The sequence below is a fragment of the Emys orbicularis genome, chromosome 1, assembly GCF_028017835.1.
Source record: "Emys orbicularis isolate rEmyOrb1 chromosome 1, rEmyOrb1.hap1, whole genome shotgun sequence".
In the NCBI taxonomy this organism is placed as follows: Eukaryota; Metazoa; Chordata; order Testudines; family Emydidae; genus Emys; species Emys orbicularis.
Genome location: NC_088683.1, coordinates 359,421,463 through 359,565,641, shown reverse-complemented (window position 1 = coordinate 359,565,641; position 144,179 = coordinate 359,421,463). Strand labels below are relative to the sequence as shown.

At 48.1% G+C, this 144,179-nt stretch overlaps 1 protein-coding gene across 1 annotated transcript; it reads right to left on the bottom strand.

Moving 5' to 3' along the window:
- Nucleotides 1-65,004: 65,004 nt before the first annotated feature.
- On the bottom strand, nucleotides 65,005-128,345 carry CHRDL2 (chordin like 2). Its single transcript, XM_065423381.1, has 11 exons — nucleotides 128,264-128,345; nucleotides 99,744-99,856; nucleotides 98,325-98,418; nucleotides 96,750-96,892; nucleotides 87,792-87,885; nucleotides 85,757-85,812; nucleotides 83,563-83,734; nucleotides 82,013-82,207; nucleotides 78,355-78,537; nucleotides 71,227-71,319; nucleotides 65,005-65,084 (listed from the first exon to the last, which is right to left on the bottom strand). The coding sequence occupies exons 1-11, from the start codon at nucleotides 128,343-128,345 to the stop codon at nucleotides 65,005-65,007; spliced, it is 1,305 nt and encodes a 434-aa protein (XP_065279453.1).
- Between the last annotated feature and the right edge of the window lie 15,834 nt (nucleotides 128,346-144,179).

Genomic DNA, 144,179 nt, shown 5'->3' with positions numbered 1-144,179 from the left:
CATCCTAGCTCCGGCAGATGGCCGACAAGCGCAGGCTTCTTGGCCTAGAGAGGGGGAGATCGCCACCCCGGGGTTGCGGTGGCAGGGTGGGGCGCAGGCCCACTCACTCCACCGCGCCCCGGCCCAGGGCCCTAAGAGTGGCAGTGGGATTTGCCACTGGATCAGCGGGGATCCTGACTGCAACACAGTGACCTAAACTCAGGCAGTGCTGCAGCCAGACTAGGGTCTGCTGCCCCAGGCCACTTCCAAACTCCCCTTGGGTTGTACCTGGGTCTGGAGAGGGTTGTCCAGATCATCAGGGTAGAAGGCCTGTGGTAGTCCTGGCAACCCCTCCATGGTCGCGTCAGCATACGGCTATGGCGGCTATGGCCAGTCCTCAGCTCCCCAGGGGCATGCAGCGGTCTCCCAGCTCGGGAGCAAGCAGGAGGCGTCTGGCTCCTCCGGCAGCTGCAGCCCAACTGAGCGCCCAGACCTGCCTTTTATACTTCCTGTCCCGCCCACTGATTTCCGGCGGGAGGGGTGAGCCCAGCCTGGCTCCGCCCACCAGGAACCCCTGTTCAAATTCATCTCTGGTGTCACTCTGTAGGGCAGTGCGTCTGTAACCAGTGCTAACAGTGGGGGTCTTTGTCCCCCTCTAGTGGCTACGCCATGTATAGACATTTGTGAGTCTGCTACTGTGCCTAGGCCAGCGGTTTTCAACCTTTTTTCATTTGTGGACCCTTAAAAATTTTTGAATGGAGGTGCAGAGCCCTTTGGAAACCTTAGACATAGTCTGCGGAACCCCCAGGGGTCTGTGGACCACAGGTGGAAAACCACTGGCCTAGGCTAATAGAGCTGATCCCTTTGCTGAAGCAGTAGAAGTTCATACTTGCAGTGATCCTGAGTTCAGGCTCTACAGGTGGCATCATTACACAAAGGCCTTGGCCTGGCTTATTGGACAGGGATGAATCTCATCCTATGTAATTCTGGCACAGCCCGTTGCATCAGCCCACAGTGCCATTGTTTATTTGGAAGGCAGCGAACTTGGAAGTGACAGCTTCATCCGGCTGGCAAGGACGCAGGCCTGTTGCCTCCCAAGAGTGCATTAAAATAACGTGTCGCGCAGCACACAAGGACTTCTCCAGTGGATTCCATGTGCCAAGACCCAGAATTCCAAGAATTCAGTTTAAATGACGTTATCTTAATTCAAGCAATAAAACAATTTCACAACATTCACGGCATCTCCTTTCCATGGAACGCATCCACGCTCATTCCTCCATTCAATGCTAGTTCCATCACGGGGCTCGGGTTTTAGTTTAAACCTATTCTCGGCTCTGAGGCAGCTCACTGGGGAAGCTGTCACTGTTGACTGACCAATTTCAACCTGAGTTCAAAACCCTGTGTATTTATTTGGATACTCAAATGCAAATGGGAGAGCCCACTGCAAAATGCCTGGTTCCAGCAGCAATATCTCACTCTAATTCACTGTTAGAGGCAGTGGCTGGGTAACTCCATGTCCAATACCGGCAATTGTCATTATGCAAGATCCCATCAGATAATCAGGGCCGGATTAAGGCAGGGGCTTTAGGGGCTGCAGGCCAGGGTCCCGGCTCAAGGGGGGCCCCGCAAAAATAAATCACAAGCAGCGATCTTCGGGATGCTAAAAGGGGCGCTCAGGCAGGCTGTCTGCATGCCGTGGCCCCACGCCACTCCCAGAAGCGGCCGGCTGCTGGCACGTCTCTGCGGCGCCTGGCGGGGGAGGAGACGGCTCCGCGCTCTGCCCCCACTCCCAGCACCATCCACACAGCTCCCATTGGTCGCTTCCCAGCCAATGGGAGCTATGGGGGTGGTGCTTGCGGGCGCGGGCAGCACACAGAGACCCGCTGCCCCCCTCCCCCCAGGGGCTGCAGAGATGGGAGCTGCGTGGGGCTATGGCAGGCAGGCAGGCAGCCTGAGCCCTGCTGCGCCGCCGGCCGGGAGCCACCAGTGGTAAGTGCCTCCCAGCCGAAGCCTGCACCTTGCACCCCCTCCTGCACCCCAACACCCTGCCCCAGCCCAGAGCCCTCTCCTGCACCCAAACTCCCTCCCAGACCCCGCACCTCCTCCTGCATCCCAATCCCCTGCCCCAGCCCCCTCCTGCACCAAACTCCCTCCCAGGAAAAAGACTTGTATACATGACCCCCCACAAAATCTAATAGTCCCGGGCCCACAGGAGAGTTAATCCGGCCCTGCAGATAATGAAAGTCCTGTGGCTTGAACCCCTAGAGAGTAGGGAGCTCGCTATTGACCCCTTTTGGAGAACAGGGAGAAGAGCAGCCCAGAGCTGCCTGAGAGCTCTAGATGGACTGAAGCGCCATAGGGGAAGGAGCTTTCTCTTGCTCTCTATTGGTGAGCAAGGGGAAATGGCTCAATGAGCCAGGCCTCGTTTGCATTTCAGAGTCATTTTAGAGTTGAGGACCAGAAGGAACCACTAGACCATCTAGTCTGATCTCCTGTGTATCACAGGCCACCAGCATCAGCCGCCAGCACCCGCACACTAAACCCAGCAACCAGAATGAGACCAAAGTATTCCAGCCCACAAGAGACTAGACTCTCCTGTGCCACAGGCAGAGAATAGGAGGCACCCAGGTGCACCAGTGCCCGAGGCTCCTACAATGGCAGGGAACTGATTAAGTGACATAATCCCAGCAAATGACCCTCATTCCACACTGCAGAGGAAGGCAAAAAAACCTCCAACAATCCTGCCAATCTGACCTGGGGGAAAATTCCTTCCTGACCTCACATACTGTAAGCAGTGAGACCCTGAGCATGTGAGCAAGAACCAGCCAGCCAAGCCCCTGAGAGAGAGACGATGCTCAATGACGCCTCAGAGCCCTGGCCCATCCCACCCAATGTCCCATCTCCAGCCGGGGCCATCCCTGATGCCTCAGAAGAAGGAGGTTGGTTTTTTTACAGAATACATTGGCGGGGCAGGAGGTGGGAAAAATTCCTTCCTGACCCCTGCAGGTGACCGGCTGAAAATCTGAAGCATGATATTTAGGAACATAAGACATAAACCAGAAGGCATCCCAAAGGTTGCCAGGCCCTGCCCCCACCATCATAAGCAACCCTGTTGTACAATCCCACTCAAATTTGTCTAGCTCTCTCTTGACATTAATTAAGTTGTTTGCCCCTATTGGGAGGTTGTTAAGAAGAACCTCACTCCTCGGATGGTTAGCAACCTTCTTCTAATTTCCAACCTGAACTTATTGGCGACCACGTTAGACCGATTTGTTCTTGTGCCAACGCTGTCCTTTGGCTCTTCCCGCTCTAAGGTCCCCCCCCCCCCAGCAATCAGATCCCCTCTCAGCTTCTTTCAGTCGGGCAGAACAAACCCAGCTCTTCCAGTCTCCTCTCACAACCTAGGCCCTCTGTTCCCCCGATCAGCCCAGTAGCTCGTCTCTGCATCTGCTCCAGTTTGAAGTCACCCACTTACGTGACAGCCTAGGACACTGGGGTCAAAATGCAGGGACGTGTTGAGTCTGGGGGAGGGGCAATAAAACGCTATTATCCCTGTCTGGAAACAAAAAAGGGAAGAGAACTGCGCCAACTGCGGCCAGGGCAAGGGGTCACCCTGAGCAAAGCCTCAGTCTTCCACCACTGGCTTGTGGTGCTGGGCCACGTGCCAGAAAGAAAGGGGGCAAAGGGCTCTTCCTTTGCAGTGAGAGTGTATCCCCGGTGACAGGGACTCTGCTTAGGGTCTTACACGGCACTGACTTTTCTCTGCAGCCTTTGCGAGAGGCAGCTTTAAGGTGGGAGACAGTTCACAGGTGGCTTTTGCTGATGATTCAAAGGCCAGCAGCCCAGCAATCAATGACGCTGCAATCCCTAGTGCTAAGTTAGGTGACAGAGACCCTGGAGCAGCGCTTCCTGCCCGACCTCTGGATGCTGCTAAACCTGGGCCACACACTGGGGGGGGGGGGGGAGAGGGGGCAGGGGCGGGAACACTTTGCCTTATCTGGACACTTGCACTGCGAGCCCAGGACTGAGTCTAAGACTACTGACAAGACACCCTGGGTGGTGGGAGTCTTACCCAATGTACATCTTCAGAGACTGGATTATCACTGCTGGCTTTCCCAGGTATATTCTGTGTCTCCTTCTTCCCCGTCCTCCCCCCCACCCCCAGTTGTCCTTGTTTTGTACATGGCCTCAGTGCTGGGAGTGGGGAAGTGCTGCCTATTAAGCGCACCCAGGGGATGTATTTAGTTTCCCCAGGTTTCAGGAGGGGGGACGCTTGAGCTGGCGTTGTTCAAGTTTTCAGAAGGAATCCCTAGCGAACCGAACCCGGCCCTTTTGCTACAGACAACATGAGGCTTACAAAGGGAAGCAAAGCTCCTGCTTCTGCTGAGTGCTTGCTGGAGTCAGGAAGAACCTGCATTTCTCTCCCCACTACGTCAGGAGGGCATCGCCTTTCTCAGAAGCATTAGGATCAGGGGGGTTAGTGTTATTTGTATCAGAGGAACACCAACCTGGGCCAGCTGAGACTGGGGTCACACCGCAGTAGGTGCTGGGCAGACCCATAGTCAGACAGTGCTTGCCCCGAGAGTTTATAATCTAAAGAGAGCGGACAAAGGAGACGTTGCTGTCTGCTATTGATTTAATAGCTGGCCCGGGAGCCGTGTTGTCTCAGAGACCAAGAGCGCTGAAGGACTTAGCGCGCCAGGCTCCTAGGCACAGAACGGACTGGGGGAGCGAAGTGCGATGACACGTTTGATAAATGAAACGTCGACCAAATAACGAGTCATCGCTCAAACAGACAGGCTGGGCCTTGGCAGCAGGAGCGCCTCTATTTTTAATCAAGTCATCCCTTCGGAGGCCTTATTTTGTAAATAATGACTGGAAAGGATAGTTCCTTCCCTCCACCCCCAGCACTGACGTCAGTGAAGAATGAACCCAGTTTAAAGCTAACGGGGACAGAGGAGTGCGCATAGGTGAGTGTCCCAAACCCTTGGGGGGCAACGGAAAGACCTGCATTGACTTTAGCCGGTGCTGGGTTGGGGGAGAGAAGCTGCAGACTCTCTCAGTCAGATAAAGACAGCTTGGATCCTGCTCCAAGCTTGCCCGAAGTTGGCTGAGGGTTGGGCTCTTATGTTCGGCTCCATCCTGTGGCAGACTTTGGATCACACCTGAACTTCCCCAGAGGGTGAGCCTGTTCAGACCTGGGGTCCCAGCACTAGCAATAGCCTCTTTGTGGGGGCTTTGTCTTCCGTCTTTTCCTGTGCGTAGGGAAGAGGGAACATGGAAGGGAATCTGAGGGACACGCTCCTCAACTCTCCCTAGCCAGCCAAGCATCGTAATGTTTGGCTTGAGTGGTGAGAGAGGGGCAGGTCCCTGGAAGTAGGGAAAAGGGGCTAAAACCCAGGAGGAAAGAGCATTGGTGAGGAATCTCACATCACATGACCCATCCAGTCGGGAAGGTGCCATGCAGCCAGCTGGGTGTTTTTTAGTTTAACTACTTCCTGCCACATGATTTGAGTCTGTGAATCTATAAGAAATTGTATAGGTGCATTCATAATGATACATCACATCGGAACAGAACTTGCATAGGACACACAGACAGTAATAGAGTTTACACATCAATCTCTTTAACACCTTCTGTAAATTATTCACATCTACAATATTAAAGGGTACATTCCAGCTTTAGTTATTGAAAACCGCTTGCAGGTGCCTGGATATTTGCTTCCACTACGACTAGAAACCTACCACAAGGGACAGAGAAGATGACATTTGAGCACAACATTTGCTTCTATTCAGGAGAAAGGCTGGCAAACACGCAAACCGTGGTCCATCCAGGAGAATGAGTTGGATCTTTACAGGATCCCAGCCAGGCTCTGCCTCATAGACATCACACATGGAATTGGAATGAGAACGTCAGTGGTTGTTTTCCCCCCCATCACTAAACGCCATGTGCTGACATCAGGAATTGCATTCATACACTTCGATGGAGCTCCGTGTTCTTATGGTGACTTGGTTCAAATGTGTTTGTTGAGGGTGTTTGAACTTGAACATTTCCAAGTTGATACATGGCTGCTTTTCCTCGTTAGTCTTTTTCCCTCCCCATTCCAAATCCTAGCATTATCAGATTAACTGTGCTTGTAGAAATTTGTCACCTAGGAGTTAGCTGTATGGCTCACAGCACAGAGTAATAATGGTAGTTTTATAAAAGGGACTGCTCAGTGCCACAAAAATAAATCTACTCCCAGGACCGCAGGCTGGGGACTTGCTGCTTTATTTAACAGCATTACAGCAGAGTGCGTGAGTGGGTGGGTGAGTGAGTGAGTGGGTGGGGCAGGGGGGAGATCCCGCTGACTAAACAGGAAGTAAGGATGGGATGGAGCAGGGCTCCATCCCATAATACTCTGGCTAACCCAGTTGACCCTATCATGACTGGTTTACTGCAAACAGCTTTCCGGTCTTTGTGTAATCCATTCTTTTTCATTGTAGATCTGTAGTTATTAGGGATGACTCACCCAAATCTCCATCTTCTTGGTCTGAGCTGAAGATTTCATAAGCCTCGTGTCTACATTTTATTTTGCGGTCGTAATTTTGTGGACTTTAAAAAATAAAGAGGAAATTGCCCTTTTTTGTACTGGCTACTTTGCTTATAATCATATTTTACCCATATAATAATCTTAGCCTTAATCACTTATCCATTATTCGTTTTTGAATTATAATTAAACAGTTCTATTAGGCACTATGGCCCAGATCCTCAAAGTCAATGGAAGTTAGGCACCTGAATACCTTTGGGGACTTGGGCATATATTATTAGCCTCCATTTATAAAATAATCAAATGTGCCTGGGGCTTCATAGGACAAATTAAAAAGACAAGATCCCTGCCCAGAAATGCCACAGGCTCATTTAGATGTGGCCCAGGGGTTAAGCGTAGCAATGATGGAGAATGAGGAGGACACAGGTTAGTGTGAAAGGAACATGTGGTTCCACTGACTTAGAACTGCCTTCCTAGGGTTCACCCCTGGCAGCCTAACGTACCACTTGCCTTGTCTCCATTAGGGTTAGTTACCGTGTTTTAAGGTTTATGTCGCAAGACAAGGCCACGCTGAGTTAGTGGGAGAGCTGACACAAGAAATCAAATCACTGGAATGCAAGGCCTGTGTGTCAGCTACCAGTCTAGCCACTTTCTGTGACTTTCTTTAACTCTGACGACTATGTGATTCTTCACTTGGTGGTGGGAGCATGGCACTTGGTTCCCGAATGCCCAGTCTGCCTGCGTTTATGGAGGCTAACCAAGGCTCGAAAGCTCCAATTCTTCCACAGCACCGTTCTGCTTGCCAAAGAATCTGCTCCCAGCGGGCCGGAGCGCTTGCAGTTAAACCGTACAAGTTTATTTAAACACATTGTTCAACCCACAAGGTGCCAAGCTGGAGAACTGGTGTCTGTCGGCAGTTATTACAATATGTTCCTGGGCTGGGGGTCGGTGTTACCTCGAGTGCTGAGTGACAAAAGACAGAACAAAACGGGCGAGCCAAAACCTCTCGGCTTTCTGCAAGTTCACACTCTTACCAGCGGAAGGTTCCGCAGCAGCCATCCAGAGACACTCATCAATCAGGCTGGGAATTTGGGTAATGACTTGGCTTGGCTGGTTTTGTTTTCTTGTACCTATGCAGACACCTTCGGGCATTAGGAGCTTGGGCAGGATAAAGCCCACAAGTTGCTAATTAACTAAATGTAAGCAGGGAAATGGTCCCGCTATTGTGGGGAACTTTCCTGACTTCTGCACTACCCCGGTGAAGTGGGCTAGCAGAAGGATCTGAGTCCTCACTCCCACTTCCTTTACCCAGAGGCCTCCCTGCCCTTGAGGACTCCCCTTCCACTCTCCTGTCTGGCAGAAGCCTCGTAAACCCCGACAAGGCTGGGCCCAGGATTCCTGGGGGGTTCGACCCCCAACCCTGCTGTGGTCACCCAGGACAGGGGCTAGGGTGTCCCCACTCCAGGGTGCTCTCTCTGCACTGGGCACCTCCCTGACCCACTGATCATTACATACAATTTAAAGCAAATACAAGTTGTTTAATCAACAATTAATTTAAAAAAAAAAGAATAAGGAAAAATGGGAAAGGTTAAAGGAAAACATGTCACCCTGCTCTGTGGCAGGGAACATTACAAACAGCGTCTCTGGAACGTCAGGGCAGTTCACAGTCTGTTCCTTGTAGGTCCCAAGCCTCCTTCTCAGGTCTTGGCTGTGCTGCAGGGATGCTGCGGGTTGGACACTTGCTTAGATGGTGGCCACACACCTCTGGGCTTTGGGTGGTGGGACCCTTCTTCCCAGCGTCAGCCCCCCGTCGGGTTAAGATCCCCCTCCCAGTCTGGCCTGCAAGGACCCTTGGCTGGGGGTGTCTTTCTGCACTGGGCCCTTTGCCCAGAATCTCCCCTTGGTTGGCCCCAGTTGCTCACTGCACCTGGCTCTGCGGCTGCAGCTCTGCTCCCAGCACAGGTCTGCTCTCCCTGGGCTGCGTCTCTGGCTCTGCGGCTGCAGCTCTGCTCCCAGCACAGGTCTGCTCTGTGGGCTGCTTCTGTGACTCTGCTCCCAGCTCTGACCTGCTTCCTGGGCTGCTTCTCTGGCCCCTCTGGCTGGCACGGCTCTGCTCCCCAGCTCAGCTTGGGCCCCTGCTCTCTCCTTAGCTCGGCCCCACTCTGTCTGACCCAGGCAATTCCAGCTCACACAGAGGACGGGGACCCAACCTGGCCTCCTAACTTTCTGATTAGCCTGCCTGCCCTGTCAATCAGGCTGACCCAGAGCGTTGGCCTCTCCCCATTGTTCCTGGGGACTGTCAGTCTCAGGGGACTGTCAGTCTCAGGGTCCTGATTTCCCATCGACCCTTCCACTTTCTTTTGGTACTGGGAGCTAGCAACCAAAACACCCCCACTGAGTGTTAGTAAGGGGACAACAGTCCCCTTACATAAAGAAGATGTCTTTGCACAGAGGAGGCAGCACAATATGCAACAGCAAAGTCAATGCTTACATTACTGCGGTGATGAGTAATTTCTAAATCCCTATTGATAGGCAAGTAGTAGCAGGAGCTCTGATAGGACTGTGGGTTAGGGACCGAGTCTTTAGACTGCAACTCAGGAGACCTGGCTTTTATTCCTAGCTCTGTCCCTGACCTGTTGTGTGGCTTGGGTGAGTCTGTGCGTCTCTTTCCTTTCCCACCCTTTGGATTCTCTATTTCGATTGTAAGCTCTTTGGGGGAGGAACTGTCTCTTGCTCTGTGTCGGTACTGTGCCTAGTACAATGGGTCCCTAATCTTGGTGGGTGCAGCTGTAATATAAATCACATGCAAAAAATACACAAAAAGAACATTAAAGTTACAAAACTCAAGCACTCAGAAGTTAGACTGAAGGTTGCTGTGTGTTATGCCAGTCTTCCATTAACATGATCACTTCCTGTTTTTCTCCACAAGACCCCATTCAGGAAATTCCACCCACTTGAATGCCACCCTGCAGAACTGGATTCACTCCCTACCTCTGCTACAGAATTCCTGTGTGATGCTGAGAAAGTCACTTAAATTAACTCTCTCTCATACATGGCCACTAGTTATGCGTTTCTTCTTTTCTGGGCTTCTGACCTGAGATACGTGGGGCCAGATTTACAAAAATGCTGAGCGCTCGCAGTGGCAACGGAAGTAAATCGGAGCAGTGCTTGGAACAAAGGAAGTGCTACAAATACCAGGCCCTAGGCACCTCAAGTTGGGATGGAAATTAGTGGAAATTAACAACTTTGGCTTTAATTTTTCCATGGCTCTGTTCCCCATTTTGGAAATGGGGACAATAATACCTCCCTCCTTCAGAGACTCATTAATGTTTGCGAAACACTCGTTTACTCCAACAGAGCTTGGGTTCCCAACCTTCTATTTTGAACACACAGGACGCGCCTCAGATGTCCCCCCGCCACAGACACGCAGCTGGGCCAAATTTGAGCATCATTGCGACTACCTGCAACAGGTCGCAACATCATTCAAAGTTAGCCCTGGACACCCCTCTGTCAACAGATTGGTTAAGTCTATCGAGCGATGCTCATTTATACCAGCTGAGGATCCTGCCCTGGGATTTTTGTCCCAACAAGGCCACAGATCTACTGGGCCTAATTCTGATCTTATTTATCCTGGTGTCAATGAGGAATAACGCCACTGAAGCCAAAGGAGTTACTCTTGGTTTACAGCCGTGTAACAGATCAGAATCCTGTTTAGATAACGCTTACCTGCCTGGTGCCTTAATTAGCTAGAGTTTGAAAAGCACTTTGAGCTCAGATGAAAGGCCCCTGAGACAATTTCCTGTTTCCTTCGTAGGAGTTCTGACTGAGTAAAGACATCAGGATTTGGCTCCTTTTTATTCCACTTGATAATCAGGCTCAGTCCAAGGAGTAAGCGCTCTGCACAGTCGAGTAGGAGACCGGGTTCTACTCACTGGCCTGATCTCTGGCTTCCTCTGGCGGAGCCTGCGAGGCACGCTTGGCTTTGGCAGAGATGCTGCACGCCTTTCGCCAGAGACCCCTCTGGCGGATAATGAGTGATACCGAGTGACTCTAACACATGGGTGGTGTGTAATGGAGGCTGGGGGAGGCTAAGCCTCCCCAAACCTCATGCCACCATGTGTGGGGGGGTAGTGACGAATTACGGCCTGGGTACACGGGACCCATGCCCAGGGGCCCGGCCAATTTGGGACCCCCAGAAAAATCTCCGCTCTACCATAGCCCCCAAAGCGTTTCCCTCACAGGGAAGAAGCAGAGTGGGGGCGGGACGGGGGTGGGGCCAGGGGGAAGGGACAGAATGGGGTGGTGGCCATAGGGTGACGCCATGGTGCTGGCCAGGACTGAGAGCTAGACCCCAGCCAGGGCCGCAACTGAGCTCTCAGCCCCCCCACTCCACCCCGGCCAGGGCCAGGGGGGCTGAGATTGAGAGCAGCGAGCGGGGCGTGGCCTCGGTCGGAAGAGGCAGGGCAGGACGTGAGCCTCCTCAAGGGGAAGCTTCACCCGCTGCCTGTGTCTCATGCAGTACTCCCCTGCCACAGCGAAGTTGGCTGGCTCCCATCACCTCGGGGAGGGGCAGGCTGGTGGGTGTCACTGCCCTGGGCTATGACAGGAGACGTGAAGGGGCCGTCTGCCCACACCGAAAATTATAACCCCGGGGGGAGAACCAGTGTTGATTTTTTTTATTCAATATTTACATTCCAGAAATGCCTGCGAATGAGGGGAAGTTACACATGGGGAAGTACCTGGGCGTCTGAGTCAGGGGGTCTGCCTGGTGACATGGTGGGAGGTGGGTGTGTGTCTCAGTGAGGAGGGCCCCGGGGTTAGAGCAACAGTCTCAGTGGGTGGAACGAACACACTGCCGGGAAGGCGCAGAAAAATGTGCAAGGTATAGACGAGCCTGATTTAGGTTACTTTGCCCCCCTTCTGAATTCACCCGTTTGAGTACGACGTGCACCTCATCAAACCAAATTCTGCTCCAGTGTATGGAACAGCAGTTAACTCGCCAGTCTCCTCCCCACCTGTGGCCTGGAATGGCCTCAGCCATTTGAAACTCAGCTAAACATCTGAACGATGTTTATGTCTTTTTAAAATTCCTGTTTGTTTCTTTTTCTTTCATGGAAAAAAAATCGACTGGGGTTTGGTTACAACGGGGGCTGTCTCACTGCTTAGTGTTATATAAACGAAATAAAGCTCGGGATTCTGTGTGTATAAAACGGGATGAGGATCCACAAAAGGCCACTCCAAGCTGAGAGACTTGGGTTCTGGCCCACAGAGTAACTTTTTGTTCTCTGACTTGTTCCTTTCCCTTCCCATAGCTGCTTTTCTCCAGAGACCTCAAGCAAGGGTCCGGTCAGCTTGCATGATCGATGGCAAGTTTAATGAGTGTCAGAAGAGATGAAGATTGGGCTTGGATTGTGCAGACTCACCAGGATGTAACAGGCCACCACAAGCCTGGGGGTGAACTATGAACTCCGGCGATGAGAGTTGGGGAGACAAAGATCGCGCGACATATATTTCTTTTGTCATTAAAAAAGACCCTAGAGAGGTTTCTGCAGCCTGTGGGGGTTCCCAAGGCCGGAGAAACACATTCCTCATTTGAAGTCATGCTTCTACCATTTGTAAGTGAGGTCATCATGCAAGGGTTCATTTAAGAGCCATGTGGAGTCATGTAATCAGGCATCTCTTGTTTAGTGGGACCTGTGGCAGCTCTGGAAACCAGTCTGACAGGCAACTAACCTGATACTTTTCTATTGATTCAGCGGGAATTGGACCCCCGTCATTTCTTGGTGTGTCTTGTGGGTCTGCCATTCAACTACTACCAGCCCCAGTGCTGCCTAGCTTGTGAAAGCTGATAAAACCCCACTCAGGACGTTATGGCTATGACCCCACAAAATGCTCTTGGAGAATCCTTGTCATAATAATGCAATAACCTAAGAAAAGAATAGATATTTGTGAAGACGAAGCCTATCTAAGTAATCCTTTTATACACCAATCCTGGGCCCATTAAAGTCAATGGCAAAATTCCCATTGACCTCAGTGGGGCAAGGATTTCACCCTTAGCTTATGTATTCAACCCTTCAGTACAGTACAGTGATATGTAAAAGGCTGTCAACAGTTATTGCAAAGAGGAAGGTGATCACTTGTTCTCCATGTCCACTGAGGGTAAAACAAAAAGTAATTAATCTAGTTTCAAGGGAGATTTAGGTAAGATGTTAGGAAAAGGTTTCTAAGTATAACGATGGTTAGGCACTGGAACAGGTTACCTAGGGAGGTTGATGAATCCCCATCCTTGGTAGTTTTTAAGAACAGGTTAGACAAACACCTGTGAGGGCTGGTCTAGGTATACTTGGTCCTGCCTTAGCAGATGGTGTGCTGCCTTCCTGGAGCCAAGACATGAGATATCGCTCTAAGACTGGATAGGCTTTAGACGTTGATGGGAAAGGATCCATTGCTGATGGTTCAGATGAGCACTAATGACACCGTGTCATGGGATATCTCACTAATTGTAGATGACTTCAGGGAACTCAGAAGCACGTTGAAGAAGAAGAATGTTCAAGGGATCTTCTCTGAGATCCTTCCTGTTTCAGAAGCAAAGGGAGACAAAAGGCAGAAGATTATTGAAGTGAACCGCTGGCTAGATGATTGGTGGAGGGTTTTGGTTTTGTGGAACATTGGTTTCACCTTTGGTGGTGTTGGGCCAAAGAGGGGGGCTCGGATACACTCAAAGAAGCCACACCAGGTGCATAAGTATAACTGGTTTTATTGCCAAAGTATAATAAGCTTCCCAGCCTTCACGCGTTACTAAATACGTGCTTTCCAGCAACCAAGCAACCAAGCAAGAATCAATGCTTACGTCCCTTCTGCTACGGACAGTCCCAGGCCCTCCAGCCTTGTCCTTGAGAGCTCGTAGCAGGCGCTGCTCCAGCGTAAGGAATTCCTGGGCACCCACAAGTCCAGGGTCTGCAGGTGAGACTGCTCATCTAAAGCAATTCGCATAGCCATTTTTTATCATCATCTCTTTCTAAGGGGGGGGGGGGGGGCGTGTACATCCACAATCAGGCTCTGGCAGGAAACACTACTGCTTTCTATTCCCACACTTAACCCTCCTTATCTCTTTTCTTGTTTATCCAATCGAGTGGCTGCAAGCCAGCCTGGCCGGTCAAAGCCAGTTCACTACTAGCTCCCCCTGAACCATTCTGTAACAACAGGCCAAGGTAGCTTGCGGTCAGCCCCAACAGGCGGGGAGAGGGGGCTGTACAGTTTGGATGGCCTCCACCTCGGCAGAAAGAGGATCAGTATTTTCGAGGACTAGAGTAGTCAGAAGGGCATTAAAGTAATAACAAAAAGGGAGATTAATAAAAGGGAAGGTATGAGCACTCCACTGTTGAAATGTTGAGAACAAAATGAATCAAGGAACCAAAGGACATGAAGAGAAGAAGTTATTTAATTGCCTATACACCAATGCTAGAAGCCTGGGTAACAAACAGGAGGAACTGGAATTACTCATTGATGAGCCTACATTTTTCTAGTTGGTATTACTGAAACCTGGTGGGTTGATTCCCATTATTAGAATGTTAAAAAGCAACCTATTTCGGAAGGATCTTGTGAGCAAAAAGAGAGAAGAAAGTGCTCCGGAATGCTTATGGACCAATGCACAAGATGGGGATATTAGTTGGTGTCTGCTACAGACCACCATATCACACTAGGGATCAGGGTGACTGCCTCCTTATGCACTTATCTATCATGCACAGGAAAAAAAGTTGTGTGATCATTGGATACTTAAATTTGAGTGACATATGCTGGAGGTCTCATGCTGCCAGGACTGAAACATCCTTGGAATTTCTAAATATAATAGATGACAATTTCCTAACTCAAAAAGTGTTGCAATTCTATAGTTGACCTCATCTTGACAGATAAAGAGGAATTGATCACAGAACTAAAAATTAATGATAACTTAGGCACAAGGGATCATGACTTGTTCACATTTAGAATGTGAAAACAGAATAAAGTCCAGACCCATGATATATATGTAACCCTTCTGCCCCTCTGAGTTGGCAGCAACAAGGGGTATCTAGGGGTTCCGTTTCAATAACGCAATGCAACACTGGCTCGAGCCCCCACCCAGTGACCTGGGACAATTACATACCACCCCCTGGGCGCCTCTAGGAGGCAATACTTCCCCTCTCGCAAGCACGGAGTCTGAGTGTAGCAAAAAGCCTTTTAATAAAGGAGGAAAACAATGCGGCATTATGTTGGGGAAACACCACAAACAGGATTCATAACACAACCCATGAGCAAAAGACCCACCTCCAAGTAAGTTTGGCAGTGTCCTTTTCCCCTCAGGGTCTTAAGTCCAATCACTCCAAAGTCCAACAACCCCAAAGTCTCTGTCCCTGGTCAGTGCCGCCCCAGAGTTCAAAAGTTTATCTGCAGAGTTTTACCCCCCCGAGCCTGGGTGGAAATGGGGGGGGGCATACAGGGTGCTAAGGGGCACCTTACGTGGTCCGGGGCCGACTGCCCCGCCTCTCCGTGGAGTTCTGCTGCAGCCTTCACCATGAACAACTCCGCTCCACCAGCCGCTCCTCCAGCCGTCCCGTGAGCCGCTCCCGCAAACTGCTCCTCTCCACTGCTCCGCTCACTGTTCCGTGGGCCACTCCAACCGTCCCACAAACTGCTCCGCACTGCCAGCCACTCCACTCCACCAGCCGTCCCATAAACTGCTCTAGCTGTCCCCACAAACTGCTTAGCTCTGCTCCGCTCTAACCATCCCGCAAACTGCTCTGCTCTGCTCTGCCAGCCACTTAGCAATATATCTTCAGGCTCCCCCACTAGTTAACACAGCACTCGGTGATCTCAGCTCAGTAATTTTAGCTCTTTTAGTGATTTCAGCTTGTAGTAGGGGAGCCCCAGTGCTGGTGCACCATTAGCCCAAAGTGAATTCAGCTCAGCAGTCTCTAGCTAGACTCTTAATGGAATCAAAATTAGCTCTGCTAGTCAACAGTGGAGAGAGAAGGCAGTGTAATTGGTGTTCCAGGCCCTCACAGGGGGGGGGGGGCCCATACTATCCAGTACACATACCTGCCCCCAACCTCTCTCAATTCACTGGGTTTTGGAACCCATGTCCCTTGTCTAGCGAGTGCTACTTAGTTGATGGTGAGACCCTCTGTCATAAAACAGTTTCATTGTCCTTGATTCACATAATCAGGGTAACAACACTTTATTCCTCCTGCCCCAATAACAGAGAAACTGGGGATCACACAGCAGCCAAAGTGACCATTTTGGGCTGCCCTGGGCTCATGCTAGGTGGGGTGGGTGTGCCTATGCAAACAAGATCAGTCCCTGAAGTTCTTTTCCACACTCACCACAATTCACCACCAGATGTCAGGGTAGAGCTCATCCTGACTCTGCTTACATCTATGATACTTTAAAAGAGGCAGATTCACAAAGCTGAAAACAATTATGATCCAAATCATCTCGGAGGAAAAATTTAATCAGGAAAATGTGAATGTTAATTGGGAATTGTTTAAGAACACTTTACTACAGGCTCACAATCCCACAATCGAGGTAGAAGTCTGTATTGGTTAAAAAACACCATCTGCTTTAGAGGGAAATGAAAACAAAATAATCTATAATTAATGGAAGAAAGGGGCTATTGATTGTAATGAATGTAAATCAGAAGCTAGGAATTGTTAAGAATTGATAAGGGAAGCAAAGGGAAACAAGGAGAAATCTATGGCCAACAAAGTTAAGGACAATAAGAAAGCGTTTTTTAAGTATATTAGGAACAAAAAGAATTCTAACAATGGTATTGGTCCATTACTTGATAGAAATGTTAGAATTATCAATAATAATGCAGGCAAGGCAGAAGTGTTCAATAAATATTTCTGTTCTGTTTGTGAAAAAAAAACAGATGATGTAGTCATATCATATGATAACACTCTTTCCATTCCACTAGTATCTCAGGAGGTTGTTAAACAGCAGCTACTAAAGTTAGAAATTTTTAAATTAGGAGATCCAGAAAACATGCATCCAAGAGTTTTAAAACAGCTGTCTGAGGAGCTTGCTGGAGTATTAATGTTGATTTTCAATAAGTCTTGAAAACCAGGGAAATTCTAGAAGACTGGAAGAAAGCTAATGTTGTGCCAATATTTTAAAAGGAGGAGTAGAGCGGTTATTTTACCTCTATATTTGGCACTGGTGAGACTGCTGCTGGAATACTGTGTCCATTTCTGGTATCCCCCATTCAAGAAGGATGTTGATAAATTGGAGAGGGTTCAGAGAAGACCCACGAGAATGATTCAGGGATTAGAAAACATGCCATATAATGACAGAATCAAGGAGTTGAATCTGTTTAATTTAACAAAGAGAAAGTTAATGGGTGACTTGCTTACAGGCTATAGGTATCCATATGGGGAACAGATATTTAATAAAGGGCTCTTCCATCCAGCGATCCAATGGCTGGAAGTTGAAGCTAGACAAATTCAGATTGGGAATCAAGACATAAATTTTTAACAGTGAGAGTAATTAACCGTTGGAACAACTTACCAAGGGTCATGGTGGATTCTCCATCACTGGCAAGTTCTAAACCAAAATTGGATGTTTTTCTAAAAGATCTGCTCTAGGAATTATTTTGGAGAAGTTCTATGGTCCATGTTATACAGGAGGTCAAACTAGATGATCACAATGGTCCCTTCTGACCTGGGAATCTATGAACCTCTCAATTTCCCTTCCAGCCTCACATTTCTATGACTCTATGAGTGATACTTTTGGGTGGTGTGTTGAATGGAATATATACCAGATTTACCTTTATCTGACAGTAGTACCAACTGACATCCAACTCCATGGTTTTTTGTTAGTTGGGTTTGATGGTCTGGGCTCAGTTTCAGGGTGCACAAAAGTCCACACTAAGCTAAGTAAATAGTTTATTATGGTTTTTCCCCAAAACAACAGTCTTTGCTCAGATTATGACCACAGATAAGTGCCAGCCAATTATATGGTTTGGGATCTTTTGCTGAAAGCATTTATCCATTGTGTAACTTCTCATTGCCCTGACAGGTCCTTCTGAGTTATGGTGAAGGTCACCTGGGAGAATAAAGTGCAATTTTGGCTTGTGCCACATCTGGGCTATTGATTCATAAATTCCAGTTTCCTGACCTGACAGAAATATTTTCAGCTGCAGAAAATGAGAAAGGTCAATGCAGACCCTATGTTTAACTTAGAATTTGTTAAAATCATCTGGAGCCAGATGAACATTTCTGTCCATGATTTAGTGACAGTTCTTCTGCCATGGAACAGGAGCCAGATGCCTGACCAGACTCACAGGAACCTCTGTGAGCTCCACTGCAATCCTAAATTGAAATGCTACTTGGTAGATTTTTAAAGCTCAGCACCCACTGGCAGCCAAGCTCCCCTCCCCCCCACCCCACCTCCTCCTCCTGAGCACGCCGCGTCCCCGCTCCTCCACCTACCTCTCAGCGCTTCCCACTGGCTGGCAGCCACCAAACAGCTGTTTGGCGGCGTGCTGGGAGGGACGGGGAGGAGTGGGAACATGGCACGCTCAGGGGAGGAGGCAGGAAAGAGGCGGGGCTGGGCGGGGATTTGGGGAAGGGGTTGGAATAGGGGCAGGGAGGGGGCGGAGTTGGGGCGGGGACTTTGGGGAAGGGGTAGGAATGGAGCAGGGAAGGGGTGGGAAGAGGCGGGGCAGGGCTGCATGGAAGGGGTGGAGTGGGGGCGGGGCCTGGGGCAGAGGGGGGGGTCAAGCAGCCAGAGGAAAGTGGGGAAGTCGGCATCTATGCTGCCTGATAGTGTGGCCTGGTGAGCGTGGGATTATTTTACCACTTTCTCCAGCAGTGGAAGCAGACCTCTGTCACTAAGGGCTGTGCCATGAGACTGATCCAATGCCTGCTGAAGTCAATGGAAAGGCTCCCATCGATGGAGACTGGATCAGGGCCTGTGGCTGCAATCCTGAAAAGCGCTGAGCCCCATCCACTCCTACCCAAGTGACTGGAGTTGAGAGTGCACAGCCCCGCACAAAATCTGGCCCTGTGTGAGGAAGACACTAAGATCCTGCCCCAGCAAAGTGCATGAGTGCCTCCATAATTTTAAGCAAGTGAGTTGTCCCATTGCATGGGGTGGGTATTTTGCGAGATCAGGACCCAAGCCAGTCTCTGTTAATACTATGAGGTCCTATTCTTCGTTACGAGGGAGTTTCACCCTCCTCTAAACCAGGCAATCAAATTTATTAAGGAGGACCAGGGCCGAATTCCACTTGCACAGCCAGGTTATACATTCAGGGCTATATACTCCCCACAATGCACAGCATATGGTCACTGATTTTTAAGGACGCAAATATCAGAAAAGGGTCAGTGCTACTAATAATGGTAGGCCCCAGATATTCCTGGAGATGGTAGCTGAAAGATTTCTAATAGTCACCGAACTAACAAGAGGTGATGTCATTTTTAGATTTAGTATTGGTAAGTAGTGAGGACCTTACAGAAAAACCGATTGTAGAGGACAACCTTGGTTCAGTTTAAATTAAATGGAGGATAAACAAAAATAGGTCTGCAACTAGGGACCTTGATTTCAAAAGGGCAAACTTTAAAAAATTAAGGGAATTAGTTAGGGAAGTGGACCAGACTGAAGAACTCACCGATCTGAATGTGGAGAAGACTTGGAATTACTTTAAATCAAAGTTGCAGAAGCTATCTGAAGCCTGCATCCCAGACAAGGGGGAAAAAAACATAGGGAAGGGTTGCAGACCAAACTGGAAGAACAAGCATCTCAAACAGGTTATTTAGAGAAAGCAGAAAGCCTGCACGGAATGAAAGAAGGAATGGATCAGCAAGGAGAGCTACCTCCTGGAGGCCAGAAAGTGTCGGGAAAAAGTGAAAACTGCCAAAAGCCAAGTGCAGTTGGACCTTGCAAAGGAAATTAAAACCAATAGTAAAAGCTTCTTTAGCCATACTGAAAAAAACCACACAAAGAAAGAAGTGGGAGCACTAAGCACTGAGGATGGGGTAGAGATTAAAGATAATCTAGGCACGGCCAAACACCAAAACGAATACTTTGCCTCAGTTTTTAATAAGGGCAAGGAGGAGCTTGGGGTAGTGGTGGGGTAGCTAATGGAACGAAGCTATGGAAGCAGAAATGACCACATCTGAGGTGAAAGTCAAACTCAAACACCTTAATGGAACCAAATCGGGGGTCCAGATAATCTCCATCCAAGAATATTAAAGGAACTGGCACATGAAATTACAAGCCCAATAACAAGGATTTTTAATAAATCCATAAACTTGCAGATCATACCCTGTGACTGGAGAATTGCTAATCTAGTACCTATTTTTAAGAAAGGGGGAAAAAACAGGATCCAGGCCCATTAATTTGACCTCAGTTGTATGCAAGGTCTTGGAACAAATTTTGAAAAAGAAAATAGTTAAGGACATAGAGATAAATGGTAATTGGGATGAAATAAAACATTGTTTTACAAAAGGAAGATCATGCCAGACCAACCTGATCTTCTTCTTTGAGAAGAATACCAATTTTCTAGACAAAGGAAATGCAGTAGATCGAATCTACCCAGATTTCATTAAGGAATTGGATACAATTCCACATGGGAAATTTATTAGTTAAATTGGAGAAGATGGGGATTAATATAAAATCTGAAAGGTGGATGAGAAACGGATTAAATGGGAGATTACAACAGGTCATGCTGGAGTAATAGAAATGGAATGAAATTTAGTAGTGCAAAGTGCAAAGTCACGCACTTAGGGACTAAAAACAAGAATTTGTGCCATAAGCTGGGGACATATCATTTGGAAGTGACTGAGGAGGAGAAAGTCTTGGGTGTACTGGTTGATCACAGGATGACTATGAGCCACCAATGTGATGCAGCCGTGAAAAAGGCTAATGTTTTCCTAGAATGCCTCAGGCAAGGTATAGCCATCCTCAGAGACAGGAAAGTGTTAGCAACATTATACAATACACTGGTGAGACCTCATCTGGAACACTGTGTGCAGTTCTGGTTTCCAGAGTTTAAGAAAGATTAATTCATATTGGAACAGGTGCAGAGAAGGGCTAGGACATTCAGAGGAATGAGAACCTTATGAGAGGAGACTTAAGGAACTTGGCTTGTTTAACATGACCAAAAAAAAGTGGAGGGGAGATATGATCCCTCTCTATAAATACATCAGAGGAATAAACACCGGGGGGGAGAGGAGTTATTTAGGTTAAGGGACAATGTTGGCACAAGAACAAATGGATATAACTGGCCATCAATAAATTTAGGCTTGAAAGTAGATGGTGGTTTCTAAACATCAGAGGAATGAAGTTCTGGAACAGCCTTCCAAGGGGAGCAGTGGGGGCAAAAAACCTAACTTGGTTTAAGGCTGAGGGCTGGTCTTCACTACGGGAAGATAAACGCTGCTGCAATCGATGCAGCAGGGATCGATTTAGCGGGTCTAGCGAAGAGCTGCTAAATTGATGGCAGAGCACTCTCCGGTCGACCCCGGTACTGCAGCTGTCCGAGAAGAGTAAGGGAAGTCGACCAGACAGCGTCTCCCGTCAACGCAGCACAGTGAAGACACCGGGGTAAGTCGACCTAAGCTACATTATTCACATAGCTGGAGTAGCATAACTTAGGTCAATTTACCCCCATAGTGAAGACAAGCCCTGAGCTTGGTAAATTTATGGAGCGGATGGTATGATGAGATTATTTTCAACAGCATATGGCTGTTCTGCGACTCCTAGTACCAAATATCTCCAATGGCCGGAGATGAGATACAAGAGGGGGAGGTCTCTGAGTTACTAGAGAGAATTCTTTCCCACATGTCTGGCTGGTGGGTCTCTCTGATCTGCTCAGGCTTTAACTGATCATCATATTTGGGGACGGGAAGGAATTTCCCCCCAGGTCAGATTGGTAGAGACTTAGAACATTTTTCGCAGCATGGGGCATGGGTCACTTCCAGGTTTGAACGAGAGTAAATGGTGGATTCTCTGTAACTTGAAGCCTTTAAATCATGATTTGAGGATTTCAGTAACTCAGCCAGAGGTTAGGGGTCTATTACAAGAGTGGGTGGGTGAGGTTCTGTGGCCTGCGATGTGCAGGAGGTCGGACTAGATGATCACAATGGTCCTTTCTGGTCTTAAATCTACGAGTCTATGAGAAGAAGTCTAAATACCTGCAATGCAAAGAGATATCTAACCACTACTATTTGCATTAAGAATTCATTGTGGGCACAAGGTACAGGTGAAATTATTTCTGCCTATAAAAATGGAGGCCACATCTGGAAAAAAAAATCTGGCATATGAAAAAGCACTTCCCATAAGCCCCTTCCAGCATCAAAACCCATCGGCCCCAGGGCGTGGCTGGCAGGGTCTGGTGAGTTCCACACCCATAGTTGCAAAGTGGAAGCATCTAGAACACTTGCTATCATGGGTGTTGACTTGACCGAATCTGGCCTTCCCAGTGGCACAAGCATTGACAGTGTTTTAGTGCAGGGATCAGGGGTAGCCATTCCTAGCAGCAGGTGTCAAGAGCATCTCTACCTAATGCAGAGATGGCCACTCTGACTGTTTCGAAACAGATCCACCCACACCATGAACCATGCAAACCAAACCTGCAGAAACTGATCATACAGCGATTTCCCTAGCATGGGCTATTTTCTGTAGTGTGGGCTTTTGGATCTTCCCCTTCTCCTCGATGAACACACAAAACATGCAGCCTCCATGCTGTGCAGGCCCTGAGCTCTGCTCCAGCTGGCAGAATGAGCGCTACAGCAATGGAGTTGGTGCAAAGAAACTGCTGAACTCTGTCCTCCCTGGCAAATCTCTAGGAGAGCCAGTGAGGTCTGAAGCACAAGATGTTTTTGCCAGTCCTCCCATTGTTGCCAGACAAAATACTTCAGCTTATAAAAAGAATAATAGCTTTCAAACACCTGATGTTTCATCCAGGACTTTTTTTTCCCCTTAGGGTAGGAGAATAATTGTTTTCTTTCCCACATTTTCTCAGTGGCAAAAGAAAAGTCCTTTTCAATGTGCTTCATCTCTGTTCTGCAGGGACCAGCTCTGGAAGATGAGGTGAGATGCGTTTCCATGTTCTTTCAGGGACTGATCCAAACACCCTTGAAATCAATGCTTTGGAGCAGGCTGCTAATTGTTGGCCTCTCTGCTGGAACTGTAATTAATGCCAATGACTGTAGAGGTGAGTATTTTTTTTTATGTTGCCACTTAGTCCTTGTCTACACTGGGGGGCGGGGGGGGAAATCGATCTAAGTTACGCAACTTCAGCTACATGAATAACGTAGCTGAAGTCGACGTACTTAGAGCTACTTACCGCGGTGTCTTCACTGCGGTGAGTCGACTGCTGCCGCTCCCCCATCGACTCTGCCTGCGCCTCTCGCCGAGCTGGAGTACAGGAGTCGACGGGAGAGCGCTCAGGGATCAATTTATCGCGTCTAGACTAGACGCGATAAATCGATCCCCGCTGGATCGATCACTGCCCGCCGATCCAGCTGGTAGTGAAGACATACCCTTAGCCATTAAGAAATGGGCATCAAAATCATTCCACTTCAGCCACTGGATAACAGCTGGGGTAGTTGGTTATTGCTTTGTTTTGTTGTTGAGTAGCTTTGTTTTCCCATCAGTTTCTGTGCCCCATTGCAAGTTACATTATTACTATTATTAGCTTACAAGTCCTGTTCATTTCTGCTGTTTCCCTTCTTGTTAGAAAACGAGAGAGTACTCTCCTTTTAATGCTTTAACCTTTAAAGAAAGCAAATTGCTTCAACGTCGTCAATGGGAAGGATTTAGCAGGAAATGATCACAAGACAATAACATTTTCTTGCATATTACATGGTTATCATATGTACATTAAAAGCTTCATTTCCACGTAATAATTGGACTAAATGGATTATCAAAATGGCAGCTGGGCACTAGACATTAAATCAACCTCATCTGGAGATTCTAATTTTGGCCTTGGGGTTTGATGACATGTTTCATAGATTTAGTCCAGACGGGAGCAGCTAATCTGACCTTCTGCATAACCCAGGACAAAGGATTCCACCCGGTAATTCCTGCATCAAGACCTCTAACTTCTAATTGAGCTGCAGGACATATTTTTAGCAAGCTGTCCAACCGTGAATGATGAAGAATCCACCACAGCCCTTGATAGTTTGTTCCAATGGTTAGTTATCCTCACTGTTAAAAAAAAAAAAAAGTGTGCCTATTACTAGTCTCAGGGTATGTCTACACTACGAGGCTAGTTCGATTTCTCTTAAATCGAAAATGTAGAATCGATATTGCAAAGTCGAACGTGTGTGTCCACACTAAGGACAGTAATTCGACTTTGTGAGTCCACACTAACGGGGAAAGCGTCGACATTGGAAGCGGTGCACTGTGGGCAGCTATCCCACAGTTCCCGCAGTCCCCGCTGCCCATTGGAATTCTGGGTCGAGCCGCCAATGCCTTCTGGGTAAAAAAAAAGGGTCGAGGGTGCTTTTGGGTAATTGTCGTCATCCGTCCGTCACTACCGCCCTCCCTCCCTCCCTGAAAGCGCCGGCGGGAAATCAGTTCGCGCAATTTTCCGGTCAGTGCCAGCGCGGACGCCACAGCACTGCGAGCATGGATCCCGCTGCGACCACCGCTGCAGTTGTGGCCGTTGTCAACGCCTCGCAGGTTATCATCCACCTTTACCAGAGGCAGATGCAGATAAACCAGGCGAGGAGGCTACGGCACCGCGGTGAGGGCCTGAAGTCTGAGAGTGGCACAGACCCCTCACAAAGCACGGGACCCAGCGCCGAGGACATCACGGTGACAATGGGTCATGTGGATGTTGTGGAACGGCGATTCTGGGCACGGGAAACAAGCACGGACTGGTGGGACCGCATAGTGCTGCAGGTCTGGGACGAATCCCAGTGGCTGTGAAACTTTCGCATGCGGAAGGGGACGTTCCTTGAACTTTGTGAGTTGCTGTCCCCTGCCCTGAAGCGCAATGACACCCGGATGCGAGCAGCCCTGAGTGTCCAGAAGCGAGTGGCCATAGCCCTCTGGAAGCTTGCAACGCCGGACAGCTACCGGTCTGTCGCGAACCACTTTGGCGTGGGCAAATCTACCGTGGGGGTTGTTGTGATGCAAGTAGCCAACGCAATCGTTAAGGTACTGCTCTCAAAGGTAGTGACCCTGGGAAACGTGGAGGTCATCATAGATGGCTTCGCCGCGATGGGATTCCCAAACTGCGGTGGGGCTATAGATGGAACTCACATCCCTATCCTGGGACCGGAGCACCAGGCCAGCCAGTACATTAACAGAAAGGGCTACTTTTCAATGGTGCTGCAAGCACTGGTGGACCATCGGGGACGTTTTACAAACATCAACGTCGGATGGCCGGGCAAGGTTCATGACGCTCGCGTCTTCAGGAACTCTGGTCTGTTTAGACGGCTGCAGGAAGGTATTTACTTCCCGGACCACAAAATAAGTCTTGGGGATGTGGAGATGCCTACAGTGATCCTTGGGGACCCAGCCTACCCGCTAATGCCCTGGCTCATGAAGCCCTATACTGGCGCCCTGGACACTGAAAAAGAACTGTTCAACTACCGGCTGAGCAAGTGCAGAATGGTGGTGGAGTGTGCTTTTGGCCGTCTCAAGGGGAGATGGAGAAGCTTACTGACTCGCTGTGATTTCAGCGAAACCAATATCCCCATTGTTATAGCAGCTTGCTGTGTGCTCCACAATCTCTGTGAGAGCAAGGGGGAGACCTTTATGGCGGGGTGGGAGGTTGAGGCAAATAGCCTGGCACCTGATTACGCCCAGCCAGACAGCCGGGCGATTAGAAGAGCCCAGCGGGACGCGCTGTGCATCCGGGAGGCTTTGAAAGCTAGGTTCCACAGTGAGCAGGGTAACCAGTGACTTAAGTTTCTGTACAGAGAAGCTGAACCTGCCACCGTTTCTTTACCCAGTTAATGTTGACTATCCTCTCCAGTTACAGACCCCCTCCACCCCCTTCCAAAAAAATAAAATCAGTTTTATTTTGTTAATGAACACCGTTGTCTTGATTACTGTTTTCGCGGGAATGTTTTAAACCTGGGACGCAGACTGTGGTGGGGAGCGGGTGTAGTGTACTGATGCAAATGATCCTTCTAAACTCCAGGAATGACAGGATTCGCAGTGGCGGACTGGTTGTTTCAACGGAGCCTGCCAGCCCTCCTGAGCGGGACTGCGTGTATGTGGGGGCTATGTGACTTTATGGCAGGGGGAGGAGGGTTACAGATCCCCTCCTGCGTGGCTCTGTGATCCAGGACAAGGACCGCTGCATAAGATCTGTAACTGCCCTCCCCCGCCACAAAGTCACAGAGCAACCCCCCCCCCCACGCACAGAACATGAAAACCACCTCCCAGACTGACCAGGGTAACTAGTCACTGCACTGTGTATGTGCCCTGCTGCTGGACCTGCCCCCGCCTCTGTACCCTGCTAAAGGTGACTGTCCTGTCCAATTACCAAGCCCCTTCCCCCCCTTCAGACAGACTCTCCCTCAAAAGAACATGATTGAAACAGTAATGAACAGAAACGTATTTTTTATTAACAACCACACATGAAACTGGGGGGTGAAACTTGGACGGGGGCTTGGGTGAGGCTGCCAGGAAAGGACTTTTCAAATTTTGGGGAATGACAGCCTTCTGGTGCTTGAGCAGTCTGCAGGCGTCGAGTGAGAGTTTTCACGGACTCTTCCGCCCCTCCTTCTTTGGACTTTGGGCGAGGGGGGTATGGGACTTGGTGGCAGGGGAGTGCGGTTACTGATAGACTGCAGCGGGGCTCTGTCCTCCTGCCTCCGTTCCTGCAGAACATCAACAAGGCGCCGGAGCGTGTCCGTTTGCTCCCTCAGAAGTCCAAGCAGCGTTTGAGTCGCCTGCTGGTCTTCCTGCCGCCACCTCTCCTCACGTTCCATGTGTGTCCGGTGCATTTGGGACAAATTCTCCCTCCAATGGTTCTGCTGTGCTGCCTGGGCTCGGGAGCAGCCCATTAGTTCTGAGAACATGTCCTCTCGCGTCTTCTTCTTCCTCCACCTAATGTGCGCTAGCCTCTGGGAGTGTGATGCCAGGCTGGGTTGGGAGACAGTCGCAGATGTGGCTGTGGGAATGACAAAAAGGTAGTGATTTCCTCCGAAACATAAATGTAGTTGTGAACAAAGAACATAGTCTTTCTCTGTGAACAAGACCATGCACCGCACCTATCACATGCGCACTCAGGACAAGGTCGAATTTTCGGACCTCGCCTTCAGTGCCTGGGGTCTTGCACTGCCGATCTCGGAAGCAGGGCAGGACACCGGAATCTCTGTAGCAGGCAAACATGGTAAGCCGTAGACTTGTGGCTGCTTAAAACTTTAGTAGTACCACTGGCCTCCTTTCACATTGAAAGCAATGCCAGTCTCTGCTGCCACCAATCGGCCAAGCATGAACTCTGGCCCTGTCCCACCCCCTCGTGGATGTCCCAGGGAAAGATCCCTGTATGCTGCCCCTCTCCCGCCTCCACCGCGTGGCTGTAAACCAGCGGTTACAGTTCTGTAAAGGAACTTGCAAGCAGTCCCAATACTAACAGTCCCCTACCTAATTCAAAGCAGGTCATCATGAGCGACATAACTATCATGAGGATCTCGGACAGCGAGAAGGAAAGGATGCTTCGGGAAAGCCTGCAAAGACCAGGGCCCTATGCCGCCATGCTGTGCAAGGCAATGATCCCGGAGTACTTGAGGATCTCCTGGCACGGGAACGTCTCCTACTTCGGAGGACCCACTAAGGCCTCTCTCCCCAGGAACCTGATGAACAGGCTTTCCCATTACCTCCAGGAGAGCTTCGTTGAGATGTCTGTGGAGGATTTCAGCTCTATCCCCGGACATATAGACCGCATTTTAATATAGCTGCAGTGGCAGGGACTAAAGAGTGGAGCAGCTTGGGCAGCAGAATCATGCACAACCGGACACTGTTAGATTTTTTTTAAATAGTTGGAACTGAATACTTAAGCGCCCAGGGTAAAGAAATCATGAAGAACACATTGTTCTTATTCTTAATATTCCAGTTTTGTTAAAAATAAATGTTTAGATGCTTAAAACACTTACTGCTTGATCCTTCCCCTGAATCTGTGTCCGGGTTACATGCTGGGGAGGCTTGGTAGGGGATCTCTGTAAGGGTGATGAAGAGATCCTGGCTGTCGGGGAAATCAGCTTGGTAAGCGCTGCCGACTGCCTCGTCCTCCTCATCTCCTTCCTCATCTTCCCCGTCTGCTACCATGTCCGAGGAACCGGCCGTGGACAATATCCCATCCTCAGAGTCCACGGTCAGTGGTGGGGTAGTGGTGGCGGCCGCACCTAGGATGGAATGCAGTGCCTCGTAGAAACGGGATGTGTGGGGCTGGGATCCGGATCGTCCGTTTGCCTCTTTGGTCTTCTGGTAGCCTTGTCTCAGCTCCTTGATTTTCACGCGGCACTGCATTGCATCCCGGCTGTATCCTCTCTCTGCCATGGCTTTAGAGATCTTCTCATAGATCTTTGCGTTCCGTCTTTTGGAGCGCAGCTCGGAAAGCATGGACTCATCGCCCCACACAGAGATCAGATCCAAGACTTCCCGATCAGTCCATGCTGGGGCCCTCTTTCTATTCTGGGATTGCACGGCCATCTCTGCTGGAGAGCTCTGCATCGTTGCCAGTGCTGCTGAGCTCGCCACGCTGTCCAAACAGGAAATGAGATTCAAACTGCCCAGACAGGAAAAGGAATTCAAATTTTCCCGGGGCTTTTCCTGTGTGGCTGGTCAGAGCATCCGAGCTCGGACTGCTGTCCAGAGCATCAACAGAGTGGTGCACTGTGGGATAGCTCCCGGAGCTATTACCGTCGATTTCCATCCACACCAAGCATAATTCGATATGGCCATGTCGAATTTAGCGCTACTCCCCTCGTTGGGGAGGAGTACAGAAGTCGAATTTAAGAGACCTCTATGTCGAACTAAATAGCCTCGTGGTGTGGACGGGTGCAGGGTTAATTCGATGTAACGGCGCTAAATTCGACATAAACGCCTAGTGTAGACCAGGCCTTAGTGTATCTAGTTTCAGCTTCCAGCCATTGGATCTCATTGTACCTTTGTCTGCTAGACTAAAGAGAATCTACTATATAAAAAAAATCTCCCCATGGAGATACCCCATGCTGGATTCTTTAGTCTATGATCAACCTATCTATACACACACACACGAAAACGGGCTTCTAATGGAAAGTGTCAGGCAGCCTTCCCCTTAGGCATCACTGCCACCTATATAATGGAAGCAGTAGGATTTGGGGTATGTCTATACTGCATTGGAAACCTGGATCTGTGGGATCTGAGCTTGTGGACTCTGGCTATGCTGCGCTAGATACCCCACAGCACTCAGTCTCAGGGCCCGGGTCAGCTATACGATTGCAGTGTAGATGTTCGGGCTGGAGTCTGGGCTCTGAGACCCTCCCCCTTAGAAGCAAGAGGAAGACCAAAGACAGGGTAGGCCCACTGCTTAGTGAAGAGGGAGAAACAGTAACAGGAAACTTGGAAATGGCAGAGATGCTTAATGACTTCTTTGTTTCGGTCTTCACCGAGAAGTCTGAAGGAATGCCTAACATAGTGAATGCTAATGGGAAGGGGGTAGGTTTAGCAGATAAAATAAAAAAAGAACAAGTTAAAAATCACTTAGAAAAGTTAGATGCCTGCAAGTCACCAGGGCCTGATGAAATGCATCCTAGAATACTCAAGGAGCTAATAGAGGAGGTATCTGAGCCTCTAGCTATTATCTTTGGAAAATCATGGGAGACGGGAGAGATTCCAGAAGACTGGAAAAGGGCAAATATAGTGCCCATCTATAAAAAGGGAAATAAAAACAACCCAGGAAACTACAGACCAGTTAGTTTAACTTCTGTGCCAGGGAAGATAATGGAGCAAGTAATTAAGGAAATCATCTGCAAACACTTGGAAGGTGGTAAGGTGATAGGGAACAGCCAGCATGGATTTGTAAAGAACAAATCATGTCAAACCAATCTGATAGCTTTCTTCGATAGGATAACGAGTCTTGTGGATAAGGGAGAAGCTGTGGATGTGGTATACCTAGACTTTAGTAAGGCATTTGATATGGTCTCGCATGATATTCTTATCGATAAACTAGGCAAATACAATTTAGATGGGGCTACTATAAGGTGGGTGCATAACTGGCTGGATAACCGTACTCAGAGAGTTGTTATTAATGGTTCCCAATCCTGCTGGAAAGGCATAACGAGTGGGGTTCCGCAGGGGTCTGTTTTGGGACCGGCTCTGTTCAATATCTTCATTAACGACTTAGATATTGGCATAGAAAGTACGCTTATTAAGTTTGCGGATGATACCAAACTGGGAGGGATTGCAACTGCTTTGGAGGACAGGGTCATAATTCAAAATGATCTGGACAAATTGGAGAAATGGTCTGAGTTAAACAGGATGAAGTTTAACAAAGACAAATGCAAAGTGCTCCACTTAGGAAGAAAAAATCAGTTTCACACATACAGAATGGGAAGAGACTGTCTAGGAAGGAGTACGGCAGAAAGGGATCTGAGGGTCATAGTGGATCACAAGCTAAATATGAGTCAACAGTGTGATGCTGTTGCAAAAAAAGCAAACATGATTCTGGGATGTATTAACAGGTGTGTTGTGAGCAAGACACGAGAAGTCATTCTTCCGCTCTACTCTGCTCTGGTTAGGCCTCAGCTGGAGTATTGTGTCCAATTTTGGGCACCGCATTTCAAGAAAGATGTGGAGAAATTGGAAAGGGTCCAGAGAAGAGCAACAAGAATGATTAAAGGTCTTGAGAACATGACCTATGAAGGAAGACTGAAAGAATTGGGTTTGTTTAGTTTGGAAAAGAGAAGACTGAGAGGGGACATGATAGCAGTTTTCAGGTATCTAAAAGGGTGTCATAAGGAGGAGGGAGAAAACTTGTTCACCTTAGCCTCTAAGGATAGAACAAGAAGCAATGGGCTTAAACTGCAGCAAGGGAGGTCTAGGTTGGACATTTAGGAAAAAGTTCCTAACTGTCAGGGTTGTTAAACACTGGAATAAATTGCCTAGGGAGGTTGTGGAATCTCCATCTCTGGAGATATTTAAGAGTAGGTTAGATAAATGTCTATCAGGGATGGTCTAGACAGTATTTGGTCCTGCCATGCGGGCAGGGGACTGGACTCGATGACCTCTCGAGGTCCCTTCCAGTCCTAGAATCTATGAATCTATGTCGACACTGCAATTTTATAGCCCCACAGCTCCAGCCCCGTGAGCCCAAACCAGCTGACCCGGGCCAGCCGTGGACGCGCCACGGGTCTTTCATTGCAATGTAGACATGCCCTGTGTTTCCAAGCCTGCATTTGAGCGTCCACACCGCATTGTAAATCTGGGCTTAGAATGGGTGGGCCCAGGTCTCACAGCCACGCTAGCATGTCCATATTGCACTGCCCAGATCTTCTTACTCGGGTCTGCAGCTTGAGCTGCCCCCATACTGCCTGAAGTTAGACTCTACAATCTACATTTAGGCACGTAAATAGAAAGGGCCAGTTTCCAAAGGAGCTGAGGCTCAGATCCACAAAGGTATTTAGGCACCTAACTTCCACTGAAATAAATGGTGGTTAGAAGCCTAAATACCTTTGTGGATCTGGGCCTAAGTATCTCCAGGTCATGTTAACTTCAATGGAAGCATGAACGGTGCTCCGTGCCTCTGAGATAACAGGCCACTTTTACCCAGAGCCTAACTTTAGGCATCCAAGTTATAAAATTTTGGCCTAAGTCATTTTTTTCATCTCTAGATAGCACGAGGCCAAGTGATGGGACTAGAAAAAAGGTTTAATTCAAACAATAAGAACGTTAGGTCTTGCTGATACTGCACAGTGGTCTGGCCCATGTTTACGCAGCTCTTTCCACGGCCATGATCACACTAAGCGTAGGGCAAATTTGTACTTCAGTGTGTCCCTTCGAAAGCAGTAACACTGAGAAACCCCTCAGTAGCATTCTCCTGTTGAACATCGGTGAGCCTGGCTGGTTTGGGTTCATACCCGGTTATGATTAGTGCTATGGTGTTTGCATTTGGGGTCAGAACATTGGGCTGCTGGGAACCTGGCCCTGAATTGTTCTGCTTGAGCCCACCTGTAGTTCTGATTATTCTTTCTATCATCCATCCAAAGCTGTTCCCTACCCCCATGAGTTTTGCATAATAAGGTGTCGTCGTTCCAAAACGAGGCAGTGTGAACCCAACGACTTTTCATTGCAACTCTCCATGTTGCCTATAGAGTTGTGAGCTCTTCCAAACATTTCAATCCGTTTTCACAAGGGGTCACCTGTAGTTTTTGATCAACCCCCTGGCTCCGGATTAATGTGACCCCAGGGAGGAGGGAAAAGCAACTAGGAAACTTTACTCAACTGTTTTCCTAATTAAAGAAAAATGCTTTGTAATAAAAAATAAGCAAGAAGGGAGGTAGCTTCAGCTACCAAACAGACTATTCCCTGGAAAGGTTTATACCTTGTTCTGGAAAAAATGTAGAGTATACTGATCGTTATTTATTGTTTGTATTGTACTTAAATGTCCCAATCAAGGATCAGAGCCCCTTTGTACTAGGTGCTGTAACAAAGAGAGAGTCCATGTCCCAACGAGCTTACAATCTAAGTGTAACCCACACACCTCCTGGGTGTGGTGTTCTGTCCCATCTAGTGGCACCAGGACCACTTAGAGAGAGAGAGAAAATGAGTCTGTTCTACAGCCTTAGCTAAGAGCCAGTTGGCTTTTAGCTCATGTGGTAGAGGCTCATGCACTAAGCTCCAAAGGTCCCAGGTTCAAGCCTGCCTGCCGACAACTGGGGTCTGTCGGTGTTACATAAGTATAAGATGAGACAACAGATGGATACGACAGACAGATGGAGCACAAGGAAAGAGTAAAGCGTTATGATTCGTATGCTAAGAAACAGTTGCAGCCCCTCAATGTCAAGTGGTAATATAAATACAACCATCAGCATACACAGTGTGCCTAGCACAAGGGGACCCTGAGCTTGATGGAGCCCCCTAGGTGCTATTCTAAATGAAAATAAATCGCTTTCTTTCTGGCTGGCCTATTTCATCTTCAGAGGACTTGGGCTACACTTTTAGCCTGCACAGTACCAATCTAGAATCATAAAATCATAGGGTTAGAAGGGATTGCAAGGGTCAGCAAGTCTAAACTCCTGTCAAGATGCAGGATTTGTTGTGTCTAAACCCTACAAGACAGATGGCTCCAGCCTCCTTTTGAAAACCTCCAGTGAAGAAGCTTTCAGAACCTCCCGAGGCGTCTGTTCCATTGTCCTGCTGTTCTTACAGCTAGGAAGTTTCTCCTGAGATTTAATCTAAATCTGCTGTGCTGTAGTTGCAACCCATTGCCTCTTCTTCTGCCCTCTGTGGCAAAAGAGAACAACTTTTCTCCATCTTTTTTGTAGCACTATCATGTCCCCCCTTAATCTCCTCTTTTCCAAACTAAACATACCCACTTCCTTCCACCTTTGCTTATACGACTTTCATTCCATCCCTTTGATCATCTTTGTCGCTCACCTCTGGATCCTTTCCAGTTTCTCTACATCCTTGTTATACATTGGTGACCAAAACTGGACACAGTTCTCCAGCTGAGACCTAACCAGCGCCGAGTAGAGCAGTGCTATCTCCTCCCATGACTTGCATGCTATGCCTGTGTTAATGCAACCTGAAATTGCATTTGCTTGTTTTGCAACAGCATCACATTGCTGACTCATGTTGAAGTTGGGATCCACTACAACTCCCAGACCCTTCTCAGCAGCGCTGCTGCCAAGCCAGTTTTCCCACATTCTGTACTTGTGCATTTGGTTTTTCTTTCCTAAGTGTAGCACCTTACATTTGTCTTTGTTGAATTTCGTTTTGTTATCTATAACCCAATTCTCCATTTTATCAAGATCCCTCTGAATTTTAGCTCTGTCCTCCAACGTATTGGCAATGGCCCCTAGCTTTGTGTCATCTGCAAACTTGATCAGTATGAGCTCTATACCTACATCCAGGTCATTCATAAGAATGTTAAACAACACTGGATCCAGAACAGATCCCTGTAGAACCTCACTTGAGACCTCCCTCAAGCTGACATGGCATCATTCCATTAATAGTTACTCTTTGTTTGCATTTGCTTAACCAATTACGTATCCACTTAATGGTAGTTCTGCCCAGCCCACATTTCTCCAACTTACTTATCAGAATGTCATGTGGGACTGTGTCAAAATCCTTGCTGAAGTCCAGGTATATTATATCCACCGCATTCCCCCATCCACCAAATAAGTTACCCTGTCAAAGAAGGACATCAGGCTGGTGAGGCATGATTTGTTCTTGGTAAATCCATGCTGGCTGCTAGTGATCATCCCTTCCTCCTCCAGGTATTCGCACATAGAATGTTTTATACACTGCTCTAGTAGCTCCCCAGGTATCGAAGTCAGGCTGACTGGTCTACAATTTCCCAGCTCCTCCTTTCCCCCCCTTTTTAAAGATGGGCACTACATTGGCCCTTCTCCATTTTCCAGAACCTCTCCTTTCATCCATTAATTTGCAAATATTATTGCCAGTGCCTCCGAAATTTCATCACCTAATTCCTTCAGTACCCTCAGCTGAATAGCATCCAGCCCTGCTGATTTGAATTCATTCAAATTGGTCAAAAGATCTCTGACGTGTTCTTTACTTATCCCAATCTGCATCCCTTCCCTTTTATTGTCTATGGTAACTTCGCTAGTCGTCTGGCCACATGTTATTTTTTGTGAGATGACCGAAGCAAAGTAGGCATTGAGCAGCTCTGCCTTCCTATCATCTTCCATAACCAACTCATGTCATCAAGAAGGATCACAAAAGGTTCCCCAAGATCAGGGGCATGACTGCAGAAAAATTTGGGGGGGAGGGGCAAAGTTGTGTCAACATACTGCTTCCTCATCCGCTACTCGTGAGAGGTTAGCAGGCTGGTTCCATCCCAGAGGGGGCAGGGAGGTGGCAGGACAGTCCTATCGCAGGGAGTGGGGGGTGGGGGGCGGTGAGGCAGTGAAGATGGGGTATGTGTCACCAATGGCCAGCCTGTGGCAGGGACCAGAGCCCAGCTGATTCCATGCTCAGCTTCAGCCCCAGCCACCACTACTGCTTCCTGTCCAGACAGCGGAGAAGGGGACAGTGCTGACAACATAGCAATTACAAGCTCCGGCCTGGCACACCTCACAGCAGGCCGAGGGGAGACATGGCAGTGCCAGTGGACAAGGAGCTTTGAAAAGTCTGGGGGTGGGGACGAGGGGGAACTGCCCCCACCCCACAGCACATGACACCCCATGTCAAGCACTTTGGTGTTGGAACTGTTCTTAGTTCCAACATTCTGCCCAGAGTCCAGCTTGGGTAACATACAACTTGTCACATGGGACAGGATGATGGTCCAGCTAGTCTGGTGTCTGACAGTACCTGGTGATGGATGCTTCAGAGGAAGAGAGACGCTCCTCAAAATAGTCAGTGCTAGTTCCTTGGGAGGAATTCCTCAGGACCTCACTTTAGGCCCCCGATAGCCTTTGTCAGAGTAGCTGAACCTGTCCTGCTGCATGTAAGTGTCACCCACACAGCTAGGATTTAGTTGCAAGTCAGATTGGATGGGCCCAGTCCTGCAAGGTGTCTCCCATTTTCAGCTTCCACTGGGAGTTGGGCATATTCAGCAGCATAGGCCTGTTTGCCTCCTGCATAACATATTCCTCCTCTCTGTGTCTAATGTGCCTATTAGAATGACTTCTGTTATCTGTGCAGCTGGGAGGTCGGAAGGGGAGTACAGGCCAAACACTCTCTATTGCTTCATTTTCAAATGTTTCAAAGCCACTGATCAGATGACCCAGATGGCGCGAAATGCCCATGAACGACTATTAAACAGTGGGCTATTGTTGTGCTCATTGAGTTAGCTAATTGTGATGGCCCTGAACTAATTCATTTCTGCAAAAAGCACTGAATCGTGGTCTTTTGGCAAGGCTGGTGAGAAGGACTTGCATACAGCCTCTTTTGGATTTATCCAGGGCGCACACATCGCATTCTCACCGCTGGGGCAGTATTATTCTGTACCAGCTCCCAGGCCTGCAAGGTGACCTACTCAACAGCACAGGAACAAGGGGGAAACCTGTCGTGTGCCACTCGTAACAATTCAGCAGCGTTTCGTCCTCCGATGCCGCCTCATCCAAAAAATACCCCAAGCTTGTTCTAAAACCCTTCACTTGTTTAGAATACACACATGTGTTGGGTCACGTCCTCAGCTGGTGCAACGCTACAGAGCTGCATTGATTCAGTCAATTTACAGCCATGGAGGATCTGACTTTACATGTATAATATCATCCTGTATGTATGAAAATATACAGAGCAAATTCAAAGGAAGAGGCATCCCCATGGGTAATATCCAAGCTACGGTGCCACATGATGCTTTTCTAATTATTTTTGATATAATCTATTTATAGTATATATAGGGCACCAGTCTCCATTCTGTCATGAAACAGACCCTCATCGAATCTCAGCTGGCCCACGATTCACCCCACAGAAACAATAACCCAGTTTCAAGCCTCCTGAGGCTAGCAGATGTGCAGTGTCAGTAGGTCAAGAGGAGCGTATCCAGGCCTTTTAGAGAGTTCTTTAGGGTTAGATAAGAGGAGACTAAGGGGGGATATGATAGAGGTATATAAAATCATGAGTGATGTAGAGAAAGTAAATAAGGAAAAGTTATTTACTTGTTCCCATAATACAAGAACTAGGGGCCACCAAATGAAATTAAATGGCAGCAGGTTTAAAAAAAATAAAAGGAAGTTCTTCTTCACACAGCGCACAGTCAACTTGTGGAACCCCTTGCCTGAGGAGGTTGTGAAGGCTAGGACTATTACAGCGTTTAAAAGAGAACTGGATAAATTCATGGAGGTTAAGTCCGGGGTGGAGATGGATGGCAGGAGAGAGATCACTTGATCATTGCCTGTTGGGGTCACTCCCTCTGGGGCACCTGGCATTGACCACTGTCGGTAGACAGGATACTAGGCTAGATGGACCTTTGGTCTGACCCAGTACGGCCATTCTTATGTTCTTATATGATCACACAGTGCATCAGAAGAACCTCCTACCCTCTGCAACTCCCTTTTAACAATGGGAGACCCCATTAGCTGACATAGTGCAGCCTATATTATGTTTTGATATTAGGGCTGGTGAAAAGTTTTCCATCAAACCTTTTTTCAAATAGAAGAATTTTTTCCCAGAATTAATTTTTTAAAAGTTGAAAACCAAAATTATTTTGTTTTTTGACAGTTTTTCAGCTGAAACTATTTGGGGTTTGGGGTTTTCAGGGTTTTTTGGGGGGTGGGAGGGTTGGCAAAAAGTTGAAATTTTCTCCAGGAAAAAATAAAATACAAAATTCCAAACATCTCTACTAGATAGTATGATGATAAGCACACTAGATTAGATACAATTCTCAACTCATCTAAAGATATAGCAGAAACAGAAAAGGTCCAGCGACAGGTAACAGAGATGATTAAAGGTACAGAAAGTTTTCCATATGAGGAGAAACTGAAAAAATTAGAACTGTTTAGTTTAGAGAGGAGGCAAATAACAGGAGACATGAATGAGGTCTCCTCAGGATACACTGCCAGTGGCAATCCCAGCAGCTCCTCAGCGTCGGCCAGGTCTGGCAACTCTGGTAGCTCAGGAGAGTCCTCAGGGCAGCAGAAGTCTTCTGCAGGCTCCTGTGCCAGCAGTGGGGAGAACACATCCATCTACCTTGGCAGCTCCAGCCCAACTGAGCTACAGGGTCTGCCTTTTATACTTCCTGTTCCTGTCCCGCCCCTCTGTTTCCAGCGTAGTGAGCATGGCCTTCCTGGTTCCGCCCACCAGGGGGTGTCTGGACATCCCTCACTGTCAATCTCCAAGGGCGGCCACGCCTCTCTGCTACAGGAGTCCAGAGCTCAGGGGAGAATGACTTTTTCTTTGTCTCTTTCTCTCCTTTTCACTTGACCCTTGATTAGCGGGGGGAAGGTGGGGAGTGGATTACGCCCCACCGTGAGTTCGGCCATTCACCTGCTTGGGAGGTGGGTCTTCTTCATTCACTAAAGTTCACTGGGGAACAATATCTAGTGACTTTTCGAACAAGGGTCTCTGCTGTAGGTGGAGATTTGGGGCTTGCACAAAAAGAAAAAGGAGTGATCTGGACACCGCTGTGATAATTTATGTGGAACTGCAAGTGAAGCCATAACCTGCTGGGTGGGGCATTACACTCATCACACACCCCTTCCGGAACTATCCAACCAATGTGCCGAGTTCATGACCCCACTGTGACGCTCTGTACCTTGGGGGAATACCCAGCACCCCCATGTTCATCCTTGTAAAATGATTGTATGGTATCCAATGCAAAGTTTGTCATGTTGGGTATCTTCAGAAGGTTCATGATGCACTGAGCATTGTTGTTACAGTAATGTTATAGTAATGTTATAGGATATAATTTCATGTATGTAGTTATGAGGCTGAAAAGGTATCCTCATTGCTTAAAATAAGCCCAGGCAAAAACTCTCCAAGAGCAGAGAGGCAGTTCACACCTCATCAGGGCAGGCATGGGACAAACCCAGCCCAGCCTCACAGGAACAAAGGACGCTGTTGGACTCTCAAGTGAGTCACCCCCCCTTCCTTTGGCTAGTTTGGGACTGTGATGAGGTAATGCTCACCTGACTCTGAAGGGAGGGGGCAAAGCCAAGAGGGAAGAAAGAACATGATAAAAGGGAGAGACGTATGCCATGTTCTCCCTCTCTCTTCCACGTACATCTACAGACACCACACCAAGCGACTGAAGCGCTGAGCAAAGGGGAGAGCCTGGCTGAAGGGCAACCAGCCAGTCTGTGGTGAGAAGCATCTAAGTTTGTAAGGGCAAGTTTGTAAGTGTTGAGATCAGCTTAAAATGCATTTTGCTTTTATTTCATTTGACCAAATCCGACTTGTTACGCTTTGACTTATAATCACTTAAAATGTATCTTTGTAGTTAATAAATCTGTTTGTTTATTCTACCTGAAGCAGTTTGAAGTGTGTCAGAAACTCCCCCTTGGGATAACAAGCCTGGTACATATCAATTTCTTTGTTAAATTGACGAACTCATATAAGCTTGCTGAGTCCAGCGGGCATAACCGAACACTGCAAGACAGAGGTTCCTAGGGTTGTGTCTGGGACCGGAGATATTGGCTAGTGTTATTCGGTTGCACAATCCAAGGAGCAGCTTACATGCCAGAGGCTGTATGTGAACAGCTCAGGAGTGGGGGTTCTCACAGCAGAGCAGGGTAAGGCTGACTTCCAGAGTCAAGGATTGGAGTGACCTAGCAGATCACCGCTCCAGATAACACCAGAGGGGAACGTCACACCCACAAAAGAGACTGTTGCTGTTTCAAGTGGTTTTTGTATGTACACATATAGAGTAAATAGTCTAGCATGTTTTTTCATTTGGGTGTAGGAAGTAGTGCCAGGGCTGCTTTAGTATATTTTAAAACTTTTCAACGGCTTAGAGTATTTTGAAACTTGCTTAAAAGCTTTTTCCTATTTTTAGGCTGTTCCTGAGAAAGATTAATCAGTTTTATTGGATTTGGAGTTTTGTGTGTGTGCCTTTTTTAACAGTTTAGTTCCAACTAAAGCTACTACCCTGTTTGGGGTATGTTATTAGGAATCTACCTCGTAGTCAGGTGGGAGCATTCCACCGCACAGACAGAACTGACACAGGTAAGAGGAGCAACTGGGCAGGAGGTTCCATGGTGAGAGGGCAAGATGATTTGGAAGCTCCCTTGCCATAGTCTCCAGTGTTCAGGCTCAGTCCTTTCGGGGTCCCTTCCAGTTCTATGAGATAGGGTGAAAGGAAGTCCCCTCGCATTACTGATGTCCTGACCCTTCTCACAGGCCCAGCCTGTTCCTCTGGTAACACTGGGGGTGGTAAGAGACAGGTTGCTTCTCATCCCACCAGGGTGACATAGGATCCCATTTTACCAAACCCCACCCCGTAATCCGGTTATACTTGTTTCTTTAGTTTTCAAAATGCTTTGGGACCTTTGGGAATGAAAGGCGCGAGAGTAAGGTACTAATCGAATCACTGTTGCAGAACCACTGGACAGGCAGGGCTGATTCTTCAGGAGCAAGAACTCCTCCTAGCCCTGACAGACAGAACACTCACATCTGACTCTGATCAAATGGATGCAGCCTAGCAGAAAACACCAACTTGTTCAAGTTACACACATATTTTTCACTTTGCTGCAAATTTCAAATAAATATTCTAATTAGCTGGCTAGTGTGTACCCTCTGCTGGATGGAATTAGAACTGCAAAAATGCACATGCTGGGCCCCACACTACTGACAAAGAGATTTCCCCGTCAGCTAAAGCAGTAGGGTGACATGCCCATAAATGGGATGAGCCAGGTAATTATAGGCCTTTCAGTCTGACATTGATCCCAGGCAAGATAATAGGCTAATGTGTGACTTGATTAATAAAAAAATTAAAGGTGGGTAATATAATGAATGCCAATCAACATGGGTTTATGGAAAATATAGGCAACCATGAATCTACTGGACCATGGTGTACACGTAAAAGGTCTAGTCAGGTGCCTGATGAGTCCACTTATGGCTGACAAGGCCAATTTGGGAGCGACACAGCTTGTTACAAATGTCACAGATCCATGTGTTGTCAGCGTTGGAGTCCAAGATTACAGCACGCTGCTTTCTTCTTTCTCGCTTTGCTTCCATCGTCTAGATCAAAGCCGCTTCATGCTGAGCTGCACCCAGTGCCAGATGTTCCCTCCAGATTGGACGGGATACTGCGCACTCCGCCCAGCTTTCTACATTGATGTTAAACGACTTCATATCATTTTTGCACACATCCTGGTACCGCCATGAAGGACAACCCTGCTTTCTAGAGCCAACTCTAATCTCGCTGTACAAACTATTCTTGAGGATATGGTCTCCTCCCATTCTCCTGACATGACCGAGCCATCGTAACCTCCTCTTCTTTGACAGCACCTCTGTGTTTAGTATTTTGTCTTCCCACTTTATTTTCAGGATCTGGAGCAGGCATCTCATATGGAAGCTGTTCAGTCTCCTGATGTGCCTAACATATGTAGTCCTCGTTTCTGAACCATAAAGCAGATCAGACAGCATACAAGCCACGTAGATTCGCATCTTCACCTTAGTCGATCGTTTGCTGTTATTCCATATTCGTTTTTGTAATAGCCCAGGATTCTTAGCTGCTTTTCCGATTCTGTTAGTCAGTTCAGTCTGAAGGTCAAGACTCCTGCTGATCGTAGAATCCAAGTAACAAAAGCTGTCGACAATGCCAAGAGATTTACCCTCCAGAGTGACATCAAGCATCGGTTCTTCCACTCCTTGGTACATGATCACAGTCTTCTTGAAACTACTTGTCAACCTGAAGCTCTTGCATGACACAGAAAATCCACCCAAGAGATTTTGCAGGCAAGATTCATTGTGGGCAACTAAGACTGCATCATCCACAAACAGGAAATCTCTCAGAACCAATCAGTCTAAGAACTCTTTCCCCTTGGTTTTCACTCTAAACCAGGGGTGGCCAACCTGAGCCTGAGAAGGAGCCAGAATTTACCAATGTACATTGCCAAAGAGCCACAGTAATACGTCAACAGCCCCCCATCAGCTCCCCACCCAGTACCTCCCGCCCACCAGCAGCCCCGTTGATCAGCGCCTCCCCCTCTCTCCCTGCACCCCCCAATCAGCTGTTTCATGGCATGCAGGAGGTTCGGGGGGGGAGGAGCCAAGGCACAGCAGGCTCAGAGGAAGGGGTGGAGTGGGGGCCAGGCCTGTGGCAGAGCCAGGGGTTGAGGAGTGAGCACCCCCCAGCACATTGGAAAGTTGGCACCTCTAGCTCCAGCCCCGGAGTCGGTGCCTATACAAGGAGCCGCATATTAACTTCTGAAGAGCCGCATGTGGCTCCGGAGCCACATGTTGGCCACCCCTGCTCTAAACCTTGAGATGTTGAACAAACCTCCATCTGTTCTGGTTTGAAGATAAACACCATCATTGCTGTCCTTAAATGCATGAAAAAGCAGGAATGGAATGTAGATACTAACGAGCACAGGGGCTAAGACACCCTCCGCATTTCACCCTGTTGTTGATGTCAAAGGCATTTGATTCCATGTTTTCATAGGATACAGTTGCCCTCATACCTTGATGTAATGAACAAATGATTTTCAACAATTTGGGGCGACACCCCAGTTTCTTCAGAACAATGAAAAAGCCCAGTCTGTGGACTGTATCAAACGCCTTCATCAGATCGATGAAAGCTATGTATAGTGGTCTTTGTTTTTCTCTATGGAAAATAGAACCTATCAAACTAACTTGATATCTTGTTTGGATGAGATTACAAGTTTCATTAATTGTAGAATCATAGAACTGGAAGGGACCTAGAGAGGTCATCTAGTCCAGTCCCCTGCACTCAGGGTAGGACTAAGGATTATCTAGACCATCCCTGACAGGTGTTTGTCCAACCTGCTCTTAAAAATCCCCAATGATGGAGATTCCACAACCTCACTAGGCAATTTATTCCAGTGCTTAACCACCCTGACCGTTAGGAAGTTTTTCCTAATGTCCAACCTAAACCTCCCTTGCTGCAATTTAAGCCCTTTGTTTCTTGTCCTATCCTAAGAGGTTAAGAAGAACAATTTTTCTCCCTCCTCCTTATAACAACCTTTTATGTTCTTGAAAACTGTTAACATGTCCCCTCTAAGTCTTCTCTTCTCCAGACTAAACAAACCCAATTTTTCAATCTTCTCTCATAGATCATGTTTTCTAGACCTTTAATCATTTTTGTTGCTCTTCTTTGGACTTTCTCCAATTTCTCCACATCTTTCCTGAAATGTGGCACCCAGAACTGAACACAATACTCCAGTTAAGGCCTAATCAGCGCGGAGTAGAGAGGAAGAATTACTTCTCAAGTCTTGCTTACAATATTCCTGCTAATACATCCCAGAATGATGTTTGCTTTTTTTGCCACAGCGTTACACTGTTGACTCATATTTAGCTTGTGATCCACTATGACCCTCAGATCCCTTTCTGCAGTACTCCTTCCTAGGCAGTCATTTCCCATTTTGTGGGTGTGAAACTGATTGTTCCTTCCTAAATGGAGTACTTTGCATTTGTCCTTATTGAATTTCATCCTATTTACTTCAGACCATTTCTCCAGTTTGTCCAGATCATTTTGAATTTTAATCCTATCCTCCAAAGCACTTGCAACCCCTCCCAGCTTGGTATCATCCGCAAACTTTATAAGTGTTCTCGCTATACCATTATCTAAATCATTGATGAAGATATTGAACAGAACCAGACCCAGAACCGATCCCTGCGGAACCCCACTCTTTATGCCCTTCCAACGTGACTGTGAACCATTGATAGGAGGTCATGCGAGACAGTAAAAGTCAAGATTACCACATCTAACATTTCCCCCCTATCCACAAGGCTTGTTACCCTGTCAAAGAAAGCTTTCAGGTTGGTTTGACACGATTTGTTCTTGAGAAATCCATGCTGACTGTTACTTATCACCTTATTATCTTCTAGGTGTTTGCAAATTGATTTCTTAATTATTTGCTTCATTATCTTTCCGGGTACAGAAGTTAAGCGGACTGGTCTGTAATTCCCTGGGTTGTCCTTATTTCCCTTTTTATAGGTGGGCATTATATTTGCCCTTTTCCAGTCTTCTGGAATGTCTCCCGTCTTCCATGACTTTTCAAAGATAATTGCTAATGGCTCAGATATCTCCTCAGTCAGCTCCTTGAGTATTCTAGAATGCATCTCATCAGGCCCTGATGATTTGAAGACATCTAACTTGTCTACGTAATTTTTAACTTGCTCTTTCCCTATTTTAGCCTCTGATCCTATCTCATTTTCACTGGCATTCACTATATTAGACGTCCAATAGCCACCAACCATCTTGGTGAAAACCAAAACAAAGAAGTCATTAAGCACCTCTGCCATTTCCACATTTTCTGTTATTGTCTTTCCCCCGTCATTAAGTAATGGGCCTACTCTGTCCTTGGTCTTCCTCTTTCTTCTAATGTATTTGTAGAATGTTTTCTTGTTTTCCTTTTATGTCTCTAGCTAGTTTGATCTCATTTTGAGCCTTGGCCTTTCTAATTTTGTCCCTACATACTTGTGTTATTTGTTTATATTCATCCTTTGTAATTTGACCACGTTTCCACTTTTTATAGGACTCCTTTTTGAGTTTTAGATCATTGAAGATCTCCTGGTTAAGCCAGGGTGGTCTCTTGCCATACTTCCTATCTTTCCTACGCAGTGGGATAGTTTGCTCTTGTGCCCTTAATAATGTTTCTTTGAAAAACTGCCAACTGTCTTCAATTGTTTTTTCCCCTTAGACTTGCTTCCCATGGGATTTTACCTACCAATTCCCTGAGGTTGCTAAAGTCGGCCTTCTTGAAATCCGTTGTCTTTATTTTGCTGTTCTCCCTCTTACCATTCCTTAGAATCATGAACTCTACCATTTCATGATCACTTTCACCCAAGCTGCCTTCCACTTTCAAATCCTCAGCCAGTTCCTCCCTATTTGTCAGAATCAAATCTAGAACAGGCTCCCCCCTGGTAGCTTTCTCCAACTTCTGAAATAAAAAATTGTCTCCAATATATTCCAAGAATTTATTGGATAATCTGTGCCCTGCTGTGTTATTTTCCCAACAGATGTCTGGGTAGTTGAAGTCCCCCATCACCACCACGCCCTGTGCTTTGGATGATTCTGTTAGCAGTTTAAAAAAAGCCTCATTCACCTCTTCTTCCTGGTTTGGTGGTCTGTAGTAGACCACTACCATGACATCACCCTTGTTTTTTTACCCCTTTTATCCTTACCCAGAGACTTTCAACAAGTCTGTCTCTTATTTCCATCTCAACCTCAGTCCAAGTGTGTACATTTTTAATATATAAGGCAATACCTCCTCCCTTTTTTCCCTGCTTGTCCTTCCTGAGCAAGCTGTACCCTTCTATACCAATATTCTAGTCATGCGTATTATCCCACCAAGTCTCCGTGATGCCAACTATGTCATAGTTGTGTTTATTTACTAGCATTTCGAGTTCTTCCTGCTTATTCCCCATACTTTTCGCATTAGTATACAGACATCTAAGATACTGGTTTGATTTCCTCCGCCCCCAGTTCTTTCTTGTCTCTCCCTTATTTCTGCTATAACAGCCCATGCTTCCCCCAGATTAATTGATTAATTGAGTAAAAAGCAAGAATCCTAAATTAACATGGCCACATTAAATGGATTAAAAACTGGCTAAGTGATAGCTCTCAAAATGTAATTGTAAGTGGGGAATCATCGAACGGGTATGTTTTTAGGGGGTCACTCCAGGATTGGTTCTTGGACCAATATTTCTAATCAATGACCTGAAAGAAAACATAAAATCATCAATGATAAAGTTTGCGGGAGTGGTAAATAAGGAAGAGGACAGGTCCTTGTTAAAGAGCCATCTGGATCACTCTGGGTGCAAGCAAACAATCTGTGTTTTAACATGGCTAATTGTAAATGAAGGAACAAAGAATGTAGGGAATCCTTACAGGATGGGGGACTCTATCCTGGGAAGCAGTGGCTCTGGAAATGATTTGGCAGTCGTGGTGGATTATCAACTGAACGTGATTTTGGGTCCCAAAGGGCTACTGTGATCCCTGGCTGCATAAACAGGAATCTCAAGTAGGAGTAGAGAGGTTATTTTAATTCTGTATTTGGTGCTGGTGCAACTGCTGCTGGCACAAGTCAAAAAGGATGTTGATAAATTGGAGAGGGTTCAGGGAAGAGCCACAAGAATGATTAAAGGATTAGAAAACCTGCCGTACAGTGAATGAGCTCCTTGAGACTATCTATTTAGTTCAAAAAAGAGAAAGTTAAGGGGTGACTTGCTCACAATCTATATGTATCTACATGGGGAACAAGTATTTGCTAATGAGCTCTTCAGTCTAGAAGACAAAGGTATAACACGAGCCAATGGCTGGAAGTTGAAGCTAGACAAATTGAGACTGGACATAAGGTGAAATTTTTTAACAGAGAGGGGAATTCATTAACCACTGAAACAACTTCCCAAGAGTTGTGATGGATTCTCTATGACTGCCAAATTTTAAATCAAGATCGGATGTTGTTGCTTTTTTTTAAGATATGCTCTAGTTCAACCAGGAATTATTTGGGGGCCATTCTGTGGTCTGTGTTATGGGGGGGGGGGGGGGTTGTCAGATTAGAGGATCACAATCGCTTTGGAATCTACAAGAGATACGTTCTATCACTGCTGTTGCCTGAAAGTTTTAACTGGCAGTGATGTGCAGCATAACAACATGACTTTAGAGCTCCTACAGGCTAATGGATTTACTACAATATTTTATACTAGTTAAAAATGAAATACTTGTATTATGGTAGTGCAACCCCCCACTGGTGAGCATGTTATAGGACCTGTGCCAAGGTGCACTGGATATGAATTATTACAACCCCCAGCTACAAAGCCATGGCTCAAGCTAGAGTATCTCATGCTTTTCGTTCTAGAGGTACCCAGGGTTCAATCCCTGTGTGTCTGCCAAGTGGGCAGCTGTCACGGTGTTATAGGCCCCAATGTACCTGGTTCTGTATGTAAAACACAGTAAAAATGGCCCCTGCCCCAGGGACCCGACTGTCTAAAGAGACAAGACACCAGGTTGGAGAAAGGAAGTGGCTTTATTTCCATTTTGCAGAAGGGGAACAGAGGCCCAAAGCAATCATGGGGCTTCTCCACAGTCAAGGAAGTGCATGCCAGAGCAAAAAGTCCACGTTTTTCCAAGCCCTAGGTTAATGCTGTAACCACAAGACCATTTTTGTTCCCTAAGCGGCCCTCTCCATGAACTTTGACAGGCTTTGAAGTGTCATTTTTGTCACACTGACTGACAGAACGAGAGATGGGCCTGACTCAAAAGCCGAAATGTGAAGGGCGTGAATGCTGGGCTGCTGGAAATCCAGATCTAGGTTTGAATTTTGTAGCAAGAAAAGATAAGGAATTCGTTCAAAGCAAAGCAGCAAATCCCTTCCATTCAGCGCTACAGCTCCAGTGCTGGCTATTCTTGTTTCATATTGATTGAAGTCAATAGGAGCAGCAGGTGCCCAACAGTGCTGAAGATCGGACCCCAGGTGTCTTAAGTTGGGCACCCAAAAATTGAGACAGTCAGTGGCCATTTAAGAAAAAAATTGGCCTTACGCTCTGTGTGCTACAGTTAACCCACCGGTGTAAGAAAGAAAAGGGGGATTGATCATGAGGCTTACTCACTTCTGTAACATGGTTTGGGATCTAGAAGTGCTAGCAAAGTGTAAATGTTTATTACGCAGGATGCACACACCTAACCTGTACTCTCACTGTGCCCCCCATAGTAACAAGAGCTGGGTGAAACAGAGTCACAACAAGGTTTTTAAAGACAAAATGTGCTTCAAAATTTGTACACAAAACACACAGCAGCCAAGACCTGAATGAGATGGGATTGTAGGGTGGGCAGAGCAAGATTTTTTCCTTCCATTTTGCTTTACACTAAATGAAACAATAATCAATACATGAGGAATGTGGGATGGTTTTGTGGGAGGTGGGGGGCAGGTTCAGAGGACGGGTTGCCCATTTTGAAAATGCTGCTTTAGGTACTTTTTGATAAGGTGATCATTATTAATAATCACTTGCACTGCAGTAACAAGCTCCACTCACGGATTAGCCCCCCATTGTGCCAGGCGCTGTACAAACACAGAACAAAGAGACAATATCTGCCCCAGAGAATTTATAATCTCAGTTGACCAAAGGCCTGTTAATATTTGGTGCCAACTGTATTTAAAGATAAATGAATTAATTGCTAAGCATTGTGAGTATGCGCCAGTTCTTGTAGGAACAAGAAATGGAAAATATAACAGGGACATAACAAAAGTACTTGCCAGCTAGAAGGCTGGGATATACAGCAGGTTGCAAAATGGCTACTTTAAAACTACAGATACTGATATGTGCCAGATTTAAAGGGACAGTCCCTAGAGAAGCATGCTGGGGAAAAAATCCTATAAGAAAGCAACCCTACCCATGGGGAGGGAGAACAGGTGTCAGAGGATCACAACCAGCATACCATCCCATATTGCTACGAGACTGTGGGGTCCCAGTATGGAAGAAGGGTTGCACATGGAAAAGATTGAGAACCCACTAGCCTATGACATACACATACAGTTGTACAGTTCTGACTCCATCCACTAGAGGGCAGAGCTATGCATATTCTCTAGCCCTAAGGCTATGTCTACACTAGCGCGGTAAGTCAACCTATGCTACACAACTCCAGCTATGTGAATAACAAAGCTGGAGTCAACGTACCTTGAGTCAAGTTACCGCGGGGTCTACACCGCAGGAGGTCGACGGGAGAAAATCTCCCATCAACTTACCTTATTCTTCTCGTCTTGGGTAGAATACAGAACTGGAGAGTGATCTGCAGTTGATTTGGCGGGTCTTTACTAGACCTGCTAAATTGACTGCCGGTGGATCGATCTCAGGGCGTTGATCCCGGCTGTAGTGTAGACCTGCCCTAAGATAGTATTTCATGAGCTAGTGAAACATCTAGTTATTAAGGAACATAAAGGCCTTTACTGGCCTGTATGTGGTGATCATATTTAGTTTAATTTAGTACATTCCCCATTTAAGAAGAGAAGTATCTGAGATCCTTTGAGATGTGCATCCCTGTGGGTACACTACTTCAGGAATTTTTCTTCCAAATAACACTAGCCCATGACCAGTGCTCCGATGACAAATGAATGACAGTGTGCTGCCTCTGTATGTCATAGAACTGGAAGGGACCTTGAAAGGTCATCAAGTCCAGTCCTCTGCTTTCACAGCAGGACCAAGTACCATCCCTGACAGATTTTTGCCCCAGATCCCTAAATGGCCCCCTCAAGGATTGAACGCACAACCGTGGGCTTAGCAGGCCAATGCTCAAACCACTGAGCTATCCCTCCCCCCTGCATGGCCTAATCATTATTATAACAGGGACAGCACCAGCTCCAATGAAGTAAGGCAGTGCAAAGGGGCCACATGGGGAAAAACAGAGCTCATCTGTGTACTCTTCCAGGGGCAGTCCGTAGCCCTACTGGGGCAGCAAGATGATTCCCTGCATTGGATTTCCATTTTACAGCTGCCAAGTGCTGAGTGATTAGCTGTCAGGATTGCTCCTAAAAAACCCAGAGATGTCACTTGGGTTTTCTTCAATTGTGCAAGTGCAGCGTGAGCCGAGGCACAAGATAACCTGCCAGCTGTTAAGTAGCAAAACTATAGCACTTTACGAGAGCGAGCCCAGGTCCATGATTAATGTGTGCACCACAGCGCAAGCTCATTGGCCTGCGTTACCGTGTCAGAACGGTAGGAACGGCAGCCAAAAGGAAAGTGTTTTACTGTTCAATATAAAATTTATGGGGTGGCTTTTATGACAGCATCCCAAGGTATGGCTGCAATGAAAGGATAAATAAAACACATCACAGAGGCTGAGGTAAAGGCGACAGAGATCTGGCGGCAGCGTTGTAAGGGTCCCAAGGCAGGTTTCTGATAGCAGGGGACACACAGGCAGCTGAGAAAGCACTATGCAGTTTTGGGGGCAGTCAGCAAATGGCCGTGCAATGAAGCTAGAAAATAAAGAAAGCTTCACCCATGAGGGAATATGGGCTAGTTACGACGTCAGTTACACAGTGCAAAAGTCATGATTAGACTCTTCATAGACCAACTTTTTGTTCTGCGTTTGCACAATGCCTTGCACAATGGGGGCCCGGTCCATGGCTGGAGCTGCAATAATAATAAAATAATAATAAATAAATAAATAAATAAAGTACATCTATTTCCATGGCATATACCATGCAGGGGCATTGTATTTCCATGGAATGTACCATGGAGTGACACTGAATTTCTGTGCAATGTTCCATGCAGGGCGTATGGTATATGAAGAGAGACTGAAAAGACTGGGACTTGTGACAGGGGGCTTGGAGGGCCGGGCGGCCTAGTGGTTACAGCGCTTGGCTTTCAGCCCCCTGCTTGGTCGAGGGGCCTCAGTCTTTAAGGCCGGGGAGGATAGGAGGACTCGGGCCCTCCCTCTCCACCGGGTCTCAGCTCAGGGCCCTGTGACCAGGGGGTGGCCCTCCCAGCTGGGAGTCTAAATCCACTGACCTGGGCTACTTCCTACCAGTGTCTGTTCAGTTTGGGGTATGGCCCGTCTAGTCCTGTTCGCTGGGTGACTTGCCTCCCACAGCACCCTCTTGTGGATCTTGGGCAGCACCCTGCCACGGTCCCAGGCTCCTTCGAATGGGGCAGCCACAAGTTGGTGAGGCCGAGCCCCGCAGTGTCTCTGTCTTCGCTGTCAGAGGCTGCTCCGTCTCCTCCGCAGTCTCCCTCAGGAGGGGAGACAGGGCTTACGCCCAGGGACTGCCTTGGCCGGCAGGCTAGTGATTCTTTCCCTCAGGTAGGCAGCTAGCTCCTGCCTCTTTGCTGGTCAGCCCCGACCTGAGCCCCCTCCAGGATTGGCATTGGTTGCAGTTAGAACAGGGATAGGGCTAGCTGGGGTCAAAGGCTCTCTTTAACCCCTGCTGTGCTGGCAGGCAGTTTCTCTGCTTCATCACAGGACTGTTTAGTTAAGTGAGGAGATAAAGAAGAAGAGAAAATAATGAATAGGACAAAGAAAGTAAATCATGCGCTCCTATTTATCCATTCTTATAATACAAGAATAAGGGGGCGCCAAACAAAATTGAAAGGCAGGACATTTAAAATGGATAGAAGGCAATATTTTGCTGCACAATACATAATTTACCTGGGGAACTCACTGCCACATGCCATCAATGAAGGCAAAAGCTTAGCAGGTTTCTGAGAAGGATTTGTCATTTATACAGATAATGAGACTCCACAGGTATACCAGACAGGATACAATATTTTTGTTTAGAAGGGATATAAAGCCACATGTTTGGTGGGATAAACTAGCCACTAAATGATGGAGGTTATGAAGAAATTTCCTCTAGGGACATGTTATTCTATAATTTTTCACTACAGGGTTTCTTACAAACGTCCTGTGGATTACCAGTCTCTATCAGAGCTACAAGACCAGATGGACCACTGGTTTGGTCTGGTCTGGCCATGCCTACGCTCCTATTGTATCTCCAATCGAATACACCAGATGGTGGCATCGTAGTTCCATGTAATGGAGCATGTGTTTAGACATTGACTAGCGATATCGGAAACGACCGGTTTCTGGAGCAGAGGGTGGCTAGTTTGGGATCTGCTGAGTGGGTTAGAATACGTGCTGAGCTGGAGTCTGCACGGCCCTTACAGTGTGTTTTGCTCTGTTCCCTGCAGGGCTACCTCAGAAGCCGTGAGTAAAATGTCGTACTGTACTGAGCTAATGAAGGCTACCCCAGTAAAGGAGAAAGAGCACCCTGCTTCTCAGGTACAGAATGCAGTTAGGTACTGTGGGGCAGCCCTGACTTTCCACTGGCAACAAGGCTACACCTGGGAATCAAATGGGGAACCCAGTTTTCAAATGTCAGCGGCTACGGTAACTACATCTAAACTGGCATTTACTTCGGTGTCAATTACTGAAGTGTCCAATCGGAGAGTTAGATTAGATTTACTGGCGCGGCGCCGGCTTCACACAGAGAGCTGATGGGGTCCCTGTCCTGGGGCCTCAGCCTTACACCCGGCTCCCAGCAAACTAGATCTTTACTTAGCCCCGGTCTACACTACAAGCTTACGTTGGTATAACTCCATTGCTCAAGAGTGTGGTGAACCCCCGAGTGACACTTATACCAACCGAAGTCCCGGTGTAGACAGCGCTATGTCCAGGGCTGCCGAGAGCGGGTTTGGGCCCCGTTGAAAAAAACATTTCGGACCCCCCAGCAAGGGCAGACCGGCTAAACAGGGCCGATGAGGGGGGGGGAAGCCGGGCCCCGGGCCTCCTTCCGGACCGCCAGACCCCCGTAATTTGTACCAGCTTCCCCCCCCCCTCTCGTCGGCCCTGGCTTTGGCCTGGTCTACACTAGGAGGTTATGTCGAATTTAGCAGCGTTAAATTGAATTAACCCTGCACCCGTCCACACAACGAAGCTATTTAGTTCGACATAGAGGTCTCTTAAATTCGATTTCTGTACTCCTCCCCAACGAGGGGAGTAGCGCTAAATTCGACATGGCCATGTCGAATTAGGGTAGGTGTGGATGGAAATCGACGCTAATAGCTCCGGGAGCTATCCCACAGTGCACCACTCTGTTGACGCTCTGGACAGCAGTCCGAGCTCGGATGCTCTGACCAGCCACACAGGAAAAGCCCCGGGAAAATTTGAATTCCTTTTCCTGTCTGGGCAGTTTGAATCTCATTTCCTGTTTGGACATCGTGGTGAGCTCAGCAGCACTGGCAACGATGCAGAGCTCTCCAGCAGAGATGGCCATGCAATCTCAGAATAGAAAGAGGGCCCCAGCATGGACTGATCGGGAAGTCTTGGATCTGATCGCTGTGTGGGGCGATGAGTCCGTGCTTTCGGAGCTGCGATCGAAAAGACGGAATGCAAAGATCTACGAGAAGATCTCAAAAGCCATGACAGAGAGAGGATACAGCCGGGATGCAACGCAGTGCCGCGTGAAAATCAAGGAGCTGAGACAAGGGTACCAGAAGACCAAAGAGGCAAACGGACGCTCCGGATCCCAGCCCCAGACATGCCGTTTCTACGAGACACTGTATTCCATCCTAGGTGCGGCCGCCACCACTACCCCACCACTGACCGTGGACTCTGAGGATGGGATATTGTCGACGGCCGGTTCCTCGGACATGTTAGCGGACGGGGAAGATGAGGAAGGAGATGAGGAGGACGAGGCAGTCGACAGCGCTTACAACGCTGATTTCCCCGACAGCCAGGATCTCTTCATCACCCTCACAGAGATCCCCTACCAACCGTCCCCAGGCGTTAACCTGGACCCAGAATCAGGGGAAGGATCAGTCGGTAAGTGTTTTAAACATGTAAACATTTATTTTGAACAGAACAGGAATATTAACAATGGGTTTTTCATGATTACTTTGCCCTAGGCGCTTAACGTTTTAGTCCTTGGCAGTGCAACTACTGCAAAAGAATCTAACAATGTCCGGTTTATCATGATTAGTTTGCCCTAGGCGCTCTACTTTTTAGTCCTTGCCTGTGCAGCTACTGGAAAATAAGGTCTATATGTCCGGGGATAGAGCTGAAATCCTCATGGGACATCTCCACGAAGCTCTCCTGGAGGTAATTGGAAAGCCTTTGCATGAGGTTCCTGGGGAGAGCAGCCTTATTGTGTCCTCCGTGGTAGGAAACTTTTCCGCGCCAGGCTATCATCAAGTACTGTGGGATCATTGCCTTGCAGAGCATGGCGGCATACGGCCCTGGTTTTTGCTGGCTTTGACGCAGCATGCGTTCTTTCTCTGTCTCAGAAATCCTCAGCAGAGTGATGTCGCTCATGGTGACCTGCTTAGAATTAGGGGAATGTTAGTATTGGGACTGATTGCCTGTTCCTTTACAGAACTGTAACTGGCGGTTTACAGCCACGCGGTGGAGGCGGGAGAGGGGCAGCATACTGGGATCTTTCCCGGGGACAGCCGCGAGGGGGTGGGACAGGGGCAGAGTTCACGCTTGCCGGATTGCCGGCAGCAGGAACTGGCCAACGCTAGGAGCATTGCTTTGAACGTGAAACGAGGGCACTGCTATAATTTAAGTTTTAAGCAGCCAAAAGTCTACGGCTTACCATGTCAGCCTGCTACCCGAATTCCGCTGTCCTGCCCCGCTTGTCTGATCTCCACTGCAAGACCCCAGGCACTGAATGCGAAGGCTGAAAATTCGACCTTGTCCTGAGTGCGCATGTGATAGGTGCTGTGCATGGTCTTGTTCACAGAGAAAGACTATGTTCATTGTTCACAAAAAATTATCTTTGTGAGGAATTCACTCCCTTTTTCCCATCCCACAGCTGCGACTGTCTCCCAACCTACCCTGGCATCCCCCTCCCAGAGGCTGGCGCAGATTAGGCGGAGAAAGAAAAGGACATGGGACGACATGTTCTCAGAACTTATGGGCTGCTCCCGAGCTGAGGCGGCCCAGCAGACCCAGTGGAGGGAGAACATGTCGCAATACCATCGATCACACATTGAACGGGAGGAGAGGTGGCGGCAGGAAGACCAGCAGGCGACTCAAACGCTGCTTGGACTAATGAGGGAGCAAACGGACACGCTCCGGCACCTTGTGGATGTTCTGCAGGACCGGAGGCAGGAGGACAGAGCCCCGCTGCAGTCTATCTCTAACCGCCCTCCCCCGCCACGAAGTCCCATACCCCCCTCACCCAAAGTCTCAAGAAGGAGGGGCGGCAGGGGCTGTGAAAACTGTCACTCCACCCCTGCAGACTGCTCAAGTACCAGAAGGCTCTCATTCCCAAAAATTTGATAAGTCCTTTCCTTCCCGCCTCACCCAAGCCCCCGTCCCAGTTTCATCCCCTAACTGTGTAGTTGCTAATAAAAACTATGTTTCTGTTAATTACTGTTTCCATCATGTTCTTTTAGAGGAGAGTGTGTTTGAAGGGGGGAGAAGGGGGTTGGTAATTGGACAGGACAGTCACCTTTACCAGGGTACAGACACGGGGGCAGGTTCAGCACACATTGCAGTCACTAGGCACCCTGGTCAGTCTGGGAGGTGGTTTTCATGTTCGGGGGGGGGGGGGGGGGGCTATGTGACTTTGTGGCGGGGGAGGGCGGTTAGAGATCTTATGCAGCGGTCCTTATCCTGGATGACAGAGCCACGCAGCAGGGGATCTGTAACCGTCCTCCCCCGCCACAAAGTCACATAGCCCCCACACACAGAGTCCCGAAAAGGAGGGGTGGCAGGCTCCGTTGAAACAACCAGTCCACCACTGCGGACCGCTCTAGGAGCAGGAGCCTGTCATTCCTCGAGTTTAGAAGCGTTCTTTCCATCACTACGCCCGCTCCCCACCACAGTCTGCGTCCCAGTTTCAACGCTTTACCGCGAAACCCGTAATAAAGAAAACGGTGTTCATTAACAAAGTTCCATTTATTTTATTTTTAAACATGTGTTGGAAGGGGGGGACGGGGTGAACGGGGTATGTAGCTGGAGAGGATAGTCAACATGAACTGGGTAAAGAAACGGGGGCAGGTTCAGCTTCTCTTTAAACAAAGTTAATAGTCACAGGTTACCCTGCTCACTGAGGAACCTAGCTTTCAAAGCCTCCCGGATGCACAACGCGTCCCGCTGGGCTCTTCTAATCGCACAGCTGTCTGGCTGGGCGTAATCAGCAGCCAGGCTATTTGCCTCAGCCTCCCACCCCGCCATAAAGGTCTCCCCCTTGCTCTCACAGAGATTGTGGAGCACACAGCAAGCTGCAATAACAATGGGGATATTGGTTTCGCTGAGATCAGAGCGAGTCAGTAAGCTTCTCCATCTCCCCTTGAGACGGCCAAAGGCACACTCCACCACCATTCTGCACTTGCTCAGACGGTAGTTGAAGAGTTCTTTTTCAGTGTCCAGGGCGCCTGTATAGGGCTTCATGAGCCAGGGCATTAGCGGGTAGGCTGGATCACTATAGGTATCTCCACATCCCCAACAGTTATTTTGTGGTCCGGGAAGTAAATACCTTCCTGCAGCCGTCTAAACAGACCAGAGTTCCTGAAGACGCGAGCGTCATGAACCTTGCCTGGCCATCCAACGTTGATGTTGGTAAAACGTCCCCTGTGGTCCACCAGTGCTTGCAGCACCATTGAAAAGTAGCCCTTTCGGTTGATGTACTGGCTGGCCTGGTGGTCCGGTCCCAGGATAGGGATGTGAATTCCATCTATAGCCCCACCGCAGTTTGGGAATCCCATCGCGGCGAAGCCATCTATGATGACCTGCACGTTTCCAAGGGTCACTACCTTTGACAGCAGTAGCTCAACGATTGCGTTGGCTACTTGCATCACAGCAACCCCCACGGTAGATTTGCCCACGCCAAAGTGGTTCGCGACTGACCGGTAGCTGTCTGGCGTTGCAAGCTTCCAGAGGGCTATGGCCACTCGCTTCTGGACACTCAGGGCTGCTCGCATCCGGGTGTCCTTGCACTTCAGGGCAGGGGACAGCAACTCACAAAGTTCCAGGAAAGTTCCCTTCCGCATCCGAAAGTTTCGCAGCCACTGTGATTCATCCCAGACCTGCAGCACTATGCGGTCCCACCAGTCCGTGCTTGTTTCCCGGGCCCAGAATCGCCGTTCCACAGCATCAACATGACCCATTGCCACCATGATGTTCACGGCGCGGGGTCCCGTGCTTTGTGAGAGGTCTGTGCCACTCTCAGACTTCATGTCCTCACCGCGCTGCCGTAGCCTCCTCGCCCGATTTCTCAGCATCTGCCTCTGGAAAAGGTGGATGATAAGGTGCGAGGTGTTGACAACGGCCATAACTGCAGCGATGGTCGCAGCGGGCTCCATGCTCGCAGTGCTGTGGCGTCCGCACTGTCACTCACCAGAAAAGTGCGCGAACTGATTGCCCGCCGGCGCTTTCAGGGAGGGAGGGCGGGAGTGACGGTTGGATGACGACAGTTACCCAAAAGCACCCTCGACACATTTTTTTCCCCAGCAGGCATTGGGGGCTCGACCCAGAATTCCAATGGGCAGCGGGGACTGCGGGAACTGTAGGATAGCTGCCCACAGTGCACCGCTTCCAATGTCGATGCTTGCCCCGTTAGTGTGGACTCACAAAGTCGAATTACTGTCCTTAGTGTGGATACACACGTTCGACTTTGTAATGTCGATTCCACATATTCGATTTAAGTAAAATCGAACTACTCTCGTAATGTAGACATACCCTTTGTCTACTGCAGGGCTTCTCCCGTCGACACAGCTCCCGCCTCTCAGGGAGGTGAGCGCCTACGCCAATGGGAGAAGCTCTCCCGTCAGCACTGGTAGCATTGGTGCAGCGCTGTAAGTGTAGACACGCCTCAGCCTGCATGGTGCAACCCCAAAGCTCACAGGTTCAGCACCAGGGGTAATTAACCACTGGGACAGGTTTCCTAGGAATGGCGGTGGCTTCTCTGCCACTTGGAATCCTTAACATCAAGCTTGGGTGACTCTAGTTTAACACACGTTAACGAGCTGGAGGCAGAATCACTGGGTGAAATGGTCTGGGTCTAGATTGTCACCGTGCTCCCTTCTGGCCGTGGAATCTGTGGCTCTCAGCGGTTCTCCCTGAGGAAGGAAGCTGTTCTTCCTTCACTGCAGAGTTAGCCTGGGCTCCCGCAATACCCCTCCTGTCCACATACAAAACCCTCTCCCCCGAGTTTCGGGCTTTCCACCCAGACTAACTGCCCTGACTGAGGGCTGGGTTACAGCTCGGGTGCTGCTTTCACTCAGGCTGGTAACCTGCCCACTTTGGAGTGAGGACACAGGCTAAACCATTCGAGGGCTGATAGTCCTCCTAGTCCTTCCCACAATTCCCCCCGGGTGCCCCAAAAGGCAGGTATGTTCCCCTGCCAGTCACTGGGAGAGACTCATAGAGTGGCTTGGCGGACAGCAGCGCAATGGCCAATGGCATGTGCCCCCAGAAGGCCTAGGTACACTCATGGATGAACGCAGCAATGGAGAGGCTGCAGTAACTCGGGTAGGTAGCATGACCGATCCCTTGTCCACTCTCACAGCCCACTAGGAGCAGGCTGGGCCACGGAGTTGAGCCCTGGGCTGAGGCCAGGTGGCTGGTGGGCATGCTCCATGCATGTGGGCAGGGAGCAGCTGGGGCTCATCAAGAGATCAGTGAGATGTTGCTGTTTGAAGGGCGAACTGGGTTGCACAGACCATGGTGCAGACAGGTTCAGCCGCCGGGTGTCAGTCCGGGGCGAAAGGCAGTGGGTGAGCAGGCAAGGTGCTGGCCAACATGGGGAATGGGCAGACCCAGAAGACTGGCTTGGATGAGCAGGAGCTTGATCTCGGGAGATGAGGAGCGTGTGGGCAGCAATAGGCCTACGAGACAAGTTATACAGACAAGGGGTGTGACAAGTTGTATAGACAACAAGTGTGGGGGGAGGGATAGCTCAGTGGTGTGAGCATTGACCTGCTAAATCCAGGGTTGTGAGCTCAATCCTTGAGGGGGCCACTTAGGGATCTCAGGCAAAATCAGTACTTGGTCCTGCTAGTGAAGGCAGGGGAGCTGGACTTGATGACTTTTCAGGGTCCCTTCCAGCTCTATGAGATAGGTATATCTCTATATATTAAGTACAGGAAGCTTTATACTAAGAGGTGTCCAATCAGCAATCTGCTGCTAGCCAGCAGATCCCACTGAGTCAAGGGCTGTAACTCCTGGGTGTGGGGTACCTGCTGCAGTTTCCTCATCTGAGCCTATAAGGTGGCAATGCAGATGGTATGGCTCTGACCTGACAACTCCCACAAGCCTGAGTTTGAGATCTGGTGGCACCAGACAGCAAAGGTTAATGCAACAGACTCTGGAGCAATTTTCTCTTCAAAGCATACGCTGTCTTTTCTTTGATATTATTACTAGTTCATTTCCATTAGTATCTAGGTATTTAACCCCAACAAAGTGGATACGAAGGCGATGGGCGCTGTAGAAGGCCCCAACACGGATGGACACAGAAAGAGCCCCGGGGGGGGGGGGGGGGGGGAGAAATGCTGACTGGCCCTGGAGTGAAGAGGACCTGCTTGGTGCATAGAACTGACAGAGGACACACGACATCACTCTTGCTGCTGCTGGGAGGTTAAGAAGTGGTGGCAGGTTCAGACCATGAGTCTGGCTATGCCTCACTTCTTTCATCTGTAGAATGGTCTTAGCCAATCTTCCTCCCCTTGCAGCGCGTTGGGAGGCGTCACTGAGGAATGGTTCATGTACCATTTGCACTGCAGCTTGCTCCCGCCATTCCTCACGTCAGAATGTATGTCCAGCCCTGCGTGCTCCTAGCCTAGCATGCCGAAGACTGGGGTCCTAGTCAGGGCCGTCCTTACCCATATGCAAAGTACGCAGCTGCGTAGGGCACCAGGAAACTTGGGGCACCACATTTCCTGGTGCCCTACACAGCTGCGTGCTGCTCCAGCCCCTGCTTCGCCTCTTCCCCAGGGCCCCCACCTCTGCTCCAACCCCACTCCACCCCTTCCCCAAAGCCCCCACCCCACCTCTTCCGGCCCCTGCTCCACCCCAGCCCTGCCCCCACTCCACCCCTTCCCCAAAGCCCGCACCTCTGCTCCACCCCCACCCCACCTCTTCCCGCCCCTGCTCCACCCCAGCCCCGCCCCCACTCCACCCCTTCCCCAAAGCCCCCACCCCACCTCTTCCCACCCCTGCTCCACCCCAGCCCCACCCCCACTCCACCCCTTCCCCAAAGCCCCCACCCCTGCTCCACCCCCACCCCACCTCTTCCCGCCCCTGCTCCACCCCAGCCCCGCCCCCACTCCACCCCTTCCCCAAAGTCTCCACCCCCACCCCACCCCACCTCTTCCCGCCCCTGCTCCACCCCAGCCCCGCCCCCACTCCACCCCTTCCCCAAAGCCCCCGCCCCTGCTTCGCCCCAGCCCCGCCCCCACTCCACCCCTTCCCCAAAGCCCCCACCCCTGCTCCACCCCCACCCCACCTCTTCCCGCCCCTGCTCCACCCCAGCCCCGCCCCCACTCCACCCCTTCCCCAAGTCCTCGCCCTGCTCCGCCCTCACCCCGCCTCTTCCCACTTCCCTGAGGACTGCAGCAGGGCCGGGCCCCTGCACTCACCGGCAGTGGGAAGTGCAGGGCCCCGGCCCCAGCCGCGCCGCTGGTGAGTGCTGGGGGGTGGTTCCCCCCTGTCCCCCCAAGCCAGCCCCCCCCACCCCTATGGAGGCCTGGGGCCAGCTCCCCACCCCCACGGAAGCCTGGGGCCCCACACACAGCGCCCCCACAGGGGGGATGCGTAGGACACCAGAATAGCTAGGGACGGCCCTGGTCTTAGTCTTGGTTTGACCAATAACGTCCTGTGTAATCTTGGCCAAGTCACTTCCTCTCTGTGCCCCTTTTCCCCCTCCCAGCTTTGGTCTGTCATGTCTTTGTAGAGTGCAAGCTTCTGGGGGCACAGCCTGTCTCCTGTATATGTACAGCGCCTAGCACAATGGGGTCCTGAATCTGGGTTGGGGCCTCTTGCAGCGCCTGTAATACAAATAATAATTCATTGTAATCCTGAGCCAGATTTCCCTTGCTAGCAAAGGGTGTGCCGTGCACCGGGCTCGTTTTCCACACACTTTATAAAGTTATAGAGCAGCAAAGCCCTGCTGCCCTAGAGCGTCACTGATGTGACTGTTACATGTGGGCCACTGAACTCCCTGGCAGAAGCAGGGAAAGAATTCGACACACCCCCCCACTCCAAGCCCAAGCCCCAACCCCCACCACGTGCAGCAAAGGCGAGTCTCGGTTATCTACATTTTATAAAGAGGAAGGATGGTTCGGTGAGCAGGGCGCTAGCCTGGAATGCAGATGACCTGGGTTCAGTGGTCATCTCTGCCATAGACATCATGTGTGACCCTGGGCAAGTCATTTAGGCTCCGAACTCCCACTGATTTCAATGATAGTTAGGCACCTAAATACCTTTGAGGATCTGGGCCTTAGACTCTGTCTGCCTCAGTTCCCCATCTGTACAATGGGGATACTACAGCAATGGTGTCATAAAGGTGCTCAGGTACCATGGTAACGGGAGCCTTAGCTCAATATAGGCAGTGTGGGGTCTATGATGCATAGGTATGAAAAATACCATAGCAACCCTCGAAAATAAAAGAAGGTGCCAGGCATGTGGATTCAGAAATACTTTAATCAGATTCATCAGACAGATATGGATCTCCAAATAAATAGATTTAACAAAACCAAACCCAGGGATAAATACCTATACCAAACCATCTGAAAATCCCCCAAAGCTATTGCCGGGCAGTGTACACATCAATGCTACCACGCACCATCCTCGTATGAACAGAGAAGAAATGGCTCCGCTTTCCCTTTGGGAGATGCTCCCTCCTGTGAATATAGTCAGTAGATATTATGTAAGATATGTATATAGAGAGAGGTATATATATATATATATATATATATATGCCGGCATAATAATGTGTTTAAGAGCTACCTTAGTGCATTGTTTAGCTCTCAGCCCCAGAGCTCTGAGAACTCCAGAGGTTCCATCTTTGCAGGCTATGTTAGCAAGGAAATGTTTTCCATTGACGTGTAAGCATAAGCCGAGAGAGGATGTCCAATCTGTGTGGCATCAAGGGCTGGAGCATTTCACCAGGCTCCCTCATGCCACGCCTAGGGCTCAGTCCCTCTGCCACTGGGAGCTTTGCCATTGATTTCGGTGGGAGCAGGATCAGCCCCCTAATTTGCCTATAAATTAACATCAAGTTTCAATAGAAAATAAGTACAACCATAGCGTTTGCCCCGATCAGCCTGGATCAAGGGCCAGAAATGGCTTGTTGCTTGGAGTCGTCAGCAGTGCAAACCTGCTGTTGATCGGCTTAGTCCTCACCCAGCCGCCACAGGGAGAGCATGGCTGGGTGCCACTTTATATGACACCATGGGCTGCATCAGCCCCCTGCACATAACGTGGGCGCCCCTGGTCGGAAGGATTTCCCTGGCCCCACGTAGTCTTGCTTAAAGTTTCCTGGCAGTTCCTAAGAAATAAGATAGAGCAGCAGGGACCTCCAGGCCATTTTGACTGGGATGGGAGATGGGGGTGGGAAGCTAGGAAGCCTCATTGAAAAGCTCACCGCTGCAGCATTTTCTTCCCCGGAAGCACTGAGCACCCTCAGCTCCGACTGACTCTGAGCAACTGAGAGGACTACGCTCCTTGTGTCCGAGGTCGTCAGTATGGGGCTGCGGTTACCTCAGAGCAGAGGCAGCGCCTGAGGCTGGGCACAAGGGAAAAGCGCTTCATGCTCAGCTACTGTGTGTCAGGCAAAGCACAATCTCCATCCACCTGCAAACTGACAGGGCTCAGGTGTGAGCCTGGCTGCGAGCCCAGGCAGGGGAGGAAAGGGGTGTAAGGCACCCCCTCACTCCTCTGTGGGGGGACTAGCTGCGTCTCCAGACCCTGCAAGAGGGGAGGGCAGCTACTGATGGTCCCCGATTCCCCATCTCGCACGAGTAGGCAGAGCTTTAGCTCCCCCTGCCCAGGGCAATGGCCAGCACAGCCCGGAGGGGGAGTAACCTGCACTAGGAGAAAGGCTGGTCTAGTTTATTCCTCCCCTGGAGCCAGGGGGAAGCAGGGACTGGGACTCCCAGAGACTCTTCCTCTGAGGGGGTGAAATATGGGGCTGGTTCAGGGTGGAGCTGTTTGTCTCGTTTGCAAACATGTGCCAGCAAGAACCTGTGAAGGTGTCTAAATTGACGTCACCCATTCAGGTGGGTATTGTGGCTCCCAGTAAGAAGCCACCAGTGACCACCCAGCGGTATCAGACATGCCTCAGGATTTAGCATAATGCAGTATAGTAGCAGTAAGCACTATCGTTGGCAAACGCTGAATTTTTCAAGGCTTTGCTGGTAGGTGCTGAGGCATTTATCGCTCGTTTTGGTGCCTTTAACTGTCTTTGGTTCCCCAGAATTTGAAGTCGGGATTAGAACTGCATTGAGATGGATTTGGTGATTGAAGACAACCTCAGTAACCTAGGAGTTATGACTAACTCCGTTGGCCCTCACAGGGATGCAGTAGCAAGCAGAGGAGCTGTGCACTCCAGAAAACCAGGTCATCTATTTACCTAACCATGGAGTTGGGTGCTCGGCTTTAGGCACTCAAGTTTGAACATTTTTGCCTGACACCGCCTCCATGCAAGAGTCTAAGTTGGCTTTGGTAATGTACAAGCTACAGTCACTAGGCCAGACTCAGATCTCTGTTACACTGCCAATGTCATTGCTCTGGCTTTATACTGGCATTATTCATATCAAAGTCTGGCTACCTTGTGGAAGGCTGTGCTAATCGATTAAGTCCCAGTCTACCCTGTGTAACTCCCTGCTGATGGATACAAGGAACTGTTTCTGCTGCCCTCTCACGGTCTGGACTTAACCCCAGAGGAATTTCAGTGACGTTCATTTTGTTAAGCCCCTTCATCCACTACACTAGGAGCCATCTAGGCCAGAGGTCTCAAACACCCAGCCCGCGGGCCGCATGCGGCCTGCAGAGTTATTTGCTGCGGCCCGCCAAGCTCCCCAGGCCCCCCCTTACCCCCCCCGGAGCTATTTCCTGCGGCCCCAAGCTCCCCTCACCCGCCACCCCCCCCCAGCATGCCTCGTCCCCGCTCCTCTGCCTACCTCCAGGCGCTTCCCACTGCCAAACAGCTGTTTGGCAGCACTTAGCGTTTTCCAGGAGGGAGGGGGGAGGTGCGGGAGTCAAGCGCTCAGGGGAGGAGGCGGAGAAGAGGCGGGCCAGGGGTGGGGATTTGGGGAAGGGGTTGGAATAGGGGCAGCGAGGGGGCGGAGTTGGGGCGGGGACTTTGTTGAAGGTGTTGGAATGGGGGCGGGGAAGGGGTGGGAAGAGGCGGGGCAGGGGCAGGGCCTCATGGAAGGGGTGGAGTGGGGGCCGGGCTGGGGGCAGGGTGGGGCTTTTGTACCTTTATATGAAAAGGTGTCAGTGGTGCGGCCCTCGGGCCAATGTACTAGTCCTCATGTGGCCCTCGTGGTGATTTGAGTTTGAGACCCCTGATCTAGGCAGTGCACAGATGATGGCCCTGCTTCTCCTCTAAGCCACACCGGTGTAAATCTGCAGTAGCTCCATTGATTTCAGTAGGTTTGTTCTGGATTTACACAAGTGTAATGGAGAGCAGAGTATGGTTCGCACTGTATCACCTGTGTGCTCGGAGAGGAGTATGGGGGTGAGCAAGGTGCATAAAGGACAATAAACGAGTGACCATGGTGTCTGGTTAGCCAGCGGTGGGGGAACATTCTTGTATGATTACCAGAGCAAAAGCTGTGTGAAGGATCAGGTGCCCATCCTTGTGTTAGCCGGTGCTTTGCCAAGGTAATGCCTGTCTGGGAGGGCAGCTATGCAGGGAATTTCCTACAGTTCATAAAACCAAACGAAAGCACTAGGCCCGTTGCAATTCTCAATGGGGAGAGTAAAAAAACATGAGCACAGAAAAAACATAGGGGGTTGGAAATTTCACACCTTGGGCCAAATTCAACCCTGCGGTAACGCTGTTGATGGTGGTGCAGTTACAGTAGGGATGAATTGGGCCCTTCGCTATCATGGGCAGTGTAATGAATGGTTTTTAATCTTTAGAGCCTGGAGCTGTACATCACCACCTGTTCTCGAAAAGTAAATGTAAGTGACCTGCAAAGAGAAAAAATAATCTCTTGGTTCTGCATTTTTTTCTTTATGGTGCATAAAGGAGGCCTAGCCATTTTCACCCTTAGTGTTTTCCAAAAAAAAATGTGCTCCTTTTCCACCTTAGAAATATCAAGAATATCAAATCTTGTTGTCTCTATTTTGTCGCTGGAGGTCTCCTTCGAGGACGAGAGAACTGGAGTGGGAGCTTCTTTGTCTATCAGTTGAAGACAGAGGGTGAAGGATGTTCAAATCCTTCACAAGGAGGGTTTTTCCTCCTTCCTCTTTGTCAAGAGTTTGAGTTAAATAGGCGGTAAGTAAATCAAAGGAGATATAAAGCTCTGTAAACAGTTGAACTAAAAATCCTCTTCCCGCTCTGTCGTCCCTATGTAGGACCCTGATTCAGCCAGGAACCGAAGCATGTCACCTAACTTTAAGAACATGAATAGTTCCACTGAAGGAAGTAGGACTACTCACAGGATTAACGTTTGTACTTGAAGTCCTGGCTGAATTAGGGCCTAGGTCAGTCTGCAAAGAGGCTACATCCCTGGGAGATTTGCCATGATCAGATTATAACATCACTAGTTCTCCAGTCCTCCAAGGAGTCTTCCGGCTAAAATAGATTCAAGCGCTGATATTTCTAAAGTAATATAGTTTGTATTTTAAATGCTTTGTACATCACAATGATGCATACAAAGGAAACAATGGCGATTTTCTCTCTTTGCAGGTCTCCTTTCAGATGATAACAGTAGAAGCAACGAGACTCCTGTACTGGTTCACTGGTAGCCCATGATACTGGCTAGCGATACAAAACAGCTGGGAACCAGAGCCCATAGTTTCTCTCTTCACAGCACATCCCTCCTGTCTTCTCCTCCTTTTCTTGCACCCCCTGAAATCGTGGACAAGCAGGAGACGAGGGGTTGGCTTCCCCAACCCATCTCTGGGAACATTCCAAAGGGTGTCACGTCCGTGATTGTCGCCGTGTTTCAGACTCAGATCTATTGTCGTCGCTGGTTTGATTGCTTGAGTTTTTAGTTTACATCTGTCTTTTTTTTTTCCTTTTATTGCTGTGTGAGTTTATTTAATAATGCAACTTTTTCATTTCTCTATATATTTGTTTTGGGGTTTTTTTTACAAGTTCTTTGTTTCTTTCTCTGGACTCTCTGTCATCTTAAGCCCTGAGGTTTGGGCTCTGAAGTTGTTCCAGTGACCTAAATGAGAAGAGAAGACAGATGGATATTCACTACAGATGACTCTCCGACACTTGCCCTATTGGGAATGTAATACTAATAAATAATTATTATTTGTATTATCATGGCACCAGGATCCCTAGTCATGGACCAGGACCCCATGTGCTAGGCACTGTACAAACCCAGAACAAAAAGAGAGTATTATTTTATACTTACAATCTAAGTATAAGACAAGAGACAGATGGGGGAGTACAATGAATAGGGCCCTACCAAATTCACAGCCATGAAAAACACATCACGGACCGTGAAATCTCATCTCCTTGTGATATCTGATCTTTTCTGTGCTTTTACCCTACACTATACAGATTTCACGGGGGAGACCAGAGTTTCTCAAATTGGGGGTCCTGACCCAAAAGGGAGTTGCAGGGGGGTCACAAGATTTATTTTAGGGCGATCGTGGTATTGCCACCCTTACTCCTGCACTGCCTTCAGAGCTGGGCAGCCAGAGAGTGGCAGCTGCTGACTGAGGGCCCAGCTCTGAAGGCAGCAGTGCAGAAGTAAGGGTGGCAATACCATACTATGCCATCCTTACTTCTGTGGTGCTGCTGGTGGCAGCTCTGCCTTCAGAGCTGGGCTCCCGGCCAGCAGCAGCCACTCTCCAGCTGCCCAGCTCTGAAGGCAGCGCCGCCACCAGCAGCAGCGCAGAAGTAAGGGTAGCAGTACTGCAATCCACCCTACAATAATCTTGCGACCCCCACACAACTTCTTTTTGGGTCAGGACCCCTACAATTACGACACCGCGAAATTTCAGATTTAAATAGCTGAAATCATGACATTTATTATTTTTAAAATCCTATGATCGTGAAATTGACCAAAATGGACTGTGAATTTGGTAGGGCCCTAACAATGAGACCATTAATATTGCATCTCCCATCCTCAAAGATCCTAAAGGAGAGGATTTTGCAAAGGATAGATTATAGAAGAATAGTTTCTTCCACTGCAGAGTGAAATTCTATGGCCTATTTTGCACAGGAGGTCAGATTAGGGTGATCAGAGTGATCCCTGCTGGCCCTAAAATCGATGAAGTTATGGACGTGATCCTGCAGTCTGTGCTCAGCCCCCTGACTTCAATGGAAGTGGGTCTGAGTAAAGACAAATATCTCCATGGATCACATCGCCTCTGAAACTTAGCCATCCACAGGGTAGAGGGTAGCATTCAGAAACCTCTGGTGGAGAAAGGTGGCTAAGGAAGACCAGAGCTAAACTCCTAATCTGTGCCCTGAGGCCTTTACAATCCATGCTTCACGGAGGATGTTTACGTCTGTAAGATCTCACCAAGGAGACCTGCCAATAATGAACTTACATTATCATTAGTTTTTATTTTTTTGCATTAATATAGTGCCCCATCAACCCTGACTCCATCTTGGGATTCCACAGAGCATGGGGATTTCAAACGCGAGGGGGAGATCCTGAAACCATCCCCGCTGCGGTGATTTTAGGGGCTTTCCACATCAGTTTTCCATTATGATTTTCAGTTGGAACCGCAAACCCCAAATAGAAAAAGACCTTGGCCCCTCTGCCCAAAAGCTACAGTGAAGGGCCTAGGGTTAGGGTTAGTGTTGGGGTTAGATAAGGAAGGAGATGTAGAGAAAACCAGCAACCCAGGGGTCCTATTACCTTTTTCTTCCTGCTATACAGTTTTCAACCTGTATAGCAATGGAGGCTATGCATGATTGACACGGAAATAAGACTGCTGTGCAAAGACTCCTCCCATTCTGAGCCCCCTAAATCCCAGCTCTCTAGAATCAAGCATATATAGCAAGCTACTGCCCAGAAATACACTCACAGTACGAAACAATCACATCCTCCAATGGCTCCCCGGTCATTCCAATTTAAAACCTTCCACAGAGTTACTCCAACCTATTCCATGATTCTTGGGAGGAAGGGCAGATTTGAGGCAGTGTAGCCCTAGGGCACTGCTCTGGGACTCAGAAGACTTGAATGCTATTCTTGGCTCTGCCACTGATTTGCTGTGTGACCTTGGTCAAGTCAGTTCACATGTCAGTGCCTCTTTCTCCTCTCCCTCTTAGTTCTGGCTTGTCTACCTAGACTATAAGATCTTAGGGCCAGGGACTGCTCTTACTATGTGTGTATACCATGCTTAGCATGATCTCAATGGGGGCCTCTATGCACTACTATACTACAACTACTCAAAATAGCATGTGGGTGTCAGGAGATGTGGTTTCAATCTCTGCCCAAGATTTCCTGTGTAATCTCTGGCAAATCACCCAACCTACAAGGTTTCTCAATCTGTGAAATGGGGATTAAATAATCCTCATCTACCTCCGAAAAGTATTGGGCAGTTTAATTAGTTAGGGCCAGATCCTCAGCTGGTGAAGGCAGTTTACACCAGCTCAAAATCTGGCCCTTTATCTTCGTACAGCACTTTCAATATGGTAAGTGATAGAAGTGTTAAGTATTATTGGAACTAATCATTTGTATTGTGCTTTTTGGAAGAACTGCACTTCTTTTTGTGTTCACGGAGCATCCAAGAAAGTATCACAAGTTTCTCAAATGAATTCATTGTTAAAACCAATTCTACACATTTTGGGGGTGAAATTTGTTAACTCTCCAGCTCATCATTGGAAATCTGAAATTCACATTCTGTTACCTCATTGTGATTGGTCACAAACCACAACCTTGTTGTGATTGGTCGTAACCCCCCTGCGATGGGTTTTTTTTCTGGCCTCTTATTGGCTAAGTGTAATTCCTTTTCTCCTAGATTTCTGGATTACAAATTTAAAATTCCTTTTCTGCTAACGCTCTTGCTAGTAAAACCTTGGCATTCGACTGTACAAAGGGCTGGGAAGGACCTTAGATTAAAAATTCAAGTGGAAAATATTTTGCAGTATTTGCCTAGCTCTTATTGGCATTAAACTCATACAGAGTGTCAGCTGAGTCAGAGAGAAAGGATGGCCCGGTGGGTAGGACAGTAGCCTGGGCATCCAAGAGTGCTGGGTTCAACTTCCAGTGCTGCCATAGACTTTCGGTATAACCTAGGGTGAGCCACTTAGGGCAGGTCTACACTACCCACTGGATCAGCGGGTAATAAGCGATCTATCAGGGTTCGATTTATCGCATCGAATCTAGACGCGATAAATCGAACCCCGAGTGCTCTCCTGTCGACTCCGGTACTCCACCGCCACGAGAGGCGCAAGCAGAGTCGACGGAAGCAGTCGACTCAGCGCCATGAAGACGCCGCGATAAGTCGACCTAAATACGTTGACTTCAGCTACGCTATTCTCGTAATTGAAGTTGCGTAACTTAGGTCGATCCCCCCCCGCTAGTGTAGACCAGGGCTTAGTCTCTGTGTGCCTCACTTCTTCATCTGTAAAATGGGGATCATAAAACATTCCTACCTCACAAGTATGCTAAGGGAATAAATACATTACAAATTGTGAGGTGCTCAGAGTCTATGGTAAAGGGGCCATATATATATATATATATATATATATATGCTAGGACACACACTATAACGAATAAGTGCTGTTGTATATTGGTTCAGATTTATTTTACTGTGAAATATCACAATAATCATTGTACACCCATCTGAAAATCAGCCACGGAAGATGTTGGGGGAGGCTGTCTTTTGTATTGCTAGTAAGTTTCCCATTCCAATATTCTATACAGTACTTTGAAACCTTCCTTATTCTCCCAGTAGCTGATCTCAGCCCCTTTAATCCCAGGAAGGATTGTGTATCCCTAATACTGTCATATCCGGGAGGAATATTTTCTAGCTGAATTAGTCTCCTGTCACTGGGCAATTGCTGGCCAAGGCTTTCCTAGAAATCTCGGTAACTGTAATTGATGATTTCACAACATTGCTATTTTTTCACACCACAGACCCTTTCAGAGCAGCACACTTGTGAAATCGCAGAGGGCAGGGTGTTTAGGTCATCAGAAGCTTCATCGGGGAAAAACAGGATCACAATGACATGGTGTTAATCCTTGTGTGGGTGAAATAAGGATGAACAAAAGGAATTTTAAACAGTTATTTTAGGCATTTCTGCCTTGGACATTTTGCAGCCCAATTAATTTTTGTTCTTGAAATCTCCGCTGTGCGTGACTTTAAACAATGGCGCGCTGTGCATGACTCAGGAATGTGAGTGCTCACAAAAGGTGCCAGTCTATTTAAATCCAGAGATTGTGAGCACAGCTCACCAGATCAACAAAAGGCCCTGTCTCCTCAGGTGAGGGAGGGACCACATAACCCAGGATTTAAGTGCACACAGAAGACAAAGAATGAAAATCAGGGACAGGCGCAAGGGTCAAAGGTTTAAAACGAGCTCTCCCGACAGCACCGCTGCTCTGCAATGGAGTTCATGGAGTCGGTTGACGCTGCCTAGAGGAACTCTACCTGGATGCATGAAATGACCAGGAAGGGAAACATGGACTGATGGCCTCAGACACTAAAGTCTTCTAGTTATCCACCAGACAGATGGCAAGTAATCCCACACAACCCTGCTTCAAAGCCCTCTGAACTCAATGAGTCGTTCCATGTACTTAATGGGCTTTGGATAAGGCCTGATATACACTTCATCTCTCTCCTAGCTGGACCCTCTCCAGGTGGAGCGGGAATCTCCACCTGCACTATGCATTCAGTCCCTGGCCCCTTTGCTGACAAAAGTGCCCATCGGTGCTAATTATAACAGAAGGATTTGTGAGGTGGAAATTAGGATATTTAGGAAAAGCTTTCTAACTCTAAGGGTGGTTAAGCCCTGGAATAGGCTTGCAAGGGAGGTTGTGGAATCCCCGTCATTGGAGGTTTTTAAGAACAGGTTGGTCTGACAGGGTGCTGGGCATGAAGTGCTTAATCAGCCCCCTGCCACGCCAGCCCCAATCAAGGGGAATGGATCGGGGCTGGCTGAATAGCCCTGCCTGCTTGGCAACTAGAAACACCTGCCAGCCTAAGTAGCCATGGGCTATAAAGGCTGGGAGGGAGATACAGGGAGAGGCCAGAGGCTGAGAGGGACTGGTGGCTCTGGTCTGCTGCTTGTGAAGCCTGGCTGTAAAATCCTGTATATAGATAGTAAGGTGGTAGTGGTGGGAAATAGATATAAATAAAATACACTGGCGATTGCATCAACCTGAGGCGTCCCTGACTGGTTTGTGAGGGCAGCAGGGGCAGAAGCTAGAGGGGCCCAGCTGCGCCTCGCTACAGTTGGACCAACAGGTGTCAGGGACTGTCTAGGTTTACTAGGTCCTGCCACAAACCAAGGGGCTGGACTCAGGGGCACCGGAGCAGGGGGGACCCGGGGGCCATGGCCCCACCCCTTTTTACCGGTCATAAGGGCGAGCGACAAGGGGAGGGGGCAGAGAGGAGAAATCAGGGGGTGGGGTCTTGGGGGGAAGGGTGGTGTGAGGGCAGGGCCTCAGAGGGTGGCAGGGGGGGCACGGTTTGGGTGCCAGTGGCCCCCCCACTTTTAGGAAGCTTCCTCCACTCCTGGCTGGTCTTGTGTTCCTTCTATGATTTCTAGGATTCTCTGACACGGCTCCACTGAGCAGAGACCCTCACTTTCCTGTTACACAGGCTGCTGAACAGCTATCAGATGATCAGTCTTGGCCTGGACCAAGCAGTGAATGACTGTGCAGCTCAAGCCCTCCACAACCACTCTCTGTCAGCATGTGGCCTGGTGGTGCCAGGTTATTACAACATTTACACACTTCCAGGAACATTAAGGAGGATTTCAATATTTCGGGGAGTGTTTTGTCAAAGCCATTGCATCACTTTTTCCGGTAATGCCAGATGGATTAGATATAAAAATCAAACAGTTTTACGGACTTTGGAGAGATGTAACCTTTGGGTTGCGTAATCATGTGTCCACTTGAAGGAACTTGGCTGGCCTTTCAAGTATTATTATAAAGTGAAAATGTGATTGGTAACAAAGCAGACTGTGCACATGTTTAAAGACACTTAGTCTGTGCCCCTTGTTAAATGTGGACAAGTCAGTTTGCTCACACTGTATTTTATTTCCCCCCATTTGCTCAGTGGGGTAAAAAAGATCTTTACGGGATGACTAATGAGTCCAGAACACATATCGGTAGAACCCAGTCCACTATTGCCAGGAGATTACAGAAGTAAAGATTTGTTTTTTATTTGTACCTTCATTTGTTCTGGTGATCAGCCTAAAGTTCTGTGCTTCTGGGTTGAACTCCTGTTTCCTGATCTTCTTGATCTGTATCAAATGAAATATTCCTGGGGACAGAGATGATTGGCATGAATATTTTACAGCCAGTTATAGCTTACAGATCAGCTCCATTTTAAAACAGAACAACCCCACCACCAACAACAACAAAAAACCCTTCTCTTTAGTTAGCTAATTAGAAAGGTAAAAACACAGAAACAGTGGAAGCTGGATCAGACCTGTGGTCCATCTAATAAGAACACAAGAGCTGCCATACAGGGTCAGATCATGGCCCAGCTTGCCCAGTATCCTGTCTCCAACAGTGGCCTTTACCAGAGCTTCAAGGGGAGTGTACAGAACAGAGCAATTATGGAGAGATCCGCCGCTGTCTTCTACCCCTGACTTCTGGTAGTCAGAGGTTTAGGGTCACCTCAACCATGGGGTTGCACACCTGACCATCTTGTCCCCAAGAACTTATCCAGTTCTTTTTTGAACCCAGGTATACTTTTGGCCTTCACAACATCCCATGGCAATGAGTTCCACAGGTTAGTTGTGCGTTGTATGAAAAAGTACTTCCTCTTGTTTGTATTAAACCTGCAGCCTATTAATTTCATCAAGTGGTCCCTGGTTTTTGTATTGTGGGAAAAAGTAAATAAACCTTCCCTATTCACTTTCTCCACACCATTTATGATTGTATAGACCTCTATCAGATCCCACCTTAGTCATCTCTTGTCTAAGCTGAACACCCCTAATCTTTTTAGTTTCTCCTCATATGGAAGCCATTCCATACTCTTGATCATCTTTCTTGCCCTTCTCTGAACCTTTTCCAGTTCCACTATATTCTTTTTGAGATGGGGCAACCGGAACTGCAGCAGTATTCAAGGTGTGGGCGCACCATGGATTTATATCGTGGCATTATGGTATTTTCTGTCTTATTATCTATCCCTTTCCCAGCAGCTCCTAACATTCTGTTTGCCTTTTTGACTGCCACTGTGCACTGAACAGAAGTTTTTAGAGAACTATCTCTGGTGACTCCAAGATCTCTTTCTGGGGTGGTAACAGCTGGTTTAGAACCCCTCGTAGTATACGTATAGTTGGCATTATTTGTTCCAATGTGCCTAACTTTGCATGTATCAACATTGCATTTCATCTGCCACTTTGTTGCCCAGTCGCCTGGTTTGGAGAGATCCCTCTGTAACTCCTCGCATCCAGGGCCGGCTCCAGGCACCAGCCCACCAAGCATGTGCTTGGGGCGGCACCTGGAGGGGGGCGGCGCGGTGCTCCGGCCCGAGAGCGGGGCCGTGACTGGGCTCGCCGCCCTCCCCCCGGCGCTCTGGCCGCTGGGGAGAGCGGAGCCCCGGCCGGGCTCGGCGCCCTCCCCTGCCGCGCTGGGGGGCGGGGGGCGCGGCGGGAGGCTTTTTTGCCTGGGGCGGCAAAAAAGCCAGAACCGGCCCTGCTCGCATCCCATTATCTCGTCCATTATCCCGTCTCCAAGAGTCGTAACACCAGATACTTCAGAGGAAGGTACAAAAAAACTTGCGTTGAGTTATCATGATTTCAAAATATCTCTGTAATAATAGGAATAACTAATAACAGTAGCACTTGGAGACCCCAGCCAAGGCCAAGGCCCCATTGCACTGTACAGCACCTAGCACCTGATCTCAGCTGGGGCCTCCAGCTGCTACCATAACACAGACAATAACAATACAATAACAGGGCTCTCTCTCTCTCATTGCCCTCCTGACAAACACCTCCAGCCTCATCTCTGCACCCCTCCTTTCAGACCCCCTCATTCCCATGTCCATGGAACTGGCTGATGCTGATTCATATTTCATTTTTCTAGGCATTCAGCAGCCAACATTTTTTTTTTAATCCCCCAGTTTAGAAATGTAGCTTGACTAGGAAATATAAAAATATTTCTATATAGATTTATGCTTCTTTTGTGCCAGAGTCAGAATGCGAGCGGAGGCGTTTGAGTGAATTGTTTAATTCAAGAAAACCAGAACATGTATTTAGCAATGGAAATGACCTTTAAAATGGATTAGGTATTATAACGTTCATATTATGTAGTGAAGTGCTGACAAACGTGCCAGGTATGCCTGGAACATCCTTCCTCACCCTCTCACTTAGCCTCTCTTCTGCCAAGGGCAGCCTCTGTGTCCACTGGTTTGGGATGTGAGAGGAAGTGTCCGCTAGTGGTTGAAGCAGAGGACTCAACGGCGTGACTAGAGCTGAGTGAATCATTTTTGATTTTTCAATTTGGTGGCTGAATTGAAAAACCGAAGAAAAAATCGGTTAATTTCAAACCCAAATTGAGGTGTTGGGGTTTTTTTTCAATTCTTCTCAATGAAATAAAAAACCTGAAAACATTTCCTTCAGGTCAAACGAAACTTTTAAAAACTGTCATTTCAGCTCAACATTTCGGACACTTCCAAGATTCTTGTTTTCCGTTTTTTTCAGTCAAAGCTACTTGCCGAATTTGACCTAAATTCACAAATAGTTTCAGTGCCCAGAGAAATGCATTTTCTGGTGAGTTTACTATTAGCCAAAATAAAAAGTCACCCAGCCTTAGTCCTGACTCTCGGCCTCCATTTCTAGCTCTGGCTCTGCCTTTGAGCTGATCTGTGGCTTTGGGCAGCCTCAGTGCACTCTCTGTATAAAATGGATATAATACCTCCCTCACCGGAGTGCTTAGAGGCTTAATGAATGACTTGATGAAGTATGGTCCAGTGAACAGGGACCTCGCCTGGGCTGTGGGACACCTGTGTTTGATTCCTCTTCTGACACAAACATCCCATATGACCCTGGGCAAGTCACCTAGCCACTTTGGGCCTCAGTTCCCCATCTGTAGTACGGGGATAACAGCCCTGCCCTACCTCACAGGGGTGGTGTGAGGAGAAATACGTTGGGAGTTTGAAGATGCTCGGCTTCTTTGGTGATGGGGGCCATGTAAGTTCCTTAGTTAGATAACTAGAAAACATTGAACTTTCTTAGCTATAAAAGATCAGAGTAGATTATGGATCACACTGGAGCATCCATTTCAGTAGGACCCACAGGGGCTTCACAGAGAAGAAGTCTTCTGTGTGAGGGGCTAAGAGGATCCAGCAGGGTTAGCAGATAGGTGGAGAGAGACAGACGTCCTGTCCTCTTAAGGAGCACAGCTTCCTGAGGGGATCCTTGCTTTTCTCCTTCATTCACCTTTCCTAGTGGGCAAAGGGCCCTCCGCTGTCCTGAGGACAGCAACAGTCCTCGCCATGTGAGAAAACCGTGTGTGCGTCTGTGTGTGAACTGACACAGCCCCGAGCGTGTGTCTATAGAGAGTGCTACACAGTTCTGACAGCAGCATACATGCGTGAGAGAGAGAGAGAGAGAATGGCAGCTGACACAGGCCTGGCCAACAAGGTACATGGGTCTGTGTCTCTGAGACAGTGAGAATTGCTACTTTTCACAGAATCATAGATTTCAAAGCCAAAATTTATCATTTTGATCAGCTAATCTGGCCTGCATAAAGGCCAGAGAGCCTCACCCAGTACTTCCGGAGGGGGGCGGGGAGAGGGGAGAGAGAGAGAGAGAGAGAAAATCTGCTAAAATGCTCCCTAAAACAGTCTTATCAACAGCCTGAATAAAAAGAGACAGGGACAGAAAAAAACAGTGTGTGCGTTCCACCCTGTGACGTGACTACCGGGCTCAGCTCATCTATCTGTAAAGTAATGCACATTGGAAAAAATAACCCCAACTATACATACAATATGATGGGCACTAATTTAGCTACAATGAATCAGGAAAAAGATCTTGGAGTCATCGTGGATAGTTCTCTGAAGATGTCCACGCAGTGTGCAGAGGCAGTCAAAAAAGCAAACAGGATGTTAGGAATCATTAAAAAGGGGATAGAGAATAAGAAGGAGAATATATTATTGCCCTTATATAAATCGATGGTACGCCCACATCTTGAATACTACGTACAGATGTGGTCTCCTCATCTCAAAAAAGATATACTGGCATTAGAAAAGGTCCAGAGAAGGGCAACTAAAATGATTAGGGGTTTGGAACGGGTCCCATATGAGGAGAGATTAAAGAGGCTAGGACTTTTCAGCTTGGAAAAGAGGAGACTAAGGGGGGATATGATAGAGGTATATAAAATCATGAGTGGTGTGGAGAAAGTAGATAAGGAAAAGTTATTTACTTATTCCCATAATACAAGAACTAGGGGTCACCAAATGAAATTAATAGGCAGCAGGTTTAAAACAAACAAAAGGAAGTTCTTCTTCACACAGCGCACAGTCAACTTGTGGAACTCCTTACCTGAGGAGGTTGTGAAGGCTATGACTATAACAGCATTTAAAAGAACTGGATAAATTCAATGAGGTTAAGTCCATTAATGGCTATTAGCCAGGATGGGTAAGGAATGGTGTCCCTAGACTCTGTTTGTCAGAGGGTGGAGATGGATGGCAGGAGAGAGATCACTTGATCATTGCCTGTTAGGTTCACTCCCTCTGGGGCACCTGGCATTGGCCACTGTCGGTAGACAGGATACTGGGCTAGATGGACCTTTGGTCTGACCCAGTACGGCCGTTCTTATGTTCTAATCTGCTCCCCAGGAGTCCCGCTAGGGAGTGACAGCAATGGCGGCAGGGGGCTAAGGGAAGGACGGATCGTTTATATCATGCAAGTTCCATCCCCCGGCTCCTGCAACAGTCTCCTCAAAGCCCACTTCTTTCTGCTCTCTGCCCCCAGCTCTAAGCCCCATCCCAGTGCATAGAAACCGAATTTAAAAATCAATGCCAGTGCTTTATAATGCCTTAGGAAATAACAGCACTCGCCTGCTTCACAAGGGTGTTGCCATGCTTACTAAATTAACATGATGTTAGGTCTAGGTGTACTTAATCCTGCCTCAGCACAGGGGGCTGGACTGGATGACCTCTGGATTTCTCTTCCAGCTGGACATTTCTATGATTCTGTATTTACAAAGTGCTTTGAGATCCTCAGATGAAACACATGAAGAGTGTGTTTCTTGCGCCCTCTGAAATCAATGGCAAAGTTTGCACTGATTTCCACAGGCCCAGAATCAGGCCCTATACTATTATAATTGAAGTGATGTGTAGACACAGACTGTACCAAAGCAGGAATAAATAATACCACCTAGGGGTGAGAAATACTACAGGTCACACACAATAGCGAGGTGGATGAACTCCAATGGTCTGCTCCCAGCCTCCCTGCACCCACAAATCTTCTTCTGTTACTCAAGTGAAATACAGCGTAGTGGTGGAATCCATACGTGCCTGAGCTCACACAGTCTCCCAGCAGTAACACTCTATGCTGCCAAGCAAAAGAGCAGAGCTGGACTCTTGGATGAGGGCTTTCCCTGTCTTGGCTGGCAGAGCTGCAAGCTCCCTGGAGGCATTAAGCATTTGGCCTTGGTAGGTGGGAGGACCACACCATGCACTGTTTTGGTAATGACCCCTGCCAACCAATGATGAGCAGCCAGTGTCTGCTCATGAACTTGGCCCGATATCCTGAGTCAATGTCTCAAACTGTGACAATCCTTCAGTGCCTGTGAATCTCAGCATCCATGGCTGGAGACAGAGACAGACCTAGGAGGGATGGGTACTCCAGTGGAGGAGCTCAGATACCATGGTGATGGGTGTCCTTATTAAAACCTACATCGGTACAGCCTTCATATTATATTATATATTATAGAGGTCACCTGAGGAAGAAGAACCTGGCCAATGTAAGAAAGAAGGCATTTATGGGTATGGATAGAATATGAGCTTAGTGAACCATAAGGAACAACTGAAATGGAGATCTTCTGATATAATAATACCCTCCATTTTCAAGCACCCAGAGCCTTCTAGCCTGTTCCAGTTTATTATGGGTGATCCACAAAGCAATCATCTACTACAGGGGTCGGCAACCTTTCAGAAGTGGTGTGCCGAGTCTTCATTTATTCACTCTAATTTAAGGTTTTGCGTGCCGGTAATACATTTTAACATTTTTAGACGGTCTCTTTCTCTAAGTCTATAATATATAACTAAACTATTGTTGTATGTAAAGTAAATAAGGTTTTTAAAATGTTTAAGAAGCTTCTTTTAAAATTAAATTAAAATGAAGAGCCCCCCGGACCGGTGGCCAGGACCTGGGCAGAATGAGTGCCACTGAAAATCAGCTTGCGTGCCGCCTTCGGCACACGTGCCATAGGTTGCCTACCCCAATCTACTAAATCAAGAATGTGAATTACAATGGGCAGTGGACAGTGGCTAACAGGTCAGGTGGGCCAGATCCTCAGCTGGTGTAAATAGGAACGTAGGATGTTAGTCTGTTAGTGTTTAAGGTGCCACCGGACTCCTCGTTGTTTTTGAGGATGTAGGACTGGAAAGGACTTCCAGTCTCCTTGTAAATTGGTGTAGATCATTTGAAGTCAGTGGAGTGACGCTGACTTATACCAGCTGAGGAAACTGCACGGTACCGTACTATATGTATAGTCTTTAATTTGAGGTCTCCCCTCATTTTACTGCTTATTAGCTATACTTCAGCCTCAAAAATTGAGAGTTTTGGGTCAGATCAGTATTCAAAAGTTTGGATCCAAATCCATCGAGTCTGGAGAATTTGACATGTTGTGTGATGTTGATTTCCAGTGTTTGCTGCTTCCTGTTGAGTCAGTATGTAAGTCAGGAGAAGAGCTTTATTGCAGTATTGCAACGTTTGCTCTTTCAGTTTGGGATGGAAGATGGAGAGGACACGGCTCAGGCAAAAATGAAAAGGAATGAATGGAACTGTTTTGAATATCAGAAAGAGTTCACCTTGGGTTTGGTGTGAATTCAAGGGCAATGGCTGAAGGAGGGTCAGATTTCATCCAGACTGGTTTACTCAACTACTGTGCATCAGGTCTATGGTACAATGGGGTTACCAGACACATCTACCTACAACCAATGCTAACCATGGAGATGTCTCCAAATCAGCAGACTGAGGTTACCTAGGTAGGAGCATTGCAGAAAGAAGCCAAAAACATGATTCTCCTGCCAAAGCTGGAGAGGACACTAAACAGGTATGGCAATGACCCTTCAAATAACCCTTAAAAATCCTTTGCTGGTTTCATTCACCAGATTCACCTTTTACCAGTTTCCAGCTGTAAATTTCCACCTCTTCAGAAGAGTCTTTCTCGATTGCAATTTTTCTCAGGTCTTCCTTTGGGCTCTCGGAGCTGGGTGGCACAAACATGTAGACCGATACCCTGTTCAGATTCTTGGCACATCTGGGGGTATTTATTTCATCCGTGGGCTTGACTTTGGCATCTAGGCACAAACAAAGTCAGCATTAGTTGTTTCGCAGCTATGTAGTCAATAAGAGTGGCACAAAGAATGTAGACCAGGCCTTTTATTTACGACTCAGAGCAAGTCCACACTGCAATCAGAGGTGTGATTACAGCTCAGGTAGGCATACCTGAGCTAGCTTTGATCTAGTTAGCAGTGAAGACTCAACACCACAGGCTTCAGTGTGGGCTGTTCAAGCCCACCCAGAACCCTGAGCATGTCCTCACATTCCTAGTCCATGCCAGGATCCGTGCCTGTGTCTTCACTGCTAATTTTAGCTAGAGCAAAGCTAGCATGGATATGCCTACTCAAGCTCCAGTCACACCTCTGAGTGTAGTATAATTGAGTCTGAAGGCACTATCTGAAAATCAGGAGCACCGAATATTATGATGAGTTTTAAAAGGAGACCATTTAGTTTTCTGTAAGTGGATGGAGACCATGACCATATTGCTATTGAATGCTGAGATAGAGACGTACCCTAGCGTTAGCAATGGTGAAGGTAGTTTTTTTTTTAAGTTCTCTGTTATTTGCCATGTGGATTGTTAAAAACCGTTATTTTTCCGATTCACAGCCTCTGTGTTGTACACAGAAGGTGATAGGGATCAGGTAGCAGCAAACTGAAAACCTTCCCAAAACAAAACCAGGCAAAATTCTCATCTCAGATCCTGTCAGTGGGTCTCAACTTAGAATCATAGAATATCAGGGTTGGAAGGGACCTCAAGAGGTCATCTAGTCCAACCCCCTGCTCAAAGCAGAACCAATCCCCAACTGACCCCCTCAAGGACTGAACTCACAACCCTGGGTTTAGCAGGCCAATGCTCAAAACACTGAGCTATTCCTCCCCCCAAACTTGATTTGCTCTCTCTACCCAGGAGGGTCTCTTAGGGTATATCTAGGGAAGGGGGGCGGGACTTCAGAGCCCGAGCTACAACTTCCAAGCGCTGTCTACACAGCTTGTCTACCCTGCTAGCACAAGCCCCACCAGCCCAAGTCTGTCAACCCGAGCTGGGAGGCTTGCTCTAAAATGCTGTGTAGACCTACCCTCATTGACTTCAGCGGGGATAAAGTAGGGCTCAAACCAAACCCCTGGATCTGGACACTCTTCAATGTGGGGGATGATTTTCCAATCTTTGGGTCAGATCCACAGCTGCTGTAGATCTGCACAGCTCCACTGAAGTCAGCAAAGCTATGTCGGTCTACACTAGTCATTTGGAGGTGTATGTAACACACTGGCCGACCATGTGGGACTGATCAGTCCCCATCTGCAGGTCATCTGCTGGACCTCCCTGCGGGGGAAGGGAGAGGGGCACTGAGACTCTAGAAGACAAATGCTCTGTACAGTGTTATTAATGGGGTCACTCGTGCTTTTGGGGCATGGGCTCCAGGAAAACAAAGCAAATCTTCCTGTCCTGAGCACTGAATGAGAGGAAGGTGTATATTAAAGTAGCTGTGGGCTACTCTCCTGGGCTTCTTACACTGGCTTTACCCGGGTAACTCCATTGACTTTAGTGGGGTGACTCCTGATTTAAATAATTGTATCTGAGAGGAGAATCCAGCCTGGACATAGCCACTCTGAATTGGCACCTCCCGACACCTGCCTGGTAGGGGCTTTTCCGGCTGCACCCCTCTCCTCTGGCCCACTGACATGTCATTTCCACCAGTTCAGACTCACTGGGCCTGCTTGTGATCTCACTTTCCCCAGCCAATCAGGAATAGTTTCAATTAAACCAATGGGATGGCCCCAAAGTAAAATCGGGGCGAGATCTTTGGCTGGTGCGTCACAGTGTAGCTCCAGGATCGGGCCCCAGGTATAAGTGTGATCAGAATCAGCCCCCTTTATATTCACTCACACCCACTTATTGAGGTGTCACCCACACTCCCTTACACGTCACCTCTGAATCTGGCCTGCCCTGTCAGTTGGGAGGGTGGTAGCTGGAGGGATATTTACAACCTTGGGCAATTTTTAACACTCCCAAGCGAACGTGCTGCTTCGTCAATTTTTGGCTTCTGCAGTAATTAAGAATTCGCTTTCAGATTTGGAAGCCGGTTTGTTGCATTTGGTTGAGGTCCCTGGAACTCAGAGGAGCTCCCTCCCACCGCTGAATTTCGCCTTGTTCTCTCGCCCTTTTGGCTGGTAAGCTTTTCACACTACTCCAGAGAAAGTCTGGTTATAAATAAACACAGGGAGTTTATTTTAGGAGTGAGAATATGGGGTCTGATTCTGCTCTCACACCAGTCCTGCACCGGTGTATCTCCCTCCTCTGCAATGGATTTACACTGATATAAATGACATCGGAATCCTGAGAGAGAGAGAAAAGCAGAGCGGTGTTTTGCAATGACCATAACATAAGCATTCAGCTAGCTGTCTGGATTTAGCACGATGCTAACAGGGGTGTACCCAGCCTGCCCTCCTCCACCATTGCCAACACTGGCCTCCATAGTCCTAAAGCAGGCACCCCCCCCCCCATTAAAATCAGTGCATGTTTGACCAAGACGGCCCAATAGAGGAGGCATAGCACCACCATCTGCACTGCACTGATTCTAGTGATAGCAAACTGCACCCTGTTGCACCTTTCAGAGCTTTTGCCCAACAAGTAAGCAAGCCTCCCAACCACTCCTTTGCGGCACAGCGAGGTTTTACAAATGGGAGCGCCTATGGCACAGAACGTGACTTGCCCCCAGACAACACAATGAATCAGTGGCAGAGCTGGGACTAGAACCCACGAACCCTAGCTCCCAACCTCTCCTCACGGAAGTCAATACCAAAATCATGTGACATGGCTAACCAGTGACGAAGTGGGAGGGATGTGATAACAGCCTACGAGTAATGGAAGGGCCTAGGAGGAATCATTTAGGCTGCGGCAAAGTATTTAAGTTGCAGTAAACGTACATTGGGAAAAAGCTCCTAGCGGTGAGATTCATAGATTTCAAGGTCAGAAGGGACCACTGTGATCATCTAACCTGACTTCCTGTAGAACACAGCCCATACAACTTCACTCAGCAATTCCTGCCCCTTGGTTCCAAGTAGACTCCTAAAGAAGTGGGAGAAGTTCCATTGCCTAAACTTCTAAAGCTAAATGAAGTACAGAGAGACATAACTTAGGAAACAGTCCTTCATTGGAAGGGGGGGCGGATCAGGTGGCCTCACAGGTCTTTTCCATCTCTAATCCCTATGATTCAAGCCAAAAAGCTTTCACAAAAAGACCAGAATCCAATCAGGAGACACAAAAGTCCATGTGTTAATGTACGTAGTAAGGCCCTAATTTTGTTAACACATACATGTGCTTAGTCCACTGAAGTCACATGATTACTCTTGTTTGAAGTTCAGCCAGTGCATACGTAGGATTGGGGCATTAAAACTAGCCAAAGGAAAGGGAAGCCAGCAATAAATGAAGGCAAAACACCAGGAGAGAGCAGCGAATGCTGGGGAGGATAGTCTATCTGTTCTCCCACGTACCTGGACATATTTTACAACATTTCCCTTCTACTTTCTCAGGATATTCACAAGGATATTCCTTGGGACACGTAACCTTCTGGCAGTCCTGGATCCCATCCGTGCAGGTACACAGGATGCATGGTAAGACTCCATACAGTCGGAAGACGGGATGCCACACTTCTCCATGGGAGTAGGTCTTCCCATTGTAAACGCAAGCTGAAGAGAAAGAGAGAAGGGTAACAATAAATAATAATAATCGTATTGTACCTCTGTACGGTGCCTTTCATCCTGATGGATCTCAAAGCACTTTGCAAAACTACCAAACTAACAGGCAAACTTTGTCAAAGGGATTGCAACACCCACCACTGCAATGCAACCCCCTCTGGGGAACAACATGACAGCAGCAATACTACAGAATACTTCAGGACAGAAGGTGAGTATGAAAATTATAGGGAAATGAAACTATAAGGGGGATTTAAGCAGCTGAATGTAGCTACAAGAGCTGGAACTTGGCCAGGACAGTTGGGCTAATAGCCCTACGCCTGCATAAATTGCATTGAGATCTTTAATGAGCATGTCAGGACTGTATCTGAAAAAAGAATGCTGGGCTCCTTAGTAACATGCATCTGTTCAGCACTACTCCGAGGGAAGAGCGCCACCTACTGAATTGCAACACAAGTTGCTGTGGACTCTGACTTTTCCTTGGCGGTCTCCCCTCCAAGGGCCAGAATGTCCCCTCCTAGAGACAAATCCCCAGGAGGGAGCTGGAGGAGGAAAGCATCACCAAGTTACCCGAGTTTTCCCACACAGTTCCAGGAGGCTGCAGCGGTTGTCTCACTCCCTCTCCCCACTTTCTAGTTTCCCCAGAGATTCTCCTGGAGAAGGACGCCAGGCAGGGCTGTGCTGACAGGAACTAGCCCACTGCTGCCACTAACGCGAGGGGCAGCTCCACAGAAAAGTTACTACAGTCCCAGCCCAGGCTGTGTAAATGTTTCTGCAGTTTTTCCAGGGAGCCTGTGGAGGGACCTTGTGCTCCATACCTGCTCCTCCCCACTGCAAGGATCCCTGTCCCAGGAGGCCACAGAAGCTAACCCTTCCCGCAAACTCTCCTTTTGCCTGGGAAGAGGTAGTTCCCTGAATGGAGGATGCATCTGGGAGGCACAAGCTGGCCACCAGTAATGAGCTGACCCCTTAGAGAGATGTGAGGGGCTCACCACTCCAGGCATGGCATTTAATCTGACTTGTCACAGGCAGACGTGACACCCCCCACCACCACCCAGTCTGCTGTTTATATGGCTGCCAATTAACTGGATTCTGCTGCGCTCCAGAAGCCAGCTGAGAATCATAGAATAGACCTCAGGAGGTCATCTAGTCCAACCCCCTGCTCAAAGCAGGACCAATCCCCAGACAGATTTTTGCCCCTAGATCCCTAAATGGCCCCCTCAAGGATTGAACTCATAAACCCTGGGTTTAGCAGGCCAATGCAAACCGCTGAGCTATCCCTCCCCCCACATGCCCTCTTCCCGGAGAACATGCAGAAACCTCGCCCCCAGGAATGAACAGCCCGTCACCTTTCTTGTGCTTTTCTTTCAAGATGAATTTCACTGTAGTGCCACCTCCGCCTCCTTTTGGCTTGAAGCCCTTGGGAATGAACTCCAGCGAGGAACTGATCACAGTGGAAGCCGTCCCGCCAAGCAATCTCTTGCTCACCAGATCCCCCGAGCACTGGTCTTGAGAATGTCTCTGTGAAAGGCCGGAAACAAGGATACTACTGAGTACCTGGCAGCTCGGCTGCTCTGTCTGCGGCGCTTTATGGGAAATGCTAACTCAAAGTCACGCACACATTTGCTGTGAGGGGGAAATGCTGAGCATCTAAAGAGGCAGCATGGTCTAGTGGATAGAGATCAGGGGACCTGGGTGCTATTCCTGGCTCTGCCACTGGGTGGCCTTGGGCAAATCATTTCGCTTCTCTGTGCCTCTGTTTCTCCTTCTGTCTTGTCTGTTTTGATTGCAGGCTCTCTGGTGCAGGGACTCTCTCTTACTATGTGTGTGCAGCGCCCACGACAATGAGGCCCTGATCTTCGGTGGGGCCTCTAAGTGCTACCGTAACACTCACAATAATGGTAGAGTTGAAATTTGCTACCCTTCCTCGATTCCTGCCACTCAATCCCACTCCCACAGGACATGCGTCAAGTCAAATACCATGTCTGACATTAGCAAAGCTACTCTTGGCTTCTGAACCTAGTCAATGGGTCATATTCTGTGTTTACCCCGGGACACACACACACACACACACACACACACACAGCCCCGAGGTCAATATAGGCCGCAGGCCAGCAGAAAAGTCAATGTTCTCTCAAGATTGGTAATCCTGCACTGCATGGGAATACCTTGCTCCTGGCTTTGGGATTCCAGAGAAAAATGGGACAAGACACATAGCACAAAGGATCTCCTTGTGGCTATTTCTGGAGTTTTATAGATTGGAGAGGTGTGGTGCTGGCATTTTGGCCATGGGGCTTGGGAAAGAGTAAGGACAAGAAGCTGTAAGTGACCTAATCCTGCAAACCTGGAATTGGTCATCCAACTCGAAACGTCGTCATGAATCAACCTCAAGGAGCCAGGAGCTCACTTTTTCCTCCCCAGTAGTGTGGATACAAAGACTAGCCAGCGAGGCATTAGGAAAACATGCTCCCATCCAGCTCTGGCTCTGACTGCCATGCTCTGGGAGGAACGGGCTACAATTTATACGAGGGAAAGGGGAGAAACCAGTATTCTGAGCAAAAGCAATTGCTATCACTGCACGGGAATTAGATTGTGTTTGCCCCTGGCTGTTTTCTGCAGCTAACCCTGGCGTCGCTCCAATAGGGGCAGCACCAATGGGAGGCATTAATGTAGACAAGGCTCCGACTGCCTCTAGCATTTAAACCACCATATCATTTAAACCTGTTCTGAGCTATGGCGACTATGCCAGTGGCCAGCGGTGCTTTTTCTTTTTACATCAGCAGTAAAGTGGTTAAGGCACTGAACTGGGAGTCAGGAGACCTGGCTTCTATTCCTAATCCTACCAGTAACCAAGTGTGCAACTACTGACACCTCTCTGCTCCCACATTACACTGAAAGTATAACTGGGTTAAAAAAAGAATTTGATAAGTTCCTGGAGGACGGGTCCATCTATAGCTGTTAGCCAAGCTGCTCAGTGACACAACCCCATGCTCTGGGTGTCCCTAAACCTTTGACAGCCAAAAGTTGGGAGTGGACGACAGAAGATGGATCACTCGATAATTGCCCTGCTCTGTTCATTCCCTCTAAAGCATTGGGCACTGGCCACTGTCAGAAGCCAGGATGCTGAGCTAGATGGACCATTGGTCTGGAGTGGTGAGCAGAGCTAAAACTGGGCCATCATCTCTATGCTCCTTTGCATTCAGAAAGGACTTCCAGACATTTCTGAAGCGTGAAGGCCACTGTTTGTTCCAGGGTTGTATCCTGCTGCCCATCTCCACAGTATCCGAGCAACTTCCATGTAAAATAAATAGCATAATGGAGTCTCTAGCAGATTTCATGGAGTCTCTGACACGTCTCCCTTTTTGGGATAAAGTCTCTGCCTGGGGTGAATTTTGTTGTTGTTATTGTTGGGGGTTTGGTTTGGGTTTTGGTAGAAGAACAGCTTAAAGGGCAAGTGTTGCAGAAACATGGATTTCCATGAAATGGTGATGTGGTCTATTTTAGAAGGGACACTTGGATTGTTAAAATGTAAACATCACGTACAACACCTCTGTTTAACTGCAGGGGCTCCTCGTCCATTGACTTCTCATAGGAACCGTCTGTAAAACACAACGTTACAACAGGAAACGCAGAAGGTTAAGATGGGAATTACTCTCAACAAGCACCTGGCTTCTGGTGTAGGAGGCTCCCATAAGGAGAACCATGCTCTAATCACTAAAGGAGGCCGCAGGGCACAGATACAATGTGAGCATCAATGGGATGGCATATTAGTTTCCACTAAAGTCTCCATATATCCTGGTTTTATGGGGACAGTCCTTGTGTCACCACATCCCAGGCTCTCCTGAAATGTCCTGGTTCTTTCATTTCATCAGTCCAAACTTTTGTTGCTGTTGTTTTTCTTTATAGCTACAAAAGTCGGTTCCAAACGTATTGCTATAGCGAGCATTCCACCACCTTAGAAAATGTTGCCCCTAAAGTGTCCCAGAGGTTTTTGATTGCAGCTCCCTCCCCACTGTACATCCCCTTCCTCCTGGCTAAGAAGGGACTATGTTCCCATTAGCCCCATCCCCATAGCACTTGCCTCTCCCTTGGCCAGGGACGGGAAAGGTCCTGAAGTAGGAAGTGGCCAGGCTGTCTGGGGGTGGGAGCTGCATGGCAGGAGGGAGCTGGAGAGAGACCCCAGGAACTGTGGACAGAGCCACATATGGAACAGGCTGTGACTGCTGGTCATCACAGCTGGGTACAGGTCTGGGTGGGACTTATGGGGAAGCAGCAGCAGATGGGAGGGAGCCAGTGCAGAGGGGCCCCAGTGAGAGACACTAACAGAGCCTGGCTTGGAAACCCACAATGCTTATTTGCTTGAATAGAGACTGGATGGGAGAGGGATCCCCGGGCACTAGGCCCGAAAAGCCCTGACCCTCACTCCATTGGACTGCCCCAGGGACCCAAACAGGAGCCATTATTGCTCCCTTTAAGCAGTAACTTTAAACCTCTGCACCTCGGGTATTTACAACCTTCTCCCTTCCAGTCCTATCTGTCAGAAACCTTTCCCTTAGCCGTGGGTCTGAGTGGTTATGGAGACCCCCAGGGCTAATGCCTACACAGCCTACCTGAGGCACCTACAGTGCTTGCCTCCAAGACACGGTACACTGGGCATGCTACTGGCACCTGAAGAGTTTGGGGTACAGAGTAGCCCTGATAATTACATATGAAAAGGGGACGGTGGCACTCTCTATCTAAAACCCTGCTTGTCTCACACCAGTTCTGGTGGCTGCTGGCAACACATCTGCCAGTTTCAGCTCTCAGACAGACTGCTCTGACTTCCGTGGAGTTACTCCAGATTTACCCTGGTGTAACAGAGCAAAACTGGGGCCTCCAGCTGTTTATTATTTCAGTAGAAGGCAACAGCGTGATGTGAAACTGCTGGCCTGATTCCCTGCTCTGAATTTTACATATAAATACAGGGCTTGATTGTCTTCCCACTCACCCTGGTGTAAATCTAGATGAATGACAGTAAAGTCACTAGCGCTACACCGGGGAGAATCGAGTGAGAGGAGAATCAAGCAGAAAATGCCATTGAGGTTCTTAATTACCTCAGGGTGTTTTTATCCCTTGAGAATGACTATGCCACTGTGGCATTTTCACCAGTTTATCAGAGCAATGACAATAATAGTCATAACCAGTCGTACTTCCACCATCAAAGCAGCCTCTCCCGAGTCTGAGAAATGAACTTCCGGGAGGATGTCATGTCACTAACATAATATCACAGCGCCAGTAAAACAAGGAGTACGACTCAGGCCGTGACACCGATCCGACTTACACTCCACACAAGTACACAGCGGAGGGGCACTGCTGGAAGAGAGAAGGATTTGGCCCAAGAGGCTTTGAATGCATCAGACTCTCTGACCATTGCTGGTGACACGGAGGCAGAGATTTGTGCAATTTACAGCATGGATTTTCAAAGTCGTATTTAATAAGTGCGACATTCCCCCTCCTGGCTAACAGCCAGGGTTGCGATTCCCATCCACTGACCTGACAGCAGACCTCACTTAGCAGCAGGGACTGGTTCCCATGTTACCTTGGCAAACTTGGCAGCAGGAGTCTGGCACAGTTAGAGGAGAGGAGCACAGCAGATCAGGGCAGGTCACCAAGCCGCAGTAAATCTGGCCTTCCTAGGAAGCACAAAAAACAACCTGATGCATCATCGGCATTAACAATGTCCTGACAAGTACAGTGATACTTAGTGTTTAATAGCCAGGGGCCAAATTGTGCCATTGATTTTTAAGCAGATTTCACTATTTGATTTCAGTGGGAAGTTCTTAAAAATGGATGGATTGATAGGGCTCTCAATTTGCTATAGCAATAACGGCAGCTGTTGTATAATTAGCAATTACTCCATTCCAGCTTCAATCTATGTAGTCTAGTGGACTGGGACTCAGAAGACCAGCATTCTATTCCCAGCTCTGCCTCTGGACTGCTGGGTAACCTTGGGCAAATTGCTTCCCGCTCTGTGCCTCAATTTCCCCATCTGTAAAATGGGGCTAATGAACCTAACCTTTGTAAAGCATTTTCAGATGTAGTGGTTAAAAGTGTTATAGAAGAGCTAGGTATCGCTGTCATATTGGAGCACACTTCCCCAGCTTTGTTTCTAAGTGTACAGTCCTTGGGCCAGATCCTCAGCTGGTCATAGAATCATAGAATCATAAAATATCAGGGTTGGAAGGGACCTCAGGAGGTCATCTAGTCCAACCCCCTGCTCAAAGCAGGACCAATTCCCAACTAAATCATCCCAGCCAGGGCTTTGTCAAGCCTGACCTTAAAAACCTCTAAGGAAGGAGATTCCACCACCTCCCTAAGTAACCCATTCCAGTGCTTCGCCACCCTCCTAGGGAAAAAGTTTTTCCTAATATCCAACCTAAACCTCCCCAACTGCAACTTGAGACCATTACTCCTTGTTCTGTCATCAGGTACCACTGAGAACAGTCTAGATCCATCCTCTTTGGAACCCCCTTTCAGGTAGTTGAAAACAGCTATCAAATCCCCCCTCATTCTTCTCTTCTGCAGACTAAACAATCCCAGTTCCCTCAGCCTCTCCTCATAAGTCATGTGCTCCAGCCCCGTAATCATTTTTGTTGCCCTCCGCTGGACTCTTTCCGATTTTCCCACATCCTTCTTGTAGTGTGGGGCCCAAAACTGGACACAGTACTCCAGATGAGGCCTCACCAATGTCGAATAGAGGGGAACGATCACGTCCCTCGATCTGCTGGCAATGCCCCTACTTATACAGCCCCAAATGCCGTTAGCCTTCTTGGTAACAAGGGCACACTGTTGACTCATATCCAGTGTAAACTGATAGCACACCATTGACTTCAATGGAGCTTAACTGATCGACACCACCTAAGGATCAGTCTCTGCAGTCTTTGTCCACTAGGGAAAGAAATCATGACCAGTCCCCAGCCACCAGACAGGACCAGAATCAAGCAGTGTTGCATTGTATTTTATAGCACATGCTCAAATGAGTGTGCGTGGTAGGGCCCTGCCCACACTGAGATGGGAACTCTTTGGGGCAGGGACAGTGTTGATCTTCTACAGTGTGTGAACAGTGCCTAGTGCACCCCTAGCACTGCCATCACATCAACAACAATTGCCACCGTGCGACTGTATAAACAGATTTCACTAGCAGGGTCCTAGCATATTTCTGATGAGTGTGGTCAGATCTTGGGCTTGAGAACTGTGCTACGAAAACTGCATGATGGAGAACAGGGGTTAAAAGCAGCCAAGCTAGGCTGATTGGGGAAGCAGCCACAGCGGTGGCCGGCTCAATCAGGGCCCAGCTGGCCCTGATCAGAGGGCTGTGGGCCAGAAGTTGGAGGGGTCTCACTCTAGCCCTAGAGTGGGAAGAGCTAGCTGCCTGAGAGGAAGGTACCTGAAGTGGGGCAGTGCTGGGGAAGGGCAAAGGAAGCTGGGGCGCTCCAGCCTGGTAAACCCCCAGGCTGCAGGCCTGGTGAAGGCCTACAGAAGTACTGGGGCTGCAGAGGTGTAGCCCGGGGTTAGGCAGAAGCAGCTGATCCAACCTCCTTGCCAATGATGAGTGGCCATTACAGACTGCAGTTTGCCCCAGTGAGCGGGGGCTAGATGATGACTGGCAGTAGCCACTGTGGCAAGGTGGGTTTAGAGGGTTGGGGGGTTCCCCTGGGAGGGGAAACCCAGAGTACGGGGGTACTGCTGGGGGCAGAACTCCGAGGTAAAGAGGCACTGGTATCCGGGAGGGATACGGGGCCAGCGGCAAGCGAGCCACTGGCCTGCAGAGGCCGCTCCGTATGCTGGAAAAGACCTAATTCCCAGACGACCAGCAGGAGGTGACACGACGGTGAGTCTCGCATTGCTACAGAAGGGAATTGATTATAGCCAGGTTTGATGAGCATGATTCTCAGGGGAAAACGTCTCTGCCCAATTGACTAGGAAAACTGGGCTAGACGCCGGCTAGCAACAGCCATGTTTAACCAGCATCATAGCCAGCCACGTTCTCATTCCATATCCATTCACCCCCAGATTTGTGGGGAATCCAGATGGGAAATGGAGTTTGGAATCTGAGCCCAGATCTGGATCCAAATTTCACAGCTCTGCTCTATCTCTATATTGGGTCAGTCCAAACCCCCAGAACCAAGCGCTTCCAACAATCTGTAATCTGGATCCAGAGATGGATTTTGTGGTTTAGACTCACCAATACTTATTATTGGTAGGAGGTGGCCTGGAAAAGATCAGTGCTCTATGGATAAATCTGAATAATGGGCTAACTTCAGCCTTGTTGTAAGCAAGCACAATTCCACTGCAGACAATGGAGTTTCATCCATTTGCCCCATGGCTGAATTTGGCCCATTATGCAGAATGCAAGTTAGAAATCAGAGAGAGATGGTATGAGGCTTTTACACCATCCAGGCCCCTAGATATCAGGGACCTCTCCCCCTTGCATTGGGTCAGGGATATTTTTCATTGTACCTATAGCATCCCAACTGAGGATAGTTAAACTAACTGTGAACATCTCTAGATCCTTTGACAGCTTCTTCCACTGCCAGGTGAGAACAGACAAGGGTGTGGTGTGTAGGTGAATGGGGATAAGAAGGAAGCAAGTCTTGTGAATCAATGGATCTGAACTGAACCACTCTAGACTACAAAACTAAGTTGACTTTGTTACGTCGATATACGGCCCCCGCAGTAATTAAATTGGTTTTGCGTGTCCACACTAGCTCCTTCTGTCGGCGGTGCACGACCTCACCAGGAGTGCATGTCCCGGATGTCAGTGTGGGGCATTGACAGCCAGAGCCTCACCGCCCAGGGCTGACAGCTGGAGCCCCGCCGGGCTGATACCCTGGAGCTGGAGCCCAGCTCCGACTGTCAGTGCCAGGTGGCGGGGCTCTGACTGTCAACTGCCAGGCACTGACAGCCAGAATAGTCAACACAGCATCTACACTGACACTATGTCGACCTAAGTACACCAACCTAACGCTATGCCTCTCTTGGAGGTGGGGTTATTAAGTCAGTTTAGTGGGCGACTTACATCGGCGGGAGCAACATTGGAGTGTAGACGCTTACAGAGTTAGGTCTACATAAACTGCCTTACATCGATCTAACTCTGTAGTGTAGACCAGGGCTCAACAAAGACAAGGTGAGTGAGGTAATATCCTTTATTGGACCAACTTCTGTTGGTGGGAAAGACAAGCTTTCAAGCCACAGGTTTTGTCTACACTACAGACATAAATCGGGATAACTACCTCACTCGGGGATGTGAAAAAGCTAGTTAGGGTTAGATTGTGGTAATTACCCCTAAATCCAGTGTCTCTGTTCAGTCCATGATTTTTAGGCCATGTCTACACTGGCACTTATGTCAGCAAAACTTCTGTAGCTCAGGGCTGTGAAAAAACACGCCCCAGAGTGACATAATTTCGCCGGCATAAGCACTCGTGTGCACGGCGCTATGTCAGCGGGAGACGCTCTCCTACCGCCGCTCGTGGAAGTGGTTTTATTATGTCAATGGGCGAGTTCTCTCCCATCAGCATAATGTGGCTACATGAGCGATCTTACAGCAATGCAGATTTATTGGTACAGCTGTGCCACTGTAAGCTTGCTAGTGTAGACATGGCCTCAGTGTCTAGTGAGTACAGAATGTTGTAATTAGCCATAAATCCAGTGTCTCTGTTCAGTCCATGATTTTTTGTGTCTAGCAGAGTTATGAATGTAACAGAGACACTGGATTTATGGCTTATTACAACAATCTGTAACCACTAACCCCCTCTTTTTGTTTTAGGACCTCAGAGATGTTAACAGGCCACGCTATCTTAATGGTCCCTTAGAATACGTGGTAACTACTATGCTAAACAATCTGTTCCATCTTGTATTTAGCTTTGACACTCTGGGTACCTTTCCCAGACCTGAAAAAGAGCTCTGTGTGGCTCGAAAGCTTGTCTCTCTCCCCAGCAGAAGTTGGTCCAATAAAAGATATTACCTCCCCCACCTCATCTCTCTAATATCCTGGGACTCCACTCAGCAAAGACAGCCTTGAGCCAAATGCTGCTTTTGGGTCAGGGATGTAAATCCAGACTATCTCCACTGACTTCAGTGCTGCTGGAATTTGGCCCTTGCTTGTTTTTAGGTCACGGATGACTGTTTCCTTATTTACCCTTGAGAATGTCAGATCGCTGCTTAAAGCTGCGTATGTATGGGCCAAGTGGAAGAGAGGCAAATGCCATAAATAAAAGAATTTATGCCAAAGGCCATGCACTTGGTGCAGTTTTCAAAGAGGTTAGTTAGACCAGCTGTTCCTGCAGCTGTTTCAGCAACTGGCAATATTAGACAAGACCAATCACAATCCTACTGGTGCCTGGCTTCATTGTGATCATTTTATTTTCCCCTTAGCGTCCAAGAAATTATCCCACTGAATAAACAGAGAACCAGAGAAAAGCAATCCAACGCATCTAGCAAGTACGTACAAACCTGGGAGTTCTTGATCAGCGGTGTCACAAAAAGCAGATGAGACAGTAAAACCAAATGCTGCAGTGATATATAATTGTTGACGGAAGCATCCCTCTCCATTTGTATATATTTCACACATACAAATATATACACAACCTTTGGGTCTGGTTCTCCTCTCATCAGCAAGGGCATCAATCAGGAGTTATGCTGGTATAAAATTGGTGTAAATACGAGAAGAACCAGCCCCATCAGTTATATAATTTGTATGTCTCGTGTCTATCTCTATGTGCCAGGTTTGGCCATCCTTATTCATACTGAGTAAGTCAGTTTAAGTGTAAGGCACCTTAGTGAGGACCAAGGACCTGGCCCTGTTAGCGCAGGGGTAAATGACTACACATGGTGCAAGACAACAACAAATCAAGCCCTCATATTTTTTCAAATGAATTTTTGCGTGATTTCACTGCAGTTGATCGATGTGAAATTGACAGTCCTGAAGACTAAGCCCCTTCTATTTATCTATAGAACAGCGACACCCAGGCAGTACTAGCACTAGTTTACCATCCCCACTGTCCATGGCTTACTCAGTCCTTGGCTTCTCCACAGAGACTTCCAACAAGGGAGCTACTGTCCAATGTGATGAGGAGACCCATCCATTAGGAATTGGTCTGAGACCAAGAGCTCATTCCACGTAGTCTTCCCAAGAACCTTCAGGTAGTAACGACTTCTGGATGCTCTCATGCTGAACTTGATCTGGAGTTGAAAGGCTCCACACCCTATTACAACCCCATAAGGCATCTGGCCCCCTTTAATATCTTTATATAATAAATGGAATGAAAGCAATCTCTGTACAGAACTCTCCTTTTTATGGCTTTGGGACATGGAGAGAGAGGTTATTGACGCTTGGAATGTTACCATATGTCTTCCAAGTTTAGAGTGGTTGTTGCTCTGCAGTTTTATGTTCTACTCCTGGAGAAATGGGAAAGATGAGAAGAAGCCACTCAATCTATCCCCAGACACTCAGCTTACTGGCATCATCACACCTTAGACATCCATCTTTGGGCCTTACAATGGACAAACTGTGCGCTCGCCAGTCTAGTAAAGAGTTCGAAAAGCAAACGGGAGTTGGGATGTGGTTTTCAACAGGCCATTAACACTATCTGTTGCAAAGACAGGGTAAAACACTGTGGCAGAAGGCTACCAGAGTCAAGCCAAGTCCCTGTCTGAGTCTGCTCCCGGGCTTTCAGGCTTTCTGGGAAGAAAAATATTCATCAAATGCCCATTGGCAATGTTTGCAAACTGAAAGACAAGATGATCCACTACCAATGATTTGCTCTTCAGCAGCTAAACAGAGATCACACAAAGTAGCTAAGACTATCTCTGATGACAGGAGTCTGTTCACAGCCAATGCCTCATAATGCCAGAGGGTCATAACACCCACAACACTGGGGTCACCAGTTGAGGAGAATCACAGTAGTTCACTATAGAATCTGCCTTGAAAGCAAAAGATACAGCCTCTGGCAGGGTTTTCTGCCACAAATGGTCCCAAGCTCATGGCTGTAAAGCAAGCCCTGGGTAGCAATGTAACTTACTAAGGTATGCAGTGCTGCTCTGGGCTTCAGTAACTTGCTTCTCACTGAAATCTGCATTTTAGCGTGGTAACGTAATGGCTTCAGTGGATTTCTAAGCACACAGGAGCCGTGTTGCGAAGGCGTTGGTGTACGGCCAAGCCTCCTCTTCCAAGTGCTTCCATCTATACAGTAATGCTTCTACCCCAGCAAGGTCTCTGTGGTGAACTCCAATGGGTGATTCCAAGCCATCCCCTCTGCTGGTCTTAACTTTGGATGTTTACAATTAGATGGACAAGGCACTAGAAAACGGACAGTAAGGAGCAATCTTGCACTGGTAGCAGGGTGGATCTTTTGGATCTTTTAAGAAGCTATTATTTAGTCAGGGTATGGTCAGAAGTTTTTGGAGGGCCCTTCATCTTCCCAGGTGAAAAGTCCTGCTATCCAAGACCTGCCATCCTTACTCACGCTGAGTGGCACCTTACTTCACGAGTAGTCCCATTGAAAACAATGGTGACTGCTTGTGGAAGGAAAATACTAAGCGTAAGCAGGGTGGCTAAAATCTGGTCCTAATACACTCTTCATATCTTCACACTCAATGGGCAGATTCTGCTCTTGGTTACTATTCTATTTCTATTCTGTTCTAGCCAGATTCATATCCCTCCCTGATCTCTGTTGTGTCTGAGCGTCTTCCAGTCGTGCATTAAGTGATGTGACCAACATGTGTCACGTGTGACTCGTTCTCTCTCTCTCTCAACCTCTCCCCATTGGGAGAATTGTGTGTGCAGTGCAGTGTTTTGTTTGGGGGTGTTATGGGGGCATTTTTTGCAATGTCCATGCTGCTCTGTGTTCATGTCAGAGAAGGCAAGTGGAAGAAGTTCATCTTGCACTGGGAGCAGAAGGTGGTGAGGTTTGCGATCACTCTTAGATGCTGGGGGAGTTCATCTCACAGTCCCGGACCACCGCCTGAGAAAGTTCTGAATAGATGAGCTTTAAATTCTATCAAGCCAGAGTGAAGTTGTCAAACCTGGTCTTCATCCTGGAGCTATAGGCTCTTTTAGATATCCTGGGTTGTGACAGGGTGAACCAGACCCACACTGGTCTGCAGGGGTTAACCACACTCTGTGTGCCAAGGAGACTATGCCCCCTCATCTCTGCTGGGCATGCTCCAGCTGGAATCTAGATATTAAAGGGAGCAACTCAGCTCAGTCGGGGTTGACCAGCGAAGGCGCTGCATGCTCCTGTGGAGGGACCCGCTGACACTCCAGTTTGTAGAGGCCAGCCAGCCAGGGATGACCAATGACCCTTAGGCACCCAATGCTGCAGAGAGAGGAGAGGCTGTGGGACTCGAAGACAACTAGCCACGGAGGAACGGGTAGGAAATAACCCTGGGGAACTTAACAGGGAAACAGACATAGAACCGGGGCTTGGCTTAGCATGTTTTAGTAGGATCCCCACTGAGCAGGTGGCGGGCAACCCCACCACCGCCAGGGCCCTGGGTTGGGACCCAATGGAGTAGGGAGGGCCCAGATCCCCCTACCCTGGCTGCCACCACCCCAAGGCACGGCCCACCTCTCCAGCCACTCCTGCCCCAGGCCACGCTGCCCTGCTGGTCAAGGGTAGCCCTATTGAGTCTGGCCACTAGGCCACACACCCCTGCAGAGGAGGGCATCCATATTGACTCTGGCCACTAGGCCATGCAGCTCTGCGAGGGAGGGCACCCTATTAACCCCGACCGTTAGACTGTACTGCTCAGAAGCCAAGGGCAGTCATCCAGACTCAGCTGCGGGGTTATAATGGCCTCACCACTCTCCCCAAAGGGTGGTGGGGTGTACCAGCCCAGTGACATGGGCCCAGGCCATTGAGTGAGCACCTTGAAGACAAGGACTGAGACCTTGAATTTGACTCAATACCGTGTTGTAAACCCAGAGAGACTCAACTGAAATCAATGGGATTACTCTGTATTGACACCAGTGTAAGAGATCAGAATCCAGTCCTAGGTGTCAGTCGGCCAGAGAACTCCTGTCTCTCATCAAGTCTGATCGTTCTCATGTAACGGGGAAGGATCCGAATCTCCTCTCACTTATGCAGGTTTTACTCCATTGTGACTCCATTGACTGCAATGGAAGATCTTCCAGTTTACACCAGTGTAAGAGCAGAATTCCTATCCAAAGGGACAGGCTCTGATACACTACCTGACGCCGCTGAATAGTCCTACGGAAGCCAATGGGACTACTCATGGAGCGAGGTACTATTCAACATGGGGATGGCTACCAGAATCAGCTCATGGGGAATAACATTGCCAGGCCAGCCGTGCCCGGTGGGAGCACCCCTTACGGAGCTGAGCTGGAATAGCTGGTCAGATTATTGTGATACTGCTGTAGCGACATAAAGGTTAAAACACAATGATTGGCACTCCCTGACCACGTCCTCCCCCTTCAAACCCATGCCCACCTGACAGATAAAGCATTGCGACTCCCTTTGATTCAAAAATAGCTTACGGAGCAGCTGCACTGTGCACACTGATTTGGCTGCCGAGAAGGGAAGAGTTCGCTCGTGGTAAACATCTCCCCTGGTTGGTAGGTTGTCCCGTTGTACTGGCAAGACTTCACAGGCGCCCGGAGACCAGACGGCGTGTGCGGCTCTACAGGGGGAGAGGAGGAACAGCAACAGCCCGGCTGAGTCTCGTCGCTTCCCAGGCCCGGCATGCAGGACCTGAAACCCTGACGCTAAACAGATCCACTCCACTCCACTGACACTGCTCTGAATAATGGGAAGCTGGGACCATCTTCCAGGGGAGATGTAAACACGGAACACTTTTATCAGCCCTCCCCCAGGCCCGGATCCAGCCTGGCCTGGGCCATCTCCGCCTGGAAGGGAGCCCATAAAGACAGTTTGCTCTGCCTCTCTGTGAGATTATTGTTAATCTTAAAAGTAGAGTTAGACTGCCAAAGACACGCCATAGTAAAAGGGAAGGACTGGTGGATAAGGAAGCCACATTCCTTCCCTTTCTCCCCTTGGCTTCAGAAGGTAGTGAGCGGCTGCTTCCCTGCCCCGGCAGCACGTTCTTCCCCACAATGCAGGGAAGGGGGCAGGGAATAAGGGGAGGCTGGATTCTGTCCCCTACCCCCACCAATGCGCCGGACGTGGCCCGTCTGCCCCGGGGAGCCTGCACACGGGTGTAAGGGAGGATTCTTAACACCCCACATCCATCCCTATGTGAGCACGTTGTCTAAGCCACAATGCAGCGCTATAAGTTTGGAGCAGGGGAGTGATGAAAACCAACACGGTTTGGCTCAGATTTCCATGTTTTCCCGTCCTTTCACACAACGGCCCGGACGGCGCGTCTGTTTCAGACAGTGATGTGGCATAATAATCGTTTGTACATCTGCAGCGACGTTGGCCACGAAAGCTCATTACACACAGTAATCCCAGCGCCCCCGTGAGACGGTCCCCACTTTGCAGAGGGATACACTGGGACAGAGAGGCTAAGGGTGTGTCTTCATTGCAGAGTTAATGCGGGAGACCGGCACCTGGCTTTGCGCACCCAGTTCAGCCTCGCCTGGGTGGGCGTGTGCCCACTGCCTCCCCGCAAAAAGTCCTGTGATCCAGGCACTATTTCCAGCCCTGCCTCGCTGTGAGGCACTGAGCAGGTTTCAGGGCCACCCTGCGCTGCTGTGAAATGGGGACAACAATTTATGCCCGCTTTCACCAAGTGTTTTGACATCGCTGGGGGCAAAGGGGGCTCTGTGCGCCAGCCCCTCCGCTGGTGAAATTGGCACAGCTCCATTAATGTCCTGTGCTGTCAGCAGTCGGTGATCTGGCTCTATTGGGCATTGTCTCTTCCGGGTTTATACAGATCCCGGCACACGGGAGCCCCATTCCCGCTTGGGCTTTTGGACCCTCTCCTAATATAAATATTTAGAGCTAAGAACAATGTTACAAGTGCAGAGCGTTGTTACGATTCCTGTTTTCCTCACGCCCTGACTGTCCAAAAGCAGAAGCATCTAGAGAAACTGAGCTCCCAGAGAAACAGAAATGTGGAACAAAGAAATCTGCTCCAGAAATCCACTTACCTGCACAGCGAGGGCAGCACTGCTGCGGGTCAGTGACAGGCTTTACGCAATGCAGGGCTGGGCACTGGATTTGGTAACAGCTCACATTCACATTCTGTTTGCAGGGAGAGAGAACAGGGCTGCTCAGGGACAAAAATCCTCCCCCCGCAGGCCTTTATGAAGATGCTGCCTTATTTGGCCTTTTGGACTGAGCCAGAAGTGGAAGGCACTAGGCTGAGTTACCCCAGCTTAGGGTTTGGGCCATTGTATTTAAATTGTTGGGTAGCACCACAAGCTGCTAACCAGCGTATGATCCTTGACAAGTACAATGATTATGAGACTGTCTAACCAGTTACTAGAGGGGCCAGCTGGCCTGCAAACATTCTGCCCCGTGCACCGATCCTGTCAGATCTCCCTGTTCATCCAAACGGTGCAAAGCCTCAGCACTGCTTGACTCTTCACTAAGTTGATCTGGTCCAATAGGCTCCGTGGTCTTGTACCTGGGGCACTGCTATGGGACTCAGGAGACCTGAGATCTACTCCTCGCTCTGCCTGTGACCAGGCACTTCTCATCTCTGTGGCGCTGCTTCTCCTCCCACCCTTGGCCAGAAGCTGGGGATGGATCACCTGATGATTTTCTGTTCGTTCCCTCTGAAGCACCTGACATTGGCCGCTGTTGGATGGCAGGATACTGGGCTAGATGGACCTTTGGTCTGACCCAGCATGGCCATTCTTATGTTCTTATGCCTATTTGGACTGTCAGGTTTATGGGACTCTCTCTTATGTGTTTGTGCAGGGCTTAGCACAATGGAGCCTCAGTCTTCTTTGGGGAATGTCATCCTTTGCTCCTGGCCCTGGCCCCAGGGACCCATGTGTTTGTCACTCTAGACAGGATCTTCCTGTGTCTAGGAGGACTGAACATGGGAGAAAATGCAGAAGCTCTAGCTTGTACAGTACACAGCTAGTCTCCTCAGCAGGATGGGCTGCTGCAAGGCCATCACCCCCTGTACTCCAGTCCCTCCATTAGCTCCCAGTCCACTTCCATTGCTAGTCCAGGGCCCTGTCCCTGAACATGAAAGCTCTCAATGGGTCAGGACCCCACCGCATCTCCACCCATAATCCACCAACATGGCTTCCCGCCTCTGGGACAATGCAGCTTACGAAGCTGTGAGAGCCAGTGATAAAGCTTCACCATCCAGGGGATTCAGTTGTGGAATGAGTTTCCAAAAAGGATTAGGCTAATCCAGCAGCTGGTCACCCTTAAGGCAACTGCAAGACCCTTCTCTTTAATAGAGTGTGCCACCATAACTGGACTGATTAAAGGCCGCCAAAGCAAGGTTAATGCCCAGCGGCCCACTATAAACAAGTCTGGTAACAGCACCATTGACACCTGTTCTCATACTGTAGATCAGCACGACAGATTAGACTGTGAAGCTATACCTCCAAACAGGTGCATCGGATGCAGTACGTCAGCCCCTGAGGTTCCAAGTAGGGATGCCAGCTCTCTCCTGGACCGTACTTCTTGCCATTAAAATCACAGAACATATCTGGACCTGGAAATCAAACAGATGGACGTTATGCATGAGATGGAAGCGCTCTTGGAAACGCATTCTCCTTCCCCAGTTGACCGGCAGGGCTGAACCAATACTTCCTAGGGTCCATGTTAAGATGCAAACCCGAGCTTTTCGACTCAGAGTGTGTAACCTGGTGGTCCGGGCACTGACCCGTGGGACACCCACATTCAAGTCCCTGCTCTGCCTGCTTCAGAACAGAGTTTTCCATCCCAGATCGCTCTAAATCAGGCACAGCAGGGACTTAGATCTCCCACATCCCAGGTCAGGGCCTTAACCACCCAGCCATGCAACATCAGTCTTTTTTTACCAGAAACTGTGGAAACCGATACATCTCTGGACGTATGCAGTGTTGTTGTAGCCGTGTCGGTCCCAGGATATTAGAGAGACAAGGTGGATGAGGTAATATCTTTTACCTCACCAACAGAAGTTGGTCCAATAGAAGATATTACCTCACCCACCTTGTCACTCTAACATCTCTGGACAACGTTTAGGCTTCAATGAAACAACATCTTGTGGTGAAATTTCATTTCATTGGCAATGTTCCAACCAGCTCTTTTTCACCCTCATCTTGGATGCCCTGTGCTGTGTTCCCAGCAGCACCGCCAGGATAAGGTGTCGGGTAGAGAGATCTGAGATGGCATTATGTATGGGCCATCAGTGTTACAGTCTGGGACACATGTGGCCAGAACAGAGTCAACTTCAGAGTGTCTCAGCTTGCAGGACATGCAAGGTTTAATCCAGACAGTGAGTGAGACGCAGTGTTGCCAACTCTCATGATTTTGTCATGAGACTCATGATGATTATTGTTTTCCTTAAAGCCCCAGCTCCTGGAGTCAAGTGAATATGTGATGATTTCAGCCATCATTCTTAAAGAAAAAGTAAATTTCTAGCCCTCGTGGCTTTGGAGAAAGCTTCAAAATGTGACTCCAGTGCCCCCTAAAGTTTCAAAAAGCAGAAGGCAAATAAAAAGAACACCAAATCGATTATTTGTACATAATCTCATGATTTTAAAGCCAATCTTATGCTATTTGGCGAGCCTGACTCATGATTTTTTAACATTTGGGGTTGGCAATACTGTGAGAGAAAGAGAAGGACAGAGGGCAGATGAAGAAGCAAGATAGGAACGGACAAGCCAGCTGAAAAAACATTGAGGGTTTTTTGCAAAATATGTAGACAAAAATGAAAATGGTTTTGCTTTCATGGAAATTTTTCCTCAAAAATTTTCAGGTTTTCCTTGAAGAAAAAACAAAGAATCAAAAACTGATCATTTGTCAGGTTTTTTGGTTCTGAAAATTTCTGGGGGTGCGGGGATTTTTTTTTTTTTATTATTATTCTTTATTTTTGTGGTTTCATTTTTAGGGGGTTTTGGTCAAAAATCAGAAAATGTCGAGGAAACAATGTTTTTCAGAACTTTTTTCACGTCTTCAGAAAAGCCACTTTATGAAAGAAAAACTTCAGCTGCCCCAGCCTCTAATAAGAACTGGTGCCGTGCAGCTACGAAGCTCTGGACAAGCAGATAAGGTCTCCAAACACCCCCTCTGAGGTAGGTGGGTATAATCGCTGACACACTGGGAACAAAAGAGTCCTGACTTGTAGCCCCCTGCTCTAAACCCAAGATAATTCTCCCGGCCCCTTTTCAGTAGCAGTCGCAAACCACTGTGTACAGTGCAGACCTTTGTCTGATCCTTTGCACCATATGTGCCCCCAGCACAGACAGGCCTTACCAGGGATCAGACTGGCTCTGCAGTCAGGAGAGATTTGTTCCATCCCCCGAAGCATTTCTTAACAGAGCCAGCCAGTCTCTGCCAATGTGGATGTCTGTGGGAGCGAGAGCTGCTGAGATTGGGAAACTGCTCTCTCGCTCCATCACATAACATGCTGTGAAGTCACTGTAGATTTAAATGTAGTGGGCCAGATCCATCCCTGGCATCACTCTAATGACTTCACTGGTGTTGGACCAAATTCATCCCTCGGGTTATTCCACTGTCTTCACTGAGTGCAGGTGAATTTGGCCCAGCACTTGTCCCCAAGTAAAGAGAATTCTGTGCTGTGGGATGGTAAAAGGAGCCTTGCAGTTGTGGGATCGTTAGTCAGCGTAGCCTTCTGGCTCATGACTGTTTCACATCAGTAGGGCGATCTGAAACCACTTTTAGCTGAAGGTTGTTACGTTTCAGCTGTGTCTTGTCTCTTTAGACTGGCGCTGACTGTGAGGTCATACAGTAGCGAGCACAATGGGGCCCTGATCTTAGCGAGGGCATCTAGCTGCTGCTGTGACACAAATAATAATAATAGTAGTAATGCACAAGGATAAATGGTGTTAGTGCTCCAGGATACCACAAGCGGCGATGGTTAATCTACCGTCCCCTGACATTTTCAGGGAAGAATTTTCCCTCATCAGTGTCTTTTTAGAAAGGGGCTATATTCTGACCCCCTCGCTCCTGCGGATTTCCTTGGGATCATTAAGGTTTAATGTCAGCAACGGGTATCACGTTAGAGTAGCTGCAGTGTCTCAAACTACCCTGCAAATTGAGACCCTCACGAGTAAAGGCCCCTTTTGAACAAGTGGGTCTGAGTCTCTGTGTTCCTCAGTTTCCATGGGCCTGGTTTTCAGAGGCACTGAGCCCACACAGCTGCCACAGACCTCAAGCAGAGTCACGAGTCCCTCAGTACGAGGGGAAATCAGGGAAAGCTGGCCTAAGAGACAGGGAGTCAGTGGCAGAGCTGGGACCCCAGGACAGGCTGCCCAAGGGCCACGCTGCCATTGACTTTGTCACATGCTAAGGACCCTGCTGAGGCTTTTCCTGCCTAGCCATGCTGCAAGGGGCTCCGGGGACCACACCAGCAGCTGCTCCCAGAGCCCCGGTGCGCTTTGGAGGGACAGCAAGCACTTCCTCCTTCCCAGCCCTGACCCCCCAGCCTGGTCTGACATCCCCCATGTCCTTTGGCTGCACAGCCCCACTCGCAGTGCTGACCCCCGCTGCCTGTGCGCAGGACGCTGGGTCTCTTCCCTGCAGGTGCACAGGAAGAGGGAGGTGGCGTCTTTTCTGCTCAGGAGCATCCAGAATCCGGGTTTAACCCCTTAACAGCTGCCGTAGGGAACCGGCCAATGGATAAGGAGAAAGAGCTGCACTCGCCACCTGGAACAGTCAGACCCTTGGACTGAGGAGCCCTCTGGTATTTTAATCTGGGTTCGCTCCAAACTTCTAGGCCCAGCACTGCAGCCTCCCTTGTGCAGGGGGAGCATCCTGGAGGGGGCTCCCCGCATTGCACTCAGCATTGGCTAGCGGGATGGCTGCTGAACTGTGCAGCACACTGAGACCCACTCCCACAAGGCTCCTGAGCTCTGCCACCTTGGGAAGGGAGAGGCCGAGGCCAAGGAATCAGACACTCGACTGAGCTCAGCGCTGCCACTCAGCCACAGGACTGGAGCCTCCTTCCCTCATCTTTACGGTGCCTCCGAGGACACTTTGTCAGCAGTTACAGCAGCTACATTTGGGACAGGATAACCTGAAGGATACGTTCAATGGGCCCGATTCACTAACACTCAATGGCACCTCCTTGCACCACATGGCTCCCTGCACCCTTTCCACTATTACCCCTGGTTCCCACTGGGGAGGGGCCTTTCTAACTCCATAGGACTTCTTCAGCGGGAAGCCGAGTCCTGAATAAGCACATCCACAGACTTTCCCTGTTTGACGTTCTGCCACCAGGGCCCTCTGCCACACCCGAGGCTGATGGAAGCTGGTGTATGCCTGGGTGGATCCACTCAGCCCGGAACTGTCTGGCCTCTAGGACAGCAGCACTGAAGATGCCATTTGGATAGATCTCAGTGACTTGAATGGGATTCTCTTTCTTGTACCCTGAGCCGCTGCCCTGTTAGAGCCCAGCTGATAACAGACATGAACAGTCGCTCTCAGAAGAATTCAGCAAGGCTGATAAGACTGTGCAGGACAATAGCAAGCAAGGCTGGCCATGATCCTGGAGAAGAACTTGGCTACAGAACAAGCTGAGTTCGGACACACATGAAAGATGGAGACTGACCTCAGGAGGAAAAGACAGCTAAACAGGCTAAGAGACAGTGCCAGCAAAGAGTGATCTGTTGGTCCATCTTGGCCCAATTCTGCAAGGTGCTTAGCTGACTTCAACTGAGGCTGAGGAGGCTCGGCCCCTTTGAGGAATCACTCCGCATCGAGCCCTATGGGAGGAAGCTGGATTATAGAAGAGCCTAGGTGGAAGTGATGGGTGAAACTGAATGGGATAAAGCAAACCATGGAAGGGAAAACAAAAGGACCTAAACTAGGAGCAACTCCACTGAAGTCAAGGGAGCTAGATTGGTTTAAATGGGATCAGAATCAGGCCCAAAATGTACACAGGTAAATTACTGTATTCCCAAAGAGTTGGGTATGCTACAGTCATAGAACCACAGACATGTAGGGCTGCAAGGGACCTCGAGAGGTCGTCTAGTCCATCCCTCCACAATGAGTCAGGACCCAGTATACACAGACCATCCCTGGCAGCTGTTTGTCCCACCTGTTCTTAAAAACCTCCAGTGAAGGGGATTCCACAACCTTCCGGGGAAGCCTGTTCCAGAACTTAATTATCCTCATCATTAGAAAGTTTTTCCTAATAGCTAACCTAAATCTCCCTGTGACGTTGTGCAGTCTACATGGTTTTATAAAAACATGATAATAAGTGAATATAATATAACTGGGATAGTTTTATAAAAAATTTGATAATAAGTGACTATAATGCAAATGGGATATGCTTTGTGCAAAAGGTCTCTTGTAAGGTATCATTACAAAGCTCATAATCTACTGAGTGTGATCATCCTATTTGTAGAAATGTACCACTCTTGTATCTAAAACTAGAAATATAAAATGTAACTCTGAGGGCCTATTGTAATTATGTAAAGTGTGGGCCATTAATGATGGTTTGGAATCTTGATGACTCCCATTGTCTGCAGATGGCTGTTTACCTGTGAGTCTCCCTGTATATGTGTGTGCTGGCAAGTGAGTAATGAAGTCTTGCAGTGACATGTGATCATGTCACCTGAACTGGAATCCATCTTTAACCTGGTGCTTTTCCAGTGAGGGGAGGGGGTGGAAACCCAGAGAGACAAAGGGTTCCCGCCTTATGCAAAAGATATATAAAGGGGGTGGAAGAGAACAGAGAGAGAGAGGAGCCATCATGGAGAATCCCCTAGATAACACCTAAGCTGGAACAAAAGCTGTACCAGGGGAAAGAATGGTGCCCAGGCCTGGAAGGTGTCCAGTCTGAGAAAAACTTACTGAAGCATCTCTGAGGGTGAGATTATCTGTATTTAGTTTGATTAGGCATAGATTTGCGCATTTTATTTTATTTTGCTTGTGACTTACTTTGTTCTGTCTGTTACTACTTTGAACCACTTAAATCCTACTGTCTGTATTTAATAAAATCACTTTTTATTTAGTAATTTACTCAGAGTATGTATTAATACCTGGGGGAGCAAACAACTGTGCATATCTCTCTATCAGTGTTATAGAGGGCGAACAATTTATGAGTTTGCCCTGCATAAACTTTATGCAGGGTAAAACGGATTTATCTGGGTTTAGACCCCATTGGGAGTTGGGCATCTGAGTGCTAAAGACAAGCACACTCCTGTGAGCTGGTTTCTGGTAAACTTGCAGCTTTGGGACTAGTGATTCAGACCCTGAGTCTTTGTTAGAGCAGACTGGAGTGTCTGGCTCAGCAAGACAGGGTGCTGGAATCCTGAGCTGGCAGGGAAAACAGAAGCAGGGGTAGTCTTGGTACATTGGGTGGCAGCTCCCAAGGGGGTTTCTGTGATCCAACCCGTCACACTCCCGTAATGCAGATTAAGCCACTTCTTGTCCTACCTTCAGTGCACATGGAGAACAATCGATCACCATCCTTTTTATAACAGCCCTTAACAGATTTGAAGACTGTTATCAAGTGCCCCTCTCAGTCTTCTTTTCTCAAGATTAAACATGCCCAGTTTTTTCAACCTTTCTTCATCGATCAGGTTTTCTAAACCTTTTATTATTTGTGTTTCTAGCGGGGTGGTCACCCGCTCCTGCCCTGAAGGGCTTGAAATCAGACCTTGAAATCAAATCCACATCTTTCCTAAGGCCTGGTGCCTAAAACGGGACACAGTACTCCAGCTGAGGCCTCAGCAGTGCCGAGTAGAGTGGGATAATTACCTCCTGTGTCTTATATAAGTATAAGTCTTATATAAGTATGTGTCTTCTGCCAGGTGAAGTCGGCAGCAACCAGGGCTGGGTTCAATACCTAGGGGTTCCTTTTCAACAATACAGCACAGAACCGGCTCAAGCCCCACCCAGTAACCTGGGAAAATTACACACCATCCCATGGCGCCTCTGAGAGGCAAAACTTCCCCACTCACAAGCACAGAGCCTGAGTGTAGAAAAAAAACGTTTAATGAAAGGAGGGATGTCACCTGACCAGGGGCGGCTCTATGTTTTTTGCCGCCCCAAGCACGGCAGTCAGGCGGCCTTTGGCGGCATTCCTGCGGGCGGTCCACTGGTCACGCGGATTCGGCGGCGTTTCTGCGGGTGATCTGCCGGTCCCGCGCCTTCGCTGTACCCGCCGCCGAATTGCCACTGAAGCCGTGGGAACGGCGGACTTCCCGCAGGCACGCCGCCGAAGGCTGCCTGACTGTCGCCCTCACAGCGACTGGCACGCCACCCCCCGCGGCTTGCCACCCCAAGCACGCGCTTGCTGCGCTGGTGCCTGGAGCCGCCCCTGCACCTGACATTAATTAGGGAAAATGCCACAAGCAGGATTCATAATCATAGAACTGTGAGCAGGACACCCACCCCAGAGTGCGTGGGGCAGAGCCTTTCGCCTCGTGTTCTTGAGTTCTACAACCAAAAGTTCCTTTTCTGTGCCCCATTCTGCTCCCTCACCATACCCCCCACTCACAGTGGTTGTCCTTGGTCAATGAGGACTCAGGGTTCAGAGGTGCATCTGTGTGAACTCACCTCCCACCTGGGGAAGAAGGCACCTTGCTTGCTCTGGCATCTTAGCACTTGCTCTGGCTGGCTGTCCCATCAGCTGCAGTTCCTCTCCACTAGCTGCCCCAACAGCCACTTGTTCCACTCCTACTGGCTGCTTGTTTGCCGCTCCTGCCAGCTGATTGTCATTTACCTTCTGCTGCCACCTGCCTCCCTGCTGTGACCTCTGCAGGTCAGTCTCTTAGTGGTTGTCAGCTCCTAGTGATTTTCAGCTTTTAGCAGGCTGGGCAAAAATGCTGCCCCACCAGAAGTGATTTCAGCTCTCATTTGAGCACTTAAAATAATAAAGGCGCCTAATGGAGCCTATTTAGCTCTATCTTTGAACAGTGGAGGAATGAGGAACTGGTTAAACCAGACTTAGGAAGAGTCCACACCTCCTGATTGGGACCCATGTTCCCCCCCCCCTTACTTTCATAGGGGTCTGGCATTTGAGCCCCTGGCTTAACGAGGTACTTTCAGCTGAGGGTGACCCCCTCATTTGGGACTGGTTAAGCACAGTTCTGCTTCCCTTTATTCATACAATAAAGACAACAACATTGATAACAGCATCTCACTACCCCGGCATTCAGCATTAAAGTGATTTGTAACCCAACACCAGCCAAATTCGATCACTTTGAGCAACACAGCTCTATCTGCTGGATATCTAGGCAGCGTAGGTGTGTTCATGTAAATAGTTTGCTCCTAGAGTCTCTCCCCCTCCCAGCTAGCTGTCAGGAGAGAACTCATTCAGACCCTGCTTACACGTACAACACTAATGTCTTTCAATAAACTAGAGTTAAGGATGGTCTTGGGATTAAGCATTGGAGTAGGACGGAGGAGGGCCCGCATGCAATTCCCAGCTCTGCCAAAGACTTCCTGAGTGACCCTGGCTGAGTCACATATAAGCATCAGTTCCCTGTCTGTAGGGCCAGTAATCCTGTCTTGTCTACTTAGATTGTAAAATGATTCTCATGTAAGGGGGAATCATCAGCAGTTCTCTCATACCAGGTTTGCAGCCTGTCTGCACTGCTAGAGTGTGGCTTAGAATCTCATCTACTCTTTTCCACCCAGTGTTTCTTCTTAGATTTCAATACAGGAAACAGAGCACAGAAACACCACACTTTTGCGCCAGTGTCTGAAATGCCCACTTTCATACACCCTGAAATAATAATATTCACAGCAGGGCTGGCCAAAAATGTGCTGACAGAAAATTGGGGTTTTGACAAAACAATTTTTTTGGGTGGAAAGTGTCTGTTTTCTTGGAAACTTTTCCATTTAAAAAAAAATGAAAATCAAAAATGTTCCAATTTTTGGCCAAACATTTTTCAGTTTGGGGCAATTTCTGGCTTTAAAAGTTCAGCCAAAACCCCCTGAAAAATCAAACATTTTTGGACGGAGAATTGCTGAAAATCAAAAAAACATTTTCAGGTTTTTGACCAAAAGTTGAAATTGTCCTCAGGAAAAAAAGCCATTGTCCAACCAGCATTAAACTCACAGGTCTATATATTGCAGAAGCCTAAAAGCTAGGGCCCAGATCCTGCTTCCGTTGAAGTCTATGGCAAAACTCTTATTGACTTGAATGGGAATTTTCCCCAAAAACAGACATATTGGTTGGATAATAGTACATATGAATGACTGAAAATTGACTGTTGCATATGGCCAGGAGAAAATGTGATTCAATCTCTGTTACCATATAGTATAGTAAAAGATACTACATGTGTGTGTGCATACATTGTTTGTTTTGATCACTTAATCCGAGCCAGACTGATCTCAGGTATTATACCTGTGTAAATCTGGAGTTTCTCCACCAGAACCAGTGCAAATGCTCCAGATTCACATTGGCGTAACTGAGATCAGAATCTGGCTAGAAGCATGCCCACTTCAATGCATGCCAACAGGCAGGCAGTCCTAGAGACCGAGTGGCTTATGCTCTGTCATCAATAAGTACACACTTGTCACTGTATGTTATTAGCTGTTTAAAAGTGCTTAAGCCACCCCACATATTTCAGGTGATTAAAAAGGTTATGTCATCAGGAGGATTTAAGGTGGCTCGGGTGATGATGTTGCCATAAGGCAGCTGAAATTCTTATGCCACTTTAAGGATTTACAATGCTTTAAAATCTTACCCCAGTCTGGGGCTGTCCCGTGGTTCCAGGAGGTACTGACTGATGTCTTCGCTTTCAAAGGCGCCGTGCCCACTGACCATCAGCGGGAGTCAGGTGCCTTTAAAACTCTGCCCTTTCAGCACTTGGGGTGAAATCCTAGCCCATTGAAGTCAATGGCATTGACTTCGCCAGGATCTCACCCTTAGGCTGCAGCAGGGACCTTGGAAGGATACAAATGACCCAGCTCTGGTCCCAAAGCCCAGCTGCTCAGATGCCAGCCTCCCTTTTTGTGAACAGAGGTGAGCTTCCTGGCTGCTGCTTCTCCTCAAATGTCCTAGCGCCTGTTCCGCCATGAGGAGCCCTGGCGTCTGCTCCACAGCGCACGACACCCACGTTGACATAACACCCCAACTGGCCCTATATCCTCCCTGTGGAACAAACACCCGGGCTGCAGTCCGGGGAGCTGCGCCAGGGAATCTGCCTTGTACATGGAGGGATGTGTCACATCTTGTAGGCACATTCCCCTACCAGCAGAAAGCAAGATGAGCTCAAATCTTGCCACTTTCAGCATCAAGTGTATAATCGTTTCTCTGCTTGGGCATCCCCCTCAGGACCAGTATCTGGAGAAAGGTACCTGCCCGGAAGCTGCTGCAGTAACAGATGAGAGGGAAGAGTGAAAAAAACGGGTTTGTTTAGTCTGGAGACAAGAACACTGAGAGGGGACATGATAACAGTTTTCAAGTACATAAAAGGTTGTTACAAGGAGGAGGGAGAAAAATTGTTCTCCTTAACCTCTGAGGATAGGACAAGAAGCAATGGGCTTAAATTGCAGCAAGGGAGGTTTAGGTTGGACATTAGGAAAAACTTCCTAACTGTCAGGGTGGTTAAGCACTGGAATAAATTGCCTAGGGAGATTGTGGAATCACCATCATTGGAGATTTTTAAAAACAGGTTAGACAAACACCTGTCAGCGATGGTGTAGGTCAGTGGTTCTCAACCAGGGGTACGCAGCCCTCTGGGGGTATGCAGAGATCTTCCGGGAGATACACCAACTCATCTAGATATTTGCCTAGTTTTACAACAGGCTACATAAAAAGCACTAGCAAAGTCAGTACAAACTAAAATTTCATACAGACCATGACTTGTTTATACTGCTCTATATACTATATTTATATTCCAATTGATTTATTTTATAATTATATGGTAAAAATGAGAAAATAAGCAATTTTCCAGTAATAGTGCACTGTGACATTTTTGTATTTTTATGTCTGATTTTGTAGGTTTTAAGTAATATGAAACTGGGGGTACACACAACAAATCAGAATCCTGAAAGTGGTACAGTAGTCTGGAAAGGTTGAGAGACACTGGTGTACGTCAGTGGTTCCCAAACTTTTCCTGTCGTCCCCCGCACACCAGTAATGGAATCTGTCTATGCCCTCCCCCCCATTACGGCTCAGCATGGGAGCTTGAGCTGAAGGTGGAGTTTAGGGCAGAACTGGGGATGGGGAAGGAGCTGGGGCAAGAGGCAGAGCTGACCTGGGGGTGGAGAGAGAATGGGGGCAGAGCTGGGCTGGGAGCGGAGCAGGGGCTGGAGCAGGACTGGGTGGTGCTCCCTCCCTGCCCCCTGTGGGGGCTGCTCGGGCCCCACTATGCGCCCCCCCCAAATGTTCCTCCACGCCCCCGTGTGGGGCATGCCCCACAGTTTGGGGACCACTGGTCTAGCTAATACTTAGTCCTGCCATGAGTGCAGGGTGCTGGATTAGATGACCTCTCAAGGTCCCTTTCAGTCCTACGATTCTATGAGTCTATGAATTGCACTTTGGCAGTGGAAGGCCAGGTAATGTCGTGGAGATGCTGCTGGTTGGGTACTTGGAAGGACGTGGTTCTAGTCCCAGCTCTGCCCATGACCTTGGCCAACTCACTTTACCTCCACTTCTCTTCTCACCCTTTGTCTGGTGGTCTATTTGGAGCGTAAGCTCTTCAGGCCAAGACTGTCTCTCATCATGTGTTTGGCGACTGCATCACAATGGGGCCTCCAGACACTGCTGTGACACGTAATAACGACCAGTTAGTAAAGCGGTGGAAGTCCCTTCTGACTGAATCCTGCTGTTCTAGGTATAACATTTGGCATCTAGGTACCTTACTGCGGTGATGGGTAAAGTGGATGACCTCTATCCGTTGCACCGTACCTTAAAAATAGAGGCAGACATTGAGCCACAGTTGCCCTTGATTCCTTGAACTGAACAGGGCCATGGAGATACCTGGTATATACAGCACTATAATTACACAGAACCAAACAGAGACAGAAGTGGGGTTTTAAAATGGAGCTACAAGCACAGTGTAACCCTCTTTCACCTCACTGAATTGCAACTCTATTTCCATGTGAATGCGTCTCCGCAGGAGCCATAGTGGATTTTAGAGCTTCCTGAGGATTAAACCCACCTCTGTGTTAAGACCACCTTTTGTTAGTCCCTTAAGTGACTGCACAAAAAACAGGCTTTACGGTCCATGTTTAATGTGATACAATGGCCGCATTGTCAATTACAGCAGAAAATTCCATTACAAACAGAATGGCATTCAGTGTTGATGCAGACGTTTGCATTGCATTCTGGGTGGATCCTTGGGGGTCTCCATTCTCTCCAAGTCTGTGGTCGTTCAGTTCCCAAAACCACTCACATAACTCACGCCAAACCAGACAAATCAACAAACTCATCTTTCCCACCCCGATGGTTCGGAACGACGAGGTCTTAGAGCAAATGACCAACGGCACAAGGACTGTGTTTATCTACGCAACTGCAGGAAACTAATAAAAAAAAATAATTTTCAAAAGGGCGAATAATGACTTCATTTTTCCCTGCTTGCAGCATCTTAATGAATTATGCTGAAGATGAAGAAATATAGTTACCTTAATATGACATAGCTTTGCTAAGCTAGCAGGCTCCCTATGCCAGTTGGCTGGATGGTTTAAATGTTTAATCACTCGTCTTTCACAAGTGGAACCCTGGTTTGAATCCAGCCCTAGAAAGCAAGCCTGATTAATGTCTGCAAAGGTCCTGCCATTAAAATTACAAAGAACTGGTAGTTTCAGGCACCCGTAGACACTTGTCCGCATCTCAGCAGCACTCCAGTGCATAGTTGGCAGCCAGCGCATGGATGTTTGGTTAAAGGTGATCCAGAGATGTAATGAAGGAGGAGGCTTAGAAGCTTCAAGGTTCAGATCATTTTTTCCCATGCCAGTATAATAATTTCATTTTCATAGGTCAAATGTTGGACATCTTCCCAATTTGCTCTGAGCGAAAAGCCATTTGTGGCTGTAAATTGCCACTTGGGCTCCAGTCTCCTTATTTATTGCCGTCTTCAGCAATAACACGCTCACAAAAGTCACGTTGTTTTACAAAAAGAGGATTTTCATGGTGAAGACTTTCAAATATTAAGTACCAAATGAAAAACCGTAACCTGGTTTCCCATTCCAAAGGCTTTCACTGGTTTTCCTTATGGCGGCCCACATGTCCCCCTCTGAAGGAGGAGAAAACAGGACGGCCTTCACCCTTAAATCAGCACAAGTGGGAGCGCCATCATGGGACTCTCTCTGATGATCTGTGGAGCTGGGGCTGCGGAGGTTTGGAGGTGTCACTTCAGGGTCTGGAGCTGGAGAGCAATGGTTGGACGGGCAAACTCCCTTTGGTAGATGAGGACATCTTCCCTCTACGCTCACAGCCCGGCTGAGAGAGAGGGTAGAATGGTATGGTCCTGGGAGCCAAAGCCAATAGGATGTGCAGCAGGGGGAACAAGAATAATACTTAGCAATTATCCTCCATAGATCTCAAAGCACTTTGCAAAGGAGCATCGTTAGTCCCATTTTACAGATGGGGAAACTGAGACTCAGAAGAGTTAAGTGACTTGCCCAAACTCACACACTGAGCTCTCATGATTCCCAGTCTCCCTAATCCCAAGGCCTCACAGTGAAGTGAGGGTCAGAGACCCACTCAGTGGTACTCCAGGGTCCACATTGTTCTGTGTGGATTTCTCTGCAGATTTCACTGGTGTAACTGGCACAAAATCCTCCCTTCTCACCAGCAAGGAGAACCTGTGTCTTTACGTGATACCTGCTACCTTACTGCATTTGGGGTGCTTGTTTTATGCTTCCGCAGGAGGGTAGCATATGGCCCAAGGGATGCTAATTCCCAGTGTGGCTAATGTTTAAACAAGGTCTTGCTCCAGCAGCCTCCTGCAAGGAAGTCCCAAAGCCAAATCTGAGATGTGCCCAGATCGGTGTCCATTTGCTGACACCAGCGGGCAGGATTATGATAGCAGGACAATTCTTCATGAAAAACAAATAGTTTGGGCCAGATTCTCATCCCCGTGCTCATGTTGAGTAGCCCCATGGATAGCCACAGAGCAGCCACCTTATGTGAGGGAGCATTTTACTCCCACTTTGTGCCGGTATAAACAACTCCACAAGGTTTAAAGCAATGGCTGTTCAAGCCTCTTCGTCTTCGCAGGCAGTGATAACAGTAACACTGACTCGCCTCCTTTCATTTTCATCAACGTTACTGGGTGTCGTTCGGTGGAGTTACTCCAGATTTACACCAGTGTAAGAGACAGCAGAATCGGGCCCTTAGCATTTACAGATCCCCTTACAAGAATCAGGTCCCTTCCCTACCGCTGCTCCCATTGGCTCCAATGGACATGCCTTGCATAGACTAGCAAGACTCAGCCAGTGATTCCCCACCAAGCCCCTCAGTCCATCAGAGATGAGATTTGTTAATCTTACAGAATCATCGAATCGTAGGCCTAGAAGGGACCTCAAGAGGTCATAGAGTCCAGTCCCCTGCACTAATGGCAAGACTAAGTATTATCTAGTCCGGCAGTTCTCAAACTGTGGGTCGGGACCCCAAAGTGGATTAAAATGGGGTCACCAGGGCTGACTTGGACTTGCTGGGGCCCAGGGCCAAAGCTGAAGCCCGAGCCCCATCACCTGAGACTGAAGCCTGAGGGTTTCAGCCCTGCATGCTGGGACTCAGGTTACAGGCCCCCCTGCCTGGAACTGAAGCCCTTGGGCTTCAGCTTTGTTCCCCCCCACCCAGATCAGTGAGGCTCAGGTGGGCTCAGACTTCAGTCCCCCCTCCTGGGGTCATGTAGTAATATTTATTGTCAGAAGGGGGTCGCGGTGCAATGAAGTTTGAGAACTCCTGATCTAGACCATCCCTGACAGGTGTTTGTCTAACCTGTTCTTAAAAATCTCCAAGAATCTCCAGTCTTTCACTCGCGTTACAAGCCCTGGGCATTTTGGGCATGGAGGGGGGTTTGTTCACGGTTGGATCCTGAGGGGAGGTGGTGGCAGCTATTTATTTACTATGGATGGAGCGGCCTGCTATTAGTGTCATGGGGCAATGATTCCAGGTGGTTCGCTTTACCTATTGTCCGGATGCCCAGTAGAGGGTGTGCCCCTGTTAGCTAGAATACATTCTTCGGTCCACGTTGAAAGGATAATGTAATAAATAAGCAATGTCACAGCCCTGCAAGGTACTGGCAGCCCCAACTTACAGCTGGGGAGACCAAAGGCAGGAGGAAGCCACGGCACCTGTGGAAGCCAATTCAGAAAGTGGCTGTGTCTGCTCCAGGTAGCATACTCAAGGAGCTGAGAAGCTTCAAGAAGAGCTGTAGTGTTCAGGTTACCTCCCAGAGCCCCACACGTGGCTTCCTTGTTGCAGACGATAGAAATGTAACAAAATAATTAAGGGGCCACTCGCACCTGTTCCCCGCCATAGAGGCCTGGACTCAATGACCCCGGAGGCCACTTCCAGTCCTATGTCCTTCAACCGTCTTCTTAATCAGGTCACGTGTTTTTTTTAGAGTGATCCTTTGGGGCCGTGTAAAGGCCTGTACCCATCCCTGCATGTCCCTTTGTGTCCCGGTGGGGTGTGCCCCACCTTGATTTACCCAGATTGGGCAGCAGTGGGTTCGCTTTAACAGCCTGTGGCAAGGAGAAGCCACCACACACTAACAAAATGGCACGTCCCCTTTTAATGAGGGTTCAGGACAGGAGCAATCACAATACACAGTTCATGCGGGTCTCACCTCAGGGCCCTGGTTCAGAGCTGCCACACTTAACGGCCGCCAAACAAAGTCTCTGAGTTGGATCAGGCTGGTCTCCGGGAGCCTGAGAGAGAACCCACCACCCACCTCTACTCCCCTCTCTCTCGCCTAGTTGCCTCTTTAAATAGCCCAGCCCTAGGGCGGGGCCTCCTTCATTCCACACCAGGCTGTCGTGGTGGTAAGCTCCAGCCTGTCCCTAAAGGGGCAGTGCGCTCCTTCACCAGCCCACTGGTGAGCCCCGTGAAGTCAATGGCAGTTTTGTCATTGATTTGTCTGGGAGCAGGTTAGAGCTCCTTGTGCTGGGAACAGCACACAGAAGTTGGCCCTTTTTAATCATCCTGTGGTAGCTTGTGAGATGAGTGTCTGACTCCAGCAAAGGCCTTTGGCTCTCTCAAGATGGAATTCCATCTGCTTCAAGAAGGAGCAAGTTCTTCATCAAAACACAGCGGTCACTGCCTGCCTCCTGAATGGCAAGCCTGGGGAGGCATTGCTTTCTGATTCTGACCAATGGACCATGCTGGATGGAAACGTCTCTCAGACCTTGAGCACTGCCACCAATGTGATCCCATGTATCCTCATGTTTTAAACATCCTAGGTAAAAACAGGCCATCCCATATCTCAGTCATGCCCATGCTTGTCCCTCTGCCCTTCAATGAATAATAATTAACCATAGGGGAAAAACAAAGACAACATAATCACTCCTATTTCAGACCTAGGCTTCCTGGATAGATCTCTGATTAGAAACCAATTCTGGAGTTCTACCAGAGGCTTTCTGTGTGACCTCAAGTGACTCACAGCCTCAGTACCCCATCTCTAAATTAGGGGAGTTGCAAATCCGAATTCCTTAGCGTTGGTAAAGTGTTTTTTATCTTCAAATAGAAGTCATAGAGAACTGCAGAGTAAACAATGGCCTCCCTCTAGACCCAGGTAAAGCTGTCAGGAAAGTACCTCTACATGTTCAGTGCTGACTAGCCCCTGCAAGAAACGTAACAATAGTCTGAAACTGAAATATCAAAAGAGGGGAAGCTCTCCCTGCTGTTTGCCATGTCCATGACGGACAGCTACAGCAAGCAGAAACCAGTGCATTGAAGAAGATCCCGTACTATGTGAATGTTCAAATCAACATGTCTGGTCAATACTTGCTATTCTAGCCACTGAGGGTGCATCTACACAGCGAGCGGCAGCGAGTTTCAGAGCTTGGGTCAACAGACTTAGGCTCATGCTACAGTGCTAAAAAGAGCTGTGTAGACATTTGGGCTGGGTCTGGAGATCAGGCTCTAAAGCCCATCCCCCTCCCTAGGCTTCAGAGCCTAAACATATACAGCTGGTATATGAGCGAATCTCTCCACCCAGGCTCTGAGACTCGCTCGCTGAGTGGGTGCTTCTGTCGGCATAGCTAACGTCATTCAGGGAGATGGTGTTACTACACCGGTTGGACTATTGTTGTTGGCATACATTGTATCTACACCCGGGGGCTCTGTCTCTAGAGCTATACCCATGAAGCTGGATCGGCAGAGCCCATGTAGCATAATCATGGCCTCTGTTGGGGAAGACTGCCTAATTCAGTAAGGGGTGTTCTCAGTGACAAACCATTCAAATGCGGGTGTGGAAAAGAGCCTTCCCTAAGCTTAACCTGTTCGTCAGTCACAGACGTGATGCTCATATTTCTAATAAGGAAAGAATCTGATTTGCTTTTTTCCTCTCTGTCTAGTGCAGACCTGGGTTCTATGTGCCGCTTTCTTAGGTTGCAGGAGGTCGTACATTCATCAGGTCTACAGCTGATGCAAACTGGCATAATTCCTTGACTTCACCAGAGCTGAAGATCTGGCCCTCAGTATTGCCTCTCTTTCAGGGGCAACAATCTCTTGCTCTAAGCTGAACCTACAAAGCCTTCATTTCATCCCCTAAATCATCATCTGCAGTTGAATGTAAACCTAGCTTTCGCCTGTGAAATATGACCAGATCCCAAAAAGCTCGATGTCACTGACCGAGCCATGGTGGGCAGGCCTAGTGGTGGAAGTGAGAGTTCGGCCTAACAGTCAGTGTTCAGGAAACAAGCCCAGGGTGAGTACCGGAGCAACAGGAGCCAAATGCCAGAGCTGGGGGTTAAACCAGTCGTAAGGCAGAGGTGGAGCCAGGGATCACTACTGGCCTGACAGAAGCCAAATGCCAGAACCAGAGGGTCAAGTGGAGTCATAAGCCAGAGGCAGAGACAGGGATCCAAGCTAGCAGTCTGAGGCTGGAGGGGAACGGGGGCTGGAGGGACTGGAACAAGGGCAAGCACAGCTAAAGGCATGGTATGCATCAAGCAGCCACTGATCCGGTGTAGGAGCCAGGCTTATAAGCAGGGCTGCTAAACCAGCAGCCAGTCAGGGGCTGGGCCATTCTGTCAATTCCAAGGCAGTGTAGCTAGCACGGAAGTCAGTGGGAGCAGGCCAGCAGCTGGTCCTGGCTGATCTGGTCCCTGACACTCTGGGTTACAGAAGTCATGATCACAGCTCTCAGCAAAAACAACAAGGAGTCTGGTGGCACCTTAAAGACTAACAGATTTATTTGGGCATAAGCTTTCGTGGGTAAAAACCTCACTCTGCATCCGAAGAAGTGAGGTTTTTACCCACGAAAGCTTATGCCCAAATAAATCTGTTAGTCTTTAAGGTGCCACCGGACTCCTTGTTGTTTTTGTAGATACAGACTAACACGGCTACCCCCTGATACTTGACACCATGCAAAGCTCTCAGCAGTTTATCCCCACCAGATCTCTGAAGGTTTGGAGGTTTGTGTACCATTACCGCTGACTTGAGATGGAGACATGGGAGAAACTCACAGTTAAGCTTTGCTCACCCATATCTCAGCTTTAGTAAAGCTTTTGATACGATGTCACATGACCGTCTCATAAACAAACTAGGAAATATAGCCTAGATGAACCTACTATAAGATGAGTGCATAACTGGTTGAAAAAGCATTCCCACAGAGTAGTTATCAACAGTTCGCAGTCAAGCTGGAAGGGCATATTGAGTGGGGTTCTGCAGGGATTGCGCCTGTTCTACTCAGTATCTTCATAAATGATTTGGATAATGGCATAGAGCAGTGTTTTTCAACCACTGTTCCGCGGCACACTAGTGTGCCGCGAGATGTTGCCTGGTGTGCCAGACTAAATACAGAGAGAGACTGAGAGCTGTTGACGAAGAGCTACGTGTGTGTCTTTCTTCGATTCCAGCCAGAATATCAGCTTTGTGTTCAGCCAAACAGGCCCAGGTTGCGCACTGAATAAAGTATTTTATAATTTTTCATATTTCTGTTTACTTACTATTTCATAATAAAGTAATTATAAAATACTTTCTTTGTGTTTATTTGATTCCTATTCAAGAGAATTACTTTATATATAGTCAATATAGGCACAGAGTTAAATTTTTTAACATTTTCTAATGGTGGTGTGCCTCGTGATTTTTTTCATGAAACAAGTGTGCCTTTGCCCAAAAAAAGGTTGAAAAACACTGGCATAGAGAGTACACTTATAACATTTGCGGATGATACCAAAATAGGAGGGGTTACAAGCATTTTAAAGGATAGGGTTATAATTCAAAATGATCTGGACAAACTGGACAAACGGTCTGAAATAACCAGGATGAAATTCAGTAAGGACAAATGCAAAGTACTACACTTAGGAAAGAATAATCAGTTGTACAAATACAAAATGGGAAACAACTGCCTTGGAATGAGTACTGCAGAGAAGGATCTGGGGATTATAGTGAATCACAAACTAAATATGAATCAACAGTGTAATACTGTTGCAAAAAAAAGTGAACAACATTCTGGGATGTATTAGCAGGAGTGTTGTAAGCAAGGCACAAGAAGCAATTCTTCACTGATAAGGCTCAACTGGAGTATTGTGCCCAGTTCTGGGCACCACATTTCAGGAAAGATATGGACAAATCGGAGAAAGTCCAGAGGAGAGCAACAAAAATGATTAAAGGTCTAGACAACATGACCTATGAGGAAAGACTGAATAATTGGGTTTGTTTAGGCTGGAGAAGAGAAGACTAAGGTGGCACATGATAACAGACTTCAAGTAGGTAAAAGGTTGTTATAAAGAGGAGGGAGATCAATTGTTCTCCTTAACCACTGAGGACAGGCTAAGAAGCAATGGGCTTAAATTGCGGCAAGGGAGACTTAGATTAGACAATAGAAAAAACTTCTTAACTGTCAGGAACAAATTGCCTAGGGAGGTTGTGGAATCTCTATCACTGGAGGTTTTTAAGAACAGGTTAGACAAACACCTGTCAGGGAGGGTCTAGATAACACTTAGAATATCAGGCTTGGAAGGGACCTCAGGAGGTCATCTAGTCCAACCCCCTGCTCAAAGCAGGACCAATCCCCAGACAGATTTTTGCCCCCTCAAGGGTTGAACTCACAATCCTGGGTTTAGCAGGCCAGTGTACAAACCACTGAGCTATCCCTCCCACCTTAGCTCTGCTTCAGTGCAGGGGACTGAACTGGATGACCTATCGAGGTCCCTTCCAGTCCTACATTTCTGCAAGTCTGAAATCCCGTGATCCAATAATCCTTCACAACCAGCTCTTCAACTAGTGTAAATGGCATAGCTCCATTGATTTCAACGGATCTTCATCAGTTTACATAAGCTCAGGCTATGGCCCAAAGCACGTACAATGCAGGGCATCCATTTCCAGTGCTGCTCCTGTACCCAGCGAGTTATGGACTGGGCCAGCCAGATGAAAGAGACTGGCTACGAATGTGCATTTCTTGGTCAGCTTGTCTGTCATTGTAGCAAGTGCTGAGTTGACAGTGGCATGGTTGGACTGAAAGTCCTTAGACACGGCCAGGCGGTTAGGGGAGAGGCCCTGTTGGGCAGGTTCCCAAGCCCACATGCCAGGTTATTAACAAAAAAAGTGTGTGTAGCTGTTATTGAAACATAATGTTATGGCTATAAAAAGAGTCGACCTACTCAGGGTGAGCTGTGTTTTCATTTTACTTCTGTCTGGGCATATTAAATGATCAAGAATAAAATTTACTGAAGGTCCACGTCACCCACACATACACACACAACCCCTTGACTCTGGTTCCTCCAAAACACTAGCAAGGGGATTGGCTGGGACACGTGAAATTCTGTATTACACTCCGAGCCCCTCCTGTATCAGACTGCGGAGAAGTCTCGTGCTCACTCGCAGATAAGTGGGCCTGAGTCTCCTCTCATTCCGGGGTCACGTTGGTGTGACTCTGTGGGGTTACCCCAGTGTGAGGGAGGGGATAACTGGGCTCATTAAACCCATTATCCACACAAGGGGCGCCAAACACACAGACTTTCTCCTTACTCTTGCAAAGGGATTAGACCTATCAGAATACAAGGGACCTCCTGACTTGGGAGGGGAGCCCTTCTTAGCCAACAGGCCCATAAATTCTACATGGAGATCAGCTCTTCCATTCATGTGGTTGAAAATATTTCACTGGGCAGCTGTCCCCTCCCCCCCCCCCCTGCCCAAAACATCCCAGGGGATTACCCCACCTCCACCCCCAACTTCTCAAATAGAATGTAGTAATAATCTCTTACATTTTTCTTGGCACTGTTCACCCTGAAGTGCTTTACAAGCTACTGTAGCTACAAGGTTCACTTTCCCCACCACATGCAGCCACTTCTGGGGAGAATCACAGCAGCCTTTAAACAGTGGGCAGCTACCCCACACTAATGTGTAGGTGAGGGATTGAAGAAAAATACTGTATCCAATGGAAAAGAGATGGGGAATTCTAGGTAAGCAGGCTATTAGAATTTAGCTGGGGTTCATACTCTTGTGAAAAGTGCCATGGAATCTCTAAGGACCATAAAATTAATGTGTCAAAATCTGAAATCAATGAAGTGAGTTCAGTGGCGATACACTGGGGTAAATCCAGAGTAACTGTGAACCAGATCCTGCTCCCATTGAAATCAATGGACACATTTCAACTGACTGCACTGGATCAGGCCTTATATTCATGTATATTTCAATAGTCACAAAGAATCCATCCTCCTCTGGGCCTTTTCAGGCTTTTGTGTCAATCCTTGTTATGCCCATAGATTGTAGATTCATGCCACACCCCTCTTCACTTTTCAGAGCAGGGGACAAATGAGCAGGGGTTTAGTTGCTATAGGTTTTCATCAGGGTCATGCCCTCACCAGCTAACCTTGTTTTAAGTGTGTGTTAATCAGCATCAGTGTTTCAAGCGCAGTTGTAAATAAAAAGTAAAAAACGACGTCTGGTACAGAAAGTCCAGGAGCTGATCTGACAGCCCTGTGTTTACGGAGGGCTTCAAAGGAAAAGTATAGAAAAAGCTGTGAAGGGGACTTGTTAAAATAGGCTGGGTTCTTGACCTGTTGCATCTTAGCTACTCTTGTATCAGCGCTGACTTCTACACGTGTACTAAGTCCTGGTGCTAAACATCACCATCGAGCTTCTAGGGGGTTGTAGCTACTGCACATACATGGAAACAATTTCCCTTTGCACTTGTACACAGCACGTCTCATTGAAGGAGCTCAAAGCACGTTAATGAGGCCTCATGACCTGCTCCCCACCAGACATGGATGTGTTAGTGTAAAGTGAAATCTTCTTAACTGGACCACTCCTGTGGACAGCCCCATTAAAGGGCCATTCCCAGCTGATGGCCTAACCCTGTACCCAAGGCAGTCATTGGGAGTTTTGTTGTTGACTTTAATGGAAGCTGGATCAGGCCTTATGGAAAGGGGTCTTTAAAAAAAACATGTCAAGATGACTTCCAGGCTCATTGGTAAAATAATAGTTCCTGGATTCTCCAGTGACACTGATGTGAAACAGGCCCTGTTTTGCTCTACATTAGCAAAGTGCATGCGACCACAGTCACATTCTTGTTGAGTTTGTAGTCTCAGTGATATCCCAGGGCAGTGGGTTCCACAGATTAATTGTGCATTGTGTCAAACAGTACATCCTTTTATCAGATTTCAGTGTGTTGACTTTTAATGTCACAGGGTGCCTCCTTGTTTTTGTGGATTGAGGAAGGATACATCAGTGTTCCTCATTGACCTCCTCTAGACCAGACATCAGGAGTGGCGGAAGCACCCTAAAACGGGGAGGCATAGGCACCCGAACCATGGCCCCGCCCCCCTGTGCCCCGCCCCCAAGGCCCCACCCCCACACCACCTCTTCCCCCCGAGCACCTGCCCTCCCGCTGCCCATTCCCCCGAGACCCTGCCCTCGCACCGCCCATTCTCCCCAAATCCCCGCCCTCACACTGCCCCTTCACCCAAGACCCCGCTCCCGCACTACCTCTTCCTCCCAAGACCCCCTACCCCTGTCGCTCGCCCTTACGGCAGGTAAAAAGTGATGGGGCCATGGCCCCTGGCTCCCCCTGTTCTGGTGCCCCTGCCAGACATTATTTTTTGTACAGTAGCATTTAGAAGCCCCAGTGGAGTTCCAGGCCCTGCTGTGCTAGGCCGTGCTGTGTAAGCACACAGCAACAGACAGTCCCTGTCCTGTAGATCTTACAATGTAACTAGACAAGACAAAGGGAAACAGAGGGGAAGTAACTTACTCAAGGTCACCCCACAGGTCTGTGACAGAGCAGACAATACAACCCAGGCCTGCTAACTCCCAATCTAACACCTTATCACTGGACCACTCTGCCTCTCCTATTTCATATACCTCTTTCACATCAGCTTTTATTTATCTCCTTGCTATTCTGAACTGCCCTAAACATTATTACCTCTCCCCATGGGGGAATCCATGTCTTTTATTGCTTTTCACTGGACCATGTCTAGGTTTGCTACGTGTTCCATGAAAGACTTGTGCCAGCACAGATTAACATTCTTGTGCCAGGCAATAGTTAACTACAGTGGTGTGAGCAATACTTCGATGACAATGCACGAGGAGATGTGATCTTGTCAGTTCCGATAGTTTGGCCTGGATCTGTACCAACCGGAAGATAACTAAAGAAACCCAGAGCACTGCAGGAAGCAATGCTAGAGTTTCATTGGTTGGCACGCTCCTCCTGGAGTCAACACTGAAGCAATACCCTGGCAGAGTGTTAGGGGGCGCTGTGTTTCTGGGGCGGTGTCACCCTTCAAAGGACTGAAATTGTGATCATGACCACACGGGGTCGTTATAAATCTCGTGGCACTTTCTGTAACAACATGGATACAAATCCTGGTGGCCTGCGCTAATTTCAATGCAGGTAACTGCATTCTGCTCAGCTGCTGGTCCTCATTTCTAATGAATAAGCTACTCCGCACTTCTTGCCTTAAACGGCTGTGCACTGTTTGCGATGTATTGATAAATAGTTACCATGCTTGAACCCCATTTCAATAATCTGAGTGCTCACCATCTGGAATGCCTTCCGTCAACCTAGCAGTGTCTATAATGGGGCTTTGGTCGGCTTAATTACGTCTCTTGGGATTTTTCACACCCTGAGCCACATAGGTAGGTCAACCTACATTTGAGGTGTAGACCAGGCTAAGGGCACATCTACACTTTGAGTTGGAGGTGTAAATTCCAGCTGGAGAAGCTAGTTCTGACTGATTTATAACCTCAGAGGCAGGCTACCCCGAGTATGTACCCATCTGAAATGCTAGCTACATCCACAGGGCAGCCAGCCCCTCCCACCTCTGCAGCGACACTCTGTAGTGCAACAGGGAATTGCACCCACTTGGCCTGAGTCCCAGGCCAGCACCCTAACGCCTGGCCCATCCCTCCTCTTCTGTACACATCCCCAGGCTATTTGTGCAAGCTCTGAGGGATCTCATTTCCCACCACAAACCTCCATTCCAGTCCATCGAATATTTCCCGGTTTGGAGAAATCTCCAAATCCCAGCGCAAGGAGCCGCTCCCTCTGATCGAGCACGCGCACTAAAAACGGATCTCTGCATGACCAGTTTCGACCGGGCTCTTTGTAGATTCGCTAGCTAATAACCGTATGTATTGGATTGATTTTGTTATTTTGTGCTAGCGTGGGGTTTACATTGTATAAGGGGGCGCAATGCATTGGGCTGGGCTCTTAAATCATCATCACACTAACAGCCAGACCCGCCACCCTTACACTGAGTAACGCCTCACTTTTCATGTCATCTCATTGTTCTAGATCATCCCAGCTAGCTCCATGCACTGACCCTCCTTCCTTCACGTGGAATCGATCAAGCTAAGGTGCTTATATGGCCCCCAACACTGCAGTATCTGAGCCCGTCTCAATCTTCAGTGTATTTATCCTCCCAGCAGCCCTGTGAGGCAGGGCAGCGCTGTTCTCCCCATTGTACAGATGAGGAACTGAGGGGCTAAGTGACACAGCCTGTGGCAGGTCAGGGACTTGATGCCTGGTCACCTGGATCCCAGACTAGTGCCTTAACCCTGGACCATCCCTCCTCTCCGAAGAGGGGCTCAGGGCCTCCAACGCACTGTACCCACACTCTGAGACCTCTCTGTGCTGTCTGCGATCCTTACTGGGGAGGAGGTGGAGTCAGGGTGCACCGGGGAGCAGGGGGTGGGCCAGGGACAGGATTTGCAGAGGATGTGCACTGTCCACATTCCCACCCCACGGATCTACGCTCTGAAGTTAATAAACTGCCAGGTTTGCTCTGGATCCCCCTGCGGATCCTTGAGAGCTACTTCAGCCAGAGGGATAATAACCGGCAGCAAAGCTCCAGTAGTGCTGCATTGGTGGGGGGGAGGGGGCAGGAGGGGACAGAGCTGCTGCAGAGCTACAAGGCTTCATGCAGATCCCAGGGGCAGCTTTTCCGCAGGGGAGCAAACTCTACCACCCCATGAGAGGACGATTCAGGGAAATCTCAGCTAGGAAATTCCTGTGTAGGCTTCCTCCCAAGAAATCCCCTCCTACAGCTTTTCACCTGGGAGGGAACAATCTGAGGCTACATCTACACTACAGGGGGGGAGTCGATTTAAGATACGCAAATTCAGCTATGCGAATAGCGTAGCTGAATTCGGCGTATCGCAGCCGACTTACCCCGCTGTGAGGACGGCGGCAAAATCGACCTCCGCGGCTTCCCGTCGACGGCTCTTTACTACCACCTTCGCTGGTGGAGTAAGAGCGTCGATTCGGGGATCGATTGTCGCGTCCTGACGGGACGCGATAAATCGATCCCCGAGAGGTCGATTTCTACCCGCCGATTCCGGCGGGTAGTGTAGACCAGGCCTAAGCCACTGATTTCACTGGGAGTAAGGATGGCAGAATCTGGACCTCGGTGAGTGAACCCACAGCACACATATTCACAGTAAGTGGTACATACCCGTGTCTATACACTCAGACTAAAATCTACCAGCCTGTGCTGCCATTGAATCACTTTTGAAGCCCTTGGCTAGAACAACATCTAACCCTTTGGAACTTGTTCGCTGCCTGACAGCTGAAAGCAGACAAGTTAACAGGTGCAGGAGCTGGAGTAGCCACTGTCTAGCTGCGTATAAGAGAGACCTCTTCTGGTCGAAGAGAGGAGAGTTATGTCTACAGTCAGCCCTGCTTTCTTTTAGCTCACCAGCTAACGGCTCCTACTTCTACCTTGTAAGATCCCCAGCTAGCATTGCCCCTCCATCATTGCTACCTGGGAGAGCCTTCAGCTGAGTTAGCACTGATCTCAGAGATGTAGCTTTGAATTGCCATGTGCCTTGCAAAATCAGCTGTAAAGCATGTGTGAAGTGGCTCCGCTGATTTGAGCAACATCTACTCACATACCTCAGATCAAGATTAAGCCCTAACACTTTTATATGCTGCGGAATAGGAAGAAGAAGAAGCCAATGAAGCCATAAGCTTTGGGCACAAAACTCTATGTCTTAGTTTCGATATGCTAAACTGCATTACCAGTAGTTTACCAGTTTCCAAATCGCATGTTGGGATGTTATTGCATCTGGTGAGTAAATACCAGTGAATGAAATAAACATCCCCTACCAATAATATAGCCTGTCTCACTGAAACTCAGAGATAAAGCGAGAAGCTGCTGGGGTTGGAGTATAGGGCTTCCCCATGTCAGTGGACTAGATGCCAAAGAAGGAACTGCTCCTGCATCATGGCCAGCAGAGAGATGCCCATGCTCATGTCCCACTGCAAAACAACCTCCCTGATGAGTTTATGAAGGCACAACGTAGGCTTGCTGTATAATGTGAGCAGAGAGGAAAGGTGAAGACGGCAGACTAGAAAAAGCAGTCACCCATGCCCTTGTTCCTAAATCAGGTCGTTAGTAGTAAAGGACAGCCAGACAATTGACCAGGCTCAGATATATACTTCCAGTCGGAACTATTGCTCCGAAAAAATATCTCCTTGGGGGAGTGGGTGGGGATAGGAAGTTCTGCAAGGTAAGTAACAGAATCTTATATGTGCCTGGTACCAAACTCATCCTTAGCATAATGGCTGATTTCTGTGGTGTTGCCCCATGGAGGAATTTGGCCCATTGTTTCTAAAGGATATTCGCCAGTCAGTGGAAATCTGCAGCTCCTACCTGCCACTGGGAAGCAAGAGCAAGGTAGAGATTGCCAGACTGGATCAGTTCCGAGTTCTAGCTAGACCAGATCCTGCCTCTGACAATGGCCGGCACCTGATGTGTCGGAGGAAGGTGCAAGAAACCCCACAGTGGGCAGATGTGGGAGAACCTGCCTCCCATGAAAATCTCATCCTAATCCCTAATCGGTAGGGAATGTCTTAAACCCTGAAGCATGGGGCTTCAAATCCCTTCCCAAGCTCTTTGGTTAGTATCAACTATCACAATACTAGGAATTGTTTCTGTTAGCGATACTTTTGCCTTCTGATTAGCTCTGTCAGAAAGTGGAATGATTCTCAGTTACCTGGGCTTGCCTTGGAAAACTTTCCTTACCAGCCCTGTATCTGCCATGAGAGGAAGACCCAGGCATGGAGGATATTCAGCAAAAGCAGCGAGGGCGAGTATGAGACTATTGCTAGGGGGATATCGGAAACGCTTGCAGGTGAACCAGAAGCATGTGGGTTCTGAAAACAAGACCCTCTAGAAAAGGAGCATCAGTAGCTCGCTGCACTTAATGAGAGCCTGCACTGTACTCACTTTGGATGGGAGGGAGGGAGAAGAAAGTATAAACAAAAGCTTTATGGGTAACAACTCCCTTAGAAGCTAGGCAGAAGAGAACGCATCCACACTAGTTTTCAACGCAAATACTTCTATCCGTTTATTAACAAACCTTTGCACTTTGTTAGCACTTCTGTTATTATCACTGATGCCTGCATGCAAGGCACTTTATGGACAAGTATGAAGCCAATACCCTAAAGACAGGATCTCTAAGCATTTTAGAGACTGTAATGACTTATACCTCAAACACTGAACACCACAGTGTTATTGGCCCCATTTTACATATGGGGAAACAAAGGGGTTAAGAGACTTGCCCAAGGCCACACACAGCAAGCCTCTGGCAGTGCTGGGAATAGGGGTCAGCTCTCCTGCATGCTAGTAATGCAGTCTAATCAGAATAGCACCTTTTTTTCTCCATAGCTGTAAGGACAAGCCTCCCAGCTTCAATCCATTGGAACACCGTGCTCTGAGTTCCTTACCACAGACTTGCCACAAGCAGGGCTGCTGTGGCATTGCTCGTTTCTCTTTGGAACATCACTGGTGCAAAAGCCGATTGCTCAAAAATCATAACTCCCCACACCTGAGAGTCTCTTCTGGGGCAAGAGGTTCATTGACATGTTACTAACACTGCATTCTGTCACCTGAGTACGGATGCCTGGTTAGTACAATCCGGAGCATCAATCAGTAGCTCACGCTCTTTAAGGCAAAGCTGTCTCTAGCAACTGAGCTGTTCACAACCTTGTGACTCAGGTTCTGATCTCAGCTACACCAGCGGAAAGCAGCAATAGAGCCAGTGAAGAGAATTTGCACAGGTGGGACCCAGATTAGAATCTGACCCTATGTTTTCATACCTGGTACCCACTGCTGTCAGCATAAGGGAGACCACATGCTAGTAATACATGCATCTCTGCACTTATTCCTGCCAAATGCAGCCTTTCCTAATTATCACTAATTATCCATGATGATCATTCCTTCCAGACACAGAGACAGAATCTCTCGGGGAAAAATCCCCCAGCACACAACTGCACAGTCCTGGTCCCCATCATTGAATTCCTTCCCTCCCATACTTCTCATCCTTAATCATTCCTTTATATCTTATTTTTAATCGCTCTTTACTTACGAGCTCTGGCTTCAATCTCAGAGGCAATAAAAAGCAGCAAAAATCCCAGGAAAAAGGAAAGCTCTCTGATTTCAGGAATCATTCTTCCTTTCAAGGGGAGGAGGGGGGAAAAAAACCAAAGCCCCAAACGCTTTCTTTGCAGAGCGTTTAAAAAGGACTCAATATCCACAAAGCTACTTAAGAGCAGCAGCAAGCGGCCACAGAGTCAGCATATGAGACACACGCACGACACAGCTAATTCCTTCTTTACTCAGAGCTCCCGCCAGCAGTTTGTTTTAGTCTCATCAAAGGCGCCTCCTTTTGGGGAAAGCGAGGAACTTTGTTAGTTGTTATTTAAAAAAAAAAATCAGCACTTTTTATTTTTTTTATTTTCCCACTTTTTTTTTTTTTTTTTTTTTTTTTTTAAGTTTTGTGAAATTCCTCTGCTTCTTGGCTGCACTAGGGGAGGGGCTTCAGTGAGGAGGATTTGGAAAGAGTGGAAACATATTAACCCCTCCCTTTCTGCAGCCTTCCCAGGAATATTCTCTCCCCCACTAACCCCGTCATGGTGAATAACATTCCTAGGATTTTTCCCCCACCGTGCAGTTTTCTCCCTTCCCCCCAAATACCTTATCCCTTCTGTAGAGGGGAAAAAAAACATACTGAAGGTTTCTTACAACACATCAAAGGCTGGCATCGTCAGTTTCACATCTGATATGTCCCCAGTCGGGGAAACGTATCCTGCTCTCAGGGTATGTCTTCACTGCAGTTTACCCAAGTCCAGGCAGCCAGGTGAGCCAACGCTGGGTGTGAATGTCCACCCTGCTAAGCCACGCTCGAGTCATACCCCTGTAGCTGCGTCCACGCTGGCGCTGGGTTAACCTGGGTCAGGTGCTTGGATTTCTGGGGCGTAGCCCATGGTTCTTTGCGCTGCACTGAGCTGTGCCACTCTACGACTCGTTCCCCAGTGTATTGTGGGAGAACTGGTCTGTCTTTCCCAGGCCCCTGTGCGGAAGTGTTCTTAGCCTGCCAACCCAGCAAACTAAAGGACTTGTGGCTCAGCATACCAAGAGGAAATCAATGCTCTACTAGGTCTTATCATCACTAACTGCTTTGTTCATAGGATGGGACCTATGGATAGGAAGTCCAGAGATGTGGGTTTCATTCCTGGCTTAATCACAGATATCCTGTTTGACCCCCATGAAGTCACTTAGCCACTCTGTGCCTCAGTTTCCTCTCCTATAAAATATGGATAATGTTGTCCTTTCTCCCAAGGGTGCTGGACTGCTTTGGGTTGTTAATGTTTGTGACGTTAATGTTATTATTTTTACAGCACACTCTGTGTGCCTGGCGTAGAAGAATATAGAAAGATAAAGGGTGAGATCCTGGTGGACATTCCAGCCACTTTGCGTTCCTAGGCCCCTCCTTCTCCGCTATCCCATACAAGGAACAGGGCCAAGCCAAGGGAGGATGGATGGAGCATCTCTATGTCTTGGTTACTGGATTGGCTCCTTGGGACCATAAGCAGCCAGGCATCAATTGCAGCAGCCTTACTTATGCTGGGGCTCAGCCCAGGGCCCAGCAGTGCCCAGTATCAGGGGAGCATAAAGGTATCTTATAGCCAGCATTCCCACACCCCATCTCAGTGCTGCACCGAGAGTTGCTCATCCACATCAGAGGATCTACGCCAAGGCCCTTGCTCCAAGGCCTTTACAATCCAAGTTTCATAGATTCAAAGCCAGACAGGACCATTCTGACTATCTAGTCTATCACAGGCCACAATTTTACCCAATAGTTCCTGTATCGAGCCCAAAGATTCTGGTTGAGCTAGAGCCTATTGTTATGATGGAGGTTGGGCAATCACACCACCACCTTGTTGGAACAGCTGAGTAGGATAGCTGCCTTCCATTCACACTAAATGAGGGAGCAATTAAATGCCCCTTTGTTTAGTGGTAGCTGAAACAATGCAAAACCACTGCCCAAGGACTAGACCACATGCAAGCCCGGGCAATGGCTGCACCATGCAGTCCAAGTGTTTTCCTGGGAATCTGTTAACAAATGCTGGGATGGAGGATTGATTTAATTGCAACTGTGTGATTGTGCATGTGAGAGAGAAGCAGCAGAAATCCAAGGGGACAGCCAGAACAAGCATAGGAAACGGGATCTAAGAAAAAGCCTAGAGAGAGAGAGAACTTTTTGGGTGGAGTACTGGCTGAAAGAGGTTTGTAACTGTGAGCAAAGAAACTGACTCCTGCTGTTTGATTCCTATTGTGCTCAGAGAAACAAAACTTTCTACATTTTTTGTAAATATTCAGGATTGCATCAAAGAAATACCTGACTCCATCATCAATTTCTCCTCTTCACTGAAATAACCTGCAAGACTCCTAATATTGGCCAAACACTCAGGTCAAAAGAGGTAATATCTTTTAGAAAGACATCCAATCATACTTTAAACACTTCAGGTGATGGAGAATCTACCATGTCTCTAGGTAAGTTGTTCCAATGGTTAATTACCTTTGCTTAAAATAATGCTCCTTATTTCTACTCTGAATTTGTCTAGCTTCAGCTTCCAGAACTGGATCTTCTTATGCCTTTGTCTGCTAGATTAAGGAGCCCTTAAATCATTTTTTAGGTCTTTTCTGAACCCGCTCCAATTTTTCAATAGCTTTTCTGAAGTATAGACACCAGAACTCTAGTATTACATTAATAGTCTCATTAATGCCATATACCAAGGTAATACCACCTCCTTAATCTTACTCGATATTCTCTTGCTTATATATCCAAAGATAGCAAGATAGCATTAGCCATCTTCATGCACTGGGAGTTCATGCCAGTTGGTTATTCACCATGAACCCTATGTCTTTTTCAGAGTCACTGCTTTCCAGGATACAGTCCCTCATCCTGTAAGTGTGACCTACATTCTTTGTTCATATATATAGGCTTTGCAATTGACTGTATAAAAACATATATTGTTCAAGTGAGCCCAGCTTACCAATGATCCAGATCGCTCTGTATAACTGAACTGTCATTGTTATTTACCACTCCACCAATTTGTGTGTCATCTGCAAACTTTCCCAGAAATGATTTGATGTTTCTTCCAGACCATTGACAAAGATATTGAATAGCTTTGGGTCAAGAAAAGATCCACTAGAGACACCCTCTGCCTTATCCTCTGAACTGTTTTCCTAAAGAAGGCAGCAGTGACATTTGAAAAGATCTCTAATGTGCGTCTGCTGACAAGACTATGAAAATACGTATCTTAGAGAGAAGAGAACTGATCATATACAAAGTCTGAGACAATACAATTATTCTGGCTCTCCACTGCAACTTTAGCCCCTGATGTCAAGGGATACTGACCCTGGCCATGTGACAGGGGTAAAACCCAGGGCCAGTGCTACCATTTAGGCAAACTAGGCGGTTGCCTAGGGCGCCAAGATTTGGGGGCGCCAAAAAGCGGTGCCCCCAATTTTTTTTTTACAGCATTCCTACGCCCCCTCCCTGAGTGCGCGGTCACCGCTCCACTTCTCCCGCCTCCCAGGCTTGCAGTACCAATCAGCTGTTTGGCGCCGCAAGCCTGGGAGGGGAGGAGAATTAGAGCGGGGGCGGCGTGCTCGGGGAGGAGGCGGAGCAGAGGTGAGCTGGGGTGGGGAGCTGCCGCACGGCTCCCCGGGCCGGGGGGGTGGGGAGCTGCTGAGGGGGTGCCTCAGGGCGGGGAGAGGGAGCTGCCGCAGGGCTCCCCACCCCAGCTCACCTCTGCTACGCCCCCTCCCCGAGCACGCTGTCGCTGCTCCACTTCTCCCGCCTCCCAGGCTTGTGGTGCCAATCAGCTGTTTGGCGCTGCAAGCCTGCTCGGGGAGGAGGCAGAGCAGAGGTGAGCTGGGGTGACGAGCTGCCGCACGGCTCCCCGGGTGGGGAAGCTGCCGCGGGGGGGGGGGCCTCAGGGTGAGGGGGGGAGCTGCCGCAGGGCTGGGGGGTGGGGGGCGCAAGGTGGAAGTTTTGCCTAGGGCGCGAAACTTCCTTGCACTGGCCCTGGTAAAACCTGATGTCATGTGACAGAGGCAGGAAATACATTAGAAGCAAGAGGAAGACCAAAGACAGGGTAGGCCCACTGCTTAGTGAAGAGGGAGAAACAGTAACAGGAAACTTGGAAATGGCAGAGATGCTTAATGACTTCTTTGTTTCGGTCTTCACCGAGAAGTCTGAAGGAATGCCTAACATAGTGAATGCTAATGGGAAGGGGGTAGGTTTAGCAGATAAAATAAAAAAAGAACAAGTTAAAAATCACTTAGAAAAGTTAGATGCCTGCAAGTCACCAGGGCCTGATGAAATGCATCCTAGAATACTCAAGGAGCTAATAGAGGAGGTATCTGAGCCTCTAGCTATTATCTTTGGAAAATCATGGGAGACGGGAGAGATTCCAGAAGACTGGAAAAGGGCAAATATAGTGCCCATCTATAAAAAGGGAAATAAAAACAACCCAGGAAACTACAGACCAGTTAGTTTAACTTCTGTGCCAGGGAAGATAATGGAGCAAGTAATTAAGGAAATCATCTGCAAACACTTGGAAGGTGGTAAGGTGATAGGGAACAGCCAGCATGGATTTGTAAAGAACAAATCATGTCAAACCAATCTGATAGCTTTCTTCGATAGGATAACGAGTCTTGTGGATAAGGGAGAAGCTGTGGATGTGGTATACCTAGACTTTAGTAAGGCATTTGATATGGTCTCGCATGATATTCTTATCGACAAACTAGGCAAATACAATTTAGATGGGGCTACTATAAGGTGGGTGCATAACTGGCTGGATAACCGTACTCAGAGAGTTGTTATTAATGGTTCCCAATCCTGCTGGAAAGGCATAACGAGTGGGGTTCCGCAGGGGTCTGTTTTGGGACCGGCTCTGTTCAATATCTTCATTAACGACTTAGATATTGGCATAGAAAGTACGCTTATTAAGTTTGCGGATGATACCAAACTGGGAGGGATTGCAACTGCTTTGGAGGACAGGGTCATAATTCAAAATGATCTGGACAAATTGGAGAAATGGTCTGAGTTAAACAGGATGAAGTTTAACAAAGACAAATGCAAAGTGCTCCACTTAGAAAGAAAAAATCAGTTTCACACATACAGAATGGGAAGAGACTGTCTAGGAAAGAGTACGGCAGAAAGGGATCTAGGGGTTATAGTGGACCACAAGCTAAATATGAGTCAACAGTGTGATGCTGTTGCAAAAAAAGCAAACATGATTCTGGGATGTATTAACAGGTGTGTTGTGAGCAAGACACGAGAAGTCCTTATATAAATCCATGGTTCGAATACTGTGTACAGATGTGGTCTCCTCACCTCAAAAAAGATATTCTAGCACTAGAAAAGGTTCAGAAAAGAGCAACTAAAATGATTAAGGGTTTAGAGAGGGTCCCATATGAGGAAAGATTAAAGAGGCTAGGACTCTTCAGTTTGGAAAAGAGAAGACTAAGGGGGGACATGATAGAGGTATATAAAATCATGAGTGATGTTGAGAAAGTGGATAAGGAAAAGTTATTTACTTATTCCCATAATACAAGAACTAGGGGTCACCAAAAGAAATTAATAGGCAGCAGGTTTAAAACAAATAAAAGGAAGTTCTTCTTCACGCAGCGCACAGTCAACTTGTGGAACTCCTTACCTGAGGAGGTTGTGAAGGCTAGGACTATAACAATGTTTAAAAGGGGACTGGATAAATTCATGGTGGCTAAGTCCATAAATGGCTATTAGCCAGGATGGGTAAGAATGGTGTCCCTAGCCTCTGTTCGTCAGAGGATGGAGATGGATGGCAGGAGAGAGATCACTTGATCATTGCCTGTTAGGTTCACTCCCTCTGGGGCACCTGGCGTTGGCCACTGTCGGTAGACAGATACTGGGCTAGATGGACCTTTGGTCTGACCCAGTACGGCCTTTCTTATGTTCTTATGTTCTTATGTTAAGTCATTCTTCCGCTCTACTCTGCTCTGGTTAGGCCTCAGCTGGAGTATTGTGTCCAGTTCTGGGCACCGCATTTCAAGAAAGATGTGGAGAAATTGGAAAGGGTCCAGAGAAGAGCAACAAGAATGATTAAAGGTCTTGAGAACATGACCTATGAAGGAAGGCTGAAAGAATTGGGTTTGTTTAGTTTGGAAAAGAGAAGACTGAGAGGGGACATGATAGCAGTTTTCAGGTATCTAAAAGGGTGTCATAAGGAGGAGGGAGAAAACTTGTTCACCTTAGCCTCTGAGGATAGAACAAGAAGCAATGGGCTTAAACTGCAGCAAGGGAGGTCTAGGTTGGACATTAGGAAAAAGTTCCTAACTGTCAGGGTGATTAAACACTGGAATAAATTGCCTAGGGAGGTTGTGGAATCTCCATCTCTGGAGATATTTAAGAGTAGGTTAGATAAATGTCTATCAGGGATGGTCTAGACAGTATTTGGTCCTGCCATGCGGGCAGGGGACTGGACTCGATGACCTCTCGAGGTCCCTTCCAGTCCTAGAATCTATGAATCTATGAAATAAAAGTCAGTCTGGCATCAAGCACAGTGTTATTCCATGGAGTGGAGAACATTAGGTGATGAGCTGAATTAAAATTAGTTTATGTAAGGGGTTGTGGGAAGTAAAACCTGCAGTTGGACGTGAGATGGTGATGTGACTTCTGAGGACTCTGAAGTCCATTTGGTTTCAAGGAGCCACCATGGCAGGGGCGATGGACTCTTCCTACAAGTGGGGAGGCTATGAGGTCCCACCCCCTCCGTGGCTCCACCCCTGTCCCTCCGCTTCCCCCCGAGGCCCCCCCCCGGCCAAGCCAGAAGCCAGAGCTCGTCAGGGGAGCTTGGGCCTCTCCACCTGTTTGGGGTGGGGGGACCCGAGAGCAGCCCCCGGCCTGTGTCCCCGCCCCCCGGACCTCCCGCCCAGGGAAGTTGGAGGGTCTGCAGCTCCCCACAGCTGCCCAGGCTCCCCAGGCCGCTTTTACCCAGGCTAGGCTCCAGCTTCCAGGCTGACACAGGGCTGGCCTTACCATGAGGCGAACTGAGGCGGCCACCTCAGGTGCCAGACTGTTGGGGGCGCCACTAGGACCCAGAGTGTAGAAAATTGTGTCTGCTGCTGGTGCATCTGTATTCTCTCTGCTCTAGATGCACAGAGATGGTGGAGTGCGGTGCTGGAGGAAGGAGGGCACAAGAGACATAACAGGCAGGCAGGAGAAAAGGTGAGAGGGAATAACAGAAAGCAGCAGGAGCTGCAGGGAGAGAGAGGAGGAGGAGCCTCTTATGTACCTCTCTAGCACCCCCAGGAGCCTGGACTGATTAACACCAGCTTCTCAGGGAGCTTCCTGTTTCCTGCTGCTTCCCTGAACCCACTTGAGGAGAACAGGCAGTCAGCTGAAGTAGTAGGAGCCAGTTAGCCCCTTAAGACGCTGATATCTTCCCTCACTCAGGCCCTGCTACCAGCCTGCTTATTTGTCCCCTTCAATTGAGTGTTGAGAGCCACTATAGCTGGCACAGAACAGCAGTCATGAGTGAAAGAAGAAAACGCCCCTCTGGGGCAGCAGTCAGAAAAAGAAAGCAAGCAAAGGCAGCTTTTCTCTCTAAGCAGGAAGGAGCTCTCCTGAGATACATAGACACAAATGTTCACGGTGAGCCTTCCGGCCCCAGTGAGGATGTGAGTGGTGAGGAGATGCCTGATCTTCCAGTTAGTCAGAGTGCAGGTGACCTGGCAGCTACTGCAGCATCCATATCTCCATCTCAAATGGATGTAACCATGCACATTCCTGAAGAAAAGTGTAGATCAGAGAATAGTGTGGTGGAGATGCAAGAAACAGCTGATGCTGAGTTTAGTTCCTTAAGTCTAGATGATCCAGGACTTTGAACCCACTTGAGCAGTAGCCTGAAGGACTTCCTTGTACTGCATGAGCCACATCAAGTGAAAAACTTCCTGTTCCCCAAGGACAATGAAAATAGAAGTTTCCATCCAACACATTACTGACGTGAAATCCACAATGGTGACAAAGTGGAGAGGCCATGGCTTATGTACTCAAAAACCCAGAATGCTGCATACTGTTTTTGTTGCAAACTCTTCCAGTCTAATGTTCCAGCCACACTGGGTTCTACAGGAACAAAGGACTGGAAAAATCTGGCTAGAAATCTGGCATGCCATGAGAAGGCAGCAAATCACCAGAGAGCATTCCATAGGTGGAAAGAGCTTGAGATAAGACTAAGGTTAAAGGCCAGCATCAAGAGAAGATTGCATCAGAGTCTCTTTATTGGCAAAATGTTCTGAAAAGGCTCATTGCCATTGTGAGAATGCTTGCTACCCAAAACCTAGCACTGCATGGCACTTCAGATCAGCTGTATGTGCCAAACAACGGAAACTTCCTTAAAATTGTGGAGCTGATGGCTGAGTTTGATGCTGTACTCCAGGAGCATCTAAGAAGAGTCACCACCCAAGAAATGTACACACACCACTACGTTAGAAAAACAATTCAAAATGAGATCATACTCTTACAAAAGGCAAACAGAAGATTGTGGCAGATCTGAAGTCAGCAAGTTATTACTCTGTTATTCTGGACTGCACACCTGACATCAGCCATATGGAACAAATGACTTTAATGGTGCGTTTTGTAACAACAACAGAACCTAGTGAAAAAGTCCCTGCAATGGTGACTGTCAGAGAGCATTTTCTAGAATTTATTGACACTGATGATACAACAGGAGCTGGTATGACAAATGTGCTTCTTAAAAAGCTGGAAGATATGGGAATTGCGATAGCTGACATGAGAGGTCAGAGCTATGATAATGGTGCCAACATGAGAGGAAAGAACAGAGGAGTGCAGACACGGATCCGAGAGTTAAACCCTCGAGCTTTTTTTGTCCCATGCAGTTCTCATTCATTGAACTTGGTGGTCAGTGATGCAGCATCAGCTTCTAGTGAGTCTGCTGAATTTTTTAATATAATTCAAAGCATCTATATATTTTTCTCTGCATCAACTCATAGATGGCAAATTTTGAAGCAACATCTGGGAACATCCTCGCTGACACTGAAACCACTGAGTGCCACACGATGGGAAAGTCGAGTGGAGGCGATAAAGCCTATCAAACACCAAATTGGGAAGATAGATGATGCCATAGTTGCCATTATGGAGGATAATGCTATGACAGGAACTGTTCGTGGGAGAACAGAGGCAGAGGGAAATGGAATCACCAGAAACATACATAACTTCACATTTCTGTGTGGCTTAGTGTTGTGGCATGACATACTGTTTGAAATAAATGTTGTAAGCAAGAGACTCCAAGGTGTTGACCTTGATATATCTGGAGCAATGAAACAACTGGACAAAGCAAAGTCATACCTACAGTCTTACCGGTCAGATGAGGGATTTCAAAACGTTCTGAAGAGTGCATGGAAGTTGGCAGAGGAACTTCATACTCAAGCTATTTTCCCACCCATTCAAGAATACAAAAGTCACCGAAGAAGAAGACATTTTGATTACGAGGCACGGGATAATCCCATAAGAGACCCCAAACAATTCAAAGTTGAATTCTTTAACCAGGTGCTAGATTGTGCAGTACAGTCAGTTGACGAACGTTTCATGAAGCTCAAGGAACACAGCAATATATTTCGGATGTTGAATGATATTCCAAAACTCCTCACTATACCTGAAGAAGATCTACTCCAGCAATGCAGGGCACTAGAGACAGTGTTGACACATGATGACATGTGCGATATTGATGCGAGTGATTTAGGTGATGAACTGAAAGCCCTTTCAAGATACATTTCAGCAGGATCAACTCCAAAGGCTGTTCTGGAATATATGTGCACAAATAAGATGACCACCCTCTTTCCAAATGCTTTTGTTGTTCTGCGCATACTTCTAACACTTCCTGTAACAGTTGCCAGTGGAGAACGCAGTTTCTCCAAGCTGAAGTTAATAAAAACACATCTACATCCACAATGATACAGGAGAGGCTGGTCAGCTTTGCAACCATCTCAATAGAGCATGAGCTGGCCCAGACTGTGGACCTTCAGGAAGCAGTTCAAAGCTTTGAAACAAAGAAGGCACGGAAAGCACCACTTTGATTATTCAAACAGATAAAAATGCCAGTGTTTACTATGCAGACAAGAAAAGTTACATTTGCTGTTTAGGCATTTGAAAGTTAAGTGTTACTTAAAATTTTTGAACAAGGCATTTTAAGTTGTTAGTTCTCCTTTATTGGGGTAGGTAGCAGAGCAGTACCATGAGAGAAGTAGAACAGGAAGAAGGCAAAATTCAGACCTTTCAAAGTTTTGGCCCAAGCGAGGGGGCATGGGGGCGTCATTTGAGCTCCCCGCCTCAGGTGCCAAAATGTTGTGGGCTGGCCCTGCTGGCAGGGGGGCAGGGCCTTGGGGGGAAGAGGAGGGGCAGGGGCCCAGGCCCCTGACAAAAGATGGATGGGCCAGACCTGTCCACTTTCAAAAGTGGGAGAGCCATGGCCCTAAGACCCTTCCCCTCCCCCCCTCCCCCCCCCCCCCCCGTTCCGGCACCCCTACACCATGGGATGCTCGTTCAAATGCTGGCAGTTGGGCCATGACTGTTAGAAGAGAGAGCTGAGACTTGCCGGCTAGAGATGGGTTGTTCCAGGACCTGGCTGAAGGTGCCAGAAATGGACTCTCAAGACACCAGAGACTAGTCTCATTGGGGACTGTGTGGGTCCAGGTTACTGAGAAGGAGGCCATAAGACCACGTTTGGAGGCTGTAGGACCCAGCAGCTTCTGAGAACGATGGATCTGTAATAAGACTTCCCTGTGCTTGGGAGGATAAAGAGGGCACCTCTAGAGGAACAGTAAATGAGTTAATTCATGGGTTTACTTGTCATTAATAAAGAAAGAGTTTGTTAACTAAGTCTGGAGTGGGGCACAGGTTGCCAACCCTCCGGGATTGTCCTGGAGTCCCCAGAATTAAAGATTATGTCATGTGATGAAACCTCCAGAAATACGTCCAACCAAAATTGACAACCCTAAGTGGAGCTGTGGTGACTGGGATTTCCTGCAGTGACCTTTGAAAAGCACCTACCATATTTCTCAGTGAGCACCAGGCTCCTGTGAGGGGCTGGAATAACGGGGCAGCGTGAGGGGTGACACCATATAAAAGTTCTAAGTGCAAAGCTCAGTGATGGCAGCAATTATCCAAGCTCAGGGCGTAGGATGAGTTTTCTTCATGCTGCTCCTTTACCAAAAAAAAAAAAAAAAAATCCTCCTTTTCTCTCCATTAGGCCAGATAGGGAGGTGTGTCACTCTCGCAACTTGACGCATATACTGAACTGGAAACATTCTTATGGAGGCTGCCTGAAAGATTCATTAAAATAACTTGGCAATTTGTTTTCACACAAGCATTCGATCCTCCATAGACTCTTCTTTCAGGAAAGCAACCGCATCCCTGCTTTAGCATAATAGTTCTTAAAATTCAGGATCCTGGCAGTAGCGTTGGCATCAAGAGAGACTGCACTGACCCACCGTCCTGCCCTCCTAAGCTAGGCATCCAAAGTGCCACACCTTTCAGGACTAGGTAGGGGAGGCAGAGCCTCTATGGACAGGACAGGGGCCAACCACTGAGCAGGGGAGAAAGGAGGGGAAAAGGTCCAAAAGGAAAGAGTGGAAAGTGATGGGGAGAAAGAGAAAAAGAAAGGGAAAAGAAGAAAAGAGGGAGAGGCCAGGGTTAAAAACCTCAGAAGAAAGTGCATGCATGTGTGTATGTGTGATGCCCACGCTCCAGCCTCAGTATGTGTGTGTTTGCCTTTCTCTTATGTCTCTGTTAGTTTTCACCCTGGAACTTGCCCCGTTCATTGCTCAAGAAGGCGTTTTTCAGAGAGTTTGTCCAACCAAGTGGCTTCCATCATATAAGAACGTTTCGATTTAAACTGGAGGCTGACAGTTCCAACAAGGAAGAGACCAGCTTTAAGCTGGTTTTGTTTTCTTCCAGGTGCTAAAAATTGCATTTGTCGTCTACTTGCAATTAATCGCTGCCCAGGTGACCAATGTGGAGGGCACTGTTCACAATCCACATGTTCAGCAGATGTTTCCTCTCCGTGACAGGAATGCACCTCAGGATTTAAAAGCTCACTCATTCTGCTTCCACAAAGAGATACAGGCTAGGAAGGGATCTACTCCCAAGACCATTTATATGCAAAGCAGCTTATTCCATTTCTAAAGCCTACGAACAGCTAAACCCACGTAAGTTAGCACAATCTGGAGTCAGGTATCAGCAATGCCTCCTACACACGCCCAGTGAGCAGACCACCGGCACACCCCCTATAGTGCAATTGTAAGCACTCAACCGCTGATGTTCAGGTGCAGTCAGCATTTATACCCTGCACCTGCTTTCCCATATAACCTCATTCTTAAAGGGATCTGTCTCCCTTAAACAGATTACTAATTAAGCTACCACAGTGTTCTCTGCACTGGCCAAGGTCCAGGAGAAGACATGGTCCCTGCCATTGCAAAGTAAACCATCAGCTTAAACACAGTGGAGGCTCAGAGGAAAGTTTTGTCTTGGGGTGTTTTGATTTTTCTTTTTAATATCATGACACAGGTGACAGCTGTTAATTCTTTTTCAGACATGAGAACAGCCACCAGGGAAGAACACCATACATAGGAGTGATTCGACCTCCAACGTACAACACTGACTCTGCATATAGGGCAGGAGTGGGAAGGACCTGACACCTTTGTAGGACACCGATGGCTGCACAGTTGTGGTACACAACCCCTGTTACCACAGTGGCAGGAGATCTTCACCAAGCATGAAGATAAAAGTCTCAATCCCATTCATAGTGAACAAGGGTCCACAGCACAAAAGCCACCAGTGAACAAGTAGGATGATGTAACAGATAGCCAATGGAATGCTTGGAATGTTGGAATATGAATATGCATAGAAAGATCTGATAGCTAACAGGACAGTATAAAAGTCAGACGCTTGGAGAGAGAGAGAGAGGTTAGGAGCTGCCGAGAAGGAAGAGAACAGAGAGGAGAGGAACAGCTGGAGAAACAGGAGCTGAGGAGAACAGAACAGACGCAGACCTGGAAAAGCAGCAGCAGCAGAAATCAGTGGACAGAGTAAACCTGCCAGCTTTAATTATAGCAAAGCATAGTATAGTATAGCATTAGTATGAGTGTGTGTGTGTAGGTTAATAAAGATGCATGAATTTAAGAACTGCTGTCAGTGATCTGTAACAGACTGGCCATCTGTTCCAGAGCGCATCCACTTAGAATCATTTGAACTGTACATTATTATGGCTTAAAATGCTCTTTAACTGGCAATAAGGGATTTGTGTTCTCTTTAGATTTTTAAAGTATTACCATATTAGGGATTATTAGTTACATTAATAAAAAGGTGCGTTGTTTTTGGAAAGAAGACTGACTGTGTCAATCGTTTATCTGTGTCCTTCAAGTATTTCCTTAACTACCCTGGAGACCCATACCTTAGGAAGGACAGATGAAGGGGGCAATAGGTAGGTTATTCTAGGGGTGCTCCGAAACCTGTTTTGGGGGGTAACCGTTTGACCTGCATTCATGGACCCGGCTCTGCTTTAGGCCTCATTAGAGCAGTCTGATTGTAAAAGACATGCCACTGAGCTAGGAGATTCCCCCAGAAAACCACCCCCAAAGCTTCTTTGGAAGCTGAGCATGGAGCTGAAGTAGACTCCTTGTCTCAAGGCAATCAGCACCTGTATGTCGATCAGCAACACAGAAGCTCGAGGGAGGATGCCCCTGGCTGTAAGTTTTAGTACACATATCACCTTGCTCTGCCACCTTCTTTCCTGTTTCCACTTCCATTTTGATGAGTGGCCAAATGCAGGTAAGAGCAGAGCAGTCCATTGAGGGTGACTCTCTATGGAATATTGGATGAAAATCAGTGTCTGAGCATCGCGTCGCATGTGTTCACAGTGAAATGATCTCTGAGGACATTCTCACTCTGTTGTGATAGATCACACCCAATGGAAGATCCCAATAGGTGTGTGAAGGCGTGTATCTTAGTCTCAGAGGAGAACCTCATTAGTGTCTTCCAGCCAGACACCCAACCTGAAAAATTATTCTATCCCATTGCTCCCGACTGATCTGTTTCACTGACATCAGAGACTTGGAAAGGATGGTGTGTCAGTCACACTTACTCTAGTACAGTGCTAGATCACTGTGAAACAGGAAATGATGTACTGTGTGTAACATTATTTGTAATAGCTTCTTTAATGCAAAGTGTATGCCAAAGTGCTTTATAAACTTACACACAGTACATCATTCTCTCTTTCACAGTAAATTAAAGCCAAAGTTGGGGAATGTCTGTTCCTCATACAAACATCCATAATCTCTTGCAATCAAAAGTATCTATGTGCAAACATGAATCTTAGAGAGGATTTCTTTTTAACTAAAAAGGGCTATAAACCCTCACATTTCAGGGCATAAGGCAGCCACTAGCAGATGAGGGTTAAACAGAAACTTTTCCTATGGGAAGGTTATTTCATAATTGTCCATTATCAGGTTTTTTGCATGTTCCTCTGATGAATCTAGTGCTGGCCACTGTCAGACACAGGACTGCGGACTGGATGGACCACAGGTCTGATTCATTCTGGAAATTCCCGTTATTTGTTAATGTCCTGTTTCAGAATTTCATCCATTCCAACCAGGAAGCAGGAAGCAGAAACAAATCTATTAACATTATTTTTTGTATTTTGGTAGCACCTAAGAGTCCCAGTCATGGACCATGGTTCCGTTGTGCTAGGCACAGTACAAACACATCATAAAAAGATAGTCCCTGCTCCAAAGAGCTTACAATCTAAGTATAAGATTTAGGTGGATCCAAAGAAACAGATAGAGGAGCAGAAGGAAACAATGAGATGATAGTGGTCAACATAACAGGCAGAGATCACAGCATATCAGTTGTTGAGCTTTCTGTAGGCATCACAGCAAAGGAGAGTTTGAAGGAGGAACTTCAAAGGGGACATTGAGGTGGTTTTGGGGATGTTTACAGGGAGCTCCTCTCAAGCAGGAGAGGCAGCACTGGAGAAAGTGCAAAGATGCTTGTTCGACAATGTAACAAGTGAGCAATGAAATCAAAGTGGGCTCGGAGACCAGTCACAATAGTTAGGAGGATCTAATACTTTTTCAGAAATCAGGATCAGTTTGCTAAGGATTCATGAGCAAAAAAGGGCTAAATTCCCAACCAATATAATTCACCACAAATAATTTAACCACCTCTAGTTACAGTGTTGAAGTAAAACCTGAGGGAGATGGAGGTAAGGCAGGAACAGTGGGTTTCAGATGATCCACCAAAATAAATGGGGAGTCTGAATGATTTAACCTGCATCTGATTTAGAATCTGAAGACCTTGAAGAAGGGACCCTTATCTTCCTATGTCTGAATATGTTGCCAAGCACAATGTCAATACTCAAATAATCTATAATCAGGATGAGCCAATGACGTGGAGAGGCACTGGTGGGATGTTCCAGACAACAGGAGCTTCAAGAGGAGAGATGCGGTTCTCTGAAGGGAGAGAGGAGGACAGCATTGGATGAGCAGGGAGGGAAGGAGAGAGAAAGGCCTGTTAAATCAAGTAGAACAAGTCTATGGAGGACTTTAAAACCAAAATGAGCAGTCTTCTAATGGATCCTGAAATAAGATGAGAATCCAGGGGCATGGGCTAAGCGTCAGAATGACATGGTTGTGTTTATTTGTGCAAAGGTGGACAGCAGCATTACACACATGCAGGAAGTTGGAGAGGTGGGAATTGCAAATCAAGAGGAGATGACGGTATGGATAGGCTTTCAGCTGGAGTCCAGGCAGTGGCATTACACAGGAAATAATAGGGAGGTGGTGATAGGCAGACGGCAGACATGGGTGGTGTGGAGGAGGAAAAGTCAGGGTCAAGGAGGACAACAGCATTATGGACACAGGAAACAAATGGAGCA

Excerpts from the sequence above, each read along its gene's own strand:
- CHRDL2 (XM_065423381.1), bottom strand. The coding sequence starts at position 128,345 with ATGATTCCTGAAATCAGAGAGCTTTCCTTTTTCCTGGGATTTTTGCTG. Across the intron at positions 99,857-128,263 it reads TGAGATTGAAGCCAGAGCTC|GTCCAGATATGTTCTGTGAT; the intron begins GTAAGTAAAGAG and ends TTTGATTTCCAG. Across the intron at positions 65,085-71,226 it reads GATCACCAGAACAAATGAAG|GTCACTGGAACAACTTCAGA; the intron begins GTACAAATAAAA and ends CTTCTCATTTAG.